At 49.5% G+C, this 121896-nt stretch overlaps 4 protein-coding genes across 12 annotated transcripts; 3 read left to right on the top strand and 1 right to left on the bottom strand.

Moving 5' to 3' along the window:
• Window positions 1-268: 268 nt before the first annotated feature.
• Window positions 269-46440, top strand: Mknk1 (MAPK interacting serine/threonine kinase 1). 6 transcript variants are annotated; one of them, XM_052715713.1, is made up of 13 exons: window positions 269-374; window positions 8920-9077; window positions 18680-18781; window positions 20968-21065; window positions 24615-24694; window positions 26173-26246; window positions 28021-28125; window positions 31753-31808; window positions 34925-35020; window positions 36471-36665; window positions 37275-37439; window positions 38484-38527; window positions 46214-46440. In XM_052715713.1, the coding sequence occupies exons 3-13, from the start codon at window positions 18682-18684 to the stop codon at window positions 46317-46319; spliced, it is 1119 nt and encodes a 372-aa protein (XP_052571673.1). In that variant the 5' UTR covers window positions 269-374; window positions 8920-9077; window positions 18680-18681; the 3' UTR covers window positions 46320-46440. The 6 variants fall into 6 exon arrangements, with proteins under 6 accessions (XP_052571673.1, XP_052571669.1, XP_052571672.1 ...); XM_052715709.1 differs by lacking the exon at window positions 46214-46440 and adding an exon at window positions 39995-41331; XM_052715712.1 differs by lacking the exon at window positions 46214-46440 and adding an exon at window positions 39833-39988.
• Window positions 46441-46947: 507 nt separating this feature from the next.
• On the top strand, window positions 46948-50614 carry Kncn (kinocilin). Its single transcript, XM_052715718.1, has 4 exons — window positions 46948-47098; window positions 48086-48154; window positions 49007-49081; window positions 49882-50614. Exons 1-4 carry the CDS (start codon window positions 46948-46950, stop codon window positions 49959-49961), a joined length of 375 nt encoding a protein of 124 aa, XP_052571678.1. The 3' UTR covers window positions 49962-50614.
• Window positions 50615-53214: 2600 nt separating this feature from the next.
• Tmem275 (transmembrane protein 275) lies at window positions 53215-63539 on the top strand. 3 transcript variants are annotated; one of them, XM_052715717.1, is made up of 3 exons: window positions 53215-53327; window positions 62053-62701; window positions 63044-63539. In XM_052715717.1, the coding sequence occupies exon 2, from the start codon at window positions 62139-62141 to the stop codon at window positions 62676-62678; it is 540 nt and encodes a 179-aa protein (XP_052571677.1). In that variant the 5' UTR covers window positions 53215-53327; window positions 62053-62138; the 3' UTR covers window positions 62679-62701; window positions 63044-63539. The 3 variants fall into 3 exon arrangements, with proteins under 3 accessions (XP_052571677.1, XP_052571675.1, XP_052571676.1); XM_052715715.1 differs by having other exon boundaries at window positions 62053-63531; XM_052715716.1 differs by lacking the exon at window positions 53215-53327 and adding an exon at window positions 53858-56014 and having other exon boundaries at window positions 62053-63531.
• Window positions 63540-80459: 16920 nt separating this feature from the next.
• On the bottom strand, window positions 80460-86825 carry Dmbx1 (diencephalon/mesencephalon homeobox 1). 2 transcript variants are annotated; one of them, XM_052718499.1, is made up of 4 exons: window positions 86663-86825; window positions 83117-83295; window positions 82529-82877; window positions 80460-81187 (listed from the first exon to the last, which is right to left on the bottom strand). In XM_052718499.1, exons 1-4 carry the CDS (start codon window positions 86814-86816, stop codon window positions 80733-80735), a joined length of 1137 nt encoding a protein of 378 aa, XP_052574459.1. In that variant the 5' UTR covers window positions 86817-86825; the 3' UTR covers window positions 80460-80732. The 2 variants fall into 2 exon arrangements, with proteins under 2 accessions (XP_052574459.1, XP_052574458.1); XM_052718498.1 differs by having other exon boundaries at window positions 83117-83312; window positions 86665-86816.
• Between the last annotated feature and the right edge of the window lie 35071 nt (window positions 86826-121896).

Raw genomic sequence — 121896 nt, 5'->3', positions numbered from 1 at the left:
TATAGAGCAAGGCCTTGTCTCAAAATTACACTTTAAAAGGAAGAAATTTTAACAGAGCCGCCCTCAGTTTAGAAAAGCCTCCGTCCTGGCTCGCAGAAGTAACTATTTGCACCTGCGAATCTTCCTCTCTCAGCTTTGAAAACAGTAACACACGCTGGCGACCTACCACGGCTCCGACACGCCGCGCCTGCGCAGTGTATTCGGCTCGCGACTCTAGCCACGTGTGGCCCCCAGGGCGCAGGCGTGACTCCGCCCCCTCCCTCCCCTTTCTGCCCAGACCCGCCCCCCTCGAGTCTAGCTCCGCCTCTTCCGCGTTCTCGGCAGAGACCTGCAGGTGGGGGTGCGCGCGGCCGCTCCCGCGGTGGTCAGCTAAGGTAAAAGTGAGACAGCGAGGAGTCCCTCCGGGCGGAACGGAACCGGGGTCTGGAGTGCGGCGGTGCACCCGGGAGGGGCAGTCAGGGCCTTCTGAGCAGTTCGAGGTCACGACCCGATTCCTCTGCGGAGGGACAGCCGAAGGGGACATCCTTTTAGGACTGTCCTCTGAGCTGCTTCCCTGCCGAGACTGCAGCGTGTAAAACCCCATTCGAGGCTCTCAGCCTGTGTCTGGGGATGGGCTTGGACTGTGACAGGTCGGGACCCGGTGGGTACCGGCCGTCGGAGCTCAGCCTGTATGGGATTTGAGCCTCAGACCAAACAAGGATCTTGCTCAAGGCTGTAGGAGGGCTCAAGGCTCATACAGTCCGCTGGCATGAGTACGTTATCAAATGTGTGTACTTAGTTGTGGTAAATTAACGATCTCCAGTTATTTGGCAATTCAATATTTAAAAGCTCCTGCCACATTTGTCCAGCAGAGAGATGTAGAACTGTGGGTAGGATGCAGGCTCTCTTCTATAGCTGTAGGACTGTGGACGATCAGAAGCGAGGAATGAGCGTGGGAGTGCTTGACTTTTGGGTCAGCCATGCTTTCCCATCTCCTATCTGTATGTCCTAGGACAACTCGTTTTCTCCCTCAGAGCCTCTTCTCTATTAAAATGGATATAATAATGTCATTTTGAGGGTTAAGTATGATTACTTGCAAATCGCCTACAATGCAATGGGTACTGATACGTAACTGTTGTGATTTCTAGGAAAGAGAGTATTTTGGTCTGGCACATTTCAGGGAGGCCCTGGGGAAAAAGCTGATGTAACCGGAGCCTTGGAGCCTCTGTGGGATTTACACGCTGGAATTGACCTTGCAGTATGAGGAGGGAGCTAAAACTTGTTGACTGCAGGCCATGTGCCAAGCACCAGCTGAGTAGTTGACATACAGTGTCTCCCTGGGCCAGCTAAGCCAAAGAGCTTCAACCCACTGTCCTTAGCTTGAGGCCCTCTAAAGGGCCTGGGCTTGGAGTGATATGAAGAATAGACACAGGGTCAGGATTTTGAGCTAGTTGGGAACCTTGGAGCCCCTTCCCCAAACCTGCTCACACCTCAAAGTTTCTCTTTTTATAATCGAGGGTTAGTAGCTGGGCTTTGGCTTGTGTAGGAGTTGTCATTGCTATAGTGCTTTAGCAGATTTGGCTCAGAGGGCCTGGCAACAGGCAGCCAAACCGTGGGGAGAGAAGGTCTGAGAACAAGCTGGCAAACTGCAGCACATGCCTCGCTAGGAAGAGCATGGTCTCCTATTTTGTGGTCTATGGTAATTCAGAAATATGGCACCTGTTGTAGCTTCGTGGGTGCTCTTATGACCTCCTTTTTTGTAGCTTCGTGGGTGATCACACCACATCTTATGACCTCCTGGGTGAAGCTTCTCATCCTCTGCTGGATTAGACACTCCCATTCCAGTCTCCTGTAGCAGAGACCGAACTTCCAGTAGAGTTCTTAGCAAAGAACTCTTGGGGTACATTACTCATATGTACCCTGACTACAGTTGGTAGCAAGGAGCCATGGAGCCAAGTCTGTGTCATACCTCCTCTTCATGGCACAGGACTGGCACATAGTAGGTCTCTGTAATGCTTGTGGTTAAATGAGTCAGTCACTTGTTTTATTTACTCGCTTCGGTCCTTGTTTTACAAGCTGTCAGGTTTAGAAGGAGACTTTGCATTTTCCTTCATGACTAAGGAGGGCCCTGGTTTAGATGGATGATGCCCTACTTACAGGCATCAGAGGCACAAAGGTGCAGGAACTATTTATGAATCAAGATTCTTCATTGCTATTATTGATTTCAGGCCCTGGTCTTACTATTGTTGAGTTTAGTTACGAAAGAAGTTGTGCCGTGTCCAGGGACCTGTATAGTCTGTGATATAGCTCATGTAGGGAAAGCTCACAGGTGGCTGACTAATCAATTGTTCTGCCCTTGGCCTTGGTAAACAGTAGTCCCTTCCATGTGGGACCAGCAGCTACAAATTCACATTTTTCCTTACCAACAGCCCCAGCATATGGAACAAAAAGTCCTTTATATGTGTGTGTGTGTGTGTGTGTGTGTGTGTGTGTGTGTGTGTGTGTGCACGCACACACATTTTTGAAGGCTGAAGGAACAAAGGAACCATCTGGTTCCACTACCTTCATCTTATAGATAGGGAAAAACTGGACCAAGATTACACAAGGACTCAGTCAAGGATAAAGAGTTCTTAAAGTGAAATGTCCAAACAATTGTTTTTTCCAATTCTACTCTAGTGAACTAATTAATTAATTTGAGACACTATGTCAGTATGTATCTCTGACTGGCCTGGAACTCAGTATGTACACAAGCCAGCATTACACTCAGAGAGATCCATGCACCTCTGCTTCCCACATGCTGAGATTAAAATTACCATCACCACCTCTGACCTTATTTGTATTATGTACATGTGCACATAAGTGCAGGTGCCCAGAGAGACCGGAAGAGGGTGTTAGATTCTCTGGAGCTGGTGTTACAGGTTATTTTGAGCAACTTGTTGCGGACTGAACTCAGGTCCTTTGCAAGAGCAGCACTTGCCCTTAACTACTGAGCCATCTTTCTGGCTCTCTACTAAATAAGAGAAAAAAAAACCTTTAGTTAATTAATTTTAATTCTTTGAGATTGGAATCTCTCTGTGATGCCCAGACTGGCCTCTGATTATTAAGCTCAAGTGATTACCCTGCCTATAAGGCCTCCCAAGTAGCTCTACATGATTGATAAAGCTAACACTTACCAAGTACTTACTATAGACTGAACTATAGTTTTTAAGTATATTAAACTATTTTATAGACTCAGAAACCAGATAGGAATCATTCCCATTGTTTTCTAATCCTATAGTTCTGGATTTTAGTATGGTTGTGGTGGCAGTCACCTACCCAATGGAGTAAGCAGTTCTTCCTCTGGGAGTGAAAGCCATTCTCCCAGTAGTGTCTCCCTGAACACTGAAGAGATGTCCCAAAAGGAGTCCATAATGTGCCAGAAGGCTGGACAAAGGAATGAAGCAAGTCCACATGAGCACTAGTGGATCTTAGTTTGAGACTATGAATATACTTACAAAATTGCCTGTTGGGCTGGTACTGTAGCTCAATGGTATATCCATGGCCTAGCGTTCACCAGGCTCCAACTTTGATCCCCAGGGGCACAAAAATTGTCTGTTTATTGTCAGGCAGTAAAATGCATAGTTTTAGGGAAAACTCAATCCTGGATCTTTCAATAAAGATTCCCATTGTGACATAGAAGGATTCAATTCAGCAACACATACGAGACTTATGCTGTGAAGAGCCTCTAGTATTGAGAAATACACACACCAAGGGTAGCAACATTTTTTTTTCTCTCCTGTAAGTAATTGTCTCTTCAAAGCCTTCTCCCTCATGTGTAGTTAAGAAGATGGATCAGTGCATAAATAACTGAAATCAGACTGACTTGGGCAAATGAAATAAGGGATGTAAGCCAAGTGGGAGTTTGGGAGGAGGAAAAATCAATCCCTACATGACCAGATTCCTGAAGGGAGAGAAGTTAAGCTGGAACATGGAGGAAGTTCATTCCTGGGAGAAAGGGCAGCTGGAGCCCTGTCAGGAGGCAGAAATGCCTGGAAGGGGGCACACACACACGAGGGCACAGGCACACTGAGGAGGAGAAGGGGGTTTGCTGATGTGGGGAGGAAAGAAAGCTAACATTCATCAAGTGTCTGCTTTGTGGCCTGCAAGGAGCCACATAGTTTACACACTATAATTTACTTAATCCTCACAACCTCTGTAAGAGAGGGACATTTATCCCCAATTTAAAGACTAGGAAACCAGACCTCAGAAAGATTAAAGTCGCTTCACCAAGGTCGGGTAAAGCTAGTAATCGGACAGCATGGTTCAGACCGACCTAGGAGGGTTCAGACCGACCTAGGAGGGTTGAGTTCAAAGGCTCCTCTTCTTTCCCTTATGCTGTAGGGCTCTAGATGCCATGATGAGGCCTCTGTTGGTTGTGGCTGTGGGACAGAGGCTAACCGGAACAAAGAAGCTTCCAGGATAGGGACACAAGTGAGGAGGGTTCGGCTGTAAAGTACCTGAGATGCCTGGTCTGAGTCTGCTTGGGCAGGCTATGTGAGCCTATGGCTTCTGTCACAGTGCTGTCAATCAACGCATCTCTATCCTTAGCTCCTATGATCTTAGAATGAGTTTACAGAGGCTGTGGCACCCTTGGATTTCAGGTACAGATCCTGAGGTAAAATGGACAGTCTCATAATGCTTCATTTTTTTCACCATCAAATTCAACAAGAATCTGTAATGGAAAGAGCTGGAGCCAGGAGTCTGGCCTTCGGTCCAGGTATTACCCCCCTCCCCCCCCCCCCCCCCCCCCCCCCCCCCCCCCGCTCCTGCCCCACATTGTGTTTCTCAGCCTTCTTCCCCCAGGATAAAGGGTCCAGGCTCACTTGGCAGGTTTTCTCTCTTGCTAATGCCATGTGTTGCTTTTCTCTCCCTGCCTGAGACTGTCTAAATATAAAGCAGAGAGGATGAACCTGAACTCAGAAAGAAGGGTTTAAACTCCAGCCTCTCATCCCTGTGGGGAAGCAGTAAGTCAGGTACGAACTTTAAATCAGACTGTCTGGGTTTGAGTCCTGCCTTCTGTCACTGGCTAGCTGTGTGACTTGGACAAGTTATTTAACTCTGCCTAGTTTCAGATTTCTTCTTCTGGAAAATGAGGTACAGATATTCCCTACCTCGTGGGGCTGCTGTAAGAACTAAAATGACATTAAGCAGCTCAGTGACTAGCAGGTAATAGATACTTAGTGAATAATAGTAGTATCAGTAACAATATTAGTAATTGCATTAGTACCCAGTCTGGTACTAATTTCACAGGAAGTGTATTTATTAGGGCCATTCTCCCTGCTCTCTTACTCTGACATTGCTGTTTTCTCTTTTCATTGCCCCATCAGGAAACTTAGAAATGCTAGGTGATTCTGTCACAGGGTTCCAAAGCATGATACCACTTAAAGGACCTGGTGGGAAACAGTCAACAGAAAAGCCAGTGGCTTGATAGGAAATCTCACCTGACTCATGTTTTCCACACTTCTCTCCACAGTAAACAGGACCAGAGCAGGTGTTCACTTCCTTTTGCACAGCCTTCAGCAAAAGCGCCGAGCAAGGCCCCTTCAGTTCACTTGCCAAAAAGAACAACAGTGTGGTGTCTCCAGAAAGTAGTGTCTAATTTAGCTCCTCCCAGCTTAAACCCCTCCTTAGCTGAAGCCAGTTCTTATTGTTCTGTTTTCCATGAATATGGAAAAGTTCTTTCTGATTATAAAGGGTGGATGAGATCAAGATTTTCTCATGAGAACCTTTTCTGTACTTAAAGCCAGAATCCAGTTAGGCCTCATCTTCGCTTCGCCGGGCTACACCGCCTGGCTGCTTTCACCTCATCCGCAAAACCTATTTTCCATCGCTTGGATCACATTGGTTATGCTTCTTTTCTTTCTCGGAGTTTTTCCCTCTTCCTAGCAGTGACCCAGACTGTGCTCAGTCTGCTAATAAGAGTCCAGTTAGAACAGTTTAAGGGGAGAATGCTCCGAACTCTCATTGAGTCATTAAGCAACAGCCCTATGCTAGGTAGAGGGACCCAGAGCTGACTCAGGTTAGTCCCCTCTATCTCTGGCTCAGGCTAAGGGAAGACTGTGATAAAACATCACAGATATCCTGGTGAGTTGTACACAGTCGTGGGAAATTGGAAATGATTTAGGACGATCAGGTAGAAGCAACCCTTTGATGTGCAGTTGTGGGAAACTGGAAATGATTTAGGGCAATCAGGTAGACGCAGCCCTTTGGCCAGACTGCAGGCACAGTCTTCTGGAAAAGAATGGAAGTGTAGGAAAGCTGATCTGGGCAGTGCAAGGGAGGCCCAAGGCACCCCAGCAGAGGCAGCGGCACCTATTAGACATCCAGCAAAGACATGGCAAGCTCAGGTCTGGCTTTTGGGGTTAGGAGTAGAAATGCCATAAGCCTTAACCTTTTCTGTGTCCTCCATATACTCTGTCTTGGAAGTCAAGTGTTGGATCCTTTGCATTCTTTGAGTCTCAAGTCCTTGGTGAAAAGGGAAAGTGGCCCAAAATGGTGGCAGAACAGTCGGGCTAACTGGGCCCTTAGATTCCCGTGTGTATGTATCTAAAACTCCTCTCTGCTTTTGGCCTTTGCTGACACATTTTCTCTCTTGCTGTCCAGATGTAGTATCCAGTGTCTAGGTTGTTTTCCAGAGCTATGGTTGACATGGGGAGGCTGTCTCACAAGGTGTAATAATGGGAGTTATGGAGTGCCTCTTAAATACCAGGCATTTAAGTTTGATATGCACACTCTACTTTAATTCTCACACATATGTTATTGCCCCTGTTTTGTAGGTGATGATGGTGAAAAAGAGTTAAGGAGTATGTCCAGTTCTGCCTTGCTAGTAGAAGTCAGGGCCAGAAGCTGAATCTAGACTCTAATGTTTGAAAGCCCATACGCTTTCTACTTCCTCAGCCCTAGAGTGACTCCAGATGGCTGGGTAATACAAAGTCTGTAATGGAATTCTGAATATTGCTTTTTTTTTTTTAACAGTAGACTAGCTGTTGGCAAACTAGGGTTTGCCACCCGTTATTGTAGAGACTGTAAGCTGAGAGTGCTTTCTTGCAGTTTTAAGTGTTGGGAGATGGAGAATCAAGAGGGGATGAACATTTTGTGAGACATGAAACGTATTTGAAATTCTAACTGTGGTTTCCATAATTAAAGTTTGGTTGGCATATATCATAATCATTCATTTACATACAATCTGTGGCTGCACTCTCCTTAACAAAGGCTAAACTGAGAAGATGAAGCAACAAAGTGTAAAATATTTACTATCCGGCCCTTTACAGAAAAATAATTGCAGGCTGGAGAGATGGCTCAGCAGTTAAGAGCACTGGCTGCTCTTCCAGAGGACCTGAGTTCAATTCCCAGCAACCACATGGTGGCTCACAATGAGATCTGGTGACATCTGGTTCTCTCTTCTGGCCTGCAGGCATGCAGGCAGAACACTGTATACATAATAAATAAATCTTTAAAAAAGAAAAGAAAAAGAATTGCTAGCCTCTAATAACACTAAAGGCAGCAAGCTAAAGTTCATAGATGTTCAAGGTTGACCCTGGAGGGCAGTGGTGGGAACAGGAAGGCATGTCAGCCAAACTCGGTTGGGCTCTAGAAATAGTTTCATTGAGCCTGGAAGATTCCCTGGGGAACAAAAGCACAATAGATAGGGCTGTCCAATGTGCTGAAGTTTCTAATAAGCAATGAACAGGATACTTTGTGGATGAAGTCATTCATTCAGATTCACTAGAGCCCTTTTGTGCCAGATGCTGTATTAAATGCTAGGAATAGCTAACTGGAAATATCTACATCTTGCCTTTGAGGAGCCTGTAGCCTGGTGGGAGAATCACGGTGTATATTTTGTGTTGTAATGGAATGCTGTGAGCTAGATGAGATGCTGGAGAGAATAGAAAAGAAAGTCCAGACTGCTTCTAAAGTTGATAGGATCCTCTCTGTAATTTGCTATGGGCCTTGAAAGATAAATAGAAATTCCTTTGTAAGGAGCTATAGGCAAGCTGAGGGAAAACCTGGAATGTGAGCATTTGGAACTTACGTAGATGGGAGAGAAATGATTTAATGACTTTATGGCTAGCTGACTGGCAGGATGATGTAATCTGATAGGGAAGAAGAGAAATCAGGAGGAAGGAAGCCATGGTAGGGGCTGGGGACAAGTCCAACTTGGGAAATGTGATTTGAGGTAACTTTGAAATGCATCCAGTTTCCAGTTAGAAACCTTTGAAATTTTGGCACAGAAGCCCAGGATTCAGACTTAAGCACATTTTCAGTGCTTTTCCCCCAGAGAAAAAAGGGGAAGTGCGAGTGTGTTTCACTGAGAAGAGGTTGAGCAACTTTGGCACATGATAAGTAAAGCCAAGGGGTTAAATATAGCACTGGTCTACAGAAAATGAAGTCATCACATTGGGAATCAGCGATGATTGTTTTGGGCACAAAACTGTCTCCATTCTCACTCTGCTGCTCTCAGGGTCTGCTTTATCTTGTTGGCACTCTTACCTCTTGCCTGAGACTTGGGCCTGGCTACTAGGAGCCAGAGCCAGCGCTTAAGCATCTCTCACAAGCAAGCAGCTGAAAGTATCAGCTTGAACCCTCTATGTAAGACTCTAGGAGCCAAGAGAAGGGTCCAACCCTGTCACCCTGGCAAGTTACAGCTTTTCGTGTCTGGAATCCACAATGGGAGTAAGTCTGAAATTTCTTTATTCAGACCCTTGATAAGTTTTCTAGTGTTTGGCATAAGTATTTTCAGTCACCCATCGGTTTTAAAGCCCGGGGACATCTGTGACTCCTGTGTACACATTGCTTCCTAGTGTAACTCACAGAGTGGGGGGCTCTTGGGTTGATCAGTGTCTCCCCTGGTCCCCTTGAAGCCATCAAGTCTCACACCCTCTCTCCTTCTGCTTTTTGAAGATTTCCATGCTGGATGGGATGAAGCAGAGACGGGTGGCAAACTGAAGGACATTGGCCAGGCAGAGGCCAGTGGATAGCTCCCTGTGTCTGGAAGACGCCATCCTTGGGGTTCCTCTGGGATTTCACGAGCCTCACTGCTGAGTCGAAGAATTTTGTGGGTAAGATGGGATGAACTGTTCACCTCCTCCCCTTTTTTTTTTTTTTTTTTTTTTACAGCCACAGCTTTAATTACTTTGTGTTCATTGGAGATGGGCTGTGGCTGTCATGTTGTATGTGTAGGTCACGGGACAACTTTCAGATGTCAGTTCTCTTCTTCTGCCAAGTGGGTCCCAGGGGTCAGACTCAAGTCATCAGACTTGGAGACAGGTCCCTCTATCCACTGATCCATCATGCCAGTCCCCATTTGCCTTTCTCACGTTACTTTGAATTGAGCTTCCCTCCTATTTCCAGAGAAAAGGATGAGTTCAGGGTCATCTGAGCAGTTGATGGTTTTCAGTATTTGCTTGGGTGGCTTGGCTTATCCACCCAAGTAAATGGGTGGCTTTAGCCACCTCAGGTCCCATAGTCAACAGGATCACATTTCTTCTGGAACAAAACGGCAGAGGGACCGAAGGAAAATGGAACAGTAAGTAAAACATGTTTATTTCCTTTTGACTATAAAAGTAAAGCTACCACGTCATAGCACATTGAACCAAGCACAGCAGAAGGGTAAAAAGTGAAATGTGTGTGCCCATGGAGTCTTGTTCTCCCCAAGGAAATGTGGAAATTCTGTTGGTTTGTTTTTTATATCTCACATATGGCACAGATACTGAGGCTGTGGTGTGTTCTGTGTTTTGCTCTAGCTGGAGGCCTCGTCATGGCATCAGTCAAGCCTCGGTGACTGATTTGGGACACGTGAGGGTTGAGTAAGGTTGTTTTAGCCTGTCCTGTGCTTTTTCGTAATACTCAACAGCTGTGTGTCACCTGTCTTCACCTGAAGCTTCCTGGTGACACTGCCATCTTACCCTGCTCCCCACTCCCAGAGATGCCCCTCCCCCCATCACGTTCTCCCCTTCTTGATGACACTGCTGGTTGAGAAGCACGTATTAATACACCTACAGTGAGGCCCTACTCTGTGGCTGATCCCATGCTAAGCCATGAGATTAGAGAAGAATCAACCATTGGCCTCTCTTTTAAGGATGGTCATAACTGTCAAGGACAGTGACTCCTCCACTGTCTCCCGTCGTTTGACGGGGCCATTTCTGCCTCTGCGGCTTCCTCCCTGGCTCCAAAACGTGCCTTTCCCTCTGATCCCTTCACAGGATCATTTCTGCCTCTGCGGCTTCCTCTCTGGCTCCATAACATGCCCTTCCCTCTGATCCCTTGAGGGGATCATTTCTGCCTCTGCGGTTTCCTCCCTGGCTCTATAACATGCCCTTCCCTCTGATCCCTTGACGGGACCATTTCTGCCTCTGTGGCTTCCTCCCTGGCTCCAAAACGTGCCCTTCCCTCCGATCCCTGCTGCCCCTGCCTCTGGTGCAGGCCTTCCTCACCTCTCCCGCCTGCTGCTGCAGCCTCAGTCCACCTTGTCTCTCAGCATCTGCTGTTTGCGCTGTATGTCACAGCCAGCTTGAAGGCCATAGTACCACCCCCCCTCCTCATTGCCTAGAACAGAGGTTCACAAGTGTGCCACACAGAAACCCTTCCAGGGGATCTGCAAGACCAAAACTCTTCAAAGTAAGCCGGGCAGTGGTGGCGCATGTCTTTAATCCCAGCACTCGGGAGGCAGAGGCAGGCGGATCTCTGTGAGTTCGAGGCCAGCCTGGTCTACAAAGTGAGTTCCAGGAAAGGCACAAAACTACACAGAGAAACCCTGTCTCACAAAACAAACAAACAAAAAAGCCTTTAAAGTAGTAGCCAGGTATTATTTGTTGTTGCCCAGTGACAGTGAGGAAGCTGCTGATGCCTTAGTCAGGGCAGTGGCATGGAGCCGTGCTCACAGCCATGTTCCTCCATGCCAGCTACTTAGCCATTTTAGCTTAAGAATGTCCTTGATGAAGCAGCAGAAGATGTTAATTTTTCTGAGTCTCACCTGAGGACGGTCTTCTAGTGTTCTGTATGATGTATAGAAGATGCGCTTACAGGGCCCTTCTTTTGCGTAGCAAAGCACAACAATGATATACCAAGGCATGGCACTTGTAAGCACTGTTTGAATTGTAAGCCGGGCAAGAAGCAGCTGTTGTCGTTTTCTGTGGAAGAATGATGGATGGTTATTAAGGGTGGGAAGAACACAGGGACCAGTGCTGGAGGGCCTTGTGGACTGTGTTATATGAGCTTAGATGGCTAGCTTAGCTTGCTTTTCTCCGCCTTTATAGTATGCTTCCTACCCAAGCCCTGCCCTTTGCTACCACTTTGTTTCACGTTCTGTAAACACACACTTCCTGTTTCTGCTTCCATATCCTTCTGATGTCGTTCCTTCCACCAGGAATTGCAATGTGGCTATGAGAGCTCCTTGTGACCCCAGGATCAGAGCAGAGGGAGAAGAGGAGTCTGAGTGTTTGCCCCTTAGCATCTGAGTATCAGAGCCTACGAAGCATCTCCCTGATGCCGTTTTCTCTGCAGCTGTGTTGAACCACATGGCCCAGCCTTTCTACACATGGAAGTTGTCTTAGTTAGAGTTTCTATTGCTGTGAAGAGACACCGTGACCATGGCAACTCTTATAGAGAAAAGCATCTAATTGGGGTGGCTTACAGTTTCAGAGGTTCAGTCCATTATCATCATGGCAGGACATAGTGGCATGCAGGCAGACATGGTGCTGGAGAAGGAGCTGAGAGTTCTACATCTTGATCTGCAGGCAACGGGAAGTGAACTGTGACTCTGGATGTAGCTTGAGCATAGGAGACCTCAAAGCCCACTCCCACAGTGACACACTTCCTTCAACAAGGCCATACCTACTCCAGCAAGGCCACACCTCCTAATAGTGCCACTTCCTTTGGAGGCCATTTTCTTTCAAACCAACACAGAGGTTCTGAAATTAAAAAAACCTCCAGCTCTGTGGAATCTCACAGATGGAGCTAATTTCATACATGGCTCCTGACATTTACTGTCTTGTTACATTTGACCAGCTTCTGCTCAAATATGCCTTTTCCTTTTCCCTTTCTACCTAGTGATGTCATCAGAAACCACATCTACAAACTCCCAGGTCAGACAGGAGAAGATTGTCACCTTATACTTCATTCTGGACTGCCATAAATAATGTGCTTAGACATTGGTTTGTAGTTTGTTTCCTATAAGATGACAAAACACAGAATACTATGGCATCTCAGGGCAAGAAGAGACTTCTGGAAGGTTAAAGTTAATATAGTAGTGAGGATGTGACTATTAGGCCTTTGTGTTTAGGTAAACTAGAAGAGAGCTTCCCAACCTTTTTGACATCGGAGCACATGCAAGAAACACGTGTGTAAACAGTGAGCTGAGGGACTGGAGGCCTGCTGAGAGATCAGAATTTCATAGCACTTGTCTTAGTTAGAGTTTCTGTTGCTGTGATGAAACACCATGAGCAAAAGCAAGTTGTGGAGGAAAGGGTTTATTTCAGCTTACACTTCCAGGTAACAGTCCATCACTGAAGGAAGTCAGGGCAGGAACTCAAACAGGGCAGGAATCTGGAGACAGGATCTGATGCAGAGGCCATGGACAGGTGCTGCTTACTGGCTGGCTCCCCATGGCTTGCTCAGCCTACTTTTTTTTTAGAACTCAGGACCACCAGCCCAGGGATAGCCCCACCTACAATGGCCTGGGCTCTCCCCTCATTAAATACTAATTAAGAAAATGCCTTACAGCCAGATCTTATGGAGGCATTTTCTCAATTGAGGGTGCCTCCTTTCAGATGACTCTAAGTTGTGTCAAGTTGACGTAAAATTATCCAGCACAGTACAGTACATCAGTAAAGAAGCACTGTACTAAGATTTATAAACAATAGCCCTGGTGCCTGGTGCCTGGTGCCAGCTCCCACCTCTGCCTTCCAGCATTAGTGTTTGAGAACAGCGTCATCATAGGTTAGAAGCTTACTTACGTTCTTGAGCCAGAGTCTAGGCTTACATTCTAGCACTGTGGCTTGCTTACTCAATAGATGAGCATGACATAGCACGTTTACCAATTTGTATCAGTTTCTTCATTTGTAAAATATAGGCAATAATTATGCTTTCCTCGTAGTTGTGATGATTACATCAGTGAGTCTGTAGAGTATAGTAACTGTAAAGGACTTCAGACATTGCCTGGCACGTGCAGACCACATGAGAGTGTGCACTGTAAATACTATGGTAGTGTGCACCATAACTTCTGTTGCTACAGAGGCACAGATGACCCCAGTCTCCTGGGTTCCCTCTTCTCTTATCTCACATGGCTTACTCAACCCCTCCCTTCAGTGTGTGCCAAACTTCCTTCAGGTCCTCCATTTCTGTTTTTGTCTGTGGTTTTGTTATGATTGCTGATGAGGATGGGACCTAGGGTCCTGTGCGTGGTAGACAAGCACTCTTACTAAGCTACTCCCAGACCCTCAGTTTCCTCCCATTGTCCATTCTCCTCAGCTGACCCTGAGGAAGCAGCTGACTTTGTCTCTGATTATGCCCTTCAACCTGCTCTCCACCATTCTTTTCTAGAAAGCCCTTCAGAGTGAAGGAAGTACTCAGGCAGATTGGGATCCTCAAAGAGCTCCAGAGTTGGAGCAGAGAGTGAGTAAGAGTTATTTGCAGAGCTGAGTGAACCATATGACCCTCTGGCGTCATACATGAGACATGAAAGCTGGCAATCTGTGTGTAGACTCTATCAAAGAGTGCGTGTCTGGTGACCTGAGGGACAGGGGGCTGACTCATCAGGCTCTATCAAGAAATGGCAGTTACTTTGGAAAGTAGACCTTGAGGTTATCTAGGGAGGGCAGTGGCTAGTACCTGTTATTGCTATGGGTTGTGCCCCCACCCCCAGGACTCCTTGGCCTCTCCCAGTTGTTCCATGAGTGAAGGTGCCAGGCTGAGTCTTAGATCTGTATCCTTAAAACCTATACAGCTATACTTCTAATGTAATCTGTTCCTATGGATATATACGTGTGTATGTATGTAAGTGCAGATATACATTTGTGCCCAGAGGTGTGGAGGCAGGAGGTTAACACCGAACATCTTCAATTGCTCTCCACCATTATTTAAACAAGGACTCACTGTGTGGCCCTGCCTTGACTCTTGATTTGTAGACCAGACTGACATTGAACTCACAGAGATCTGCCTGCCTCTGCCTCCTGAGTGCTGGGATTAAAGGCTTTTGCTTCCACACCCAGCTAAACACTGGATTTTAATACGGAGAAATCTAAACACAATTTGAAAAACTGTAATTAGCCTCTAAATTACAAAGTGTTTTCAATAAAAGTTTCCCAGTGTTGAAGAGCAAAACTAAGCCTTGAAGATGCTAAAAGCTCTGCCACTGAGCTCCTTGCAGCCCCCAACTCTGAGCTCCATGCACCACCCCAGCCCATTTATTTTGTTTAAAGTACAATTTGATTCAGACAAAATGGGATAAAATGATAAATTTCAGTCACATATAACTTGGAAAATCCTGAAAAGAATGAAGAAGAAAATAAAAACCACCCCATCACATAAAGCATGTCTATAAATTAAAAATGGTACAGACTTTTTTTAAAAAAAAAAAAAAGCATATAATGTACGCAGCACGGCTCTGGACAGTTTGTTGGCACACTTTAAATTGTAGCAGTAACAGGTTCTTGCATTTCTGCCTAGACTTCCCATTCTGTGTGTGTTCATATGTGTGCATACATAACTATGCACATTTAATACATTTTTGAAGCACATTTGTTTTGTTTTGTTTTTGACTATTAAAGTCTGTGTTCTCTTTTTATTTTCCCCCTTCTTTTTATTAAGAAAATTTTTTCATTCGTTTTACACACCAATCAAAGATCCCCCTCTTCCCTCCCCCCACCTCCCCAGCCTCCCCCTCCCAACCCACCCACAAGAAGGGAAGGCCTCCCATGGGGAGGCACATCCAGTAGAGGCAAGTCCAAACCCTTCCCCCTGCCTCAAGGCTGCACGAGGTGTCCCATCATAGGTAGTGGGCTCCAAAAAGCCCCCTCTACCAGGGATGGATTCTGATCCTACCGCCAGGGCGACCCCCAAGCAGAGCAAGCTACACAACTCTGTCACCATGCAGAGGGCCTAGTGCAGTCCCACATAGGCCCCACAGCCTTTGATCCAACTTTCATGAGTTCCCTCTAGTTAGGTTTGGTCGTCCCTGCAGGTTTCCCCATCATGATCCTGATGCACTTGCTCATAGAATCCCTCCTCTCTCTCTTTGACTGGACTCCTGGAGCTCTGTCTGGTGATTGGCTGTGGATCTCTGCATCTGCTTCCATCAGTTATTGGAGAAAAGCTCTGTGACGACAGTTAGGGTATTTACCAATCTGATCACTGGGGCAAGCCAGTTGAAGCACATTTGTATTGACTGTGTCGTTGGGATCTTAGAACAACCTAGCAGGCAGACAGGGAGGTGTGTTTTTAAGCCAATTCTCAGGATGAAGGAACTAGGCTCTTAAGAGGCAGAATTGCTTGACCTTGAGGTTGTCTGGTAATGCCAGCACCAGAATGTCTCCTATGTTCTCCTGACCCGGGCCCATGTGCCTTCCCTGGCTACAGTGTGCCTCCCCTCATTCCATGTGTGCCTCTACCAGAATACACAGATGGGGTCCCCAAGCACTGCTGATGTGAGAGTGAGGGCTGGAGGCGGTAGAAGTGTTGGGAGCCCCCAGACCACTGCTTGTTGGAACCTGAAAAGAACTGCTTGCTCACTTTCTCCTCACATTACCTAGTCTAAAAGAGGACCAGGCTTCTAGAAAATAAGTTAAGGACCTTTTGTATCTGAGACCTTTTAGGAGAGGGAATGTGATAGAGTTGATGGGATTCATAGCTTAGACTACCCTTTCCCTGCATCATCTGCAAGGCACATGCGTGCCCACATTTCTTTCAGAGTATACACTGGGCACCTAAGGTGTCTGTGTGCCGTGCACCATATGTGCCATATACGATTTCCATTTCAGTGCAATTTGTGATGGATGATATTCACCTGATGCTGTACTATGACTTATAGAAGAGACAGAGGTGCATAGGGGACAGTAGAAACACAGGGAATGATCAAAGCCAAAGAAGATCAGTGTCCTAGTGGAGCTTCTCTTGGAGACTTGGGGACAGAGGCTGGAATACCAGCCACTAGTTCTACACAGTACTACCCCATTTGCCTCATGCCTGACTTCCAGAGTGATTGATTGCACACACTGTAACTCATCTGGAGTTATTGCAGAGCTGCATGGGGTTAGGACTTTTGAGCTGGCTTTCATGGTCAGGAAGAGTTCCTACACCGGGGAATCAGGGAGGTCAAGGTGCAGTGTGATTGTGGGGCTTCCCTGAGGATGCATTTGTCCAGTGGCTGAGACATACTCTGCGATAAAACTAGAGTGTGGCCCACCTCATTCCCAGCAACCTCTCCCACCCATTACCTCTTGCTGTGAAAACAGGGTAAGTTATGCATGCTTCTTTCATTTCACTGTTTTCATACATGTTTCCTTCCTAGTTTCAAAAACAACTCTCCCTCAACAAGTTCTGTTTGCAAGAAAAACCTTAACCATTTGTCCCCTCTGGCGTACCTTCTTCCATTGAGATCCATGCAGAATAGACCAGGTATTCTGTCTTTGTGTGTGAAGCCATAAAATCTAAAATTGAATGTGTGGCTCTGCCCAGGGGTATGCTGCTTCCACCAGAGGCTCCACGGTCCTGCTGTGGTAAAGAGCACGTATAAATTGCCGCTAACAGGGTTTTCTATCTAGAGCTGTAAGTATGTCTGAGAGTCCCCTGTGAGTTACAATGCCGCCAGCACTCCTGCTGTTCTCCACACTGCCTGCCTGTTGGCTGTTTGGTTTGTCCACAGGCCACTAATCGGAGTGTGGCCAGGGGAGGGTGAAGGAGCTGGAACCACGGTCTGTTCACTCCATTCTGGGTTTGCAGCACTGGTTAGAAAATAGTTGGGACGAGCATTGACACTAGATTGCACACCAGAGGGACAGTAGTCCAGTCGTGTCCAATCCCACCCTGTCCTGTCCCCCTCCTCTAAACCCTCAAAGATGAATGGCCTTGTGCTTTATTTCTGAAGGATTTCTCACCACGTCCTGTAAATGCATCTGGATAGCATTTTTCCTTGTAATTTACCTTATGAGTGTGGCTACTTCAGTGACAGTATTTAATCCTTTGAGAGTCATATGGCATTGTCCCCAGGTAGAACTTGTGCTTGAAGCTGTTGGCAGGAGTAGTATTTTTAGATACTGTGTGGATTCTTTTTATCTGTGTGTTTTTTCTTCTCTATACTGGAGTATAATTGAAAACCTGCTGCTATCAGTTCCCTAAAATGGAAGGATGGATGCATCTAAGTAGAGCCGTCAGACGCTGGACTGCTTAGCTGTACTTTCTGGATTGTGGTGTTGAAAGTGCCCTTCTGCATGCTTCCTGCTAACAGCCGCCAAGTGCCTGCCTCTATGCACAGCATGTATTTGGGCAGTGGCACTAAGCAATCTTCCATCAGATCCTTGGAGGAGGGAGTGAGCCTTCCCCTCAGTGAGCAAAGAGCCAGATTCCATTTTAAATTTCTCAGGAAAAACCAACCCTCAGAGCCTATGTTTATTGAAGTTTGGTGTAAAAGTCCCTCACATCCTCTGCCCATCAGCTCTCGGGTGCCTCTATTTTAGAAGGATGTAGAGGTTTAATCACCCTGGTGGGGATTTAGACCCGGAGACTTCAGAGAAATCTTATTATTTCTAACTGCAGGCAAAGAGTATTAAGGCTCCACTCTGGATCAGGGGCATGACATGTTCTATAAGTAATTTATCTTTAACAGGGGAAGGCCCCTACTAGAGTGGCCTAGAAACAAAACTGCAGTTGGCTCTCATTGTTCCTCCTTTTCTCCTTCCCATCCCAGTCTCCTGCTGCCTCATTCTGTCCTGACCCTTCCTGCCCAATATGTCCCGTGTCTGTGTCTGCCAGCATGGGAGCCAGGTGCCTGCCAGGGAGAGATAATGATGTTTTTACAATAAGTGACCTCATCCAGCAGCCTGTCTTAGACTTGTCAGCTGCAGGCCTCCCTGCATTCTTTCAAGGAAGAACCAGGGAAGGAGAGGGTGATGTGGCACTCATCTGTGCTCCTGGGAGTGAAGAAATTGGGGGCTATTCTCAACCCAGCCCCCCTACCCATCTTGTTAGCTTTGGGGATAAGGCAGACTCTATAGCAGGCCTTTCACAGCCCCAGTGCATATCCATGGAAATATTGCTCAGCTTCTGGTTTTACCATCAGGTTCTATTCCTACCTAGCTCCTAGCCCCAGGGACCCTCCCTTTCTGATGATCACAGGTGGGCCCAGCTTGTAGATTGCTTGTTCTGTTTGGGAACTCTGGTTTAGCTGGTGGCAGATCTAAATCCATGTGCTAATGAGCTTGGCAAATGCAGACTTCTGGTCCCCTCTCCTAATCTAGCTGCCTGTCTGAGTCCCTTCCCACAGTTAATGATCTCCTATAATGGTTTTGCCTTTAGTTTTGCCTCCTGGGTCAAAACAAATCAATATCCCTCACAGATATTTAAAACCATCAGTATAAAACTCCTGGGTCTCACTCTTTTCTCCTTCTGAGTGAACTCACTGCTTGATCGGTACAGTGCCATTTCCCTCCCGTTCCCTCTTGTCTCCCAGAGATGGGCAGCAGTGAGCCCCTTCCCATCGTGGATAGTGACAGGAGGAAGAAGAAGAAGCGCAAGACCCGGGCCGCTGGCTCTCTGCCAGGAAAGTTTGAAGGTTGGTCTAGGCCTGAGTGCTGCAGGGGTGGGGAGGCATCTCCGATGTCCACGGGACCAGACCCCAGGCCACCTCGCCTTAGAGCCAGCTTGTCCTTGTGATTAATAAGACAGGGGTGAGTGAGAAGCAGTCAGGAGGGAGAAAGGATGGGCAAATCTCTCAGGCGAGGCACTGGCCTCCTCTGAGTGGTGTGAGCATCATCTCAGTGGCAGAACAACCAATCTTCAAGAGCTGAGAGCCTCCCATGTGTCAGCCCCTCTTCCATACGAGCCGCCGCCTTGTGGTTCCTGGAAGGCTGGGAGGCAGAAGAACCAGGAAAGAGGAAGCGAAAACACCCAGGCCACAGCTGCAGTGACACCGCAGTCTTCTCCCAGTGGGAAACTGGCCTCCCAGAGGCTGCAGCGACTTGTGTTGCGTGTGCTTGGCTCCTTTGAGAATTCATTGCATCCAAGGGACAGGATGTTGTATCATCAGACGTTTTGGTTGACCAAGCTCAAGTCACTAGGCTGGGGGCTGCCAGGGTTATCTCTGGGCATTCGATGAGAAAATGTGAATCACTGGGTGTTTCTACAAAGTGGTCAAAGGATGAGTAGCCACCTTTAGGAATAGCATATCCCCTTTATATGGTTTTTAACTGTAAGCCTTGAAGTAGCTTCCCCTCATGGGCCCTCTTCCTAGCCTCACACACATACCAGCAAACTGATAGTTTTATAGAATGTTCTGATAACAAACACTGTATGAATCAGGAATACTTTACTCCAATCAGCTAACATCGTGGTATGTGTAAAGGGCCAGTACTGAAGGATGTTCTGGGGAAAAAAGCATGCCATTTAAATCACCTACAAATAATAGTGAACAGTGTAGCATCCATTCATATAGACAGCTGCAAGACCAGACTGTAATGGAACCAAGAAAGTACTTAGTATAGAGGTTTATGGTTTGTTCTTTTTTTTTTTTTTTCTGAGATAGGGTCTCCCTATATAGCCCTGACTGTCCTAGAACTCACTATGTAGACTAGGCTAGCCTTGAACTCATAGAGATCTATCTGCTTTGCCTCCTAGATGCTGGGATTAAAGGCATGCACCACCATACCTGGTGTGTGTGTGTGTGTTGGGCAGTGGGGGAGAGTAAAGTACCTGGGACTTTAGAAGAATTCACAGATCAGCAGGTCTTTTGTTTGTTTATTAAACACAGAAGGGTTTCCTGTCACTCAGGGTTAGTTGATGCAAGCACAGACATCTCATGACTGAGAGTGATAAAACCTCTTGACGTTGATTAAGTCTTCTGCCCGGGTCCTGGGTTTAAAGTCTAGGTTGCCTCCAAGAGCACCCGGGGAAGGAGCAAGGGAGGATGAGGTTGGCTCAGCAAGGGTTGTGGTAGAGCCACAGCTTCCTTTGGAAGGGGCTCAGAGAACTTCAGTGTTCTGAACACTCGCCCAGCCTGGGTCTGTCACTGCTCTGTATGACCATTCTGACCTGGAACCTCAAGGCATTGTTTGCATCCTGCTCTGTGTCTTGGTTTCCTGTGGGTGACTTTCAGAAACCTCTGAGGCTCCTCCGGTGACCTCCACTTTTGTATGTATAAAATAATTGTTATTATTCCATTCACATCCTCCATTCCTGGCACAGAGCTTGGCACATAGTAGGTGTTCAGCAAATGAGTAAATGAATGAATGCTGTTCATTCAAATAATACCCTTCTTCGAGGATCCCCGGATGGCCCAGTGGGTTTCCCCATTCACTTCCCCTGCTTGCTCCTCCCCCACTCCTCCCTCTTGCCGTGCTGTCCCTGGGGTACTCACCAGGGCCTAGGTTACTCTGGGCTGCTGGGTAGGTTTGCCTTCCATAATGGACTCAACCCTTGGAGGGGAGGGGCTGGATTCTGTTCCTCACTCTGTCCCTATCATACATATTACCCGACACAGTAGATGCCCAGAAAGTGGGTTCTGAACTGAAACCCCTCCTCTGACCTCTTTTCTAAAATGAGGAACAGGGATCTGCTGAGTCTGGTTGAGAGTCGGGAGCTGTCTGGGAAAGTTGGGAGGTCCTTGTCACTGAGGCTGCAGAGGTACCATGGCCCCTTCTGCCTGGGTAAGCAGACCAAAGCAGTCAAGTGACAGTAGCTTTTCCCATCATGGCTTGCAGGGGGTGACTCACCTGGTGTTCTCCTCACCTGTTTCACCTCTAGATATGTACAAGCTGACCTCTGAGTTGCTGGGAGAGGGAGCCTATGCCAAAGTCCAGGGTGCTGTGAGCCTGCAGACTGGCAAAGAGTATGCTGTCAAAGTGAGTGTCGCACTGGGTCTCCACCTCTACTTTGCAAAATTGTCATTCCTAGCTTGTCCCAAACCAAATAAATTGTGTATTATGCAACATGGTAGCTCAGAAAGAAGAGGATGGAGGGGAGTGCATACCTGTATTCACTGGACTCAAATCTGGGCTTTTCTACTTAATTGCTTTGTAACCTTGAACAGGTTATTCGGCCTTCTGTCCTCCAGTTTCCTCTTCTGTAAAATGGGTGTGAATAATAGAACTTACATAGGATTATGGGGATTAAATAAATTAATATGTGTAATGTGCTTGCATCCATGTCTGGCACATAGTAGGCTGTTTCTGATTTCTGTAATAAACAGTATCAGCTTTGGAAGTAGAAGCTCTGTCTGAATCATTTTTTTTTTTTTTTTTTTTTGGTTTTTTTCGAGACAGGGTTTCTCTGTGTAGCTTTGCGCCTTTCCTGGGACTCACTTGGTAGTCCAGGCTGGCCTCGAACTCACAGAGATCCGCCTGCCTCTGCCTCCCGAGTGCTGGGATTAAAGGCGTGCGCCACCACCGCCCGGCTCTGTCTGAATCATTTTTAACAAACTTACTTGACTTCAGTAAGTCAAGTAAGGTTCACTGAACCTCCTTAAGCTCTGGTTTCTATATCTAAATGAAAGTTAGATAGTTAGTTCCTGCCCTCAAAATCTGGTGAAATGATTATGAAGGTATGAGTAAAAATTAACTGGTGAACACACTTGATAAACCACAAAGTACAAGCGATGACCAATATCAGGACGGTGAGGCCTAAGATCTGAAGTGACTGAGCACTCAGCTTTGGGGCAGGAGATGTGGACTTAGCCTCAGTGCTACCTTTAAGTAGCTGCATGACTCTGGCATATCTCACTTTCAAACCCTTTGGCTACTGAAGGAATAGAGGCAGAGCTGTGATTCTCAAAGTTGGGTCCCTGGGCCAACAGCACCAGTGTCCCCTGGAGAGAGTGAGAAATGCACATGATCTGGCCCTAATACATTAGAAATTGGGCCTGGCCCAGCACTGTACATGTCCCCATCCTGGTGAGTGTGATCCTCAGGACAGTTTGAAAACCCTGATGGAGGTTGGATTTAAACTGCAGTGGGCAGGCATCAGCCAGTGAGCTAAGAGCACAAAGAGCCAGGCTTCTCAGTGTAGGAGAGAACCTGGAGCTGCATCTTTGCAAATGTGCCCCAGTGATTCTGAGACCCTCTGTTTGAGGACCACTGAGCTGTATGGAAAGGCTTACTGAAGCTGGAGGCATGTTAGTTAAGCTTATTCAAATTAGCCGACTGAGCCATGAAGTCTAAAAGCACTGACTCCTTAGGGCAACCCTGCTGAACTGGATCCATAAAAACATCTCTTCCAACCAACTCTCCTCAGTCCCAACTGTGGATCATCTCTGCTAAACCTTGGCTGGGGTATTGTTCTACATATAACAAAAGAGCTACTTCCATTCCTCTTTGTAAACAAATTACTATAAGTTAAAAAGAATTTGTAATATGCCTAAAAGTGATTAAAGCATACACACATACAAAAATGTTAAATTGAATGGAGCCCAGTGTGGTAGCATACAACCTTTAGTCTCAGCACTTGGGAGGCCAAGACAGGCAAGTCTCTATGAGTTCCAGACCATCCTGATCTACATAGTAAACTTCAGGCCAGCCAGCACTATATAGAGAGACTCTGTCTCAAAAAGCAGATGGATGAATTAGTAGGTAGGTGGACAAATGGATGAGTGGGTGGATGGGTGGACAGATGGGTGGGTGGGTGGATGGATGGATGGATGGACAAGCAACAGGTCTGCTTCTTCCAGGATGAGTCACAGGAAGAAAACATGTCCCTCTGATCCGTGTCCCTCTGGAAGCTTTAGGCAACCTAAGACAAGCTAGATCTCCTAGCATGACTCCCCAAGACATGGCTTACTACTGCTTTTCCTCTAAGCATCCACCCAGTGACCATAGAGCTGGGATGGAATGTCCCAACAATCTGATCCACACTGCCTCCAACTCAAAGTAATTATCCATGTTCTGCTCCCTGGCTAGTGGTCAGAACCCGTTGGTTATCTCCTCAGAGAGAAGTCAGCTGTTGCTGGAAAGCCTGCCTGCTGGAGAGTGTCTCTGACTCTGACCATTCCTGCTTGATGAATGCAGCTAAATAACTCAGAGTAACATGGTTTCTGTTCCCCAGCGCTGCACCTTGTTGATAGGTCCAGAGTAATTTCCTAACAGGTGTGACTAACTTCCAAGTTACAGTTGGATACACATGTTTGTGCTACATCATAGTAGAATCTTTTGAAGTGTTATGCCAAGCAGCTAGAAGGAAGGGGCAGGATGTTCCCTTCTGAGCTGTGAAGCAGAACTAGCTCTGCCTGCAGGCTCTGTTAACAATGCTCCAGGGCTCTGGATGGCTCCAGAGGGCTTCTCAGAGTCAGCTAGACCCCCACACAAACCACTGCTGAGTAGGCTCATGTCTTCCTGCAGTCAACACTTGCCAAGCAGCTCCAAGTGGAGGTGTAGCCATATAGCGGGAGCTGCCCACACTATGGGAGGAGAAGTGAGGCCTCTTGGTGCTGAAGGATGCTGTCTAGGCTGGGTGCAAGTGTGGTCTAGAGAGAAGACTGGGAGTCGACAGAAGACATACACTTTCCTTACCTTTTTTACATGGTTGTCAGGGTTGACCAACACGGAATGTCTGAATTACTTAACACAGAGTAAGATTAGCAGAAGAGGAAGTATTTTTCTTCTATCTGTAGGAGTTGCAGAGTGGCATCTGGGTAGAGAGGCTTTGCTTCCTCTCCACCCTTCCTGCCTCATCCTTGCCTTCCTCCATCTCAACACAGTCATACCTGCTCTTTGGGATTAAGAGCCAGTAGAAATCACTGTCTCGTGCTAGAGACATGGCTCAGAGGTTAAGAGCACTGGCTGCTCTTCCAGAGGTCCTGAGTTCAATTCCCAGCAACCACATGGTGGCTCACAACCATCTATAATGAGATCTGGTGACCCCCTCTTCTGTCATGCAGGCATACATGCAGGCAGAACACTGTATACATAAATAAATAAATCTTTTAAAAAAAAAAAGAAAGAAAGAAATCACTGTCTCACTGGTTGCTCCAGTCCTCCATGGATAGCCAAGAGCCAACAGCTTCATATTTTATTTATTTTTATTTTATGTGCACATTTGTCTGTGTAAGGGTGTCAGATGCCCTGGAACTGGAGTTACAGACAGTTGTGAGCTGTCATGTGGGTGCTGGGTATTGAACCTGGGTCCTCTGGAAGAGCAGCCAATGTTCTTAACCACTGAGCCATCTCTCCAGCCCCAGAGCAGCAGCTTTGTAAGCTGCCGTGATAGTGTACATGGCCAGAGACAACAACATGGAAGCCCTAGGGCTTGTGTCCTGCTTCCCCATGTCACTAAAGCCCACTCCGGACTCTGCTGGAGAGTAGATTTGGATTGTGTCTAACCTCGCCTCCTCCCAGGGGCTCTGGCTGGGGATCTGTCTTGAGGTCAGGTAGTGTACATGACAGGTTCCATTCTTCCCACAGATCATTGAAAAGCAAGCAGGGCACAGTCGGAGTCGAGTATTCCGTGAAGTGGAGACGCTATATCAGTGTCAAGGAAACAGGTAAGTTATGTAGGTGACTGATCCTCTGGGGAACGCTTGGCTGCAGGAGGGATTACTTCTTACCATCCCGACTACAGCATGTCATTGGAACTGCTTCTCCACAATTGCATGTAACTCCTTCCATCTTTCAAGGGGGGAGAAGGGATAGTGGCAACTCCCATAAATTATCTTTTCTTGGCTGAAAATACTGTAAATGACAGTAGTCCATAGGTAGGAAAATGAGCACCCCCAATCAGTGTCTATTTGAGGAAGAAATGGGGTTTCATTTTCTTCCAGTGCCTATGGAAGATGGGCCAGCAGCGTAGTGCCTGGTAGCAGTCTTTAGGGCTGCTTTAATACAGACACCATGTTGAAGACTGTTCACTGCTGTTTCCTGTTCCCAATGTAAGATGCCATTACCTTGCTGAAGCTGGACCGGCACTCTTTGCTTGATGATAACTGGGCCACAGTAACCTTTAGCCCTGTGTTACACAGCTCCAAATGAGTGGCCCTCCCACTGTGGCTTTAAATCAGGGTCACCTCCAAGATTTGTCCTCCCCCCCCCCCTTCCTTGGCAGGGTCAGCAGGGAGCCAGTGGCCTGGTATTGATGGCTTTGTCATTAAGCTTGGACGATGGGGGCCGCTGTTGATTTAACTCCAGGCACTGCCTCTACAATCTTCTTTCAAATTAGGCCATTTTGGCCATCTTATTTGGACGCCTTCACACTAGTAAAAGCCTGGTATCTCCCCAAGTGGTCAGCATTTTTTTACGAGGGACAGATTTTTATTTCCAGCCCTGCAGCTTCTTAGTTCAGCATTAGAGACTCGACTGGGTTTATTTCGTTCTTCCAAAGAAAAAAGCCCCCAACACCTCCAATATCCAGGCTGGTGGCTTCCCCACTGAGCTACAAGACGACCTTGTTGGCAGAGCACTGCAATCCTCGGGTAGACAGAGAGTGCTCACCGGGGAAGGCCACAAGTGCTACGGTGGCCAGGAACGCGGCGGTTTCATTAAGCAGCGCTTAGCAGTTAGGGTCTAGCGGTGCCCACGTTAGGCCCCAAGTCTATTTGACAGATGTTTCCATCTTCTCCAGGCAATGTAAATACTGCCCCATGATTTATGGGCAAGAGGGAGGGCAAGTAATTATTTGCTGCTTGCCTCCAGGACACACACCTACTATTCAGTGTTATTAGCCGCAATTGCTTCCAGTCGGCTGCAGATTTTATTCAGTTTAATGTGACCAGGACTTTTTATAACTCTACCTAGTGGGTTTTAGGGTTGGGGTTTGACAGCACAGACCTAGTGAAAGCACCAGAGACTAAACATTATGGAAAGATAAGGTGACCTGAATCTTGCTAACACTGTTGGCTGCTTCTCAAACATGAGTCTTTAATAAGCATTCTGACTTCAAGTTGATTTTTGCCCACTACAGCCACTGTATTGGATATTTATTAGTGGACTTTAGCATATAATGCTCCCCCCCTTTTCTCTATTTAAGGAACATTTTGGAGCTGATTGAATTCTTTGAAGATGACACACGGTTTTACTTGGTCTTTGAGAAATTGCAAGGAGGTATATCTCATTGAGTATGTGTTTGGACTTTGGATTAAGACCCAGGGTGGTGATCATCCATCATGAATCCCAGAGACTTCTAAAATGAGTCAAGCTAATAAAAAGGATGAAGGACTTAAAAACTGCCCTTGGTTTGGGAGAAGGGAGGCCGGAGGGAAGGAGGATAATTAGCATTTTGCAGAGCTTAGAATGTCACCTGTGTGGGCAGTCTATAAATGCCTTTTCATTATAATAGGAGTCATATATAGATACTGTTAGTGATCAATTTATCAATCCCCTGTTTTGACACATTTACTATTTAACTAAATTAATTATGAAGTGGAAGCTTTGGCTTACACTGTGAAGTCCAGAAAGGCTAAACAGAGGAGAAGAGGGCCCCATTGTTTGGAACACAGACTCAGGATACAGAGGAGGACAAGAACATGCCACCCTTCAGGTAGAAGGAAGATACCCGTCTGCCACCACACTGCTGTCACTGGAATGTACATTTAAGTTGCTCTTCTGACCTCGTGAAAGCAAAAAAACGGCACATTCCCTCCCCTTTGCTCACCCAGCCCTAGGACACATTCGCAAGGTGAAGTTACAGAAACTAACAAGCTAAACTTAAGTCACACTCGTCAGCCACCGTGACCTTGGAAACATCAGTTAGCCTTTTCCAAATGGTAGTCTCATCTGTCCAGTAGAGCTATTGGTAGCGCCTACCTCGTAGGGCCGCTGTGAAGACTGAATGAGATAGTAATTGTGAAATTCTTAAGCACCGTGCTGATAGGCACAAAGAGTCAGTAAGGGCTGGCTGGCTGTTAGTAAAACAACTGACTGCTTGGGGACACCTGACAAGTATGTAGAATAGTATCCTCTGCCTAAAGAATACTGGGCGCAACTGGGGTCCTCTCCAGCCATATTGCTTAAGGTGTAGCTCTAGTGGTGAAGCCAGACTATGGGGTTAAAAGGGTTGTGGGTGTGCTCAAGACTACCTATGCCCCAACAGTTGGACCACAGTCTTACTGAAAGGAAGTATGCACATGCTGGATTTACTAGGCTAAAGTCATAGCTCCACAACTTGCTAGTGTATGAGCTTAGGCAAATTGCTTGACCATTTTTGACATGAAGTTGCCCATTCATAAAATGGCAAGAGGTTCTATCTATTTTGTGCATTTGTGTTGAGATAATGTATTTAAAGAAGATGGAACAGTTCTTGGCACATAGTGAATACTCAATAAATGTTAATCATTGCCAACAAAATTAATAATGACATGTAAAGGAGAATTTTAGGAGGAAGAGCAATCCTGTCTTCTCATATCCCTACCCCCAGGGTTTTACTTATACAATGAGGGTGGGAATTTCCACTGGAAGGTCTGTGTTCTCATCTGGATCTGAGTTCCGATGAAGAAGAGGAAATGTCTCTAAGCCCCCATAGCCCCGTGTGTGTTCACTTTTAATTCCTTTTGGTTTCAGAAGCCAGATCAGCCCCAGTAGCATTAGCATCTTTTTACCTTGTATATAATTCGTTTTCTGCCTCTGAACTCCTCATAAACAGGCATAGAAGGTAGCGATCTGATTCAGCAGACTTATGTTGGTCCTGCTGAGTCAAGCACCACAGTTGGTGCTGGACATTAAGCAGTGAGTGACCTTCCAGTGGAAATTCCCACCCTCATTGTATAAGTAAAACCCTGGGGGTAGGGATATGAGAAGACCCCAGACTCATGCTGTAAGAAGTTATGCTTACCGGAGCCTCCACCTCCAAAGCCTTCTTTCTCGTCCCTCTGCTCCCCAGGCTCCATCCTCGCACACATCCAGAAGCGGAAGCACTTCAACGAGCTAGAAGCCAGCAGAGTGGTGCGGGACGTTGCCACTGCCCTTGACTTCCTGCACACTAAAGGTGATCCAAGCCTTGGCCTTGGGTGGGCAGGTTGGGCTGGCCAGCCTCCAGGTACCAAGGTAGAGGTCACAGTTCCGACAGGGAACCTGTCTGAGAGGTAGCAGAGCTGGCACCTCAAGATTCTAACTTGTTCACTTGGAAAGGAAGGTGACATGACTCCTAGGCTTCACTGTGGAAGGTGGAGGATGGTAGTAGAGTGGTAGGACAGAGGTACAGGAAAAAGAAGGGAGAAGACTGGAGTTCACACTGCCCAAAGCATGTGTGGGTTTATGCGCTGTTGCTCTATATGGGTGATGTTTCTTTTCTTTTTTTTTTTCTTTAAATTCATTTGATTTTTTTTTAACTATGCATATGTGTGTCTGTGTGGTAGTACATGCAAGTAATCACTGGTGCCCAAGGAGGCCAAAGCCATCAGATCCCCCTGGAGCTAGACTTACAGGTGGTTATGAACTGCCTGCTTTGGGTGCTGGGATCCACACTTTAGAAAGAATGATTAATACTCTTAACCATGGAGCCATCTCTCCAGCCGCCCACCCCCCTTTTTCTTTACAAATAATGTAAAACTCATAAATGAATGGCCTGTTCCCATGTGAGCATTTTAGTGTCATTCCTTTTCATCTTTTAAAGCATATCACCTGGATTTCCCTTCACATTGGCCTGATAGGGTATAGTTAGTCTTGTGTATCTGATAGTTTAAAAACTTGTGCAGTGAATTAAATCTTTTCACATGTCTGTAAGTCTGTTAGACTACTACATACATTTTTTTAATGCTATAGAAAACTGAGTTACCCTCTAACCCTCTTGTGTTCCTTCAGTGGTAGCACTCACCCTGTGGTGTTATGGTAAGGATTAGGAGAGATGACTGTGTCCTCCATGGTACTTAACACATTATACTTGTTATGTGTTAGATGAATTCACTTATGTAATTGTGTATATCTTCTGTGCATATGTGTGCACACATGTCATGAACTATACCAATGTATAGTGATGGGGTCACTATGCACAGTTCTTGTCATGTATATGCATATATACACAGTACATACAGAAGATGCACACAGCTACGTACATAAATTCATACATAATAAAGGCTTATAGCAGTGCTGTGTATGTGTGTATGTATATGTATGTGTATGTGTGTATGTATATGTGTGTATGTGTGTATGTGTATGTGTGTGTATGTATATGTGTGTGTATGTGTGTATGTATATGTGTGTGTATGTGTGTATGTGTATGTGTGTGTATGTATATGTGTGTGTATGTGTGTATGTGTGTGTGTGTGTGTGTGTGTGTGTGTGTGTGTGTGTGTATGGTCCCTGGCACAGAGTAGTCCTTTGTTAAATGTTACTTCCTCTACCTTCTCTCACTAGACATAAAGAGTTTTTATTTCTAAAATTACTTTCCTTGAAGTAAAGCGTTCTGCCTGGTTTGGGCAGGGAATGGAGGTGGCACAAATAGTTTGAGTTAGCTCTACTCCCTGCACAGCTGTGGCGGTGAGCGCTCAGACCCAGCTGTGGGCGTGCTGTAGATGCCTTCCACTCTGTGTCAGACCTATATCATATCCAGGTGTGGCAGGTGAGCAGAGGTTCAGGCTCATTGACTCGTCCTGGTCCCTCAGTGGCTGCAAGTGATCTGCAAACTGCTAGTGTCCATGCTGGAGCCCTGACTTTGCACCTGGGCTGAAAATTCCTAGAAGGGGGTGTCTGTACTTTGTGCAGCGTGATGAATGGAGGGGGTTCTGTTTCTGAAAGCTGGGATGCATGCAGGTAACACCTGCCTGACAAAGATTTACAACCGCTCCCCAAGCTGCCTCTGTAGATTGCAAAACTGGGTCACGCTTTTCACGGGAGCATACCTTGGAGGAGGGGTACAGGCAGTTTTATTTTTTATTTATTTATTTATTTACAAGAATGCTCTAAAGGGAACAGAGGCCAGTGGTGTCTTAGGAGTTCTGAAGTGCTTGTTACCATCTAGCTGGCCCGCTGCCCGTGTGACTAGAAGTTGGAGGGGATGAAAAACGATTTCCAGCTGAACTTGGCTGTTTTCTAAATAACTTCATGCCGGAAAGATGAATTGGGCAAGAATGGGTCAGCCCCGAAACAAGTTCCCTACTTTTAAATACTGGACCTACTGCAGCTTAACCTCTGGGAAATGAACCAGAGCAGCTGGATGGCTGGTGCGTTCACTCAGGCAGACCCATTATTACAGCCCGGCTCCCTGAGTTCTCAGGCTGAGGCACAGATGGGCCATGGACACCTATTTGGAGAGTAAGGCTCCATGTGCAGCTTGTGATCTTCTGTGGGAGCACTTGCCATAATGGAAAATATCCTTCACTTTTAGTATGGTGAGCGGTAGCCTGACTCAATTTGTGCAGGCCGGGCTGAGTTGCTCTGGGTTCTCATTCAATTAGGTGACTGATGAAGTTACTTAGCTTGCTGGAGCTCAGCTGTTTCTTCTCTAGTGAAGTGACTTCAGAAGCCTGGGCCTGGCCTGTTATAGGGAATTGGAAGGCTGCCTGAGAAGATGATCATCCAGGGAGTCTGAGTGTGGCAGGTTCGCTTTCTCCTCGCTCTGTAGAAGCAGCAGCTGTCTGACTCTTGTTCGGTCTTCCAGGCCTGTGTCTCAGTGCTGTGTGTGCTGCGTGTGCTGTGAGTGCTGTGTGTGCTGTGAGTGCTGCGTGTGCTGCGTGTACTGCGTGTGCTGCGTGTGCTGCGTGTGCTGTGAGTGCTGTGTGTGCTGTGAGTGCTGTGTGTGCTGTGTGTGCTGCGTGTGCTGCGTGTGCTGCGTGTGCTGCGTGTGCTGTGTGTGCTGTGTGTGCTGTGGCAGGTAGGAGGGAAGAATTCTGTGTTCTCTGCCAGAAACACCATGGCCTCATTTGTTGACTCTGTCCCTTTCTATGGTTAGAAGATATTTTCCCCCCAGGTGCCTTCTTGGCCATTTCAGCAAAATTTAACCCCATCATGGGTCAGCCACTATTTGCCAGGCCTCTGCAGGAGGTCTGGCCCAAACACTGGGGTGTCTATCTCTAAAGAGCAGCATGCTCTGTCAAAGCTTTGCTGCAGACAGGGCAGCCACAACAGACATGCCATGCCGAGCAGGTGAGAAGGAACTTCAAGAAGCCTTGGGAGAATTGCAGGCTAACACTTGGTCCTCTGAGCATTCTAGGAGTCACACTGGAGGAATCTTTTTCTAAAATCAGTTGCACAAGAAGAAATGAGGTAGAGCCATCCAGACCCCCAAGATACTCTCAAACAAGGCACTAATTATTTCTGCATCGCTGTCCCAAGCCTTGCCATCTGCAGGGCTGTCTGCTCTGCTTCGTGTCAGGTGGCACAGTAGGAACTCGCTGATGTCTCCGCAGTGCTGAAAGTAGGCTGCCTGGGATTCATGTAGCGCTTCTGATCCCTGCCAGACTTCTAAAGCCTCCACTTCAAAAGAACTTGCAGAATCAACTGTGCTTTCTGTTTGTGTCTCTGGTTACTGCTGCCTCCTGCAGCTCGTTGATTTTTTAATGTACCATAATTGGGAATTAATCTGCGAACAACAGCATTTGGGAAAAACTAATTGTGTGTAGAATGTTTGATAATTATGTGCATATGTTAACCCCTTCTTTGCTGTTTGTCACTCTAGGCATTGCTCACCGTGATCTGAAGCCAGAAAATATACTGTGTGAATCTCCAGAAAAGGTACTTAGGGCCTGGCTTGGAGTATTACAGTTCATGCTGATCAGGAGTGCCTCCCTGACTCAATTCAGGGAGTTAGAAGTTCCCCTGACCAAGAACCAGGTTCAGCGTATTATTATGAACACATGAGAATGTTGGACCTAACATGGAATGTTCCCACATTCCTGCTAGATGTGGCAGCTCACACCTGTAATCCCCACACTCAGGAGGCTGAAACAGGAGGGTCACCACGAGTTCAAAGCCAGCCTTAACTACAGAATGAGAGCCTGTCTGAAATGACCTCCACACACACCAAAAAAAAATTCCAGGTAGTTAGTCTTTGTGCCTTTTTGATCTTATCATCTGTAGAAATGGCTTCAGCCTGAGAGCTCGTAAAACATGTGAGCCTTGCACAGCATTAATATTTCCTATCCCAGTTCTTCAGAGTAGTTGTATGAGTCAGAGACAACTAAAAAAATGTTCTTTTATGTGCCTATGTCTCTGCCTATAAATGCTAATTATGGTGTGGTATTATGTGTCCACTATTAGAGTTAATAGTTAGGAACTCCTCTTGATAAGAGTTTGTTTCTATTTCTATCTCCAAAGGTGCTCATTAATAGTAAAACATCAATGCTTATGTTGAACAGTGCAACCTATGTAAACATTACCTTAGCCCATCTATTAGTAGATGGAAATGTTTGCTTTTCCTTAAGAGTCTATGGATTTAACAAATTCTGTGTTAGAAGAGGTTGATAGTACCAGTAGTCCACATCCACAGCTTCATGTGTGTGCATGCATGTACTTATGCAAGAACAGTTTGTCTGGGTGCAGAAGCTTTAGCTCATGGCTAAGGGATAGCTGGAAGTGAATGTGTGAGTCAGTCCACTACACACAGTCCTTTGTGGGGATGCTAATGTATTAGCTCAAGTAAAATTTTGTGACTTCTGCTGGTTTTGGAAATGCACACCTTTAATCACAGCACTGAAGGGGTAGAGGCAGGTGGATCTCCATGAGTTCCAGGCCAACCTGATCTACATAGTGAGTTCCAGGACAGCCAGGCCTACATAGAATCTGTCTCAGGAAAGAAAAAGATTTTGTGGTGACTGTGACTTCCTTTCAGTGGTTCTGGCACACACCTTCATAATGCATCATTATTATGATCATTAATAAAAATTACAGTTAACATTTCAAATATTCACATTGTACCAGGCATCTATGCTTATTTAGTATTTATAAAACATCTTAAGACAGATATCACTAGTATCTTCATTTCATGGATGAGGAAACTGACTCTCAGAGAGGTTTTTTAAAAAACTTACACAAAATCATTCCATGGCAAATGAAAAAGCCTGGACAAACACTAAGGTAACCTGGCCCTAGAGCCCATGGGTGCTCAGAACTTCCCGTTACTGCCTCTGACTTACAAGGTGTTTTCAGCTTCTCTGTTTCATGTGTTCCCCATAGTACATGTTTATTGCCCCTTTTTATGGTTTAAAAAAAAAACCTAAATTTTAAGAGAGGCTAAATGTCAAAAGGCATTATCTTATCAAGAAACAGAAAAGATAACTTGAATAATGGGAGAAAATATTTGAAAGTCATTTATCTGATAAAGGTTCAACGTCCAAAATACATAAAGGCCTCCTAAAACTCTACAACAGAGTGGCAGCTCAATTCTGAAATGGTCAGAGGACTTGAGGAAGTAGACTTTACCCCAAGAACATTTGCAGATGGCTCGCAAGCACATGAAAAGATGCTCTGCATCCTTAGTTGTTAGTGAACTGCAGACGAAAGTGACGGACACTACTATACACCTACTAGACTGGCTATGTTTTTTAATAGAAAATGATTAGTGATGGTGAGGATGTGGTTAAGTTGGAGTCTTCAGACATTGCTGGTACTGTGAAATGTGGGAAACGGTTTGGCAGATCCTCCAAAGGCTAGGCGTAGAAACAGGGTATGACTCAGCGATTCTCCTAGGTATGTGCTCAAAATTGAAAAGAGAAACTGGAACAGGTATTCATGTGCTAACCTATATAACAATATGATTCATAGTGGCCACTGTGGAAACAACCCTGTGTCCATCAATAGAAAGATAAACAAAATTGATCTCTACATACAAAGGGTTATTACTTAGCCTTAAAACAGAATGAAGTTCTGACACCTGCTTTAACATACATCAATCTTGAAAACATTTATGCCAGGACTGGAGATACGGCAGTGGGGGGTGGGGGGCAGGGTACTAACCTAGCATGCACAAGGCCTAGGGTCCCATTCCCAGCACTGCCCAAAACAACAGTGAAAACATTTACACTAAGTGAAAGGAGTACATATACAAATACGTATGTCCCAGTTAAGTGAAATATCTAAAACAGGGCAATTAATCAAGACAGAAGTAGGCTGGAGGGGTCAAAAACGGGCAGTAATTGCTAGAGTTTAGTTCCCACTTAGAAGGATGGAAGAATTTTGGAAACTGATGGTGGTAATGGTGTATATAATTGATGCCACTAGGTTGTAATTTAAGAATTGCTAAAACAGCCGGGCGGTGGTGGCGCATGCCTTTAATCCCAGCACTCGGGAGGCAGAGCCAGGCGGATCTCTGTGAGTTCAAGCTCTACAGAGTGAGATCCAGAACAGGCACCAAAACTATACCAAGAAACCCTGTCTCGAAAAACCAAAAAAAAAAAAAAAAAAAAAAAAGAATTGCTAAAACAGGGAGGTGTGATACACGCCTTTAATCCCAGCACTCAGGAAACAGACGCAGATGCAGGCAGTCTCTGTGAGTTTGAGATCAGCCTGGTCTACAGAGTGAGTTCAGGACAGCCAGACTACGTAGAGACACCCTGTTGCGGGGGGTGGGGGGAGGAGGAAGGGAAGGAAGCTATGATGAAAAAAGAGGGGGGATCATAATAAGGTCACAGCAATCTTAATACCATCTAGTTCAGCTCCTTCTCCCTTGGGAAATAAGATTGTATAGGGAAGAAGAGAGTCCATCCTCAGGTGCCTAGCTAACCCCAGGACAGCAAATATGGCCTGGCGGATAGAGCAGCTGCTGTTGACAGCCAAACCCCTGTTAGTCATGCTGTTGTCCCCACGACCTCCGGCTTCTTAGAACAACTCCTGGATTCTGTCTTCCTTTGCAGGTGTCTCCAGTGAAAATTTGTGACTTTGACTTGGGCAGTGGGGTGAAACTGAACAACTCCTGCACACCCATAACCACACCAGAGCTGACAACTCCAGTACGTATACCTAGTATGTGCCCCTGCTACTGTATGGTGGAGCATCTGAATCTGTGACACCCTGAACAGAGGGATAGGAAAGGAAATCCTAGGTAGCACTTAAATGGTCCTTTGGCTCTCAAACCAATCCCCACCCAGTTGCTAATGAAACTGCCATTGGAGCTTTCATTTGGGGTGCGTCCCCTCTGCCAAAAAAGAGTCCATTGTCTCCACAAATACAGACTGCATCCTATCTCTTGTCCCAAATAAAAACAGACACTGCACAGCCCGCCCTAGTGCGTGGAAACTGTGGAGAGCCTGTGAACCCCTTATCCCTGCTTATCCCCTTGTGGTAGAGGATAGGAACAATCATCCCACCCGGGAGAGTACATAATTCTCTCTGTGGGAAAACTGTGAGGTCCCAGGCCACATGCCCAGAGGATCACTTGTCCTATTGCCTCTCCCCCTTCACATTTCCTATTTCAAATGGTAGCACCAGGAGCTGCTTCTCCGGAAGACATCTCCCCCACATCCTTAATATGCTGTAATTAGGATGAGTCTTTGGAGATTTGCATGCTTCATCAGTGAATGTTCCTAATAGCCTTTTTTTTTAAAAAAAAAAAAAAAAAAAAAAAAGACCTGCCTTTAAATATGCTTATATTGTGTCTTAGTCTAAGCAACATTATTAGCAATGTTTCTATGTTGGCATCCAATATGTAGCACTCGCTTGTTCTGGAATTCATTAACTCTAATTGCCAGTAACAGAAAAGATTATCTGTTCTGGAGAGCACTCACCATCTTCTAACCAAATCAGTAGTAGGGTAGAGGGGTGGGTAGGAGCAGGTGAGCCTGAAATGGTGAGGGGGAGCAAGAGGCATATGTCTCGTCCGTCTCGCCAGTCTTCTGTGCAAGGCCTGGGAGGACCCTGGCCCGAGGCTGCCGTGGCCATGCCGCTGTCCATCCTGAGCCTCATCTTCCTAAAGGGCAGGGAGACTGGACATTTCATCAGAGCTCTTCAAGATTCGATGGCCTCTGAATTTTAAACCCTGAGATTTCCTTCCTGTAAGCTAGTGAAGAGCTGGGCAAGAGTCACTTTAAAAAAACTCTCTGCAGGATAGAAGCAAATCTCCCCAGATTACCCCCCCTGTGCCATTCTTGGCATTTAAGTGTATACATACAGGGTCTGCTTTATAGAGAGATGAGGTAGGGAGGCCCTCCTGGGACTCCAAGACCCAAGAACACAAGACAGTAGTAACTTAGAGTTGGCCATGTGAGCTACAGGGGATGACACCTCAGCTGGTTTCGCTTGTGTCTTTGGGGTACTAATGAGTCCTGCAGCTTTCGCAAGGACTTCTGTGACTCCATCTCTTCATCCTCTTGCTTGAATTACGTTTTACACTTTGCCTTCTGCTCACCCGTGAACTCACCCTCTCTCTTTGCCATCTCCCCTTCCCATGCCCTTACCCTACAGTGCGGCTCTGCAGAGTATATGGCACCTGAGGTGGTGGAGGTCTTTAGGGACGAGGCCACTTTCTATGACAAGCGCTGTGACCTATGGAGCCTGGGTGTGGTCCTCTACATCATGCTGAGTGGCTACCCCCCCTTTGTAGGTCACTGTGGGGCTGACTGTGGCTGGGACCGGGGAGAGGTTTGCAGGGTGTGCCAGGTAAGTGCTGCCAGGGCCTCACTGGGCATAGGTGGAGGTCAGTGTGATGGTGGGGTGGGTACCAAACGGATTTAGGATAGGAGACTGTCCCATCTGGGAGAGGTTTTGGTGCCCTCTTCTGGTAGGAAAGCCAAAGGTAAAATAGAGATAGACGTTCAGTCAGCTGACATTCTGGGGAGGGTTGTTGAGAACAGCAAACCTGAACAGATTCTAGTATGTCTGGTCCAGGGAAGAGACAAGAACTGTAGGTAGGACAAGCACAGATCAAGACATGGAGGCATGAAACTACTGCATGTATACAGCGGGAAGGAGAGGGGTAGCATGCTGGCGGTGGCGGGAGGTTGCCGGGAGCCAGGAATGAGAGTCTATGGATGATATTTACACATCACTTCTCCTGTCCTACAAGTAGCATAGCCATTTTGGCCTTCTGAGGTCATTGCGTATGACTGTGGGACCTGGGAGAGATTTAGGAAGGAGGCTCTGTCTGTGTCGTTCTCAAACCATGAGTGTCACTTGTAGTAGAGTTGGAGCCAGGGTGACCAGATCAGCAGCAGCATATCCTGCCTATCCCTGGCCAATGTGATCTCAGAAGGAACTCTTTATGCCTAGAACAAGCTATTTGAGAGCATCCAGGAAGGCAAATACGAGTTTCCCGACAAGGACTGGGCTCATATCTCCAATGAGGCCAAAGATCTCATCTCTAAGCTCCTGGTTCGAGATGCGAAGCAAAGACTCAGCGCTGCCCAAGTTCTTCAGCACCCGTGGGTACAAGGGGTGAGTGACCACAGGATAGGTGGCATGAGATCTCACTGGCCTATTGGAGGTATCACAAGGAAGCTCTCGCCCCAGACAGTGTGACTGCCCTAGGCTGGGGATAGGGGAGACAGCAGCTTCTGCCATTATATGGTAGAAGGAGCTGACTCCTGGCTCAGACCCGTGGTGTGCCAAAGATTTGCCTCTAACCTTGGCCACAGACCAAACCCCTAAAGCCCTCGGGGGGATCTGACACACGGGTCCCTCTGTTAGCAGAGGAACCCATCCCAGGAAGCAGTCTGGAGTTGCCATTCCGGGTCTATGGTATAAAATTTTGTTAGCTAAGAGCACTCAGAGGCAAGCAAGGTCCTGCAGCTTATGTGGTTGCACTAGGGTCATGTGATACTCCTTGCAGCTGGGTGTCAGGGTGCAGGGGTCTAAAAGGCAAATGGTAGTGTTTTCCATGAGTTCAGGAGCCAAGTCCTCGCTGTACAACTTTAAATCCTTCACGGGCAGCCACAGTAAGAAGTCTCTGTGTCCTCGGTCTGCCAGACCCTAACCAGCCTCTGTCACCCCGCCACTGGAAGGAGGCAAGCATTGCCAGCCCAGAGTGATGTCAGGGTGGCTCAGTAGCTAATTCTTAGGCACTGCATGTCAGAGCCAAGCAGTACAGAGATGGGTAAAGCCCAGGCCTGTCTCACCCTCCAGTACAGAGAGGTAGACCTTGTGTAACAGATGCTGTAGAGAGTGCTAAGGGCAAAAAGCAGCAAGGCCTCTGCTGAAATAGGGTGGGAGAGTGGCAGGGAAAGTGACCTTTGAACTGGGTGTCAGAGGACCATTGAGACTTTACCAGGAAAGGGGGACTGTCTGCAGAGGCAGCTGTGACTTCTGAGTGTGCCTTTCTTGCTCACTCTCTCCTCGGAGGGCCTAGACCTGCAGCCAGCATAGCCAAGTCCCTGTGCTGGGCCAAGCACCTGTAGTAACCTGCCCCTCTGCTGGCCTGGGTGGGGGCAGCTCTTGAAAGATGAGAGCAGCATTACCCACAATCTGTCCTTCCCATTCTAGCAAGCTCCAGAAAGGGGACTCCCCACGCCGCAAGTCCTCCAGAGGTAAATGCTTCCATCTTACCCGCTGCCCTCTTACCTTGGCCTTGACTTTCCCTCAAGTCCTCAGCCATGTATGGGACATGGGCCCATCTTCAGGCTCTGATGCCCTCTCCAGAGAGTTCTCTGCCCACTTCTCAGTTCTCACCAATCTCCACATAGATCTCTCTCTCTCTCTCTCTCTCTCTCTCTCTCTCTCTCTCTCTCTCTCTCTCAGCTTCATCTCAGTCTCTCTTTGCAGAAAAACCCCTGTTTTCTACCCAGTTGAATGTGACTATTAATCACCATTTCCACCCCAAAGATGGTCCTTATCTGTGCATCATTCTCTCAGGAGGGTCTTGTTCCTAGCATTGGTAAAAGGAAAAGGAATCGGGGTCACTGTAAGACAGAGGGACAAGTTGTCACATATACTGTTAGGCACACAGGAATGATTATGGCTTCTATGTCTTAAATGCTTACCACATGTTCAGTGTGGTACTAATGGTATTCCATATACAATCGTTTGTAGCTCAAAGACCAGGGTCCATCCTGAGAAATGTAGTGAGAGACATGCAGTTCTAGCTGAGGGTGTAGTCCAGGGGTAGCACATGAGCTTAGCATCAACAAGGCCCTGACTTCAGTCCCCAGCACTAAAAACAGGAAAAAGAAGAGAAATACAATTTCATCACATACAAACATCAGAGGTGACCCTGGGTGGTACAATCATGTGCACACGTCAGCAACTGAAATGCCACACAGTGGTGATGGTGCTGTATCCATAGTCTTTACAACAAATTTAAGTTTTTCAGTCCCCGTTTTAGAGGTGGAAAGGTAAGAATCAGCTGGCTCAAGTTAACTTGTGCTGGGACCCATTGCAGCTGTAGATAAATTCCTACCAAGTTCTACCCACAGAGCCGAAGCTAAGCTGGACAGAAACCCCCCTAGGGACTCAGCCTCATGCAAACCCATGTTCAGCATCCACGAAGCTCTGGACCACTGCAGCTCTTAGGAGGAACTATCCACAATAGTCTCCCTTTGTGCACCCCAGGCTGCTTCCAAGTGCCAAACCCTGGGTCCCTCTTAGATGATTATTCAACAGACCCAAAGCGTCTGGCCGATTCTGGCTCTGGGCTGGGTTCTAGGAGCACAGAGATAAATAGCACAGGCCCTGTACAGAGCCCCTGCCTGCGTGGGGGGGAAAAGGAGACAAGTGCAGCATCTTGGCTTGGGAAGAGCTGGGACAATGGTAGAGCCTGGAGGTGGGTTCTCTGAGAAGAGACCATTTGCCCTGACTGTCCAGCCTATGAGACTCAATGGCCGTTCTCATCTTAGTCGAGCAAAGTTCCAAACCCAGGCAAAGCTGCTTTGGAGAGAGCAGCTGACCCAGGAAAATCTGCTGGATTTTGTGAGTGGGTGCATCTGCGAGCCTGCCTGCCTGCCTGCCTGATCTCAATCCTGCTGCCCTCTTCTCCATGCCTTTCCCGGCCCCTACAGAAACAGCAGCACCATGGACCTGACACTCTTTGCAGCTGAGGCCATTGCCCTTAACCGCCAGCTGTCTCAGCATGAGGAGAATGAACTGGCTGAGGAACCTGAGGCCCTTGCTGAGGGCCTCTGCTCCATGAAGCTGTCCCCTCCTTCCAAATCTCGCCTGGCACGAAGGCGAGCCCTGGCCCAGGCCGGACGAGGCAGCCATGCAAACCCATGTTCAACACCTATGGGGCTCTGAACGACTGCAGGCACATCTTGTGGGCCTGTCCAGGCAATGCCCCCTGGAAACCTGTGAGGTCAAAGTACGAAGCAAGCAGAGGGACCTGCCCCGCAGCTCCAAGCAGGCCTTTTCCATCCACAAAGGCTCTGTGGGTTCCCACCCATCCCCCATTTCCCTTGGGTCCTCAGAGGAAAAAGCTTTTTCCAAAGGGGTTGTCTTTGAAAAGGAAAGCAATCACTTGTCATTTTGCATAATCGCCTGCAGCAGGAACATCTCTTCGCTGGGCCCCAAGTGCTCCCTGTGTGCAGATCCCGGATCCAGCTTGCGGTGGGGGCTGCTGGGGCTGCAGCCTTCAGGGAGCCAGCGTCTGGGAGCTGACAGAGGCTGCCACACACATGCCTCTTTCCCCCCTGCACTGTCACCTTCTGGCAATCCTCCCACCTTCCTCTGTCCTACAGACGTCCTCGCTGCCTGTCCTCTCCCTGGCTGAGCAAAGCCATCCCCTCAATTCAGGAAGGGCAGGGAGCCAGATCAGTCTTCCAGTCTGTAGCACAGAGAAGCACATAATCTTTCTTTGCCGTGACCGAAATGTATTCCTCATTTATCATCCTCTTCCATGTTTGGGATTGCTGCTAGAGTCAGTATTATTTCTCTTTTTAAAAATGTTTGCTTTTTTAACCATGTTCTTCCAGCAATCATAGAACTTCAAACTCCCACTGCAAGCCCATGGACTTCCCCAAGCAGGATATCCATGTGCTTAGGTTTTAATCCCCTTTTCCCCACAGTCCCAACTGATTTTAAGCTGTTACTGTGACGAACACTTTAGAGATGGTGTCTTCGTCTGCTGCTGCCTTCTCCCAGGTCTTTTGTGGAGGCGGCACAAACCCAAGGCACTTAGGCTGCTATGTCCGAGATGAAGCTAGGTCACAGGCAGCCCAGCTGCCCTGCTCTAAGAATGCTGTGCCCACTGCCCCAGACATGGAGGGGCAGCCATTGTCAGATACACTGTGGAGTCACATAAAGAAAACAGATTTGCATATGCGACACACACATTAGTCAGCCACAACCACCAAATTCTCTCATAACTTGTGCTTGTTTTAATAAATAATTTTAAACTCCAGCTGTGGCAGCCTTGGTGATCCTTCTTCAACTGGAGGCAGGCCTCCAGGATGGGGCCAAGCTTAGTGAGGTTATGGGAAGGATTCCCAAATATAATAGCACATTTGATCCACGAGGTGAGATGGAGACCTTTGTTTTTCTGTTGGTAGATGAGGAAATGAAATCCATCAAACACCACTTCTCCAATAAACGACTGCTTTTTAAGGGCTATGTGTCAAGAAGAGGTTGTGGTTGGGTCAGTAGCCATCACACAAGCAGGCTTCAAAAGGATGTAACAGATGGCCCTACCCACCCACGAAAGACAGTATTTCTCCTGTCTAAAACATTACAATGCCTTTATTGAGGACCTGCTGTATGCCCAGGACTGCACTTGTCCTACCAGAGTTGATAAGAAAGAAAAATAGTGACTCCCACCCACAGCCAGACTAGAGAGGTAGGTGGGATGGGCCTTTGTAACTTCCCAAGGTGTCAAGAAGGAATCTGGATGAGATCAGGGCTCAGGTCACGGGCTACCAGCTATCCCATAGTATGAATGCCTGCACACTGTGGTGGCATGGTTGATGGTCTTCCCTTTGTATCCCTTCATCCACCTAAAGTGAGGCCAACTGGAAAAGCAGAATGGCCCAAAGGCTCCCAGTCCCTGGACATTCAGAACTCAGAAATGAATTCTGTCTATGGACTTAAGCACTGGCCTGGTCAGCCCTCCAGACTGGCCCCAATAGGAAGGTGTCTTTGGGCACTTCCCAGATCAAACACATTCTATCAACATCTCCAGTCTTCCTGCAGCCCAAGACCCCAGGCTCTCATCCCTCTGGCCTTTGCTCAGGCTGTGCCTTCCCACCAACCTCCTCACACTGGCCCAGATAGTGAGGTCCTCTCCCTTGGACAGCCATTTAAATGATACTATGCCAGCTTCGGTTTTGCTAGCAATTGTACACTGATTAAGTAGTAGGTCCATTCCAAGGAGTTTACAGGCATTCCATTTGCACAACTCTCCTATGAATACGTACTATTATGTTATCCCACTGGACATGAAAAACAGGCAAAGTAAAAGTAGATGGCCCAGAGCTGTAGAGCTAGGAATGAATGGTGGGATTTGAATCCTTCCAGAGAGGCTTAGGACCCAGAGCCTTGCTTCTTTGGTCCAAGTCCCAGCTCAGTCACTCATGACTTTGTTTTCTGCACAAATTACTTGTAAGTCTGTTTCTCAGCTCTGCATGGGGACAGTGGTGTTTAGCTCACCAAGCTGTAAAAGTTACGAAGTAATGAAGGTGAAGGGTCATGCATTCCAGATGCATCCAGTAGGTAGTCCACCCTCTTTGGTTATCTTGGTTCACATACCCTATCTCCTGGGTGGAATGAATAAAGCTACAACACCAAGGTTGGAAAGAAGCCCTCCTCCTTGCCCAGGGAGCCCTCTGAGAGCCCCCTGTGTGGTATGCAGATTGAGATGAGTCAGGTCTCTGGCCACTGAGATCCTTATTTTGAGAGGCTGCTCTGCCCACCACACTGTGCTGGGGTCCCTCTCCGGAGGTGGGGCCACAGCCATGGTGCCAGGGAAGAGTCTACTATTGGAAGCTGGAGGTCCTGGGTTCTAGTTCTGTCTGTACCACCATTCACTGGGGTACCTTGGATGTTCTGGCTCTGCTGGACAGAGACAGGTATGGTGGATGCTCTGAGGGAGCTCTGAATGGTGGAGCCTTGTCCAGGTATTGAAGCTTGGGATGGTAAAAGCCAGCTTTCCAGCTCTAGGAATCACACTGGGCTGTAATCTTCAGGGAGCCAACTTCAAGGAGCTGACAGAGAGTGTCGACATCGTGTCTCTGGCAGACCTTCCATCTTGGGAGGAGAGAGCTGGTCCCATCCACCTAGAATGTCTCAGACATCAGGACTCATTTCTCAAATCCAGCAAGAGGACATTGGTCTAGCCCCAGTACTAGTTCAGTTGTACCCTGGGAGCTCTGGCCATGGGATAATCAAGTCTTTGGGCTTCTACATGTCTATCTGCTTGAACTCTGGGGCCTCTTCTCCCTCTTAGTCCACTGCCCCTTACCAGACCCAGCTCCACAGACAGTTTACATTGGTCTCATGCCAACTACTGCAGCGGCTTCAGGTCTGAAGGGACTCTAGGAGCAAGGTCCCCACAAAGCTGATGTTTTTGTTTCCATGGTAGCAGTTGCCTTGGAAGCTGCTTCCCTGACTTCAGCTTCTGAACCATCCAAGAAAGCTGCCCGTCCCTCGGGGGACCAGTAAATTAATCACACTCTGTTCCAGGGTTCTCACCCTTCATGGAAAATAAATAGAATCAAACCAAGCTGGGGCTTGTTCAACCACTCTCCCTCTACACACTCAACCCACACTTGGACGTGGCACTTCTGAGAAAGAAAGGGCGTAGACAGACACCTCCGCAGCAGACACCCACCGTAGGCTGGCACCTCTGTAGGCATACACCCTCTCAGCCATTGCCTTGCTGGGAGACTAGAGAGATGCTATGGTGGGACCTCGTATGTGCCATGGCTTAGTTGTGCTCTGAGTCCTGTGGCTCCAGGATAACCCATGCTCCCATGCAAAGGACTCTGGTACTAGGAAAGGCTAGGAACTCATGGAGCTTGGGCTGTTGCAACTCACTGTCTCCCACAGACCGCTCCCTTGAACTCATCTATAACTCCAAGCAGATCACTCAGGGACCAGCATGTATTTTCCTCAGGGACTGTCTAGCACACACTGAAGAAAGAATAGGAGAGCCTCCCTCTCCATATGTGTGTGTGTGTGTGTGTGTGTGTGTGTGTGTGTGTGTGTGTGTGTGTGCGCGCGCGCGTGCAGCTGAATGTGTGGATATGTGGATATGCATGCACATATGCATGCACGTGCACATGTGTTTGCATGCATGGAGAGGCCAGAGATTGACCTCAGGTGTTACTACTCAGGGACCATCCATCCTGGGGTTTTGTTTTGTGTTTTATTTTTGTTTTTGAAGCAAAGGTTCTCCTGGGGACCTGAGACTGACTCAGCTAGATTGGCTGGCCAGGGAACTTCAGGGATCTAACTCTCTGTACCCTTCACAGCAATAGAACGATAAGTGATGTCACCAGCCCGGCTTTTAATGCTTGTCCTGGAAATCGAACTCAGGTCCTCATGCTTGCACAGCAAGCCCTTTACTGATGGACAGCTCCCCAGTGCAGCTACATTGCCAAACAAAACGTCTCAATTTGAATTTGGTTTTAAAGATCAGGGTGTTCTCAAGTCTGGAATTCACCGATGCCTGCTGCAAGACAGAGCAAGTGGTGAAGCCCAGCCCATCCCCAGGAGCTTTGTGTTGCTGACAGTGTGGGAGAGCCACCCTCAGCCTTGGACTTTGAGAGGAGCCAGTACTGGCCCTACTGACCCCCTAGTGCAGCCAACACTTATGGGTGAGTGGGAGGCAAGGCATTGTGAATGCTGTTGAGACTCCTGAGGGAACATGTATTCATGGCCATTTATTTTGACAACTCCTTCTAAAGCCAGCCGTCAGAGATGCTTTACAAGTGACAAGGACATGGGATATAAATTGATGCCAAATTAGAGGAAAAATCAGGCCTTATCCTGGGAACATGGAGCTAGTAGTGGGAAGGCTTGACTTCAGGCAGGGGCACCATCTTTATGGGGCCTCAGGGCCCATCTATGCTTGTGGTGCTACAGCGGAGGCTCCCCGCAGATGACCCTGGAACCTTAGCCCCTCTTCCCCACACTGTACAGCAGGAGAAGGCTGTCAGGGGCTGGAGAGATGGCTCAGAGGTTAAGAGCACCGACTGCTATTCCAGAGAACCCGGGTTCAATTCCCAGCACCCACATGGCAGCTCACAACTGTCTGTAACGCCAGTTTCAGGGGACCCTGACACCCATGGCAAAAACACCAATGCACATTAAATAAATTTTTTAAAAACAGAGAAGACTGTTGGAAGAAATGGAGCTTACTTGGTGCCCTCCCCCTTATGACTCAAGATAGTGGTGCAGGGCCAAGCCCAGAGCTCTATCCTATAGCCAAGGTCTCTGTGACCATGGCATTCTGCAAAGTTCACAGCTTCCCGAAGAGGCAGAACAGAGAAGAGGAGGGAGCCAGCCCTTCAGGTGGGGTGGCAGGGCAGCCCAGGCATGCTCAGGAAGGACTGTCCATGTAGGTCTTGAGGAACAAGGAGAGGTTGGTTTACTAGACAGAGGCAGGCATATGCTCAGCAGGGCGACAAAAGAGGGGGGGGGGGGCTTGAGGAGGGAGAAGCAGTGGAGGCAGGGGATTTTGAGGCTGGTGGAGACCACAGGCATGGTGCTAAGAGACGGAGAATGAGAAGGAGGCCTGGAGATTCTGTGCAGGGTAATGTAGCCTTGGGAAGGGTCCCCAGGTCAGAGTAGGGAACAGGCCCATGCTGTAAGACTGGGAAGGCCCTGATCCACATAGGTCCAGAAATGCAGTTAATGATGAGAATTAGAGCTAGGAAAGGGACAGGAATCAGGATGAGGCTTGACTGGGTTACCACTGGCTCTTTGGTAGATTCCCCAAACAGATTGACCAGGTCAGCCAGGCTGGGTAGAGGACTCGCACTAAAAGGTCCTCACCATGTCTCAGCTTCATGACGCTTCTCGCCCAGTTCCTCCATCCAACCTACCCTAACTCACTACTTAGTACCTCTGCTTTCCCAGCCAGGAATCCCCAGGGCTTCGCCTTTCATCCTACGGGCAGCTAAAATGGGGTGGTACCAATACCTACCTAAGAGAAATGCCTACCTAAGAGAAGTCTTGGACGAAGACTTCTCTAGGTCCAGCGGCTGACAAGGTGGTAAAAGAAGTATGGGAGGGACAGGGAAGAGAGTAAACTTAGAGGACTACCCTCCTTCCGTGTCTCCAAACAGGGCTCCAGGTGCACCGCTAGGCCAAGGGGCAGAGGCCAGCAGAGTCAGCCTGGAGCGTTCGAATGTGGAGTCTCCCCACATCCCTACCCCCTCGAGCACCACATGAAGCCACAAGCCCAATCTTCCTGCTCAGGAACCAACAGTGGAACCTGGGCTGCCTGCCCATTGGGCCTTGGGGACCCAAACGGAAGCTCACATTACAAGCTCATGAATAACTCATCACCTCGCTGCCTGCACCTCTGAGAAGCCTATGTTCCCTAGGCCTGCCCCCCACAACCCCGCCTTGCATTTCTTTAAACTTTAATAGGCCCAGGCTCCAAGGCAACTAACTGAGCAGGGTCCACAGAGCTGGGACGAAAGTCTTGAGTGAGAGAACTTAGGCCCAGCTCCCTCAGGTCCCGGGTGGTAGCTGATAGAGGTGGACCCCATGGAACAGACCCACTTCCCTAGAACCCTGACCAAAGTAGAAATGTGGCCAGGCAGGAACCCCAAGAATGACCTCCAGCATCAGAGCCCTTCGCAGGAGGTGGAGTAAGCTGGGGTGCTGAGGTCAAGGGCTGGAGGCCCCTAGGAGAGTTGTGGGATAAGGTTGCAGATAAGTCCCAGAGTCAGCAGCCCAGAGACTTACAGTCCAGAAGTTTCCACCCTGGATGTGGCACTCCAGCAAGGAGGCATTCATCCAAGAAGACCAAGACTCCCAGGAGGCCTGGAAGCAGAGCCCTGGGTAGACCTGCATGGACATCCCCATCAGCACCAGAGATTTCCACTGCCTGCAGCTGGCCTGTGTGGCCCTCGGCCTGGTGGCCGGTAGCATCATCATCGGTGTCTCCGTGTCCAAGGCTGCTGCTGCTGTGGGTGGTATCTTTCTTGGTGCCGCTGGGCTTGGTGAGCTGGCACTGGGCTGAGGTGGGGGGAGATTTCACTGGAAAGCAGGGGTCTGATGAGGTAAATGAGAGACAGGGGAGGAGGGAGCAAGGGTTGTCGGTGGGAGTTGATTGGGGGAAGAGAGTTCTAAGTACTGCAGCCTCAGCGTGCAGGAAGGAGAGCCTGCCTGGAGCTCCTTTGGGTGTGATTAGGGAGGACAGACTGGTGTTCCACACCTTCCTGGCTGCCTGGTGGGATCTTGTGTTTGTGGCAGGATTCATCAGCCTGGTTGGAGTGGGGTGATAAGGCCTACAAAACAGGACAGCTCAGACAAAAGACCCTCCTCTCCTCCATTGTGTCAGCAGCAGTTCTGTCTGTCTGTCCTGACCAGGCCCATTGATGTAGAATGCCAACTCTCACCCCACCCCACTGTCCCAGGAGAACCTGGAGCTCTAGGCTGAGCACTCTAGGCATAGCTTCAAACACAGGGTGCCAGAAACACTTGGTCTGGGAGGACAGCGGAAACACTTGGTCTGGGAGGACAGCAGGGCAGGCCCCCAGCCTGTGGCTTCCTAAACATCAGGTCTGAGTGGGAAAGAGCAGCAATGGAGCCTAGAAGGTCACGCTAGAGGTCTTGGGAGAGGAGAGAGCTGGAGAGGCAGGAGGTGGGGGCAGTGATGTTGGTGTCAGCTGGCCCAGAAGAAAAGTAACCAACCTGCTCTTCACCTAAGTAGAGTGGAGCCAAGAGCCTGCAAACCTGTGGCCCACATAATCTGCAGACCCTTCCCAGGATAGGTGCTGAATCCCCAGTCAGAGCTGAGTCTGAGTTCTGGGGAGCTACACACACACACACACACACACACACACACACACACACACACACACACACTCCCATGTATATACCCACAGTCTTGATCCTTTGTACCTCCGCCCTCCTACACCATAAACCACTCACCCCTAGCCTCCTGCACCTCACACTAACCACAGCATCTCTGTGTCCCTCCTCAGGGCTCCTCATGTTCGCCTACCCATTTCTGAAGGCTCGGTTCAACCTGGACCACATCCTACCTGCACTAGGTGAGTGTTGTCCTCCCCAACAGACCTTCTGTGTGCAAACCTGTGAGTGTCACTGAACATGCCCACGTGTGAGACTGCTCCTGGCTGCACCTCTCTCTCCCTCTCTCTCTCTCTCTCTCTCTCTCTCTCTCTCTCTCTCTCTCTCTCTCTCTCTGTGTGTGTGTGTGTGTGTGTGTGTGTGTGTGTGTGTGTGTGTGTGTATGTCACCATGGTTACAGAGTAACAGAATCCAGCTCAGCTGCCTAAGCAGACATAGCTAAACCTCAGGAATATGTCTCCCTTAAGAGTCTTTTTACTCCCCAAAGTCTCCAAGATCTCCAGATGATATTCTCATCTCCAAGCCCCATAAAGACCCTCTACCTCCCCTTGGGTCCCATGACCTCTTAATAGCTCCCATTTACTTCCACAACCTACATCCAGACTCCCAACACTCTCGGTCCTGTGTAGCTTCACATATCCCCAGTTCCCTCCTTAAAAACCTATCACCCCTGGCTGGGCCGTGGTGGTACACGCCTTTAATCCCAGCTCTCGGGAGGCAGAGGTAGGCAGGTCCATGAGTTCAAGGCCAGCCTGGTCTTCATTAAATTCCAGAACAGCCAGGGCTACACAGAGAAACTCTGTCTCAATCAATCAATCAATCAATCAATGAAAACCACTACCACCTCCTTCAAGGACTCGTTTCTTCTGCCCCTCCCCAAGTTAGCCGGAATATATGGAAGACCTCGAGGAATGCAGTAGAGCAGAGACAGGCACTGTTGGAGATTAGACAGCAGGAAGAACTCCCTTTCTCAAACTGGGATTGATTTGGGAATGACCCAGCAAATGAGAATTGGGGCTACTCTCATCCTGCAGGAAACCTGCGAATCCATCCTAACTCGGGACCAGACCATGGGGAGGGAAGGTCTAGCAACAGCAGCAATAAGGAAGGTAAGCACCTGAAGTTCTGGAGTCCATCTTTATCTCTGCTCTCCGACTGGGCAGCCCTGTGGGTCCCAGGAGGAGCCTTGCGGATCACAGGCAGGGAAGGGTCTCCAGCCCAGGGAAGCAGTGATGTTGGGTCACGTGTGCAAGCCCTCCTCATTTTTCTTCAGGGTTTCCCTGTCCTGCCCTGCATGGACACTGAGACACAGGGCCCCCTACTTTCCCTTCCCCTACCCCTTGGGCCTCATGCCCTCATTCCTGTCCACTCTGCTCCCGGTGCTGGAGTCTGGCTCTTGGCAATGATACCAGAAACTGGGCATCTTCTCCCTTCCTGACCCCGTTCTCCACACTGGGAAACCCCAGGGAGGAATGTCCTGAAGGCAGCCCAGCCCCATGTTGATGTGTCCTGCCCCAGTGCTTACTCAGCAGAAGCATCCATTCCAGATGCCGCCCCAACCACTTTACATATATTAACAGGTTGATCCTCACAACCACGTGCAGGGAGGTGCGACAATAAACTTCGTTATTTGTTTGTTTTTTTATGGGGCAACTGAGGCACAGAGGTTATATGACACACCCAAGATCACAGCTAGGAAGCAGTGGGACCAGCACTGAAGCCATGCGTCAGCTCCTGAGTCCCGCTGCTCTTCCACTGCACTTGGTCCCTAGGACTCCCCACCTCCCCATCGTCCCGGCTCTGCCCTGGGTCCTGGAGCATTCTGACCCCTCCCTCTCTTTGGGCTCCCTGACCTGACAACTCAGTGGGGGGTCTTACTCAGCCATCTCCATCCTGCTGTCTCCTCCAGGAGCCCGGAGCAGCCTGTCCACTGTGACCAGAACCCTGGAGAAGCTGAAGCCTGGAGGCCGGGGAACGGAGGAGAGCTAAGGCGCTGCCTCCTGTCCCACCCTCCCCTCTCCCGGTACTCACTCCTATCTCAGGGCCCTCCTTCAAGCTAGAAGATCCAGAATTGATCCATGGGGATACTAGATGTACCTTCTCTTCCAGTGAGGCTCCTCATAGCAGATCCCCTCACTCCTGGCATCGTTGCAAGACCCACAGGACCCCACTGGCTTCAGTCCCTCCCCAGGGCTCATCGCTCTGGACAACAGCTCAACTTTGTTCCTTTGTTGATCTCTTGGTGGAATTTGGTCCAGGGTCCTGACTACAGCCAGAGATGGTTGTTTTATCCTGGCCATAGACGCTGACCACAGGAACCACAGACAGGGCTCCTAGCTGAGACTGTCATGTCTATGTCAGGAGCACAGGTGACCACGGACGAGGTGGCTTTCCAGCTAAGCCCAATGCCGACACCGATGCTATTGTACTTCTCTCGGGGCTTTGAAGCACCTGGCTCCAGACAGGCCCCCAGCATCCTCTATTCTCCCCACTTCTCTTTGCAAGGAGAGGACTCCTTGCTGCCTCTAAAAGGCCAGCTCATGACCCCATAGTCACATGTCCCCTTGTCCTAATCTAGAGGACTATGTCTCCTTCTCTCGTGGAACCTCCAGGAAGGCCTGAATTCTTTTTCACAAAAACGATTGTGTTTGTTTGTTTGTTTGTTTGTTTGTTTGAAGACAGGCTCTCATAGTGTAGGCTCAGCCATGCCTAGCTAAAGTTAGCAATTCTAGTTTTCTATTCTGAGTCCTGAACCCAGGGTCTTGTACATGCTAGGCAAACACTCTACCACTCAGTTATATCCCTAGACTTCACAAAAACCATTTTCAAGCCTACCTTGATGAATATGATGAATGATGCTTTTTTTTTTTCCCTAGTCCCTAGCACCAGGCAGTAGAACCTCAGCAAATGCTAATGGCTTAAAGTGAAGGGGGGGAAAAAAAAACCCTACCCACTAGGCTTTCCTGGAGAGCTACATTATGGCATATCTACAGTAAGGTGTGAGACAGGGAGGGCCAGGTGTGTATGCACAGGCAGAAGACTACTCCACCCTCCACATCTGCACCTCCAGGGACAGCCATATCGTTTGATCTCCACGGACACCTGCTCCTTGTCCTGCTTGAGGAGCAGACACCTGCTGTGTTGAAGAGAAGACAAGCTAGGAAGAGTCATATTCTTGCAGGGCCCATGCGAATGACTCCTCTCAGAAGCCTTTGCTGACGTTGCCCAATAGTTCCGAGGACAGCTGATCACTTGAATGGCATTCATTGGTCTGTGTCTCCATGGTGAGCATGAGAGCAAGGGGTCAGCCACACAGAAGACTCACAGTGAATGCTGGAAAACAGGCAACCTGGGATAGCCCATCTCGAGCAGGTGAGAAACATCTCAGGATAAAGGACTCACTGGCTGCCCCAGAAAAAGTCAGGGAGCCAAGCTCTGCAACCAGGTCTCCCCTCCTTTGCATAGCCATAGAGCTCAGCTCCCTGCCGGCAGTGGACTAACATCCACAAGGGGTGAATTTCACAAATGCTGGTCAGCTGTAGAGACTGGTTCCTCCAGCCAAAGGGAGGTGGGCTCTCTCTCCACAACCCTTTTGCCTGCTCCTTGCCGTTTCTCGCCTCCTCCTTTTCCTCAGCATCATCACCACTCAAGCTTCCTTGATGGGTGAGAAACCCCTTCCTCCCATCCACCCTCATGAAGTCTTACCTCTGTGCTCCAAAGAGAAGCCCAAAGGTGGAGAATGGGAATGAGAGATGTAAATCCTAAGCTGGGGAGAAGGTGGCTCCTCCCAGGCAGGATCTCCCTAAAACAGGATATAGTAAGCCTGGTGCCTGAGGGGCCAGGCACAGAGAAGTACCTGTGACCACCGTGGAATCAATTCAAAAAAAAAATAATCACATGAAAAAGCAAGATCTACATCCGTTAGGGAAGCTGGCAGAGCCTTGAGGTGAGTGGGAGCTCTGGGGACCTGGCCCTTCCATTCACCTCTTTTCCCTGCTGTGGGCTTTCTGAAATCGCCATTGTCCAGCGCGGGTGAACGCAACCGCTCCAACAGTACCCACTCTCCCCAGTGGCCCCGTGAGACACGCCTTCTCTCCTGGCCCTGCTTGGAGAAGAGAAGGGGTGGGGCCAAGCAGTAGCAGTAGTGTGGTAGGTAGTTCTTGGGCAGGACTGGGTTAGCGTGCGTTTGGGAGTGGACAGAGACCCAGCTCTTCCAGGAGTCTACTCCCAAAGGAAACTGGTTCTTTCCAGAAGCCCCAACACCTGGGCCCTGGGCCATGGCTGAGGCAGTTCAGTGTTGGGCCAGACGCTGAGAACATAGCAGTGAAGCAAAGCTGGGTGATGCTTGATCTAGGCAATCCCTTGAAGTTGCAGCCTTACTGGGCCTTATCTGGAGGGAAACTGCTCCAGGTAAGGGAGCGGAAATGAGACTCCCCATCTTGGCTCAGGCCTCCAGGGGCCAGAGCAAGAAGCTGGGAACCTTGGGCCTGACTCATCTGCAAATGGAGGTTGGCTCTGACAGGTCCTCCTGGGTCCAGGCTCAGAAGGAAGGATGCCTGCATGTGGACAGATTGGGTGGATTTGTGAATGAATTCATCGATAAATGAAGCGGCAGTGGGCAGAGCTGTCCTCGAGCCACACTTCCATGTCTATCCAGGCCTCTCTGCAGCAAAGTCCACCCTCAAGGTGCCTCTGCCCAGTGCATCCTCCCGGACCTTCATCTCGAGCCTATAGGGGCATGCAGCCACACCCCTTTCTAGTGTGCAGGACTCTGAAAAGAAACCCCACCCCTGGGAAAACTCTCCCTGCCCCCCTCCCCAGCACCAAGCCCTCCAGGGCTGCACAAATGTTAAAGACTGCAGGCAGGGGCTTCCTGAAAGGAGCTGCACTGTTTCCACGCAGGGTGAGAAAAACTGCAACCTAGACAGTGTGGGCGGCGGGGAATTAGTTGCTGGGGTGCTCGCAAACCACGAACCCAAAGGAGCGAAGGCGAGAAGGACGTGCTAGGCTTGTAGGCTGGAGGCAGCCGGGGGGAGCCCGGCAAGGCTGGCCGCCCACGCTGGGAAGGGGCTCCGGCTGCTGTGAGCCACACCAGGGCTCTGCTGTCCGAGCCTGCGTCGCTGCCTCCAGCCACAGCCCGGTGCTGCTGCGACCCAGCAGAGAGGAACTGACAGCCGATCTCGGCCTGGCGTGCCCACCCTCCCGGACCCCCTGCCTGCGTCGTTGGCTGATCCAGCTCTGCAAGGCGGGGCACCAATCCGCGCCCTGAGCCTGACCAACCCTGCGAACACCGGAACTCCCTTCGTTGGGGGGTCAGCCTGGTCACAGGAGGGGAGTGTCCACGCACCCTCTCAGGCAAGTGCAGCTGCAGAAATTTGGGGGTTACTGGTGAGTGGGCGAGGACTCTGGAGGGACTGCTGAAGGAAAGGGGAAGATGCTTATCCTGTGAGGGTACCAGACAGCGGACTGGGGATCTCTGGTCTTGAGAAAACAAAAATGAAAAAGAGAAAGGGGTTAGAGACCAGGAGAGACACACCACAGACTGGCTGCCTTGGCTCCCCCGCCCTAGCCTGGTCCCCGCTGCTCTTAGCGGATGAATCTGCTCTAGAACCTCCCTCGGCCCCCTACACTTTCTCCAATGCCCAAAGTGAGGAGAAAGCTGAGAGAAACTGGCAGATAGCAACTCCAAATCTGAGAGACAAGTGAAGCCCAGAAGACAGAGTTCCGTGGCTTCTGCGACCAGTGCTCCCTTCCCATTTGTTTCACTTAAATTCACTGAGCACTGAGGGGAGGCAAGTACTCCAGTCACGGACACAGGAGGCCCCAGGACTAGGGGAGCCTGAACTGAGGGGCACACCGTCTGCACAGGAAAGTAGAGCTGGGGAAGCTAACTGAGGACTAAGCTGACTTGGAGACCAGTTCTCTAAACCTGGTGAGCTCAGCCCCCACCAAAGTAGAATCCAGAGGGCGGGCTGCCTGGAGGAATCTGGGCTGATAGAGCATCGGTTGGAGGTCTAGGAGGGTTTTGGCAGTGAGGAGGAATGGGGAATGAGCAAGATCAAGTAGTGGAACAAGAGAAGGAAGGATGGACTGGAAAGATTCTTGGCAGGAGGCACTAACGGCCCCAAGATGAGTTGCAAGTGTGTGCAGGGGAGCCTGAGGGTGAGGGGGAGCCCAGGGCCAAGCCTGGGTGTTCCTCCTGAGGCTGTGGCCTTTGTGGGAAAAGGCAACATTGGAGAAACCTACACACAGAGGCAGTATTCCCAGGAAGTAGGGTTCAGAAGGCTTCAAAAGCAGAAACCAAGAGCTGAACAATGTCCATTAAGCTCAGTGACAAGGGGTCACTGATGACGTTGTGAATAGAGAGGCAGGAACATGGTGGGACAGAAATCAGACGGGAGTGGATGACTTGGGAAGGAAGTGAATTGTGGAGTATAGACCATGCATTCAAAAAGGGGAGAGACTGCTACCTCAAGACCATGATTGGGTTGGATGAAGATGGGACAGGCGACAGTTCCAGGAGGAGGTTGGTGAACTCAGGCCAGAGAGGAGAGTTGTGAAGATGCAGTCACGGGTATACAGCAGGCTGGTGTGGCCCAGTGGGGTTTCCTCTCATCTCCCAGGCTTCAGACTTGGGGGAAGACTTGAGAAGGCAGGAAGCTGGACTGAGACAGGGTTGAGCCTTGCTGGTCAGTACTGGCGGGACAAAGAGATGAGACAAAATCACAAAAGTGACTGAAGTAAAGTGTGGGTCACAGATGGACACAAAGAAGCAGAGACTTAGGGACCATGACAAAGAGGTAGGGCTCTGGGGGTTGCATGCCATCAAAGAACAGTTACAGCAAGGGCAGTGTGCAGTCCCGGAACTGCACTGGTTTAGGTACAGACTCACAGTTACAGCAGGGCAGTGTGCAGTCCCGGAACTGCACTGGCTTAGGTACAGACCGTTATAGTTACAGCAGGGCAGTGTGCAGTCCCGGAACTGCACTGGCTTAGGTACAGACTCACAGTTAGTTACAGCAGGGCAGTGTGCAGTCCCGGAACTGCACTGTACAGACTCACAGTTACAGCAGGGCAGTGTGCAGTCCCAGAACTGCACTGGCTTAGGTACAGACTCACAGTTACAGTGAGGGCAGTGTGCAGTCCCAGAACTGCACTGGCTTAGGTTCAGACAGTTACAGTTACAGCAGGGCAGTGTGCAGTCCCAGAACTGCACTGGCTTAGGTACAGACTCACAGTTACAGTGAGGGCAGTGTGCAGTCCCGGAACTGCACTGGCTTAGGTACAGACAGTTACAGTTACAGCAGGGAGTGTACAGTCCCGGATCAGCACTGCTTAGGTACAGACTCACAGTTACAGCAGGGCAGTGTGCAGTCCTGGAACTGCACTGGCTTAGGTACAGACAGTTACAGTTACAGTGAGGGCAGTGTGCAGTCCCGGAACTGCACTGGCTTAGGTACAGACAGTTACAGTTACAGCAGGTCAGTGTGCAGTCCCGGAACTGCGTTGGTTTAGGTACAGACTGAGGAGACAGAACCTAGACTTTAGACCTGGCTCTACCATGTGTTACCACCAGGTTTATGTCCTTAAATAATTAATTTAACCTGAATCTGTATTTCCTTATTTGTCAAAAAGGGATGATAATATGTTTACTTCTTAGGATTGTCATGGAATTAAATGAATTAATATATATTAAGGGCTTATATCACTGTCCATTTTCCATTGCTATACAGAATACCTAAGACTGTATCTTACAGTAACTTATGCTGTTCTGGAAACTGGGAAGTTCAAGAGAAGGGTGATGGCCTACAGTCCCTAATCACTTTTTTTTCTTATTGAGATGGAGTCTCACTGTGTATACCAAGCTGGCCCCTGCCTCCTGAGTACTGGGATTAAAGGCAACTTGCCCAACTCCTAATCACTTTTTAAAGCGATGGGCCTTACATCCCAGCCCCACCACTAAGAAATCTGATTTCTTCATGAGTTTGGGAGGGACAAGCCATACCGGAACCATAACAGCTTGGAACATTGTTGAGCACACAGTAAGTGCTATCAAAGAGTTTGTACAGCGATGGAAGTGGGGGTATAGTGGAGAGCCGGATGTCAGGCTCCTCCAAGGTGGGCTGATTCAGGGTGATGCCGAGGATGATAAAGTCCTGGAGGGCACCATGGGGGTGCAGAGTAGCTGAAATGGGGTGAAACAACTGGGCAATGGGGATAAGAAGTCAAGGAACTAATGGAGCAAGGGCCAGGAGGGCTGCAGGCCCTCAGCAAGATAGTAGAGAGGAGTGGGGAGTGGAGCTAGTCACAGGGCCTTAGGACGTGAAGGAAGGGCAGCTCCACTCCAGCAGTGGAAAGTCCCCACCGACCATCCCCCTGCTGCTCCAGGTAGCTCAATTACTGTTGTGGAGGCAGAACCTGACTGTCTGCCCACATGTCCCCTGACTCGGGACTAGGAATGCATCCGAGAGCATCAGGAAGAACTGAGAACAAACAAGAGACCCGGGCAGCAGCGCCACTGTTGTCTGGATGGGGACAAAGGTTGGTCCAATGGACACAGGGCTGTGACTGATGCAGAATCCTGTGTCCCCTGGGCCATCCACTGTTAGAATGAGAGCCTGCGAAGCCTGTGGAGACCTTCCAAATGGGACTCCTGCCTCATAGGTAGGGGGAGTGTGGCAGTGGAATAGCCCACGAGGAGCTCTGGGACTGCTTGCTGGCTAGAGGCACGAAGACCCACTGTAAACAGGAAGGCATCGCAGGAACACATGACGCAGAGCTTCCTCCCCCATCACCTCTCCTGAGACCACTGCTCTCAGGCACCTCACTCACCCTCCACCACCACGATGACACAGGACGTATCTAGAGATACAACTGCTAAGCAGAAGCTCGCCTCCACCAGATAGGAACGTGTCAGCCTATGTCTGCAGTTCTGGGTATGCGGCAGCATTGTGGGTATGTTTGGCTCCTGAGTGTGCATGTAGTGAGTTAGGGGGTGGTGGGTGTCACACCCTGGGAGACCAGATCAGAAAGTAGAGAAGTCCCGCACAGACTAGGAAGCCAGGCTTTCCAAAATTCCTCCTCAAACACTTCTAGGTGTGTGTGTGTGTGTGTGTGTGTGTGTGTGTGTGTGTGTGTGTGTGTGAAGGTGTGTGTGTGTGTGTGTGTGTGTGTGTGTGAAGGTGTGTGTGTGTGTGTGTGTGTGTGTGTGTGAAGGTGTGTGTGTGTGTGTGTGTGTGTGTGAAGGTGTGTGTGTGTGTGTGTGTGTGTGAGTGTGTGTGTGTGTGTGTGTGAAGGTGTGTGTGTGTGTGTGTGTGTGTGTGTGTGTGAAGGTGTGTGTGTGTGTGTGTGTGTGTGAAGGTGTGTGTGTGTGTGTGTGTGTGTGAAGGTGTGTGTGTGTGTGTGTGAAGGTGTGTGTGAAGGTGTGTGTGTGTGTGTGTGTGTGTGTGTGTGTGTGTGTGTGAAGGTGTGTGTGAAGGTGTGTGTGTGTGTGTGTGTGTGTGTGTGTGTGAAGGTGTGTGTGTGTGTGTGATTGCATATGTCAGAGGGTGGGAAAGGTTCTGGCCATTAACTGGAGAGGGATGATGGTTCTCTCTGGGCCCGGGGGAGGCAGAATCCATTTGGCAAGAGCAGAGAACTTGCCGTGTAATGAATAAGCCCCAGCAGGCAATGAGTAACAGTGATGTAGGAGGCTCTCTGAGGATGGGGTAGAGTTGAGGATAGAGTGACCATTAATCTGGGGTCCCAGAGGAGAGGCCTTGCCCAAACTTTAGGGACTAAGAAGAAAAGGAGCAGTTCCTAGTTAAGGAACAACAAAAGGCTTTGACTGAGCAAAAAGTCTGTAATACACATGGAGGACGAGGCTAGGGGCAGTGGCTAATATCTTTACCAAAGTCCCTGGGCTCTTACCCATAGGCTCTTGGAGCAGGAGCCAGGGCTGGGAGGCCTAGCAGCTGCTGTTGGCCAGGCAATTGCTTTTATTCAACACAGAAGTCTTAGAATCATGGTCTGGGACAGGCTGATACAGAGGCTTCAGGCAGAAACATCCACCCCCACAAGGAGCTCTTAGTTCTACCTACTGATGACCTCCCCAAGCTTGTTGATGGTTACCTAGGTAATTATAATCAACAGCTACAGTCTTTAAGAAAAAAAGTGTGTGTGTGTGTGTGTGTGTGTGTGTGTGTGTGTGTATGTGTATCTGTTTGTCTGTCTGTGTAGCTTCTGAAGAATTTGAGGTTTCCTCTTACCTAAACACACATACACACGTGCACAAGTACACACACACACACACACACACACACACACACACACACACACGGTGGGGGGAAGGGAGGGGGAGAGAGAGTGTGTGTGTCAGAACCTGGGTGCAGCAATGACTTATTTGGGAAACAGCTTAACTCAACCCAAAACAAAGAATTTCGAGAAATGTACAAGTACAGTCATATTACTGATCAGTGTGATCCTTTTATGATACCTTGCGGTATTTTGATAGAGACTTCTAAATAGGCCCCTATTTCTACCTTCACAAACCTCAGGTAGTTAAGCAAGCGGCATCAGGTTGACAAAAGACCTCAGTTCAGAGAAAACCATCCCCATTATATCCCTCCCTTTATGTTCAGACAGCTAAGGTACTGGGGAGAGGCCCCAGTTAGTTCAAGTTGCCTATCAGCTAAAATCCAAACTTATGGTCACCTCTGAGGCCCACTCCCAAGTTCCTGCCCCTGCCTCTGTACCAAACTGCTTCTATACTAGACTCCCAAACAGAGGTCACAAGGCCTTCCTGGCCAGAGGCGGGACAGCAGGGAGGGGGAACAGCTTAGCCAGGATCATGGGCAGCAGACATCAGTGGTCAGAGCCCTATCTGAAAATAAAAATAAAAGCTGTGTTCTGGCTTGGCACAGCTCCATGACCTCTCTCATTCCAAGTCTCAGTTTCTCCCATCTACAGAGGACTTGGTTATGGAGTATGGTAGTACATGCCTGTAATTTCACCTCCTCAGGGCAGAAGGATCACAAGTTCAAGGCCATCCTGGGCAGCTTGGCGATTTAGCAAGACCCAGTTTCCAAAAAACATCTAAGGATGTGGCTCAGTGGTAGAGAGCTTGACTTCCATGCATGAAGCCCTGGGTATACTCCCCAGCCCAGGGCTCGGTCTCCAAGGTGGTCTCCAAGGACTCACTAAAGCAAGCTTCTTTTAGTCCTCACAACTCAACATTCAGAGCAATGGTCTTTCCTGTGCTCAAGTGCTGGGCTTGAGGGCTTTCAGGGTTTACAGCAACAGAATAAAGTCGAGAGGGTCTAGCTTCCGAATTCAGTAGTTTGGCTTAATAATAACTCATCACAGTTCTTTGCCCATGTGGGACAGGCTATTTTAATGGGTGCTCAGAAGAGGAGCAGTTCAGCTGGACCTGGTAGGACAGGTCTGTGATCCAAGCTACTAAGGAGGATTGAAAGTTCAAGGCCAGCCTGGGTAACTCAGTGAGCCTGGGTCTCAAAGAGTGAAGGGGTAGGGGGATAAATGGCTCAGTCGTAGGGCTCACCTAAGCCTAAATTCGATCTCCACCACTACCAAAAGAAAAACAAAATGAAGCAAATCAGTAAGATCTGAAATACCTAGTGAACAGCTTGAACACCCCCATGGCATTGCTAACCAGAGTCCTCACAACAAAATAGAACCAGGGGCATCTGGGGTCCTCAGATCCTATATAGGCAAAGAAATGAGATCCTCAGGCCTTTCGGCCATCCAAGGCTCCCTTGTCCAATGTCAGCTTTCAAAGCTGGGGTGAGTGAGGGACCAAAATCCATCAGTTCTGCCTGAGGCACCATCACTCAGCCTCCAACTGAACCTTCACTGCAAGAAAAAAGACCTTGCCTTTGCCAGAGAATGTCAGATACTGATAATTGTGGGGAGGGGAACAGGCACGGATAGGAAAGAGGAAGAAAAATTGGACCTCCTGAGGCTAAAACTCTGAAATGTAACAAAGGCTGTGCACAGTGGGCACCTCGTTGTCTGTTCTCGACCTCTGCTATCAGGTGTTTTTTCCTTTTAGTCCCCAAAGCTCCCATCCACTCCCCTGTGTGGGCCTCCGTTTCCCCGGCTGTAAAATGTGGGTGTTAAGTGTCAAGTGGCTGTAGGAGTTCAGTGATGATGTGGGTGTGAATGCCCTTACAAATTCAACAGCTGCACACTTTTAGTGACAGTCTGGAAGCTGATTGGGCCACAGGGTTGGAAGCTTCCTTGAAACAGCTTAGATGCCATCAACAATCTTTGTCAGGAGTTTGGGCAAGGAAACTGCTCTGTTTCCAAACTTGACATGATCCACCTCTCAGAGCTGAGAGTTCATATCTACCTTCTTCATCGTGCTTCATGTCCATTGCTTATCTTTTAGGCATTTTACTTAGCTCAAAGCATTCAACTATCATTACATCTTACGAGGTATCTATTAGCCCTGACAGAACCTCATGGTACCCTGTGAGGTTGGTTCTATTAGCCCCACACAGGTGAGCACAGTGTTAGGCTACCTTTTCCAGCCGCCCCCCCCCCCCCAATTCCTCACCCTGCATTCCCATCTATCTGATTACTCCTTTCACTGCCGAGGACCCTTTTCTGACATTGCTCCACAATTTCAACACAGTTCACAAACTATGCTTTCCCGGGCCTTGGTGCCTGTGACCTCATATTATAAGTCAGAATTTCCAGATAGAAGTCATAAATGCTGGAGTTTGGTTTGCGGTTTTTGGTTTTGGTTTTGTTGATTTGAGACAGTCTCACTATGTAGGCTGGGCTGGCCTGGAACTCACAAAGATACACCTGTCTCTGCCTCTCAAGTGCTGGGATTAATGGCATGTCCCACTCTTGTATTGTTTCGAGAAGTCACACGTTCTGAGACAGTGAATATGTTGCTCTTGCTTCTGCATAGATTTCCAGAATTTTACCAATCCAGTTCCCAGAACCAGACATATCTAGAAATCCCAAGAAAGGGATTATAACATCCATAGATTGGATTTTTATTCTTAATTTATTTTGTGTGGACTGTGTAATTGTGGGTGCATGCATGCATGCATGCGTGTGTATGGAAGTCAGAGGACAACTTTTCAGTTGGTTCTTTTCCCCCTTGCTTTAAGATTAGACTCTCCTATTTCTGCCACTGTGCTGTGTACTCCAGGTTAGCTGGGCAGTGAGCTTCCAGTCGATTCTCCTGCTCCACCTCCCATCTTGTAATCAGGGTGTGGGATTACAGAGGCTGGCCCACCACATCTGGCGTTTTGCCTGTTTCAGGGCTGTTTTGCTTATGTTCCAGAGATCAGGTTCAGGTTGCCAGGCTTGATGAGCAAGCACGTTTACCTTCTGAGCCATTGGCCCATAGATGAGGCTTTTGAAGCTAAATCCAGCTGCAAAATCCTGGGTGGTGGAATGGAGGTAGACCTGGAACTTACTAGAGTGCACTGTCGAGAAAGGGCTCAGGAGGTGGGTCATGGGAAAACCGCCCCTTCAGTGGACAGCTGAACATCAAAAGCTTCATCACTCTCACCGAGCCTCATCTAATATTTAAGAAAGTTAATATTATCGTTATGCCAACCAGAGGATAATGTGAAGCAGCAGCCAGTCTCATAGGTCCTGGGTCTGCGTCTGGGTAAACTGCTAGACATCTCCATACTTCATTTTCTTCACCCAAGCAAGAAGAAACTAGACCAGATTATCCCCAGGTCTCCACCACTTGGAGGTCAGGGGGTGGGGGTGGAGGACCGTGTAAAACCCCAAAGCTGCCCTCTGATTAGGACTATGGAATAGGGGGAGGAAAGAAGGATCGTTTGACCAGCAAAACCTGCCAAGCACTTTACAGTAGCCTGAAGGCTTCCTGGAGGAGAGGTGAGGGTAAGATTAGCAGTAGCGGACCCCAGGGAATGACTGGGTGTGAAAACAATCTGCAGATTCTTCACATTGGATGAGTTGTTTCCCAGGGCTGTTCAAGATGACCTGGGCGACTTGCAGACAGTGCAGACAGCCACAGACCTGAGCCCAGGTTGGAAATTGATAACCCGTCTCCCCTCTGACTCGCCCTCTTGCTGTGTGCCCGCAGGACCACCACGAGCTTGCCCTGACATGTGTGCTATTCTGGGCGGGCAGCCAGACAGAGCTTGAGGCGTGCAGGGCGTGAGCGTGCAGATGCCGCAAGCAAAGAAGAAAAGCACAGCGCCCCTGACCCCAGCGCCCCCGGGCCGTGTCCAAGGCCGACTGCGGAGCCTGCTGTCTCCCGCGCTGTGCTGTGCCTGTGGCTTGTGCGTGCTGCTGGCCGGCCTGAACGTGACCCTGGTGGGAGCTTTCGCAGCCTCCCTGCCTGGGCACAATGCGCCACTGGTGGTGGGGCCGGCGCTGCTTGTGCTGGCGCTTGGATTCTTCGCTGCCTGCTGCGTCTGCAGCCGCCGGAGGCCAGTGTCCCGCACGCGTTCCTCAGCCACCGCGGGCCAGGGTGGCAGGCACGCAGGGACCGTGGCACTGGAAATGGAGAGCAGCGAGCGCACAGCGCAAGACACGACCGCAGTGCAGCTCAGTCCTGCCGCCTCGGCCGCATCCTCTGGCCACTCCAGCCCAGGGCCCGGTGGTCTCTTCGCCCTGGATCCTCCCGTGCCAGCAACCTCGGCCGGCTACTTGCCGCACACCGAAGGGACCCAGCTCAACTTCCCTAGGGACCTGGTTGCCTCGTAGTGGGCCAAGAGAAGTGGGGAGAGGTAATGCCAAGGACTGAGCATAAGTGGCCTCATCTGTCCCATCTCTAGAACTTCCAAAAGGGAAAGTGTAGTGATGGCATTGGCTCTCAAACCCCTAAGAAGGCAGCAGACTTTGACCTTTTAGTTGGGGGTCTCTAAGCTCTACTTCATCCTCCCTTCTCCTCTCCACATTGATCTGGTACCCTGTCCCTCCCCATGGTGTTTGAGCACTGTGGAGGAAGCCTCCTCCAACTGAGAGGATCTAGTCAGGACCTCGGGGTGGAAAGAGGGGTGAAGGATGAACTAGCTATACCAGACCCTGTGCACTCTGACCGGCATCTAGCCCTTCTTTCTGCCCTTTAGGTTTGATTGGGGAACAAAGGCTCTGACTCCAGGATGGTCCCTGGGAAAATCTGGATGGCACATACCTACCCAAAGGTCAGGAGACAAAGGGACAAAGGTCAGGAGAGCTGAGGCTGGGGTCCTCAGTGGTGGGGAGGCTTTCCAATCCTGAAGGGCCCAATGTGATTTTCACTGCCAGCAACACCCGTCACCAAGGCTGTGCCACACTGTGCGTTCTAGCTGTGCCTCGCTCCTCAATAAAGCACCTTCTGAGTCAGTACTCTGTGGTGCGCAGGTGGAGGGAGGTGTTGACTGGGGCCCTCTGAGTGCCTGGGAAGATTCTGTGACTCTGAGCCAGCCTCTCCTCTCATTTAAGGGATCCAGTGCTGGCCCACCATCTCTTGACAGTGGTAACTCCTTGCCCGTCCACTCTGGGCTTCATAAGCCTTCTTTCTCTTTCCATGGTGGGCTCTGATGCTCTTCTGCCATGGACCAGGTACTTCCCAACAGCTCTGAGGCCCTTTCTTCCTCCATCTACTGCCTTGCCCTACACTCCTCTTCTCCTGTCTCCCCATTCCAGGGACATAAAGGAAAGCAAATTTACCAGCAAGTATTGAGTAAGTCATCCTCATTAGTTCACATGGGTCAGTAGCCCCTAATCTTTGAAGCACTCAGCACTGGGAAACACATGGCCTCTTCTTACAGCATCTTGTCACCTCTATTGAGTATCTGTCGGTATGCATGTGTGTATGTACATGTGGGGGTGTAAGTCTGGTCATTCCCAGGCTCATACTCTTGTGGATCAGTGCTCTGCAGTCCCAAACACCATCTGCTTCCACTTCCTTGAAAGTAGCCAAAGAGAGAGGCCCCCAGTGATGCTGCCTTCGGTGTCATCTGGACCCCCTTTCTCCCAGCACCTTATAAGGAGACACCCCATACACTCTACAATGCTAGGCCCAGTCCAAAACCCTCCCAGTTGACAGATGCCCCAAATTACACCCTCAGGACTCTTTCCTCCCCCACCACCCCGCCCCCTCCCACACACACGAGAAGACTTTCTGATCTTGTTGTGTAGCTGGCTACTGGAGAGGAGAAATGGACTTCAAATAAGGATTCTGATCAGTGGATCAATAGCTCAAAAAATCAGTGCTGTGCCAGGTGGTGGTGGCCCACACCTTTAATCCCAGCACTTAGGAGGCAGAGGCAGGTGAATCTCTATGAGTTCAAAGACAGCCTGGTCTACAGAGTGAGTTCTAAGACAGCCAGGGCCACACAGAGAAACCCTGTTTAAAAAAAAAAAAAAACAGTCGTGTGAGGAGACTGAGGTGGACATATGGACTCCCTGGAGTCCCTTCCTGCCACCCCCCCACCCCCACTGAAGATGAACTCAGCTCCATCTCCTCCCTCCATCTCCTCAGTCACACAAGTGCCCTGGGGCCCACTTCCCAATCAGTGCCAGCGAAGAACCCTCAGGTCTCCAGACCTGTCATGCCAGATTCTCCTCCCTTCATATGATTTCTCCAGCGACAGCTAAGGGGACAGACCCTTTCAGGGCAGTAGGGCCAGTGAGAACTTGGAGCAGCCCCACTCCATAGACACAGTAGAGCCAAAGGTGAGCTCTGCCCTCACATCTCTGCAGGCCTCTCCCAGGCAGGGCACTGGGAGACTGTTTCTGTCAAGGTGAGGATGGGATTCTAAAAGCAAGTTCCCTGACTGTGAGGAGTCCTTGAGGGCTATGTAACACCTGCAAGGGGCACTGTAGAGGACCAAACCCTCTAACCTGACCCTCTTGGTTCCCCCAGAGGTCCAGGGCTGCAGTGAGGACACAGAGCTGATCCTTCTGAATGCATAGTGCTACCCAGGACTTGCCATGGGGGAACTTTGGGGTGGTCCAGGGAATCCTGCCTCTCAGAGGAAGCTGCTGCTGGCCCAGACTAGGGAACCCATAAGGGGTCAGAAACTGGGGTTTCTTCCTGCCAGTCCCTTGGGAAGAAATGAGGGTGGCCACTGGGAGCTACTTTATACCAACGAATCCAACCATTAATTTCTGAACCTTGCCGTGTGCCCAGTGCTAGGAGTATACATTCTCCTTGGGGAAGCAGACAGTAAACAGGACCGGAGCTCTGGCTCCATAGGTAACAGTACTTGCTACAGCAGCATGAGGACCTAAGACCAGGTTTCTGCACCCACGGAGAAAGCTGGGTCTGGCCACGCTTATGAACCTGTAACACAGGGCACTGCTAGGGGGCCTGGAGTGTTACTGAGGCTGGCTGGCCACCAACCAAGCTTCAGACTCAGCTTGAAATGTCCTGTCTCGAGAGAATAGGCAGAGGGTGACAGCGCAGGACATCTGATATTCTCTTCTGGCCACTGCACCTGTGCACACATGCATGGGCGCCCATGTCCACACATGCACATGTGTCACATTGACACATGCACACACAAGACCGAGAGACACCCGTAAACAGTCCTCTGCTGGAAATCACAATAGGAAGGTGTGTGTCTTAGGGACCTGGGTAGTTTGGGAGGTCTTCTCTGAGAGAAGCTAAGTTCTGAATGGAATGGCAAGAGTCAGCCATGCTAATGTCTAGAGAAAGAACATTTCAAGTTCAGGAATATGGCCATTGAGAAAGCCCTGAAATAAGTATGAACTTGTGTGTCAAAACAGAGAGAAGGGTTAAAGAGGTTGGAGGGAGTGAAATTAGAGCAGTGTGGAGGGGTTATTGCTCAGCCCGTGGCAAGCTTCGTAAGGCTGGGGTGAGAAGTCAGGATTGTATTCTCGGTGAGGTGGGAGTCACTGGAGGGCTTTAAGCAGGGAAGTGGCATGGGCTGATTTATGATTGTAACGACTGCCCTGACTGCTGTGTGGGAGACAGTGTTGAGGGGAGAGCCGTGGTAAAGACGTAAAGACAGGGCAGGTTAGGAGGTGGCTGCAAAGTTGAGTGGGGGCGGGGGCTGAGCAGTCACTGTGAGCAGTCACTGCACCTGTCTCTGAGGTAAATGGGACAGTCACCTGCTGGATTTCCTGGGGAAGGGGAAGAAAGGGCTCTGGGAGGAAGTACTAATATTTGGCACAATCCCTGGGGTATAGGTTGGGGGGGCATATTCTGGGAGAAACTTAGGAGCTGTCAGCCCAGAAGAGCAGTCCTGAAGGAGCAGGTCTACAGGCCTGGATTCTGGAGAAAAGGGCCCTGGTATGTAGACCTAGGAGCCTCTGGCCTATGAGTTGTAGTGTGTGAGGAGAGGTAGAGACAGAGACCTCCAACCTAGTTTAGTCTAACCTGTAAACCTGGTGGAGAAGGACCCTAGGATGTTCTGAACCTCTGTCAACCTTCAGCCGATGCCAGTGAGTTTCTGTGAGGATGATGGCCAGGAGTTAGGGATTAAGAAGACGAATGAGCCGGGTGGTGGTGGCGCACGCCTTTAATCCCAGCACTCGGGAGGCAGAGCCAGGCGGATCTCTGTGAGTTCGAGGCCAGCCTGGTCTCCAAAGCGAGTACCAGGAAAGGCGCAAAGCTACACAGAGAAACCCTGTCTCGAAAAACCAAAAAAAAAAAAAAAAAAAAAAAAAAAAAAAAAAAAAAAAAAAAGAAGACGAATGAGAACCAGGAAGTGGAGATCTTCATCATGTTCACTGCTACACGTGACATAGGTAGGTGAACGATAGGACCTGTCAAGCCAGTGAATAAAAGATGCGACTCTCATCACACAGCTGAGACATAGGTCCCTGACAACAGAGATTATAGATGCCAACTGGCCAGGAAGGTAGAAAAGCTGTGGGGTGTCCACTGCCCACTTGCAGATTCCTGTGTGTCTACTCCTCTGTTGGTGTGGTGTGCCGGGATGCAAGAGCATATAGATGGCCAGATGGGCTTCCATGGCTATTCCAGAGGAGCAGGCTTCCCAAAGCAAAAGAAGGCTAGACCTGAGAAAATCAATACTATTAGAGACAGCCACCAGAGGGCACCCTGAGTACATGACAGGGAATTCCAGCCTCCGGAACAATTTCGACTTTTTCTCTTCTGAAGGCCAAAGACCCAGAGGAACTGGGAAATCGAGGGAACAGGGGGTGGGGGTTAGTCACCTAACTGTATTAAGTAAATCATCCATTTCTACGACTAGATGATACTGAGGAAGCCTTGACCTGGAAATAGAATTCATCAAGGTCACAAATAAGTCCTCAGTCTATCATAGACTGAATCCTAACGTTGATCTTGAACACTAACCCTGGTCCATACTGAGCCCTGGTCCTTGATTATAAAATGAACTTGAGTCTGGTCACACTCTGAGCCCTGATCCTGCTTTGTTCTGAACCTGGTCTTTATTACCAAGTTCTCTGATCCTGTTCCATAGGCCTTTATTATATACCCTGGTCCCCCTGACCTTCATTATATATTGAACTGAGACCTAGATACAAACTGAGTTTTGCTCATGAACACACATTAGCTTTTGTTTTGGCTATAGACTGAGCTTTGGCCCTGGTAAAAAAAAAAAAAAAAAAAAAAAAAAAAAAAAAAAAAAACCCTGACCCTGGTCCATATACTGAGAGCCCTGACTGACAAAACCCCAATCCTGACTCTGGTCATGGACCTCCGACACTTGACAAAGATGGGACTTTTATCATGCTCACACTCAGTCTTGATCACAATGCCTTGCTCTCCTGACACTCCACTGACATGAAGATACGGGGAGACTCCTATCAGGTCAAGCTTCCTCCCCCAAAGTAAGTACCGCCTAAAGCACTTCTGTGGGGACAAAAAAGAAGTCTAGGTCTCTGGTTTGCCCAGAAACTTCAGGTCCTGGCAAGGTTTCTGGCAGGGTAATCAGAGAAAGACTGGTTCTAGAACATCTGGGGTACAAAGGAAGAGGGAGAGGCAGCTAGGATTCTCAAGGTATCCCAAGTGCAAGTGCTGATGGGAAGCCGCATAGGAGCCTCTTCTCTCTGTACCTGTGGCTGCCTTGGAACCTCAGACAAGTCCTGCTGCTTCCTGGGCTCCACTCTCTGCTACCTGTCATAGAAAATGTGAGGTGACATTCCATGTAAAGAAGAAATCCAGGCCATAATGAAGACCCCAGATCCCCACCACGTGCCCTTGCAGAAAGAGAAATCTCCTCATTCTGGAAGCTCCCTTTGGCTGGTCACTCCAAGCAGGCAAGAAAGAAGTAAGGCATGAGCAAGGTCTCCCAAGGTCTCTGTTTCTGGGGTCTGATGTGTGTTAGGGATGGGAGGCCCACGAAGGGACACTGACAGATTTCATTTCTACCCTTCCCAGGGACTGGTATGGGTGCTCTGCCCCTGCAGGGCCACACCAGGCTCTGCCAGGCACACAGGACTTTGGATTCACCTAGGGAGGTACTAAGGGTGAGGGTGGGGGCTGAGCCAGGCAAGAGCTGGGGCTGAGAAGGGGGGCAGCTTGAGTCAAAAAACGCTGACGCTGAAGACAATGAGCTCTCCAAGGCTGAGGCAACTCATTTGGTCCCGGCCACGCTTTATTAAATTCTCATAAACCTGTCAGGGGGGACAGGGCTCGCTTCAGTTTACCTCATTAGCCCGACACAATGACAGTGGGGGGGGGGGTGGGGAGGGGTGGTAAGGGGAGGCCAGTGCTCAGTGCTGAGAACCGAGCCAGCCGGGAAGATAATTGAATTAAGTGGCTTTTGTTAATGGTTTTTAAGACTCCGAAGTGTAAATAACATTTAGGGGCTTTCTTTTAATGGGGCTGGGGTTTTAGAGACCCAGGGAGCTTAAAAAACACCAAGTCTGGCCCCTGCCCTTCTCCCCGAGCTAAGGGAGCGGCCCTGGCTATGTTGAAGTTAGCCTGGGAAGGGTGCAAGGACAGACACACAGAGGCAAAGGTGAGACCACTTCCTGGTGCGTCTTTGAACAGAGACACAAAGAGATCATCAGTAAAAGGGGACATAAATGCAGGAGGCTGACTGTGATGGTCTACTTAGTCCTGGAATGTCACTGTTGGAAAAAGTGGCCAGGGGTGCCTCCGGGATGTTACTGACACATGGCCTGTGAGTGTTCAGAGGGCTTGACCTGAAGGGTCAATGGAACTCATTGGGAATAGAAGATTCTGGCTTTATTGCCTGGGAGATAGTGAGCTGCCCAGTGCAAGGTGTGTGGGAAGGCTGTGGACTTGGGTTTCCAGTCTTTGAGTAAGGCAGAGAAGGAAATTGGACTCCCGACTTCCTGAAGGCGTGTGGACTGGACTGAGCCACTAGAGGCACCTAGGAGGCCAATGAGATGGCTTTAGTGGGTACAAGCGTTGGCCATGAAGCCTGATAACCTGAGTTTGAGCCCCAAAGTCCACATGGTGGGAAGACAAACGGTCCTTTGGCCTCCACATGTGCACTGTGGCATGCGTGTACACCCACACACATGCACACTAAATAAATTGAAATGTAATAAATGGAGGGCCCTGCAGATGGGGTGGCCAGCTTGCTGGTCTAAGGTAACGGCAGGCAGAGGAAGCTGGGTGCCGGAGAACAGGCACATGGACAGAAACTGTTTAGAATCCACCCCCTGGACTTACTCAGTCCTTGCTTACTCAAGGAGCTTCATCCTTCCTACACACACATACAAGACCAAAGCCAGGAGCTGGCTAGGCTGGAAGCAAAGAAGGGCTCTGGGCTAGGTCCTGGGGAGGCAACATGGGGCAGAACTGGCCGTGAGCCAGCCTACAAAGGGTTAAGGCACTAATCGCCCTGCATGCGACAAAGGGAAGTAGGTTTTCTGATCCAGAAAGGATCAGTCCATGGGATGCCCCATCAGGCCCTTCAGCGTGAAATTACACCCCAGCAGGGGTTTCTCCCCTCCCTCTACACACACTGCCCTCGTGGGCCTGGCACAGGATTAGGGCCTGGAGTCATCAGCTTAATAGACCCTGCCTCCCTTCTCCATTCTTTCTGCCCCTGAAGCCTCCATCCTGCCGCAGGCCTGGACCAGCCTCTTTCTCCACTGTCTGTTTACCTGGCTGTTGATCTGTCTATTCATCTCTAATTATTGGTCTAATCATTCTGCCTGTCTCTTGGGCTAAGGCCTGACCTCACGTTCTGTTTTAATATATTAATATATATATATATATATATATATATATATATATATAAATATATTTATACTCTTGTGTTTTCACGTTGAGACAAGGTCTCACTGTGTAGCCCGGGCTGATTTCAAACTCAATCCTCATGCCTCCATCTCCCAAGTCCTTATAGCCTTCAATCAGCACCCCAAATGTATATATTTCATTGCTCATCTATTTGCTGTCTGGATCCTCTTTAATACAAAAGCATATTAGTATCAGGGACTCCATCCCGTTCATTGCTGACTCATCAGTGCATGGAATGCATCTGGCCAGTGAATGAATGATGCTCCATAAGTCTTAGTTCACTGAGCCCACTCCCATTTACCTTGCAGGCTGACATGTGGTCTCTAAACACCAGACATTGATGTTTAGGACTGAAAGGAGAAAGCTGAAGCCTATGCTCGGATAAGGCCATGTCCTGAAGGAGATGGGGACTGTGATATGACCTCTGCCTTAGGCCCAGCCTCAATACTTAAGAATGCCATTACTGAGGCAGGCCAGAAAAAGGACAGACAGACTCGCTTGTCCTCCAGTGCCATCCCTTGCGACTCCTTTGACCTGCTTTATCAAGCCACTACTGGGCCTTTGGCATGTATGTACCTCTAAGCCCCATTTATATACACACCTATATACATATATACATATACATATACATACAGCACAGGCCGAGATCCTCGCTAGAACAATGAAGGAGATTGGAGGTGATTATCATACAGAAGGAAAAAAGATCCAGCAAGATGCTTGGACACTAAGTCTGTCTGAGGCAGGTGGAGAGCACTCTGTCCAACTTCTACCCAAAAGCCAGAGGCCCAGTAAAAGTCAGGACTTGCCCAAGGCCGTATTGCAGAGCCAGGACAGGAACCAGGTTCACCAGGGGACTGGCAAGATTATCTGTCCCATGATTGTTCCAATTTAGTTCAACAAGTTTGGTACTGGCTGGACACCAGCTCTGAGTCAGGACCTGTGCCAGGCCAAGTGCTGCTCATGGAGTTTCACCTGGGTAATGGGCAAGAACTGCACACAAGTAGCCATGAAGGGCAGGAGAAGGAGGGGACACCATCTCTCACCATGGGCAGTATTTCCTGGAGTGGGGGATCTGAAGAGTGAATATGTTTTCCCCAGGAGGAGAAATCAGCAGAATCAAAGACACATGGGGAAGGACACAGTAAGTATGAAGACACCGCCTGGTACAGTCCAGTGGCAAATCCCAAACAGTTTACATAGGCACGTTGGTCCTACATGGTCCTTGGACTGGACCAGGCCAAGCCCAGTAAGGAGACTGCTAGGTGGGTAGACTTCAGCTCAGTGTAAAGAAATTTCCTGAAGCAGGCTGTCCAGGAAGGGGAGGGTGGAAGATGATCCCCACTCCTCTAGGTCTGTGGTTAGGGTATTGGTGACTCTTGCCCTGGATTAGGGCTGAAGAGAGCCCTGAAGATGTCTGTTCTGAAGATCTAACTTAGCATTCCCCAGACTACCAACAGACCTAACCCTCTAGCAGGCAACCTCAGCCCCACCTGTTCGTCTTCAGGTGGCTGATGGGAGGGAAAAGAATAAAAGAGGCAAGCTAAGCCACTGTATGGACAGTTCTAGCCACTCCCTGAGTCCAGGGAACTTAAGCAAGGGTCACAAAGCTGTTCAAGTCCACGTCAGACTTAAAATAGACATAAGCCCATAGAAGGCTTTCCCTGGCAGCCCTCAGTCCTGGAGCCAGGCTAGACTCTCAGCTGCATAGTCTTTCTCTACATAGCTCATCAAGGACAGGCTGAAGGTAAAACTAAATGAAGGGAGCCATCCAGTCCTGGTGGGCCCTGCCGCCAGAGGTCGGTGTGTGCTGGGAAGAGGCCCAGGACTGAGGCGTGCCCTGCCCCTTCTGAAAGAATGAAATCACTCTTTCATCTCTCCCTGTAGTCAGTCATTCATCCACCTCGGCTAACCTGGCTCCTTTCTGAAGCACTGTGGCTCCAGTTTCCAGCTGTCCTCTTCTGGAGACTCTTAGGTGAGAAAGAACGCTTCCTCTCCCTCCTGGCTGCCCAGCCCATGCTGAGAGGAATCCCTGAGATGATCGGGATGACCTGCGAAGGACCCAAACTTGCAGATCTATCCGCCCATTCAGGTAGGAACGGCAACAATGAGCAGCTTTGTGCACACACGCTCAGGCTCACACGCACCCACACACACGCCCCACACGGGCTCTTTCCATGAACAGCTCTTCAGCTTTCTTGCCAAGATAAAGGAGCCACCGGGCGGTCAGCCCTCAGGAGGAAATACGGCTCCTGTGGCCTTTGTTGTTCCAGACTTGTCTTGGAAAGGATCCCAGGCTGAGGTGGCAGTTTCCCCGCAGCTGGAGGCAGGGTAGAGGGCTGCACAACTTCCCTGGAAGGGGGAGGAAACCCAAAGTGAGGCTTAGAATCATTAGTGACAGCAGGCAGCTTAATCCTTCATTTCCATGCTCAGCTCTCTGGGTTCTCACAAGCCAGGGAGGGCAGTAGAGAACTCCCCATTTTATAGGCCATGAAACAAATTCCCAGAAACCTGGCAGCTTCTTTTTAATTAGTCTTTATTTTATTTTGTGGGTAATTGTTTTACCTGCATGCATGTTTGTGCACCACACGCATTTCTGGTGCCTGCAGAAGCCGAAAAGGGCTCGAATCTCCTAGAGATGAGACAGAGTTAGAGACAGTTGTGAATCATCATGCTAGTGCCGGAATCAAACCCCGGGCCTCTGAACTGCTGAGCCATCTCTCCCCGTGAAGCGTCTTAAACGGTCCACAGACAGTCTACTAGAAATGAAATAACCTTGGCAAAAACCCTAGTGTTTGGCATTATTATTAGCCCCATTTTACAGATGAGGACCCTGAGCCCCAAGTGACTCTTTGTATAGTAGGCCCTTAGTGGTTCCCATCTCATTAGACTCCGTTGTATGGTAAGGTGTGGGAGTAGAGAGGGAAGCCCCAGCTAGAAGGGGGAATGGAGGAATTTGGGTAACAGAGAGAAGCCAAGGGTTCCTAAAAGTCTAATGAGTCAGCTGAGGGAGACAGCGAGGAGGAAGCTGTGGGGAAACTACATGATCTGTGGCGCCATTATAAAATGAAGATGCAGGGTGCTGTCACAGGCTTTAGTCCTAGCACTTGGGAGGCAGAGGCAGGAGGGGCTCCATAAGTTCAAGGCTAGATGGTCTACATGGTGATTTCCAGCCAAGGCTGCATAGTAAGATCTTGTCTGTAACAAGGGGAGGGGGGCAGGAGATGCTTCAGGGGGCAAATCACGCAAGCTTCATGGCCTGCGTCCTGAGTTCAATCCCTGGATATGGTGGCTCTTGTCTGTAATCCCAGCACTCCTTGACAAGAAGGAAGACAGAGACAAGGGGATCACATATGTTTCCGCTCACAGTAGCAGAAACAAGAGACCCTGCTTCAGAAAAAGAAAAAACAGGTGGGAGAAGACAAGCAACTCCTGAAAGCTCGTCACCGGACTTCCACATGTACACCGGGGCATGTGTGCATTCTCTTTCACACACAAACAATAAGCAAGAGAAATCTCTAAAAGCAAATTAATAAATAAGGAATTCAAAGACAGCCACATCTGAATGTCATGAGGCCTCTGAGCCCAGGGTCCTTTGTGACCCCTCACTGGGGCCGTGAAAACAGCCCCAAGAGGGGAGGCTGCTGTGTGTGAAGGGGTGGGTTCTGGGAAGCCCCTTGGATGGGTGTGTGGGAGTGGCTGTGGGTGTACAAATGGCAACAGACCCTCACATGGGCTCCAGGACACCATCTTCACAAGCACAGGGCAACAATCACCAAGGAACTGTTGGGCCCAAGCAGGCCTCTCGCGCAAGAGGCCTGTCTAGAGAGGGGGCCTTACAACTACCTCTGAGCATTCAGTGGGCTGTCTGGATGTCAGTAAACCAGGAAGAATGCATTTCTAGGGGTGGAGCAGGTGTGGGGACGGGAGTGTCTAGATGGCAGACAGCAGGCTGTGTCTGATATTTGTAGAGAGTATGCATACGTGAGCGTGGGACACAGAGAGTTACCCAGAAAGTTGTGGCTCAATTTGGAAGTCAGCATATGGGTGCACGGGGGGCGGGGGGGGGGCTGCGGGGGGCTAGTATGTGTGTAATTGGAAGTGTGTATGAGAATGCATGCCTTCCCTGACTGCTTGCCTAGGTACTGGCTGCGCCCTGCTGTCTCCCTACTTATGAGGGGTTCTCAGGTGAAGAGCCCCACCCCCACCGCAGCCCCCAGGCCTTTGTGGGGCCACGGCCCCTTGGAGGCACATTCTTGCACACCACAGGGTGAGCAGAGTCACAGTGCAACCTGCTAGGCCGCAGGGGTGATCCCAGGCCAGTGGTGTCAGGTTCCCTGTGCCCCAGCCCTCCCTCTTCAGCCCTCTAAGAGCCTTTGTTGGAAGTTCAGACAAACTTGTCAGGGGGGCGGGCAGGAGGCCGCCTCCTAATCGGCTTTCCCAGAAGCGAAAGGAGAATGAAAGATTAGGGGTGGGGGCTCCAGCCCAGGGCAGCTCTGTGGGAAAGAGATGGGGAAGGGTTCCCCAGCCCTAAAGGGATCCATCCCAGGCCCTGTCAGAAGGTGTTCCTTCCACCTGGGCTAAGGAACCAGACTCCTACTCTGAAGGAACATGGGCCAAGCCTTAAGAAAAAGGGAGACTGCGAGTTCCACTTCGAGGAAAACTCTTGCCCCCTCCCTCCCTATTAACACTATGGTGGGGCACACACGGTTGCTCAGCTTCTGTCTCCTCAAATGCCTTCTTACTCTTCACCTCATCTGAGTCTCCTATGAAGCAGGCTAGACACAGTCAATGGTTCCCATTCAACAGACGAAGGAGGCTGGGGGCTGGAGAAGGGCCCACAGTAAACAGCAAGTTGTAATGAGCTTGGCCTGACTCTGTCCTGGAGGACCTGACCTCAAACTTCTCTGTGTCATTTCATTTGATCACATGGCTCCCATGGCCATCTCTGTGTTGACAACCACCAAGGTTAAGAGTATGGATGTCAACTGGGTCCTGACCTCAGGTGGGCATTGCTGCCTGGTGGGCTTGGATAAGCTATGGAATCACATTGTACCTCGGTTTCTCCATATGTCAAATTGCCATGATAATAAACGCTACCTCACAGTTATGCCAGGAGTAAGTGGCCACATGAAGAACATGTCGAATCAAGTTCGGTCCAACAGCAGAGCCCACACTACCATCTTCCCTTAAGCATGTGGAAAGCCCCTCCTTCATGCCAACAAGAGCCAACAGTCATCCATCTCCAGTACAGTAGGGCACTCATCTACCCTGTAGCTGAGCCAAAGGCCTAGGAGCACCCTTGGGCCTTCCCAACCTGCTGTCACCATGGTGATTTTACCTCCCACATCTCTCACTAATCAGCCCTTCTCCTCCCAGCTCTTGTAGACCAGACTGATGCTACTGTCCCTCATCAGGACATAGCAGTGGCCTCCTCTCTGGTCTCGCTCCATCTAGCTCCTTGTTATGACTCATCATGCAAACGATGAGGAACATGTAATTGCTAAAATATAAGTCTGATCACTCCACTTATGCAGTTTCTGAAGTCCCAGGCTCTAGCCTGGGCTAGACTCTAAATTCAATTTCCTTTTGTTGTTTGTCTTCTAGATTTTTTTTTTTTTTTGAGACAGGGTCTCACTGTAGCCCAGGCTGGCCTGGAACCTACTATGTATCGTAGGCTGGTCTCCAACTTAGGATGCTCTTTGACCTCATCCTCCCATGTGCTGAGATTACAGGTGTGCATCATACCACACATATTTCCAGTTTCCCTTTCCAGCTTCATCTAGTGGCACAGCCCCACTGTCCTCCAGTCCCACCCTGGCTTCTTCTGAACTCAGGACCTAGTCCTGAATCTTGGATGGACTGTGCCTCTCCCAGGACCCTTCCTTCTTGAACTCCCAAGAAACACATGACATATGGTGCTCAGGTTATGTCTCTCTCCTAAAGCACCTTTCTGACCTCCTCCATGCTAAGACAAGGGCTCTCTTTGCTGTGTCCACAGTTCCTTGTTTTTTGAACTCTCAGTCACCCCATGCTGTGATTGTCAGGGCACAGTTTCTTTCATACTTGTTTCTCTGTACCCAGCACCCAGTATGGGACTAGGCACAGAGCAGGCGCTCAGTCAATGCTGAGAGAGTGAACGAGGGATTTGAACTGCAGTGTTACCAGACAGCCTCTGTGCCAGGGAAGGTGTGTCTCTCAATGCTGAGGTATGTAAGAAGCACTGGGTGGCTCAAGGCCTTGGTGGGAGCTGTGGGAGATTTGGGGCGACATTTGATCTGTCGAGGCAGTGGAGTGGGATGCTTCCCGTCCTAATCCTCAGCCCCACTTGGGAGAGGAATGCAACTCCTGGGGTCACAGTGACCTGGGAAGTAGGGAGGTCAGGACCCACCCTGGAAAATCCAGTAGATAGCCTGCCTGCATACTCTTCAGGCCTGCTGGGGTTCTACCAAGAAGGCCTGATAGAGGCTCCAGGTAGCACAACTCCTCCTGGTCAAGGGTCCTGCACAGACACTCTGGAGCCCAAAGAAGGAAGGGAGGGCCAGTATGATGAAGGCCCAAGGGCAGATATCTCTCATTCTCTTTTGTTGTTTTTGAGATAGGATCTCTGTGGTCCTGGACGTCCTGGAGATCACTCTGTAGACCAGGCTGGCCTCAAACTCATAGAGATCCTCCTGCCTCTGCCTCCAGAGTGCTGGAATTAAAGGCATGTACCACCATAACCTGGATTTTTTTTTCTTGAAGTGAAGTAGGAGAAACCAAGATTTCCCAACACAAACTTCTGAATTGTGTGTTTTTTCTGCAATTATTGCCTGTATATCCTGTCCCCTGGATATATCACTATTTCCTTCTCAATCCAAAGTACATGAATGCCAGCAGGCCCTTGAGCTCATGGTACACAGGTTCTCATTCCTATACATGGACTTCCAACAATATATATACACACAACCTTACCACTGCAGCAACACCCTCTCCATCTCTTGCATGCCTTGCATGCTTCTTGCTTGCCTCTGATGACAAAGAACTCACTCCACTCAAAGGCCCCTGTTCCACTGGAGAGCAGCTCTGGCTTTTTTTTTAATTTTATTAACTTTATTATTTAAAAAAATCAAAAACAAAAACTCTTGCAAATAAATAAAAACATCACACACCAATATTAACCAGACCCAAAGTCATTTTTTTTTTTTAGACCAGGTCTCAAGTAGCCTGTATAGCTGGCCTTGAACTCAGAATCCTCCTGCCTCCATACATCAAGTGCTGGGATGACACATGTGTGATACCGTGCCTAGAAATTCAAATGTGCATTCCTAGTATTCAGCTTTGGCTCTGGCTTGCTGGAGGCTTCACATATTATTCTGGTCTCTCCACCCTGCAGAACCATCCCCCAGGCTACTCCAAACAGCAGTAAGTGTGCCCTACCCCAGACTGCCCTGCCACCTGTCCTTGGGTGAGACCCCCAAAAAGGCCAGAGAAAATAGAACTGTACCATACTCCCTGCTCCCGGTGACTTCTCCAAAGTGACGCACGAGTTATGGGCAAGTAAGAGTCATGGAGATTGTTGCAAGAGCAGCAGAGAAGCCGCCTGTCACAAGGCAAACCTGCATCGTGTCCCTCCAGTCACTGTGAGACTCTGAAACGCCACCTACTGAGCCCACTGTAGGCATCTCTGGGAATGAATATGGGTCAAGGGCTGTGCTGCCAGGTTCTCTTTTATTAGCCAATTAGGACAAAGAACAGGTCACAAAGTCACAGGAAGTAAGACCAAAAGACTGACAGACAGATACACAGGACAGAGCATCATGCTGTGCTACGCAGGGGGCAGGATAAGGGAGAGAGAGTGGTTTGCGTTTTGTGTCTTCAACTAACAGAATAAATAAATACAATACACGGTGTTTTTGCCACGGGCTGGTACAACCTCTAAGCACAAATGGTCACAAAATAGCTGGTTTGGAAAGCAGTCTATATTGCCCATCAGCCTCTGCTTAGAGGTGGGGACCCAGGCCCCTGGACCATACTCAGGGAAGTGAGGAAGCAGGGCAAAGGAGACCTCAAACAGGAAGGAGGAGAAAGGTACAAGACTCTTTTGTAGAGGGGCTTGGAAGGGTTCGATCCTCAGGCTCTCTGCCCTGAGTGACCAGAAGGCCTGGGAGAGAGTCCACCAATAGTGTCAGGTGGGCCCAACCCAAGCTTGTACCCTCTAACCTTCCCAAGGAGGTATAGTTAGCTCTCTCTACCAACCCCTTCTCTTTCAGCTGCTTTAAGTACCTGGCTCTGGTACCTTAAACTACCTTGAGATCCTCAAGGATCAACTCTGCGTGTGTCTTCCCTTTCTTCTCTGGCCTGTGGGCTCGTGTCAGCACAGTGGGAGAACTACCAGCAAAATCTGAGAGAGCTCTGAAAAGCCTAGGAAGCCCTGGCTTCTGCCATGACAGACTACAACTCCTGATGGCCTTGCTCCTTCTGGGTATGAATGCCTAGAAATGTTGCGTACCAAGTCCCAGCGACAGTCCTTTGCACCCAGGAATAGACAAACTGTTTCAGCCTTGTGCCTTTAGAAACACAACTTCCTGAAGCTCACCACAATCCGTTAGTCATGGCCCACGGAACCCTCCTCAGCCCAGAACCCCTTCTCTCTCCCTGGCCAAGTCTCTCCTTCTCTGATGTTCCCATGGCTTTGGACTCACCTTCAAGATTCCAGATCCCAGGGAGACACCCCTTGTTCAGAAACCCTCAACTGCCTGCCTTTGGTGCTTGCTGCCAGGAAGTGGGGTATTAGGCTAGATTCTAGGCCTTTCTGCCCCACCCCTCACGAGGCCAGCCCCCTCCTGTTCAACGGTCCGCTCATGCTCACCTCTCCTATTCGCTATTGCGCTTTTCCCAGCTCAGGCTACTGACCTCCCTGCTTTTTACTGGCCGAAGCCTTTTCCTCCTACCCAAGTCCAGACGGACCTTACTAAGGTGGGCACTGTTGGCTCTGTAGGCCAGTCATGCCAGGCCACCCTCTAAGCCTGGGATTCGGGGTTCAGTGTCGAGGCAAAGGACTGGGGAATCATAACCGGGGATCTAACCCATCTTGCCCACCCCCACCATGGGCATGAAAATGGAGTAGCCCCCAAGGCTAGCACTGGGATCCAAGAAAAATAGGCTCAAATCCAGATTATCTAACCTAGAAAGGATCCATTACACTTACAGAGAAACTGAGGCAGTATCCACAGAGAGCTTCATGTATGCAGGTTGCATTGTTCCTCAGTAAACAGCAGTAATGTTCTAACTTACACATCAGGCTTTTCTAAGTGTCTGTGCTGAGTCGTCATTGTTAAATTAAATAAAAAGCCCCTGCCCTCCAAACCTGTGGGCACAGAATCTTCTAAGTCATCTTATCCAAGACCATCCCAGGAAGCACTGTGCTTGCCCAAGGTCACACCACCCTGAAAGGGAGTCTGCAGAGCAGGATTGCCTAGACATGTAAGAACACCCCTTACCAGGCCCGTGATAACTAGACAGAACTCCTTCTCCCACAACTGCCGCTGAGACAGAAGGGCAACAAATCCTGAGACCACGTGTTTCACTCACCGACAAGGACCCCTAGGGCCCTGCAGTGATGTCAACTGTTCTACTACCAGCCTGGCCAATGCCGTCACACGCCCCTCTACAGTGTGGGGAGCTGGTACTTCCAAGACAAGAAGTGAGAGAAGAAAAGGTGGCTTGAGCCCTTCCTAACATCTGGGAGACGCTGTGGGGCTGGGGTTACCTCCTGCCTGTTGCTCCAGAGCCTCCAAGTAGGACTTGGTTGAGTCTTGGGGCAGAGAGTGGAAGAGCCGCCTAGAGAGCATTCAGTTAAGCGGGGAGGTAGGCAGGCAGGGCAGAAGAGAAACAGGAAGGAACGAAATTACTAAAACCAAAAGCCACACCCCCCAAACAGTTTGAGAGTACAGGACACTAACACAGCCAGCACCAACAGAAGAAACCAGAGGCGGAGGGATGGCATAGCGGTTAGATCCAGGTAGGCAGGGAGACAGGATCGAGACAGAGGCAGTGGGACGGGGGGGGGGGGGGGGGGGGGGGGGGAATCAAGGGGGGGAAAGAGAGAGGGAAAGATGGAGGGAGGGAAGGAGAGAGAGAGAGAGAGAGAGAGAGAGAGAGAGAGAGAGAGAGAGAGACAGAGAGACAGAGAGAGAGAGAGAGCGCTGGAGTGAATTTCAGAGGCAAGGGTAGCAATGGCAATGTGTTGGGAGCAGGGAAAGGGGCCCGGGGCAGGCAATGCCTGAAAATATAGTTTTATATATTTATATTTATATCTCACATTCCACACATCAACTTACTAGTGGGGAGGGCCAGGAGGGAGGAGGCAATACTGAGGAGGGGATCTAGCCAGTTGCTCACCTCCTCCCCGTTTGACCTCCACGGGGTCCAAGCAGGGTCATGCAGAGGGTGTGTGGGTTTCACCTGGGGCTGGGACTCTGAAGAAGGGGCACGGGGTGAGAGGACTCCAGGCCCCGACATCCCTGAGCTCTCAAGATTAGTTCTTGGAGAGCCTTCTGGGAATAACCATGGGTCTGAGACGGGGGAACACACAAGACCATGGCTGGGTTGGAAGCCAGTCAGTTGGGAAGTGTGTCGAGTCCCAGGGAGGCTGCGTGCTGCTTGGCCCGGAGGCGAAGGTTTTCAATGCTCGTGGTTTTACTGTTCAGGGCAGCTGAGGCAGGTGCCAGGCCTGTAGGGGGCGCCGGCAGCAATGGGGACCCCCACACACCCTGGTGGGCAGCCGCAGCGGCTGACAGGGACTGGTAGTAGGACTGGCAGTGCAGTGAGCTCAGTGGGGCCATGTTGACACCTAGGTAGGGTACCGCCGCAGCCGCAGCTGCAGCCGCAGCAGGCGCCGGACCTCCCACTTCAAAGGACGAGTAGTGCACCAAGTTGTTGGTGGCTGCCATGTGCTGGCGAAACTGCTCCTGCAGCCGGAAGAGGCTGAGCGGGGACGACGAGTAGGAATGGGAAGGGCCCAGGAGGCCTCCCCCTGCCGCTGCGGGAGTCATGGGCAGGCTGCCTGGGGAATCTGCAAGGACAGAACAAGAACCAAGGACTCAGAACCAGGGGATTGGCCTTGACGGAGAGGGTCCCTTGGCTTCCTATTCCCTTGGTCCTGCAGTGAAGATATCTTTGGCTGACACCATCATCACCGCATATCAGCCAGGGCATCCTCTGAAGTGACCCTCAGAATTTGGTTGGGAGGGAGTTAATGAAGCTCCAGGATTCCTGCCTGGGCACCCACGCCTGAGTTCCCGGGGAGCCCCTTAATCTTTTCAAGGAATATCCAGGACTCTCATCTCCTCCCTCCATCCCTCAGCTTACAGTCCCTATACCCTCCTCGCCTAGCTTAGGGTTTGTGTCTGAATATACAGTGTTCGTGCCAGAGCTCTGGTCCTTCTTAACCATGGCTATGGATGGGGTCTCCAACCCAGAGCAGCTTTGTGGATGGATATGCCCAGCCCTAAAAAGAACTATCCCCAGCCTAGAGTGATCGTGTACACCTTTAATCCCAGTGCTCAGGAGGTAGAGGCAGGTGGACCTCTGTGAGTTCAAGGCTAGCCTGGTCTACACAGGAAGTTCCAGGTCAGCTGGAGCTACATAGTGAGACCCTAGCTTTTAAAAAGGGTGGGGGGGAGCATCTAGACCAGAGGTTCTCAAGCTTCCTAACACTGTGACCCTTTAATCCAGTTCCTCATGTTGTGGTGACCCCCCAACCATAAAATTACTTTTGTTGCTACTTCATAACTGTAATTTTGCTACTGTTATGAATCATAATGTAAATATCTGTACTTTCAGATGATCTTAGGCGACCCCTGGGAAAGGGTCTTCCGACCACCTGCCAGTGGGTTGTGACCCACAGGTTGAGAACCACTGCTTTAGACCTCTCAGCAGATGCCTCTTCTACAAGAGCTCCTAGTGAACTAGCCCCTTGAGATGAAAAAGCGTGAGCCAAGTCCTAAGGGAAGTCTGAATCAGGGTGAAATCTGCTGTACATGGGAATCCCAAGTACCAGTATGGTATTACCCAGCACACACCGGTACATCTGTACCGGCTGTTAAAATATTGGAATAGCTGAAATAATTGCTAAATGGCTAAGTGGATCTAGTCAGTCCCTCACCTGCTCCCTCCTGAGCCTCCCTGCCGCCCAGGCCTTCTGCTGGAACCATCTATCTAGACCTTTCAATGACTCAGCAACTAAAGGGTGGACAAGGGTCACAGGTCTGCTATAGCCCGTCATGCCTAACTGGTCATGCTCCCGAATGCCAGTGGTTGGCTATCCTGCTCTGACCACATCACATACTCAGGCCCATCAGCTGGACTTGGCTGCTTTCCCTGACCTGTGGGTGACCTCCCACCCAAGCCTCACCTGCCTTGGGGCTGCCCCTCTTGCAGCCCAGCACCTTGCTCTCAGATCCAGGGCTCTTTTCAGCTTTGGGCTCCTCGGCCCCAGCCCGGGAGTCCTCCTCACGGTCCAGCTGATCTTCAGGGGCAGACTCACTGGCTGATTGCTCCGACAGGCTCAATTGAAGCTCAGCAGGGGGGTCACCACTGGGCAGACTGGGAGGCTGTTCTGCCTCCAGCTGGGCGTCTGAGGCTGGGGCCTCCAGCTTGCCTTCTCCGTGGGACCCCTCGGTCTCCTTCTGCTTCTGCAGCTGTTCCTTCTGCAGGCTGCGCTGCTTCTTTCGAAACTTGGCCCTGCGGTTCTTGAACCAGACCTGGTGGGCCACAGAGAGGCACAGTCAGGGGAGGACAGACTGTACTCTGGATACTCCAGGAGAAGGTGTCGACGACAGTCCTCCACTCAACCCCATCTCTCCCCCATTCCAAATAGGCATGAGGGAAGCAGGTGTGGAGCTCTGCACCACCCAAGCAAATGCTAGCTCCTGGACAACTGGACACCAGACAGATGGCTAGCACTCATCCACAAGGTACAGTTGGGAGAGCCGGACCCTACCTGCACACGGGCCTCAGGCAGATTGGTACACATGGCCAGCCTCTCGCGCATCACCACATCTGGGTAATGAGTCTTCTGGAAGGTCTTCTCCAGGGCCTCAAGCTGCTGGGCTGTGAATGCCGTGCGACTACGACGCTGTTTGCGGTGCTGGGAGCCATAGCGGGCCTCCAAGATGATGTCTTGAAATGTACAGCCGTTGGAGGGCAAACAGAGGGGGCCCATTTAATTATGGGAAATAAGTTTTGAGTCTGATCCTGCTCTGACCCACTTTGGACACCCAAACAACCGTCAGAGCTGACCCCTGGCCCTTGGAAATCACCTAGCCTCTTTCTACTGGTTGGTATTGAAAATCTTTCCCTCCTATCAACCTCCACTCTCAGAATTACAGAGGACTAATTCAACCCCAAGCATGGCTGTCAGGCACGTGAGTGTTGGGGCGGGGGCGTGTCCTCTTGACCTAAATGGCAGATCAGGTGTGTAGATAGGTTAATACTCCAAGATCCTTAGAGTCTCAACATAGTAGGCCAAGAATGAAAACTTGCAATCCTAGCACTCAGGAGGCTGAGGTAAGAAGGCTTGCAAGTTCAAGACTAGCCTGAACTATACAGTAGAACCATATCTCAAAAAGAAAAGAAAAGCCCCAAGATGCTATAATATTCTAAAATGACATGATGCAAATGATCTATGAAAAACATGTCTCAATGATTCTGATACCCTGTGGACCTTAGGTTCTGGCTATTAAGATTTCCTAGCACCAGAATACTGACCCTTAGCCATGAGAAGCCAGCTTGTCAACTGGTACTGATCCCAAGGATTGTTTAGGGGAAGTCTCACTGGGCATACTGGTTCTGTCTTTTACACTAACTCTCATTCTCTTCCTTGGTCTACATGTCTCTGATGGAAAAACATGAGATTCCTGGTCTCATTTCCTAAGCAGAAAGCTTAGCTCTGGCAGGGCCCTCAGCACATGGGAAAGGCTTCTTACACCCAGTCGTGACCCTCTCTGGCTGCTTCTTCAAGGAAGAGAACAAACCCCCACACCACAAGCTTGGAGGGGAGTGGCAGACGGTGAACCACTGATTCCCAGGCTTGTCTTTGTGTTTGGTAACATGAAGCCCAGCCAGGATGGTATCTCTCTGGGGCTAGGGTCTGGTCTTTTTCCCTTCTGCCTAACTTTTGGCACCTGGGCTGTAAGTTCCAATCACACAAAAATGGACCCTGTCGATGCTGGAGGGAACTCAAGTCAGTTTTGCCTCTGAACAGTACCACAGACTCATCCTCTTGTATCCCAGGGCTTGGGAAGCTTTCTACAAAACCCTAAATGGGACATGTACAGCAAACCCTAGACTTTGGATACTTCTTCTATTAAAGGGGGGAACCTTTATAACTTGTCCCAATCCTAGCCCAGGCAGACCTGAGGTCATATGTGTTACTCTCGGGCAGAAGAGGCAATGGGGACCACTTAGTCACATCCATTCTGGTGGAGAGACAGCAGCTCAGCATCCTACTGCTAGCTCCAGGGACTTCAAAACCTGGGGTAGTTTAGGGGAGACCAGCTCCCTAGCACAGCACCTGCCATGGAAGGTAAGATTTCCATAAGAATGTCCTAGTAGGGCTCATTGCCTCCTTAATTTCGACAATTTGAAAGTGGGCTAAATACCCCAGTTCCTCTGTTCCTATCCATGGGCATGAGCCTCTGTCCTGAATCCTCTCTGTGCTATAGTCCTTGAGGTAGATGTCACATTGGGCAAAGAGAATTCACTCCAAACTAGGGAAGCAACCATAGCTGGAGCAGGTCTGCACTGACCACTACCACACTGGACACTCGTGTCTACACTGATCTAAGAAAGATGACTAGGGACTCAGTTGCTCAGGGGCCTGCCAGGTCTAAAGGAGCAGGACTGGCTGCCATATCCTCCCTGCCAGTCTGGTACCCAGGGCAGGCATGGTCCTCAGACCCTCTCCCATTCCTGGGCCCTGTCTCATGCCAGCCCTCCCCTTTGCAGTGCCTTTAGAACGTGTCTGCCTGCTGGCCAGCTAACAGTTTTCCTTTCTTCACTAGCCCATCATGTTTCCCTGAGCTGTCCGCCAGTGGCTCTGGTCACCATGCTCTCTCATGATCTGTGGGCTCTTGGTCTTCCAAGGAGTTCTATGAAGTCCGTTACCACTGCCTGGCATGGACATCGGCCCACCTGCACCAGGATGGGCTTGGACTGGGACATCATGAACTAGGTGGCATCATTTCCCAGGAAATCTGGCCTGCCATGATGTCGTTAACTCCTTCTCATACCCATTGATATTATTTGGATATAAAATAGCCTGAAGGCTCGTGTGTTAAAGACTTTGTCCCTGGCTGTGACACCAGTAAAAGGTGATTTGATCATGAAATTGCTGACCTTATCAATGGATTAGTCCATTGTCGAATTCATGGATGAATGGACTGCTAAGAGACAAGGCTAACGTGGAGGAAGTGGGCCTCTGAGGGCATGTCTTTGAAGGGTTTATCTTATCCTTGACCCATCTTCTGCTCTCTGCTTTCTGCCTTCCATGAGGTAAACAGCTTTACTATGCCATGCACTCTCTGACAGGATACCTTGATACAATCTCACAGCCAATGGAGCCAGTCAACCATGGCCAAGAGACTTGTAAGACTGACCCAAAATAAGTCTTTCCTCCTTTAAATTGTTTATCTCCGATATTTCATCACAGCCACAGAAGCGCTGGCACTGAAACCAGCGGAGAGGCAATCAGGACCGGGCTACAGCTAGCTCTCTCTCTCTTGGATGCTTGGGACTTGCTTTGGCCATTGAGTACTAGTGACTGTAAGCACAGCCAGGCTTTGCTGACCAATTCACACCGCCTGCCAGCTGTCCTAGCCCTACCGCTGTCTGAAATGAAACCTGGGTTCAGAGAAGAGAGGTGAATGGGCAGACAACTAACTACAAGTCTGACTCCAGAGTTTCATCCATACTGCCATGTTCCGACCCCCAACCTCTCCAGCCCTTAGTCTCTCTGAGCTTCAGTTTCTTTGTCTATGAAGTGAAGTAGTAACCTTCTCATGGGGCTTGAAGACAGGGAGGGAGAAAAAGAGAAAGGCGGGGGTGGGGGGAGATCCACACAGCGGCCATTATTTGTATCTCCCCATGTCCAGTCTCCTCCTGAGGCACTCCAGCTGTCTTCCAGCTACTGCCCAGGGAGAGTTCCCTGGGCTAGTCCTGTACCTGCTGCTCCAGTCTCTGCATCTATGGGACAGGGCTAATGAACACCTTCTCTGCAGGTCTGTTATAGGAAACTGAAGGCTGAGGCAGCTCCAGGCCCCAGCACTGTGCTAGCAAGCAAACAGTATTCGGCAGGTACTTGCACAGATGTTGTATAAATGTGCTGCCCAAGCCAGCACAGCACAGATTTTGACTTGTCATCTATGTTACTAAGTGACCTAAGGCTTTCTAAGATACCTAGAATAAGCTGCTCCTCTTTGTGCCTTCTATAGCCTCCTTTTTCATTCCCCAACGTCTTGTCCTATGGCTAAGTCCCCAGGGCTCTTACCAGCTAGGCGCTCAGCCAGTGTAAGCGCGTGCACTGATGGCCGGTAGTCGGGGGCATGCTGGGCCTGCTGGGCTGCCTGCTGGTGCAGGTTGTACATGGCGCTGAGTGAATTCATAGCATGTAGGGAATAGCCATTCACCCCGTAGTGCTGCATGGCGGCATCCGCCTGCAGATGGAAAGAGAGAGAAGAATCATGAGGTGTGGCTGTTGAATTCCATCTTGGGAGAGACATCAACCCCAGCCCAGAGCCTCAATGCCCACTTTATCCTGAGGACTTCTACACCAGATGAGAAGGTGGCCTTGCCTTGCCCACAGAATGCCCCTGGGACTCCTCTTTCATTTACTCACTCATCTCCAGGACTCTGCAGGACCTGGGACGCACAGTTAGATGGCTTGGGCTGGAATCACAGCTTTGACCCTTTGGAGCTTTGTGACTTTGGACAATTCGCCTAACTTCTCTGATCCTCAGTTTCTGTATCCAGAAAAGGGCACTGACAGTAGGACTAACCTCCTGGGGTTACTGAGGACTAAGAAACACTTACGATATGGCCTGGAGTACTATATGCTCAAAAGTGTTCGTATTAGCTAAGCATGGGGCCCATTTTTTAAATCACACCACTTGGGCATGAAGACAGGGAGATCAAAGTTCAAGATTATCATCAGCTACAGAGCTAGTTCAAGGCCAGCCCGGACTACATGAGATCCTGTCTCAAAATAAAACAAACAAGTTAGTCTTTGTGACTGCCCAATCCATTTGCTGCATTATATAGCCCTCTCTTCACTGAATTCCCCAGCACTTCCTCATGTGTACATGCATTGATTTACTCGCACATGTATCTATTCAACCAACACCACTGCATTTCCCTGGAGCAAAGTCCAGAGCTGGACTCCCCACTGAGGCATTTTCTCTGATGAGAGAGTAATTTAAAACCCTAATATGCTTCACAGACATAAAACTATTGCTCTTACTGTTACACATTCACCGCCATTACCACCTTTATTCTCACAAATCTCCAAAAAGCAAGCAAACCAAGAACCACAAACCCCATTTGCAGCCTTTGGAAAAGAAGAGAGCCGTATTAAGGCATACAGCCAATCCAAGGCCTGCCCTGCTACAAGTCACTGAGGTTGTGTTCTTTTACAGTCAATTGCTTCAAGAAGGGTGTATCAAAGAACATATCTCTCCTAGTGAGATGTCTTGTATGAGAAAGAGGCTGTCCAGGCCCTATCAGCCCTAGTTCACCTGAACCTTGCAATCTTTATCTGCAAACACCCACCCTGCATCAACTTGAAATGTCCGTTTTGGAAAGTGACTCCATGTTTTCAGCCACTCGAAAGACACAAAGGTGTTTTTATTGCCTGGATACAAGAGGTAGAAAGGGAAGGCTGAGGTAATGCAGGTTCTTTTCCTAGGGGAACACATCCAGCCATCTCAGCTCCCCATTCTTATTGAAATAGACATATGTACATACAACCAAACATCCACAACATGCATACAAACACATACAATCACAGACAGCCCGCACAGACATATATACAAAGGCATTGTTGGCAAAGCATTCACAGAAGCCATCTTACCTACACAGAATTCAATGTCATCTTTCCAAGTTCCACATACATTTTCATAGGTGTCTATTCATGCAGCAGATTCATCTATACACAGACATTATACCACACACATTGTACATTTATTTAAAAACTACTTATTAAATACCCACCTACCAAGTAAAAAAGCCCCTAGCTCCACAGAATTTACATTTCAAGGAAGTAAGGATAAAATAAAAAATATATAAATGTACTAGATCTGATGTCACAGGCCTGTTATCTCAGCTATCTAGACACTCAGGCCTGAGATCATGAGGTCAAGGTCAGCCTTGGCAACTTAGTGAAACCTTGTCTGAAATAAAAAAAATAAAAAGCTGGGCATATAGTTTATTGGTAGGACACTTGCTCAAGATGAGTACCCATAATGCCTTCAATTCAATCCCCAGTGTGGAGATCTCTCTCTCTCTCTCTCTCTCTCTCTGTCTCTCTCTCTCTCTCTGTCTCTCTCTCTCTCTCTCTCTCTCTCTCTCTCTCTCTCTCTCTCTCTCTCTCTCTCTCTGTGTGTGTGTGTGTGTGTGTGTGTGTGTGTGTGTGTGTGTGTGTGTGTAGGTCACAATTCTGTGGGTCATTCTCTCGTTCCACCATCTGGGATCTGAGATCAAACTCAGACTGCCAGGCTTAGTGGCAATCACCTTTGCCCACTGAGCCATCTCACCAGCCCTGGGAGGTTGCTTTTTGTTTTTTGTTTGTTTGTTTGTTTGCTTGTTTGTTTGTTTGTTTGTTTAAAGCTCATTGTAAGCCAAGGCATAGTAGCACATGCCTTTAATACCAACACTCAGGAAGCAGAGCCAGGCAGATCTCTGTGAGTTCCAGGCCAGCCAGGACTAAATAGTGAGACCCTGTCTCAAAAACAAGCAAACAAGCCCCTCCACCTCACTGTGTTACTGTGTGCAGAACAGACTGAAGGGACAAGAAGGAAAGCCAGACTATCGCTGCAGAGTCCCAGGTGTTACCCACGCTGTGTTCACCGGTGGGAGGGAGGTGTCAGGAGGTGAGCTTCTAGAAACAGTTTGAAAGTAGCGTGACATGATTGCTGATAGGTTAGTTACAAGAGAGGAGGAAAGGAGAGCACGGGGCGGGGGGCGGGGAGTAGATTTAACTGTAGTTTGGGCCCTAGCATCTGAGTGAAGCTGTCTTGGCAGAATCAGAAGCACTGAGGAAGGAACTAAGATCGGGAGAAGTCACGGCAAATGTGAAATGTGAATCTAACTTCCAAGTAAGAACGGACTGGCAGCTGGGTGTAGTAGTCTGGGGCTGGTGGCTGACATCATCCAATAGTTACAGAGGCCCACTGAGCCATCAACGTGGCTATGTGCCACAAACGTGAGCAGAAATCTAAGAGAAGAGAAGGGAAGACGTGGTGATAGAATGTGTTTAAACATTAGTATTGCCGGGCAGTAGTGGTACACGCCTTTAATCCTAGCACTGAGGAGGCAGTGGCAGGCGGATCTCTGGGTTTGAGGCCAGCCTGGTCTACAGAGAGAGTTCCAGGACAGCCAGGGCAACACATAGAGACCCTGTCTTGAAAAGAAAAAAAGTAAATCTGATAGGCTAAGCCACAAAGCTCAACAAACTTAGAAAATTGCTAAACATATCAATGACAGAGCAAATAGAAAATTAAAAAGAATATTCCAGCTGGACAGTGGTGGTACACGCCTTTAATCCCAGCACTCAGGAGGCAGAGCCAGGCGGATCTCTGTGAGTTCGAGGACAGCCTGGCCTACAGAGCGAGATCTAGAACAGGCACCAAAACAACACAGAGAAACCCTGTCTGGAAAAAAAAACAAACAAACAAACAAAAAAGAATATTCCAAAACTATTGTTTTGTTTTGTTTGAGACAAGCTAGCCTCAAACTCACTCTATAACCCTTAACTGCTGGTCCTCTTGCCTCTACCTGCTCAGTGCAGTTGAACTTGAACCTAGAGCCTTGGGCATGCTAGGCAAGCACTCTACCAACTGAGTTGTCTCCAGCCCTAATGTATTAGTATTAGTAATTGAAGTAAGATACCTAAGAAAAGTCAAGTTAAGGAAATGAAGAAATAATTCCTTAAGGAAACAATGGGAGGAGCCACAACTGACATAGACAAAACCCTTAGCGACAACCACAGAAAGAAAAGGAGAACAGTAATTTATTTTTCACCAGTTAGATTATCAAACACAGAGAACAATTATTATCTAGGGCTACTCCACAGGGAAGTGGTAAATGGTCCTTCTACCTCAGTGATGGAAAAACTCTTTATTCTCTGCATCCAAAGCCTTCAGAGAGTATATCATCTTTCATTTAACGATCCCATTTCTAGAAATTTATCCCTCAAGTATACAGAGATATGTGTACAGGAATATTTATCACATCACTGCTTATGATGGCAAACAATTGGAAAACTAACTGTCCATCGAGAAAGGATTAGTTCAGCAAATGAGGGTATGGTCACGGCCCACAATGAAATACAGCGCACAGCTTAAAACAACGATATGTATCTATATGTGCTGATGTTCGCAATATATGGCTGGGTGGAAGAAATAGGTAACAAACTGGATGCCTGATGCAATCTCATTTTTTGTAATGTATGAATACATATGCATAGGAAAAAGTCTAGAAGGTTATGCCCTGAAATGTTGACAGAGGTTATCTCTAAGAGATAGTAAATGGGATTACAGGAAATTTCCACATTTATATATTTATTATATTTATAATCTTTTTCTTGTTGGGGAGGGGTGTGAGTGAGTGGAGGGTTATTATATGTTCCCATGGATGTAGAGATGGAACTAGGCTTCAAAGGGTGTCACAAGCTCCAGATGAGGCAAGGGAACAAAATTTGAAGGAAAAAAAAAAGATTTTATCCATCCCCTTCCTCAGCCTGTGACTGCAATGTCACTCCCCCACAAAACTCAGGGCTTTACTGCCTAAAAGCATACTATTGTAAGCAGCATTTTAATTCACTTAATGATTTCTGGTCTCGCGGTTTTTGACGCACAAAGAGTCAGGGTTTTTGTTGTCGTTTTGTTTTTTGAGCTGGGGTCTTTCTGTATAGTCCTGGCTGGTCTGGAACTACCCATGTAGTCCAAACTGCCCTCAAACTCAGAAATGCATCTGCCTCTGCTTCCCAAGTGCTGAGATTAAAGGCGTGCGCTCTCATCCCAGCACAAAGCATCTTCAGGAAGTAAGTCAAGAGAGACATGACTCAGCCCCATAAATGCCTCAACACAGCAGCCTTTGGTCCCCAAGACTTTCCCGGTCTGTCTTCCCATCCACCTCTCTGTCCAGATTGATGCTCGACCTCTTCCTCAGCACCCAGGAATGCCTCACTACCTGCCACTTATCAATTTCCTATAGGCCTCTACCGGAAACGCAGACTTTTCCTCCCATTCGACTGACAAACTCCCACTTCTTCAGGAATCCTAGCTCAAGGACTCCTCCCTGGAAAAGGCTGTCCCTGCAGCCTATGAGGAGGCATCTCTTCCTTCTCCAGGCTCCAGACAAGAACACCTGAGGCACAAAACTTGTGACAAGGACAGCAGCAGCTCCCATTTACATAACACACTTTCTATACCAAGTACAATACTATGCACCTCACGTGGATTTTTTTTTTTTCTCTGCTGGGGATGTAACCATAGACCTTGTTCATGCTAGTGTGGCTCTACCACTAAGCCACACTCCCAGCCTTACACAGCTTTTCTGAATTCTGTCTCCCACATCAGAATATGATAAGGATACTTCTAGCTCCCCCACTAGACAGAGCCTTTGTAGCAGAGACTATACCTCATGCATTTCAGGACACCCCAACTCTAGCCCAGATTACCAGGTCTCACACAATACCAGGACTCAGGAGATTAAGATTTGATGAATGAATTAATGACAACTATTTATTAAGTAGCTCTGAAACACAGACATCACCATCAATCCTTCCAACGCCACATGAAGTAGAAACTGCTATTATCCCTATCTTATATATATGGAAATGGGAGATAAGAATGATCAGATAATTTGCTGAAGTCCAAGCACCCAGAAAGCAATGGCATGTTCCCACAGGTGAAGTCTCTCTCACCATTCAGGCTCTCCCATCCCCGGAGTGCAGGATTTCACCTCCTCAGCATATGCCACTCTTCAACTTCTATCGTCTCTGATTGGATCCAAGGAAGACAGTCATAAAATGCTCACTCCCCACCATCACATATGCTCGTGTGTGTATGTATGTGTGTGTGTGTGTGTGTGTGTGTGTGTGTGTATGTGTACACATAAGTATGTACATGTGCACTTTGAGATGAGGCTATGTGTAAGCCAGGTCTTCCAGATGAGCTCCTGTCTCTCCAGTCTCATAATTTTTAGATTTATCTTATGTATATATTTGTACCTGCATGTATGTATGTGTGCCATGTCCATGCAATGCCTGTGGAGGTGAGAAGAGGGTGTTGGATCCCCTGGAACTGGAATTATGGATGGTTGTGAACCACTATGTAAGGTGCTGAGAACTAAGTCTGGGTCCTCTGCAGGAGCAGAAAATGCTCTTAACCACTTCACCACCTCTCCAGCCCCTAATCTCATATTCTTTTCCTCACTCGAACTGGACATCAGGGATTCAGCTTCCTCTCAGGCCCCAGAGGAATCCTTTTCTAGGAATGCTAATTCCCATCCAAGCTGCATACATACTCACAGATTATGTCAGTATCTACGTGTGTCCACACATAGGAATCTACCACAGGACTGTATGTGCATCTGTCTGTGTTTATGTATCTGTTGTTCTTTTACATGCCTCTGAAGCTAAGTATGTCTGTGAGCTTCTATACACAAATGTGTGTGTGTGTGTGTGTGTGTGTGTGTATGTGTGTGTGTGTGTGTGTGTAAAACTAGAGGAATGTACTCTAAATGTCACTCTAAGAAATCATGTGGGCCGCATCTCCTGCTTCTGAGCCAATGTATCACAGTTCTTCCTATTTTGAACAGGGTATGAGAGAGATCAGGAGAGAAAGAAAAGAAAAGAAAAAGAAATCTAGGAGGTAGAAGGTTCAATGTAGAGAAAACACACAGGTTTATTTTTTTTTCTTTTCTGCACTAATACAGAGCCTGGTAGGTATCTTGTACTCTGTAAATAATAAGTATTAAATAGGTGAGGGTTTTAGATAAGATATGATGGGGGAAGCAAAATCACCATGGCACACTATGGGTCACAGGAAGGGAGTGATGATTCAGAATTCCAGCCCTACTGCCTTCCCTGTCTCCCTGAACGTGGTTGATGGATAAAGGTTCATGCTATGTGGGCCCTTCCCGGCAACACTGACAGCCTGAACCTACTTGGACTCTTCAGCCATGCCCAGCAGCTAGAATCCCTTCCACATCCAGTGCTGAGAGCCACCTAAGTGGAAGCTCTGCAGGGCCTGGCAGGGCCTGGTGGAGTCTCTAAACCGGGGCCTGCACTCTCAGCCCCAGGCTGGGCCTTGCATGGGCTCAGCCCACTGCACACTCCAAACAGAATCAATTATATATTTAAAAGGTGCCGCCCTGCAATTCCTGGCGAGCCAGGAGAGCCATCCATCATGGTGCGGCCGCGTTTCACAAGCTGTCGAATTGTGCTTACATTGGTTAAAAGAATCTTTATATTTCATTAAGCAAGCAGATCGGCGGATCTCCCGCCACAGGCGCCATATAGATGGCTTTAATTTTCCAAATCTGCAAATGCATCCGTTATGTCCCCGCGTCGCTGCTGGCTGCGGCCTAATGCCCAGCCAATCGAAGAATCAAGCAGAATTTTATTAGGGGGCATTTTTTATAAATTAACAGCAGCACTCCCAGGAAACCACATGTGAAGCGTCTTTGATTAAAAGGAAAGTGGCCCCTTCCTTTGGTCACACCCTGCTCAGCCACCCCAAAGGCCGGCTCCATCACTCTCTACGTCTCTTTCTCAGCATGTTTAATTCTCCCTCAGTTTCTTCTTCTTCCCACACATGGTGGAGAACAGAGCAGAAAAACTTTGTTTCAAGGAAAGAAAGCAAAACATGTGGAAATCAACACTTTAAGCATCCCTTCTCCTCCACTGTTCCAGGCATCCTGAGGCATGCCACCTCAATAACAATGATAATTATCTTTCACTGGGCTTCACTCTGAGCCAAGTTCTGTTCTAGCACTATGGATCTCTCACTGAAGAAACTTCAAAACAAGCCTTGTTCAGTAGGTACTACCATCCCCATTACATTGGTGAGAAATTTACTGTCCCCATTACATCAGTGAGAAAATGAGACTCGGGGAGATAAATGTCCACTGCTCAGGATCTCACAGCTAGCAAGTGGCAGTGGCAGGACAGGAGCCTGAGTCTCTGAGGAGCTATCTAGCATTAATTTCTAGTATGGGACCAAGAGTCAGGTAGGCCCCGGTGAGAACCAGGCCTGGGTATCAATGATGGAGGAACTCAGTGGAGCCTACTGCCAGGGAATTCTTTCTCTGAGAAATGCTGCTGTCCTGTTAGCCCTGGAGGTTCTAGGAGAACCCCTCTGCAGCTACCTTTCCTACCTAGCAGTTTGAATTCCCAAAGGACTTTTGCACCAGGGAGTAGAAAAATATAAATACATGAATATAGAACATGCGGCCAGAGCTCCACATACACACCCACTATGACCTGCTTTGTGACCTTGGCTCCTGTTACTTGTTCTGATATGACATTAACTCATTGGGCTACCCCAGCAAAGAGAGATCTTTATCATGAAAAGTGATCAAGCCAGGCATGGCAGCCCATGCCTGTAACGCCATCACTTGAGAGACTGCGAAAGGAAGACTGAGACGAAAGTATTTTAACTCAGTCTGGTCAGAGGTCTATAAGGGAAGCCAAAGAAGAGAGATTCTTTCCTGGGCGCGTGCCTAAGTGCATTTTCACTGTGGAGTAACTGCACAAGGTAAGCTCTACATCTTCCATTTGGGAGTCACTTGGCCCACGATTTTTAGAGTTTTGTGCCTGACAGACACTTGGCTTCAGGAACCTCATTAATTTCTTTCCCTGTTCAACTAGGTGGGTACTTTTATTACTCCCACGCTGCAGATGAAGAACTATGGCTAAGAAAGAATTCACAGCTTAGAAGCTGGAAAAGCTGAGTCTGACCCCAGTAAGTGCCCCGATTCCCACATCTGTCCTTAGTTCTCAGTTGTGAGGAAGCAGCAGTGAGCAGATGATATGTGGGATGTGGAGCCCCCTGCCTACCCAAGCCAAAACCCCTCAGGCACAACATCTGGGGATAGGCTTGGCATAGAGACATCCCACTTACTCCTTCTTAGATATTGTTTGCTTTGTAGGAGTTCAGTGATTCCCCGGGGTCTGTCATTGCAAACCTTCCCCGCTCCCCAAATTTTTAATCTAAATCAGGTACTCAAAGGTGGTGAAAGCCCCGAGGCCAGCCTCATCCTCTCCTCGCCAGGCACCTGATCTCCCCCGCCATGTTCCCCACTGGGACACGGGATAAATGTGTGCTCCAACGTGGCTACGATCACAGGAAGTGGACAAGGAGACATTCTAAAGACAGAAGTAAGAGCTAATGGCTAGAAACATGGCATCATTTGTTTCTGTTGTCTAAGAACTGAGAAGTCTGGGGCATCGTCACTTCCCTCAGACCCTCACTCCCTGTGTCACCAGCCTTTGAGCCACTAAATCTTTAGTGTACATTTAATGCTATTCTATCGTTCACCTCTCAGTCATCTCTGGTACCCGTCAAAGCCAAGTTTTCTTGAATGGCATAATCAAACTCATCTCCTTTGCTCCTCTGCTGCTCCTTGCTAACGCACTGAACCTTCACCCTACCACCAGCCAGGAAGGCATTGTTCCCCAAAGCCACTCTGCCACTGCCTCCTCCTCTGGGGATATTGTCCCCAGACTGTCCGCATTACTTGGAGAACTCATGATTCTTCATACTAGGCTTAGCCACCCGCCTCCTCCAAGAAGCCTCCCCCAATCCCCTTGGTAGAGTCAGATGCCTTCTTTAAATTTCGGTCACAACTTTACTTCACCAAATTGTATAGTGACCCATTTGCCTGTCCTCTACCAAAGATGCGACAACAATTTTTACCAACCATGCTTGTAGATACCTGACAAGTAGGGAGAGTTGTGGGTTGGGGAGTGGTTAGGTCTTAGAACAACCTGACCTGCCACCCCCTGGAGGAGCTCAGAAGCTCAAAGTTCACATAAACCCACTTGGAATCCTCACCACAACATTGTAATTCCCACTTAACTGATAAAGATGCCAAGATACGGGGAGGTAAAAATCACCTGCCCAAAGCCACATAACTAAGCAGCTTAAGCAGTGTGGAATCCAGGAAATTTGACTCCAAAGTATGAACTAAATATCTACCAGAATTCTAAGTCCTGGCCAGTCTGAGGTTCCCTCTCCAGCAAGGTCTGAATTCCCAGCTGGCACTCGGCACCCAGAATGCAACACATGGAGTATCTGGCATTGATTCCACAAATAAACATGGAGCCACTGTTTGGCCTACAGTGCACTTCGGTGTAATGAGTTCCAGTGAGAGGGTTCAGAGTACACAGGAATTATAGACGGACAGATGCTCTGGGTGAAAGAAAAACCAGCTGAGATGTGAGAAGAGCCTGAAACCCAGAACAGTGAGCTGGTGGCCCGACTCTTCTCCACTCTACTTTCTCTGTCTCTGCCCAGCAGGGAAAATCCACTGTCCCCACCAGATAGGCATCAAGCCGCCTTCTGGCCATTGCTGTTGAGGTAGCGGCATCCCAGTTACCCTCACTGCAGGCCAGCCTCCGGAGTGGTCCTGGAGTTGAAGCCAAAAAAAAAAAAAAAAAGCATACAGGTGGGCATGAGGTGTGGCTTTACCAGGGCAGGGCAGGAGAGTTGCAGGACTCCACAGGCACCCAGCACGGGCACACTGCTCACACAAGACTCTATCTCTCTTTGCTCAGGGGTGGAAGCAGGAGAGGTCTGGGAGTTGGGGGGGGGGGGGGGGGAGAGGTGTCTCAGGATGACCTAGCCTGCTGTCCCCATGAGAAGCTCAGACTCTTAAAGTTCCCTACACACACTGTTATCCATTAACATCCAATTACTCCTCGGTCCGAGCCATTAATTATAAATCAGCCGCTAATTGGGGTAATTAGCCCCCCACAGGCTAATGGGCCAAGACTGAGGGAGGCCCTTTTGCCTACAGTCCTCGATTTTCCGAGGTCCTTAATGTTGGGGGGGGGGGGGTGCTAAGAATGCAGGCGGCTGAAATAAAAATAAAAAAAAACAGCGAAATGCGACCGCGACAGGAAAAGGTGTCGGAGAGACTGTTGTTTCGTTTATTTCTCAAGTCTGGTCAAGTGTCCGCTCTTGAGGGCTGTGGGACGAACTTGACCGCAGCCTCTGCGTAACTGCTTGATTCTCCGCTTCCTATGTCCTCTCCCAAAGAGGCAGCGAGCGCTGGAGATCAAGAGCGATGAGACTTGGGTGCAGCTGTGACGGAGGAGGAAACCGGGTCAGACATCCCCGTGTTCCGGGAAGGCGGCTGGGTTCGGCGGGTTTGCCCTGACCCGGAGTCCCGCAGGCATGAGCCGGGCGGCTCTGCAGTTGGGCAGACTCCAGCTGCAGACCCGGAGCAGTCATTGTAGAGTTCCCCTGTGGAGAAGGTTGTCCTGACTGTAGAGTGCCCCGTGGAGAAGGTTTCTCCAGAAAGCTAGTGGGGGTCCGCGGCAAGGGCCTGCGGTCCTGGCGCCCAGCGCGCAATTCGCGCACTGCACGCAGATCGTTGTTCCGATGGAGTGGTGGGTCGCCAACACCCTGATAGCCGGAGCGGTGACGCTTAGATGGGGCTAGGAGACAGAGTGGGCTCCCAGGACCTAGGGGCACGCGGTTGTCGCGCGTATGGAGGTGTTAAGCGGAGACGGGAGGACTGCGACTGGCAAAGGCCAAGTGTGCGTGTCGGGGATCCAGAGGCTCTTCATTTGCTTACAGAAACAGACTAAAGCTGGGATCAGGGTTCTGCGAGCTGGGATAGTGACCACCAGGCAGGACCCCGGCCTAACCAAATGAGGTGTCGGGGAGGGGGTGGGAGACGGGTAAAACCGAAAGAAAACCAGTAGGACTACGGGAGGAGTAGACCGGCTTTAGGGGAGCCCAGCACGGTGCCCTTTCACAGAAGGGGAAACTGAGACTCGCTCAAGGTCAGAGATGAGGGGTACTCAAGGCAGGATGAATGTGTAGGCCAGAACTCAGCCCCGCCCAAGGCTCACCATCACCCCAGTACCCCTCCCGCTTCGCCAGCCTGCCCGCTCGTAATGGGCTTTGGCGGGCCGCGGCGTCGCCCGCGGCCTTGATTAGATATTTATTGCTGTCATTTACATGGGCACCGCGGGGCGGCCGAGCGGGACGTGGGGAAGGGGCTGAACCAGGGAGGAGGGGTGTGGAATGGGAACGCGGGGGAGGTGGAGAACGCCTCCTCCTCCAGGACTCTCGCTGGGTAGAGAGGGGTAGAAGGGTAGAGAGTGCTTCAGCTAGGCTCCAGAGAGAGAAAGAAATAGGGGAGTGGAGGTTGGGCAAAGGGTAGGCGCGTTGTCCTTGGGCTGTCAGGGCGAGGTCACTAGTCCAGGCTGTCTTGCTGTGCCCGGTTGCCCTAAGGGTTACCTGCCAGTGAGTGTCTGTGAGAGTTTAACCTGGGGGCCTGTAATGGTGTCTCTCAGGGGACTCTGAGAATTTGTGTCCAAAAGATCTTTCTTCTTGTGTGACCTGAGTGTGTCAGTGTGTTATCCATAGCCCAGATGACGATAAGCCAGAAATCCCACTCGGTGCGGCAGTCAACGTGGACCACCACCTTTCAAAGGCGGGGAAGCGGAGGCAAGCTCTATGTTATTTTCGTGGGAGGAGCGTGCTGCAGTAACTGTAGTGCTCTTGCTCTCAAGGCCCACAGGCTGCTCTAGGAGGGAGCTCCATTGATCCTACCATCTCCGTGGCTCCCCAGCAACCCAGCCACCAGAACATCCCCCAGCAAAAGCCAGGGTCCATTCCCCTTTTCAGACCTAGCGATCATCCTAGCCAGCGGTTCGGTGGAAACCTCCTCCCAGCTCAGTCTCTGTGTGTTCAGACCACATGCCTAACTCATGTTGTTTATTTTAACCAGAAAAACGCCTCCGAATTTCGCCATCACGCGGAATCATCGTAATTTGAAATGTCAGAGAGGATGGTGGAGGGGGTCCCACAAGCACTCACCCGCAGCCCCAGGAAACTGACCCTGGAACCAACAGAGTCCACCCTAAAACCCAGACCAGCGAGCTCACTTTCCTGTGCCCTTCGCCTGGGGCGGGTTTCCAATCTTCGCACCTTTGCCCTTCAGTTCCACTTTCAGACTGCGCAACCAAGTCCCTGCGTCCTTGCAGGAGTCGGTGCCCCTGGGGTCTGAAGGGATGAGGTAAGGTGATCATCCCCGTCCTGAGTTGCGATGCTTTTGCTTCTTATCCAAAGACCCGGACACAGAGGAGAGAAATTGGAGCCAATTATCTGGATAATTTGCTCTCACTAGGCAGCAAATTCCAGCTTTTTTCCCCCCTGACCGCGTACACACATACATGAGCACAGCTGGTTAGCAGAGAAGGGGTAATAGAAACTTATGTTTAGGCGAGAGTGCCTTTCTCCTTCTAAGACCTGAAGCTGCAGGTAAGTGAAGCGGAGATCCACCGCAAAACTGAAAACAACGTTCACTGCCACCCACCTAAAACTGATAGGCCACAGAATTTCCTTAGACGACGCTCGGTAGAGCCAACCCGCCTGCGACGCACGGGATCCCTGGCGCAAGAGAAGGGAAAAAACATTTCTCTAACTCCCACTTTCGCGGCCCCGGACCAGGAGCTAATACAATTTCCTCAGCTAGGCCTGCAACCTCAGTGGTACGAACAGACTGTTTGCCCCAAGGCCTATCCAAAAAGTAAAGCCCTCCGCAGTCCGTCCGCAACGTCCCTAAACCGGAGTTGCTATCAGAAACCCAATACTAGCCCAGCGGACCCCTGGCCTCCGCTCGCTTTTTTAAAACGAAAAAGTCCTTCTACTGCCCCAGGCAGAACCCGCGCTGAGGCTACGCTGGAGGCCCCGCTGGTTCCCAGCTTTGGAATGCTTCCAACTCGGAAAGGGCGAAAGGCTCGGCTTCAGGATACAATCCTTCCCGAGTCCAGCATTCCTTTCTACGACAAGTCGCCGAGAGCCCTCAGTCCCTACCTGGATTTGGGTCTCCAGATAGGAATTTGAGAGCGAAGATGCTCGTTTTTTCAAGTGCTGTAAATGCACCATCCAGGCCTTAGCGGCCCCCCGAGCAACGTCTGAGAACTTCTGAAAGTTCAGCCAAGATCCAGTACGGTCCATTAGAGCCCCTAGCTTGTTGCCGTCCAAGATTGGGTTATGGCCACCGGAATGAGAGGCCCAGAGAGGAGACACCCTGGCAGAGCCCCTCATTTTTCTGATCCCCGCCCCCCCAAGCGCCGCCCTAGCCCGCATTCCCTACTGGAGTTCGCCCGACTCACGCCAGAATAGGCCGTGGGAGGCCAAACGAATTCCAGAAAACTAAGGCCATTGCGGACCAAAAACCCACCTGAACGATCCTAACCTGAGGTCGCGTCTAGAAGGACAGAGGTTAGCTGAGCGCCGAACCGCCCTCAGCTGAAGAATTCGTATAAAGTCGCAATCCCAGGAGAAAAGGAGCCCTCGACAGGCACGGAGGATGAGATATGAGCTAGATCCCAGCACTGCAGGGTATGCGGGAACAGGGAAACTGGGAGCTGTAGGTGGCCCGGGCGACCGGGGGAGATCTAGGCGGATGACTGCGCCCCCTCCCCAGCCGGGCCGCGGGCTGCGCGACGCCTCGGGGCGCATCTGCTCTGCATTACCCCGGCCATCCCCTCCCCCCCCGCCGCCGCCGCCCCCTTCCAAACTGAAAAGGATTTGTCTCCGCTTAATATCCAAACCTTTTTTGTATTTATTTTTTTTCAGGGGCGAAGTAATATCTTCCAAATGAGGCAAAACCGTGACGGATCCGAAGCGTTCTCTGCGGGTGCCTGAGTCTCCACCGCCGAGGCTTCCGTCTCCGCCTCAGCGCTTTTACCCACGACTAGCCCTTCCCTCAGCCTCGGAATTTCTAGTTCTTTCCTTCTGTCTCCCTGGGTTGCTAGCTCTAGCTTCATGTTAAGCCTTGGGGGTCCACCCCCTTTTTCTCCCCCTGCGGCTCCCTCCGCCTCCCTCGGATCTCGTCTCCCCTTCCGCTGGAGAGTCTGTAGCCTTGCAAGTCTCTCGCCCTCTGCAAACTTTCCGATCCTCCCACCCGGTCCCAAACTGAAGGACCGCAAAAGGGGAGGAGGTCCCCGGAGCTGACCGTCCGCGCCCTCCCCGCCCCGCCAGGCCCCGGGCCCCTCCCGGCTGCATCCCGCCAGCCCCGCCCGCTCGCACCTGGTCTCCCCGGCCCGCGCCGCCGCCGCCGCTGCCATCTACGCGCGTCGCGGCAGGAGCTGGAGTTTTAAACAGCGTTTCCCGGGCGCAAGGCGCGGGCCGCGCGCTCCCTACTGGCCCCCGTGGCTGCCAATCACACGCCACTTTCGCCCCGGCCCCGCCCAGCCCCTCTGGAGCTGCTGCGCAGCTTTGGGCCTAGGCAGCCAGGGTCAAACATTTAGAGGGTCTGGGGACCCCCGCCCGCGTTCACCATTTCCCCAGAACACCGGTCGGTCATTGCTAGCTCCCAGTCTCGGGATCTTGGGCGGGCGAAGCCGCGAGTCAATTCCTGTGGATTTGAGGGACCCTGAGAATCCTTCACCTAGGTCTTCTTGGTTTCCTTGGAGATTGACCCCTGGGGTGCGCTGCAATGGGTTAAGGGTCGCTCTGACTGTCTCCCACCCTCGCTGCCACATCGAGGTTGAGCTGGGCAAGCACGCGTGTGCGCTCACACGAATACACACACACACACACACACACACACACACACACACACACACACACACACACACCTCTGGCACCACCACACCTGCACACAACCCGCACTCAGTACTCACCACGCAAGCTCAACCCAAATAGGGTGGAGCTTCCGACAGCAAGATGCACCTTGAGAGAGAGGCTGGGAGGCCTAGTACGTGGGCCTCACTTCTTCATGCACATAGCTGCATCTGTCTCCGGTAGGAGGAGGACACACACACACACACACACACACACACACACACACACACACACACCCCAATGATTCACAGGGGGGAAATGCCTGGATAGGGTCTGAGGTTCTTGTCAGCATCCTTCTTCCAGGTGCAACTGATTCATAGGAAGAGGACGTTCTGGAGCAGGCTATGGAACCAGGCAAGGCCTTGTGTGTCTGAAGTGTGTGCCAAGGGATCAGGTTAGTGTTCACACTAGTAGTGGGCACCTCGAATGTGAGGTTGGCTGTTGTGGCTGTGGACTCTATGGGAGCTCTGGGAGGCTGTGTCTATGTGGTTGTTTGGTGGTGGTAGCTGGAGAGATGGTAGCAAGTCAGTGGAAGGATGTATGTTATATCCTTGCGTGGCTAGTACTCTGTGCAACATAACTTTGGCCTCAGTGGCTGTGACTAGAGTGTGTCTGGTGCTCATGCAACCCAGTCCATGTGTAACTATGGGGTTTCTTGTGTGTTGGTAAAGAAGCCTTGTGTAATTTTCAGATCAAGTGCACTGTCATCCAGGTGGCTGGACAGAATAGGCACTTCCCTTGGAAGTAGGCAGCTGGATCCGAGACCTGGCATTGCTCCAGTCTACCAGCAAAGCTCTCTGTTCTAGCCCGGAGGAACTGGGCTGTTTTCTCAGGGGCTAAGGCATGGGGATGCGAATTTCGGTCATACTAACAGTAGATTTTAGAATCCTAGGTTGAGTGGAGAGGGTCAGAAATTTTGGCCTTGGTGGAACAGAAGGAGTGGCAGATTTAAGAGTTGGATCGATCTTCAGCCCAGAGTTAGAGGCAGGGTGCCTGAGGGGAGAAAGTGGGGGGGAGGCTCCAAAGAAAGGGAAGGGGAGGGATAAGAGGATTAGGCTGCTTAGGCCCTTCTCTCCCACCAGGACCCACCACCCCCACCCCAATGCTCCAGAAAAGGTTTCTTCTGCCAAAGCAAAACCGTTTAGGCTCGATTTAAAAGGACAAAAACAGCAGAGGCGGGACTTTAAATAACCTTTTAATTTCTCTTCAGGGATCTCGGTCCAGTGCAGAAAGGGGGGTTGTGGGGAGTGAAGGCTGCCTCTTTGGCTTAGATAATCAAGACTGCCACTGGAGCTCCACATTGTACCTCCACCCAACTGCCCTTCACACACAGCATGCACACAGATCATCCCGGAGAAAATCGTAGACCTTTGCACACACACACACACACACACACACACACACACACACACACACACAGTTATCCTGCCATACAACTCTGAGCACCACTGCATATGCAGAGAGACGTGCAAGCTCTTTCCAAGGTAATACAGATGTGGAGTCCTCCCGTCTAGCAAGCCTTACTTGATAATGCCAGGAATGGAGCTTTCCCTCCCCCATCCAATGTGAAATCCTGTTCCAGTGAAGCAAGTATCTACTTGCTTTACTCAGTGACCCAACTGTACCCTAGTTCCCCACCTTGGACAGGACCAGGGACCACTGGGCAAGCTGGGGGCAATGACTTCTGGGCTGAAGAGGCCAGAGTGGTTAAGGCTAGGACAGAGTCTATGCTGGGGGCTGCAGGTGATAAGCACCGGGCACAACCGAGCACCTACTTTTGGTGCTATCTGTCTGCCACATACTCTGAGTTCCTCTTCTATTCCTCTTATCCCAGGCTGCCAAGACCCCCATGCCTTCAGCTGTCCCAGGTCCGGAGATGGTGGCTGAGTGGCCAGTATGCTTCATTCTCATTAAACAAGGCAAGCCTCAGACAACTCAAAATTCCAGCTGCCTGGAGAAGCCACACTGCCAGGCTAGACTTACTTCCAAAGGGCTTTCGTATAAGGAGATAGCGGGGACAGAAGGAGCTGCTGTCACTCCATCACATCCCTACCCTTCACCCTGGTTTCCATAGACGATGCAGTCTGGATACTGGCTCCTAAGTTTACCATGGATCAGAGAGGGGAGGCACAAAATTCCTGACGAGCTCAGTTGCTTGGATAGGGCAAGGAAAGGGGACTGTGCCTTTTGGGGAGACCTGCAGTGGCAGGAAACTTGGCATGTCACAATGTGGGGGGTCCTACTGCTTAACAAAACCACTTTGAAAATGCCACTGTCTAGACAGAAGCTAAGAAATAAAAAATGGTTCGGCACCTTCCTCCCAAGACTGTTCCTACAGCATCCTCACCCACCTGCCCCAGGCTGTGGCTGATACCTTCAAAGAGCTTAAGAGAAAGGCATCCCCAGAAGAACTAAGACCCACCCCCAATAAACTGCCCTGCCTTCAGGGGTGGGGGTGGGGTGGAGACAGAGACAGGTGAGTGTTGCATTTCTGGATGTGCCTGTAGGTTTGCTCAATTCATGAACCTGTTATGTGTTATGAATATATACACATTTATATGTGATGTGTGTTTAAATATGTACATATGCAAACTTGTAGACTCTGCTCAGGTATGCATGTATGTAATGTTTCTAAATTGAACCAAGAAGGAGTGGTCAAGGATGAGCCCCGTTTAGGAACGTGGGAGAAGTGAGTACCCACAGGTTCCTATGGACTCTAGGGGTCCCAGGAATCTTTACTGACATATCTGGAAAGTGAGGGGCTTAAGTGCCCCTAAACTCTGCCATCTATGGTCTCTGGGCTGCTGGATGTAAAGTAGCAACACCAAACCCCAAACCTGCTGCCCCCCAAGGCCATCCCAATACAACAACAACAACAACAAAACACACACACACACACACACACACACACACACACACACACACACACACACACACTGAAAGAGAACACCAACTCACACCTTCCCCCATTCCTCATCTGCTCCACTATGTTGGGGTTTGGGACATACAAAATGCTACATGGGAGTGGGACCGAGCTGGTTAGCAAAGGATATCCTAAGAAAGCCAAGCACGGGGCTGCAATGGAGGCAGACTTGCCGACAGGAGGTCCTGTCCCTTTCAGGGCGCTCAGGGGAATCCCCAGGCATCCAGAGGAGCCGGAATTCTGTAGGCCAGGGTCCAGGTTCAGGGTGTGCGAGCAAGCCGCCTCTGCATCCGGGGCTCGCTCCCGCCCCTGCGGCCGGCCGGCGCTCCCCAAGGCAGTGGCTGGGTGGTGGGCGGCTTAGAGCTAATTCGGGAGTTAATGGCGGTGGCCCGGCCCCCTGCGGCCCCCTCCACAGCCCACCCCTACCCCGGGGCCCAGCCGCCGGCCGCCCGCATCTGCGCCATCCACGGCGATTCATCATCTTGATCCATGGCGCGCGCTGACGGCGGCCCTGGCCGCGCTGACAAGACTAACAAAGCAATTTGCCACGAGCCATCTCCTGGACAGGTTATTAGCGCGGCCGCCGCTTAAACAGCCCTCCCCACCCCTTTAAACCACACACACACACACACACACACACACACACACACACACACACACACACACACACACACACCTACCAATCCCAGCACGGGGCAGCTACCTGCTCTGTCCCCTCCTTTTGACCGGCTACTGCCCCTGGTGCTAAAGATTCTCCTATGTTTTCCACCCAATAACACACCCTCAAAATACCCAGTTAGAGTTGCCGGTGCCTTCCTCCCTAGTTCAAACTGCTGCCTGCTCCACCACTCCCACTCCCAGAGCGCTGCAAACCCCCAGGAACTCCTGTCCACTCCTGACCTCCAATACTACCTAACATCTCCTCCCCTCCTCTGGAACTCCTTAAACCTAGCAGTCTCCCTAATTCTGTCTTTATTCCTCCAGCCTCCATCGGCAAGGTTTAGGAACTTCTATATATTCCCATGTTGGGGTACCCTGTAGTGCTTCTGAGTACCAAGTTTCTTCTGCCTACTTTGCCCCACATAACCTTACTGTGGGGATGGTGGGGTGACCACTAACCTCTCCATCTATGGAGCAGACACTTCTGAGTGTTCCAGGCAGAAGACATGTAAGAACTCACAGGGGCGGGAAGGTGGGGAGATTCCTGGCTTCTCTAAGGCTGCCGTCATCCAGAAGATGGCAAAAATGGATGAGCCTTCTCTGAGGGGAGACTACTCTGCCAGGAGAAGATGGTGGACTTAATGAAAACTGAGGCTTGCAGAAATGCTGAGACCTGCTCTAATATACCCATCAGGCTGGGGCAAAAGAAGGAGTCATGCCAAGTGTGTGGCCTCCCAGTTTAGGCTGCAACTCTCGCTGCATCTCCTCTGGGAAGCAAAGAGGACAAAGGGGCCAGATTGCCTCACTGAGCAATTTCCTTTCACTGGTAAGGAAGGCTGGGAGAGATGGGCGTGTGACAGGTGTATGTGTGGCTGCTCTTCCCGTCTACTTAGAGGCAGAAGAGTGTGGACACATTCCAGACCCCAAACTAAAGTAACTATTTGACCTTTGATCATTTCAGACAGAAGTCTAATTCACCGAGGAATCCCAGGTGAGTGTGGAAGTAGCCTGGTTCCTTAGATGAGTGTCAGATCTATATGAAGGGACTGGATGAGTCCAATGTGTCTGAATGAATGCATAAAGCCAAGTGCGATACATGTGCCATGTACATGTCCAAAGTGTCAAGTGTGTCCCTCTGAATGTATGCAGGGGTTATTCTGTACAAGTGTGTATTGGGAGCCAAGTATATCCCTTTATGCAAACACAGAGGCCTGGAAAAGATCGAACCATGACACATGTATGAACAACGTGACTGAGCAAACCTAGGACAATATTCTTTAACACACACACACACACAAAATTTATTCTCATAAATCCAGCCTCCACATCCCCAAACTATCAGCTTCCACAGCTGAGTGGTGCGGAGAAACATCTACTTGTTTGGAGAAAATGGGGGAGCTCTTTTGGTGACACCGAGATGTAAGAGAAGTGACCTGTCTGCTACAAGCCTCCATCATGGCCCATGGTACTGAGGGCCCAGGGCAGAGGCGGGGAAAGGGGGAGACTGTGTGTGCGCTTTTTTTCTTTTCTTCCAGCCAACCAGGCCATGTCTTCACCCGAGGGGAGGCCCAGCTCTGTTGCTGCCTGCGCCACCACTGTGTCCCTGACGTGAAATATGGGGGGCGCAGGCCGCACTGGGGAGATTTGTCATCTGTGCTCAGCGGGTGACTCTATCTGCAGACTATTAGAGTATAAAATATATTTTACAAGAGTTTTAGCTACAGGTGACTTGCTCTTTATTACTAGATGTGGGCAAAATCAATACTTCTGTAACTAAAAGATCATTTATTTTGCTTTTTGAAACATTTTTCAACAGGGGCACTGGCTAAGCTTGCAAAGCTATGATTAAGAGTTATGGTGGCCCTGTTTCCTTTAACCCTTTGAGGACCACAGCTCAGGGTCCTCAAATGCTTGCCTGTGAAAATCCAGACATACATCCCAGAATTAACAAACACAGACACATAGATAAAGTACACAGGTTCCCACCCTGGGCCCTCTGATACAGCTATCCTGCCGACAGCCATGTTCTCTCCCAAATAATACAGAAATACAGCTGAACACATTTAAAACTCACAGATCAAACCCATGCTACATGAAGGCCACTAACACACACTGCATACATCTCTCCTGCTACACACACACACACACACCATAACATGAGACACAGTCATGTGTAAACTTTTGGGTGGGGACTCTAAAGGGAGGCTGAAAATTGCTGAGGGATCCCACAAATGCAGCTGTGGTCATTACAGAGCAGGAAAAGGAGGCGTCCCAGGAACAGAAGGGGCTCATAATAGGATCCATGGCCTGGACCCTGTTCAAACCTCTCAAAGAACTCAACTCTCCTCCAGGACAGTTATGACTAAACATGGTGATACAAGCTTATAATTCAGCAGTTAGGGGGTGCTGAGGCAGGAGGTTCTCCTCGAGCTCCAGGTCAGTCTAAGCTATATTACATTTAACCTCAAGAAAGCAAGAACAAGATTGCATAGAAATCTACAACAAACATTTATTAAATCAGTTTCTGAGAGTCAAGAATCCAAGAGAAGCTTAGCTAGGTGGTTCTGGCTCAGGAGCTTGTGAGGCTGTAGTCAGGCTGTTAGCCTGGGCTATTTTGCCCCAAGCCCTCCATTGGGGCAGGACTGTCCTCTTCCAGGAAGGCTCATCCATGTGGCTGTGGCTAGTGGCTGGTGCTGGCTATCAGCTCATGCTGTCATGCTGTCAGCTGTGATGCTCAGTCTGTCTTCCAAGGAGTCTGTGTGTATATATATAGATAGATAGATAGATAGAGAGAGAGAGAGAGAGAGAGAGAGAGAGAGAGAGAGAGAGAATGTGAAGTTAACAAACTGTTCTCAAATGTGATCTGTTGGGTCAGTGGGATAGCTCAGTGGTAAGAGCACTCGCTAACCCTGACCACCTGAGTTTGACCCCTGGGACCCACATGGTTTCATTTTAATGTCTTCGGCCCAATTATGTTCATTATAAGCAAGTAAGTCTAGTCTACACATGGAGGAAATAAAATTAAGCTCCACCTCTCAAAAGAAGTTGCATTACAGATTTATGGACATGAGACATGCCTCCAGGGCTGGGGGAAAGTGTCCGAACCCCCATCTGCAGGTGAAGAACTGGAGGTATGGTCAATGGCTGCTAAGGGAAGGAGAATCAGTTTTCTCCAGGCACAAATCCCCTGATAAAGTTATCCAGTCCCAAGTGGTCTGCCCTAAACATGTGTACACATGGCAACACAGAATGGACTCAGTTCACGCATGTGCACAAGTTTGTGTTTGTGGCCGGGGGCGGGGGGGGCGTGTTAAGAACAGAAAGGAAGGGTTGGAGGTGGGAGAGAGAGAGATGGGTGGGAATTATGCGAATACAGTGTGCTCATATATGAAATTCTCAAAAGAAAATTTCAATTAGCAGGTTTTTAAAAAGGGTGTATAGACATGATTCTTGTTTCGTTTTTGTTTTCTTGAGATGGGGTTTCTCTGTGTAGCCCTGGCTGTCCTGGAATTTGCTCTGTAGACCAGGCTGGCCTTGAACTTACAGAGATCTACCTGCCTCTGCCTCCCTAGTGCTGGGATTAGTGTGCATCGCCACAGCCCGGGGACATGATTTTTTTTTTTTAAGTTCCACTTTGAGGCAAGTGTACATCCCATTCCGCCCAGTGCCTACAAGATGATAGCTCTTGATGGTTCTAAACCCCAGGAAAAGAGTGAAGCTGTCCTCCATGGAAGGACATGGCCAGGGAACGGTGGCAACGCTAAAGGAACCTTTGCTTAGGCTCCTGGTAAGGCATGTTTGGTTAATAGTATGTGGGCACCAGAGCCAGCCCAGCTGGGTGCAAATCTAGGGTCTGCTACTTAATAGCCATATGACCTTGAACAAGTCACTTAATCTCTGTGTTTATCTTTTCTTACTTATAAAATGGAAGAAATAATCAAATAACCATGCTTACTCCTCAGGATTGTCATAAGGATTTCAACCAGGTTGAAATTCAGCACAATGCCTGGTATTTGATAAATGCTACATAATGGTGAATTCCACCAGCTTTTATCTCTCACTGGCAGCCCCTTATAGGGTCACCTTCTCACGAGGGACTTATTGGGCACCTTTGATGTTCCTCCTGCTGATCTCATATATCCACCACCACCTCAACTACCCTGAGCCCCGCATCACTAGCCCCACAGGTGACCCAGCTGTGGAGTGATTACACAGACCAGACTCCACGTGCTCCATTTGACCCTGCCAGCCCGGCACTGCCTTTTGTGGCCTCTCTGGGAATGCTGTGCAATATGTTGACCACAAACATTTTATGAGCAAGAAGACAGGAAGAAATTTCCCTCTATCGACCGCAGTCAGACCTGCTCCCTCCCCCTCCTCTTAAGTCTGTTTGGCAATGAGAAAGCCAAAGCTGAGAGCCATCTGAGAAGGGCCTCAAGGAGCAGCAGCTCTCCCTGGGTCCCCAGTGCTAGGCCTCAAGCAACTGCCCCTACCCACTTCCTGCTGCGGAGAGGGGTGGACAGTTTCTGTCTAGGAGACATGGGTGCACAAACCTAGGAGCCTCAACCCCTTGAAGTAGGTACCTTCTTCCGAGTCATCACCAAGGACACTTCCCCCAAATAACAATAAACTATAAGAAAGGTCTTGGTAGGAAATTTTTCATAAAGGTACATTAATTGAAACATCTCTATTCTGGGATTCTATCTTTAGTATTTTTTTATGCCCAAATATCCTTTCCTTTATGAAATGATACCTATAGCAGTTGGGAGTTTTCCCTTTGTGCCTTTATATGGCAAGAATAATAACTGGTAACTTTACACCGGAACCCACATTTAAAACACTTTCTGATTGGCCTATGAAATGCAGAAGCTACTCTTCTGCAAGTCCATCTTTTTTGTCCAGGGTTCTTGTTGTCCTTGGGCTCAGACACCTGGTGAATAGTGAGACCCTCCATATTCTTGTCTCAGCTCTGTCACACGTGGGACAAGCCCCTCTTTCCAGGCTGGTCTTCTTGACTGCTCATGGAACAGGTCAAACCAATGTCCCTTCTCCATCCATGATCTGGCTCTGCTCCAGCCTCTTCGCTCCCCTGGCGCTCTCTGCCTAACTCCACCTCCCATTTGCGCCTGGAGATGGCAACCCGTCGATGCTGAATGTCATGGGAGGCAGGCTGCCCTTGGGATGCTCCTTCAAAAGGCTCTGTTGGAGGCAGTCTTGGTATAGGGAGACAGGAGGTCTTCTTCCTTTGGCTTGAGGACCACTCAGGATGTTCCGGGAAGGGAGAGGATTTGTCTCCAGGGCTTGGCCTGCACTGAGTTCTTGGGACCCCCTCCTCTTCCTGCCCCCAAGGCTTGGCTGGAGCACAAGGGGCCCCTTTGTGGGGGCCTAATCTCAAAGCACTTCGGCTTTAGAGACTTTCGGGGATGAAAGCACCAGGAGTTGGCGGGGCTGGGAGGTGGTGTGGGGGCAGCCCTGCTAATCCCTGAGCTTTTGCCAAACAAAGCTGCCAGGAGGGGCTGGCCCCCAGGAGATGATCCAGAGAACCAATTCCCCCAAGCCTAACCCGCTCTGACAGCCCAACAAGGAGAGACCACAGCCTGCCCCCAGTGGCCCCAGCACAGACACAAGGGCTGAGGGAGGCCTGGCCTGGGACTGCCCTGAACTCTCATGCTCTCTGGACAGTCCTCGACCAGAAGAATCTGTGTCGTTGCTGCTTTTCTTCAGGTTCAGTTCCTCTACACACCCCTAGTCCCTCAAACACCTCAACCTTTTCCTGTTAAGACTTGATATCCCACCCCCTAACACCCCAGTTCTTACATCCAGCTCTTAAGTTTCCTGATACCCTAAATCCTACACCTCCCAATATTATCCCATTCCTCACTACTCTAGACCCAAGCCCTTTGGCCTCCAGTTCTTCAGTTCTTCAGCCTCTCAGCCCATTCCCATATTCCTAAGCCCTCAGGTATCCCATCTCTACCTCTCCTAATGCTCAGCCCCAATTCTACCCCAATGCTTCCAGTTTTCATCACCCAGTCCCTCAAATTCAGCTTCATAGAACACCAACACCTATTCTCCTGGCCCTCCCCATCCTGGGATGACAGCCTGATGGCCCAGTCTCTCCACTGGATATGTCTGGTTCACCCCATTCCATCAGCTCAGGCTTCCCTGTGCCTCTGCCCTGAACTCAGCTTAGCCATGGAGAAGGCCAAAGAGAGGAGCAGCAGAGCAGCCCGAGGAGGGGGAGGGGCTCCCAGAAGTCTAGCATTCTGAGGAACAAGTGTCACCAGAGCTGGACTTTCGGACTCCCATCTTCCCTAGGTTGGGACACCTAGGATATAGAAATCTCCACCAGGCCCAGAGAAGGTCAGGTGCCAGGGAGTTACCCAGGCCCAGAGAGGGTGCTATAAGGAGCCAGTGTGGCTTTGGAGGCACATGGGAAGGGTTAGGCAAGTCAAAAGCATTGGATTCCCAGGAGAGAACTGGGGGCTAGCCCAGTGAGAGTATTTTCCCACCATCGCCTCTGCCTTCTCTACTCACTAATCTGATTACAATATTTACCAACCTCTCATGGCCCGCTTAGGGTGAAGGGTGGGGGCCTCAATTCCAGTTCCCAGCATCCTGGGAGGCCTAGAAAGGTGTTGCCATGCACTGAAATGACTGTTGCAGGCCGTCTTTCTTGACTGTCCCAGGTCAGAAGCTATCTGAAGCCCCCTCCCAATAAATCTAGCTTCTTCAGGAAGTCTCCCCTGCCACTCTGTCTCCAGACGCCTGGGTCCTCCCCAGGTCCTCGCTGGGCCTGCCTGCTGGTCCATCACAGAGCAGTGCTAATAATGCCGTACTTCAAAACTTAGGAGGTGATTTCTTGAGGACTGTGATGGTAGCCCTTCAGGCCCTGAGGACCAAGACAGTGGCAATACAGTCCTGGGGGCTGCTTCCTCTTCTTGGAATCCACATCACACAGTTGCTTTGACCTCACCCCAAGTTCAGGTGCTTTCTCTCTCTCTCTCTCTCTCTCTCTCTCTCTCTCTCTCTCTCTCTCTCTCTCCCCCTCCCCCACGGGCACATAATGCACATACAGTTTATGAGTGCACACTGTCAAGAAGTCCCTCCCCTCCCAGGCTTGTCCTTCTCCTCTGTGCACCTGACAAGAAGTCTGCAGAGACATTTTGGACATGGTTTGCCTTAGACTTACTTCCTTCTTAAGCTGATGTGGGTGTGCGAGGTCTGTGGGTCCAGGACACTGCCTGGACATAACAGGAAGGATTCTTAGGGGTTTGTGGTGGAAATCTTTACTACCTATCTCTCCCCCCAAATGGATAGCCTCCCTTAGGGCTGAGGAGAGTGACAATAACACTTTGGTCTCCCCTGGGGGAGTCCAAAGCCCCCAGCTTATTTACGTTTTGCAAGAACCCAAATAAATAAGTTTTATGAGCTGGCATAGTATAACATCTCTGTAATTCAGCACTCAGGAAACGGAGACAGGAGGGTCAAGAGTTCAAGACCAGCCTGGGCTATATGAACTTATCTGGGGGTGGGGGGAATCTTAGGGAGCGTGTAAAAGTTTTTTTTTTTAAATACTAACAACCTGAGGCCAGCATCAGAGCAGGACAAACTCACCCCTGCTGAGGACCTTCTAGGTTTCCACCTACAGCATACTCAACACTTGTTCCTTTGGGTAAATTCTGCCTATAGTTTGTGAGACTAGAGACAAACAGAAGTACCAAGGATTCAGCGCCCCCTGCTGTCAGACTTTGAGAAATGCATTCTCCCCAAAGTGCCCAGTGAGGCTTTTTCTGTATCCTCCATGGTACAAGGCCTCTTGTACCATGGCCTCTGGAAGTCCTAGGTTGAGTCAACAAAAAAACCTATCATATCTTGAGGTCATAATCTTCTACAGTTAACTGGAAGAGGAGATGGTCAGGCTGAATAGAGACCTCATTATAAACTAAGTAAGCCTGGAGGGCAAGGCATGGTGATGCATGACTTTAATCCCAGCACTTGGAAGGCAGAGGCAGGGGAGTCTCTGTGAGTTCAAGGGAAGTCTGGTCTACATATCAAGCTACAGTACAGTCAAGACTACAAAGAGATACCATGTCTCAAAAAAAAATAAAAAGAAGGAAGGAAGGAAAGAGGGAGGGAGGGAGGGAGAGAGAGAGAGAGAGAGAGAGAGAGAGAGAGAGAGAGAGAGAGAGAGAGAGGAAAATAAAAGAAAACCTAATCCTGGGTGAATGTGACCCACAGACTGTGGAAGAGGGAGCACAGAGGAGGGGGTCTAACGAAAGAAGAAGAACAGGCCAGAGGGTCACAGAGAAGAGCACACTGCACAAGACAGGTGAGGCTGACAGGTGCCAGGAGGTAGGGGAGAGGAGAGACGGGCACAAGTGAGGGAGAACGAAGCGGTCAGGAGAGCTGCAAAGGGCACAGAGGCCACCAAGGGGGCCCATGAGCAGAAGCCAGTGCCCCCTGCGGCCTGCAGTCCACAGTCGATATCTATCCCTGCCCATAAGGCTCTCTGTCCAGCCCTGAGGACTGCCAGTCCTGTGACTAATGGCCAGGCCCCTGCTGGGGGCACCGGGGGCAGCCACTCAGCAGAGGCAGACAGCTTGAACGTCTGCAGCCTCTGGACTATGGGGCATGGTGGAGGCAGTGGGCAGAACAGATTGAGTTCAGTGTGATGGTCAGAAGCCCAGACTTGGGGGAAGGGGAGCTGCTGTGGCTCCTTCCTCCCCTTCCTGGATCAGCTCGTCCTTGATGGCCCAAGTGCTCTGGCTTCCAGCTGGTCAGACACCCTTCAGGATAGGACAGAACCCTGACTGCTAACCTCACACCCATTTGCCTGTCACACACAGTCAGGCCCAACATCACATTCTACATTTTGCCTCATTTTCTTCCATCCCCTTGGTTCTATGTTTTCACGGGGAGGGTGTTAACTAGACTGTATCATAGGCTATTGAACCCCAAATGCATGGCTTCCTAGAGCACCGAACTATTGAACTACTCAGTCTCCTGAGGGGCTTCATCATCTCTTCAAATTTTGGGTCTAGTTGTTTGTTTGTTTGTTTGTTTGTTTGTTTGACGAGGTCTCATGTAGCCCAGGCTGGCCTTGAACTGCCAGTGTAGCTGGTAATGATCTTCACCTCCTGGTGGTCCTGCCTCTACAACACTGGGGTCATTCTAAAGAGGACACTTGGGGAGAGGGCAGTTAGGGTGGCAATGTGTACCTCTCCTAGGGTCACAAAACAATTGGACTCGGTTAGAATCCCAGTATTCTGCATCCGTTCATCCAGGACTCTGTCCACTATCTCCCTTGCCTCTTTTGTACCTTGTGGTTGGGTCCATCCTTTTACTACCCTTCCGTACACACATTACACGCGGGCTAAAATATCTGTGGTCATGAGGAGCCATGACAGTCCAGCAGAGCAGGCTTGAGACCTAAACTTCCTCTCCGAACCCAGGGAAGCTGTCTTGTGGGTAAGTGACCGCTAGGGGTCTCAGGAGTCTGATACTAAGAAAAGCCAATCAGAACTTCAGAAGAGGAAGCACTTAGCTATGAAGAAAGTGTCCCAGGGTGGAACTGAGCTGATTATGTTGAAGAGGCAGGAAAGGGGAGAGTGGGTGGGAGTACTGCTCCTTGAGGCTCCTTACAGACCCGGAGCCCAAGTGGGAAAATCCGCACACCGTCTCCCAGAAAGGACCTTGCTCTCTCTTCCTCCCAGACTAGTGGTCAGAAGACTGGAAGGCTGAATAGCCTCCTTTCTTGACCTTCCTCTCAGGTCCGTGACTCCCAAGGGAGCCTGGTATCTGGACTTAAAGATAGCCTACCCTAGCCCCAGCCCCATAAGCTAGTCCCCTACCCCCACCAAGGCCTCCTCGGTGTCTGGCTGAGTGAGGATGGGGACGACAAGGGGCCAGGAAGGGGGCTCATCAGCGTTTCCAGCGATGCTAATAGACTATCCTCGGCCACATCCTATTACTGCACATCCCCCCCCCCCGCCAGCCCCCCAGCCTGGCTGGCCTGCGCCTTTCCGCGGCCCCGGGGACCAGGCATCAGATTGGAGTCAAGATTCCGAGAGTGTCATTTGCCGCCGTTGATGGTGCTGATAATAGGGATGGGCTGGCGGGTAGGGAGCTGCAGCACGGAGGCGGATTCTCTATTAAGACTTCTGCTCAGTGCAGCAGCCAGCAAGAGGCAGGCAGGCCTGCACGGGGCAGGCAAGGCCAGCAGAGTTCCATAATGGGATGAGTGGCTTACCTATGGCATTGTCTGCACTGTTAGTGGGGACCACTGATAGGAGCAGACCGACTGGGAAGTCAGTGGGGTCAGAGTGTCAAATGCCAGGAGAAGCAGGAAGAAAAGTGGCAAGCCCCAGCCTATGCCCTGCAACACTCTCTGTCTTCCTCCTTTTCACTGCCTGGGATCCCAACTTCTTAGTTGATGAACAGAATGTGATATTTTACTCACGTCTTGATTTCAGAATCTTACTAAAGGCCAGGAGTCCTTCCTGATGCCCTAAAAAAAAAAAGAAAAAAGAAAAGAAAAAAAATACTGGAAGCCTTATCCCTTCAGCCATTAAGCTGAGCTCAACCACTGACTGCTTTTCCTGTTTTTTATTTTTTATTTTATTTTTTCCAGAGTCTCATTAGGTAACCCAATCTGTCCTCCAACTCAAAATACTCCTGGCTCAGGCTCCCAGGTGTTGGGATTATAGATGACAATGAATGTTATTCCTATGCCCCTGCACATCAGTACCCTTACTTCCACCACCTCCTTAACTGCCACCAACCACCACCCACGCCATCCTCATGGGCATTCCTGCCACCTGCAACTCAACCCTGTCTTCACTTACACACAGTGCTTACCATGGCTGTACCCAGTTCCATCACCATCACTGAACGGACATGTGATAAAGAAGACAGTCCCAGAGCTCCTCCAGTTCCTAACTGTGCTGCCTTCTGAGACTGTATTGTCATCCCTGTTAACATGGAGGTGGGATTAGCTACTATAAGGGGCTTAGTAATTAAACAAGTCACCACCTGTGAAATGCTTAGAGCAGCTCAAGGCACATGATACTCAAGCTTTCTTTTCTGTTCTGCACCACCACCACCCCCTTTTGTAGTGATTTGGATTGACCTCAGATCCTGCAACATACCTATCCTGCCAACCCCTTAGAAAAGATTTTTAAGAATTAAAAACTACATAAGTGTGTGTGCATGTGTGTATGTGTGTGTGCATATGTGTATGTGTGTGTGTTGTATGCTTCTATGCACATCTATAGGAATATGCTCATATGGAGGGCAGAGGTAGAAAGACATCTACTGTCTTCTTTGATCACTCTCCCCTTCTGCATTGAGTGTCTCTCACTGAACTTGGAGCTAGCCAATTGCCTAGATCAGCTAACCAGCCAAAGCCCCAGAAGACTCTGTGTCTGCCTCTAGCACTGGGATTATGAACCCAGCTACCAGGACTGACCTTTTCACTTAACATGAATGCTGGGGATCTGAACTCAAGTCCTCCAGCTTATGCTGCAAGCAATTTGTCTACCGGGCCATTGGACTCAGCTTCTCATCCCATTTTATTTTGAAACAGTGTCTCACTAAGTTACCCATGCCATGCTGGGTTTTAATTTACTATGTATCCAGGCCCCAGGCAGGTTTCGAACTTGGTAACCTCCTTCCTCAGCCTCCTAAATAGCTTGAATTATTCCAATGTGAACCAGGTGCAGCCATTAAACCTTTTTTTGCGGGGGGGGGGGGGGGGAGCCTGAGACAGGGTCTCACTACATAGTCCTGAGTGTCTTGGAACTCACTCTGTAGACCAGACTGGCCTTGAACTCAGAGGTCTGCCTGCCTCTTCCTCCCAGGGCTGCGATTAAAGGCGTGTGCCACCACACCTGGCATTATCATCATCATCATCATCATCATCCTCCTCCTCCTCCTCATCTCTACGCCCACCAACACTGTCTTCCCTACCACACACTCCTCTCATCAGCTCCTCCACCTTTCTTCATAATAACAGCAGCTGTCACCCAGCATTTTTATTTTAAGGATTTACAGAGAGAGGTTAACTGACTTAATCTCATGGTAGTTCTGTGTAAGAGGCATTCGTTTTACCCCTATATTATGGATGAGGAAACTAAGACACAGAAAACTGAAATAAGCCACCTAGTGTCACGACAGCTTGCAAGTGTCATACCCAGAACTTGAGCCCAGGCTGTGCTCTTGACTACTACACCAAGCTAGAGATGGCAAGCATTGTCACCTTTTGACTGTTACCATCACTTCCCTAATACCTCTGCAATCACACCAGGATCACCTCCTCCTCCTTGGCTATCTCCACCTCCACGACTGATCATCATCATCACCTTCCTCCCAGCTTCCAGTAACATCAGCTTCTCAGCACTGTTACTCACAGCCCACCAAGAACAGAGTCTTGCTTCTAACCCCTCTCCTCCGATCCTGTGTCCTGAGAGGTATATGTGCTCCCTGTTCAAGTTGGCCAGACCTAGGAAGAACAAACAGGAGTTTAAATTGCTGCCAAGGTATTTAGGTGCCAGGTAGAATTTAAGGTTGGCTGGAGCCTGCAAGATGTGCTTCGTAAAGCTGACTTTGCAGTTCGCCTAGGAGGCCTGGAATGGTTTAAACACCCTTTTAGCATTCTGAGAGCTTCTGGTGAAGAAAGACACTTTCCACCTTGAGACAAGCTAGGCTGAGAACAAATTTGTCACCAGTGACACAAGCCCCTCCCTGCTTGATGGTTCATCCTCTCAAAGCCCTGAGATTGGTAACAGCCTCATACGTCTTCTTGGCCCACTCCTCTGTTGCATACTCCACCCACCCAGCCCCCCAGCACCAATAGGTAAATGGACAAAGGGCCTCTCGTTGGACCTAGAAAGGAAGGAAAAGGGATCTTACTGGCCAACACACTAATACAGCTTATCTCTAGGGACCCCCAGGTTCTTCTTGTCCTCAACAGGTAAGGCCCGTTTGTTTGTTTTGTTTTTCCACAGCCCATCACAACTTAGCATCGCAGTTTGCAAAGCCCATTATCATTCACAGCCTGTTCTTATTTCGAAGGCCCATCATTGCTTACAGAGCCTGTCATTGTTTGCAAGGCCTGAAATCATATGCAAAGCTCATAAGTGTTTGCAGAGCCAATTGCCAGCCACAGAGCACAGCTCATCACTGATTCCTGAGTCTGTTGCAGACTGTGATAATTTGCAGAGTCTGTTACCATTTTCAGAGACCAAGATGTTGCTAAGGCTGTTCTTATTTTCAGAGCCAAGCCCCACATTTAGGTCTCATTAGTATCTGTAGAGCCTGTCACCATATGGAGCGCTCAAGAGCTGAATGGAGAGGGGAAGCTGGCCTTTTCTGAGTCCTGGATATTTAAAGGCCCTCTTTTGGCTTTTATACTTCATTTACCTCACATTGTTGTTGTTGTTGTTATTATTATTATTATTATTATTATTATTATTATTATTATTATTTTAATTTCTGAGGCAGGGTCTCCCTATGTAACCCTGGCTGGCCTGGAATTCACTCTGTAGATCAGGATGGCATCAGACTCACTGCCTGCCTCTGCTTCCCAGTGCTGGGATTAAAGGCATACAGCATCACATCTGACTTGGGAGCTTCTCACCTGGCTTGGGAGCTTCTCCCAGTGGTCCACCTCTATGGGGCTGGAAAGATGTCTCAGTGGTTAAGAGCACTGACTGCTCTTCCAGAGGACCTGGGTTCAATTCCCAGCACCCAACATGGTTCACAACTATCTGTAATCCAGTTCCAGGGGATTTGACACCCAAACACAGACATATATACCAAACATGCCGACAGAACACCAATACATGTAAAATAAAATAAATCAATCATTAAAAAGTTTCCAAAAAAAGAAAGAAAAAGAAAAATGCCAATGGTCCACGTCTAACACTCAGGAACAGAGAAAGATGAAAGGAAATGAAGTCAGACAGGAAAAAGGAAGTGGGCAAGAGAAATGTGCACGAATTCAGTAAGACTCCTGTGGGGCTATGCTTGTGTTGAGCTGCATAAATGGAGAAATGTAATAAACATGGCTTCTAGTTCTTGAGTTAAGCTCTGGGCAATGTGCTTTACAGTTGTTATCTTATTTTCTCTTCATTTCAATCTGGAGAGACAAGGACTGTTCTTATGCCCATTTTAAAGATGAAAAGGCTGTCCATGGCTAGGAGAGATCAAATAATTTGGCCTTGTAGAGCCTCTGAACAGCAAAACCAGAACTTGGGTCTGACTTTTTTTTCCCCTTCAAACACCATCTCTGCTGCTTCTTGATGGATAAAAATGGGAGGAAGAGAGGGATAGAAAAATGGACTACCTGTCTAGGAAATGTGGACCTTGAAACCCAATCTAAAGAGGGGACCTAAAGCTTTGAAGGCTTCAGAGAGGCTTTCATGTTCCCCATTAGTGTTGGCCAGACCTGGGTCCAAATGAAGACTCTGGAATGTGAAGCCCCACAGGGATTCTGTAAAGGTGCAAGGTTCAGGAAGGCCAACTTCCTTCTCTGTCCACTCTTAGCTACAGCCACCTTAGAACCTGAGCATAAAGATGAGCCACACAGAGGCGTGTCAACAGTAACAAGCCTCAAGATAGCCAGAGAGATAAAGCCTGCCAGACACCAAGGCTCAGAGGCCAAAGGAGATGACAAAGAGCCAGGGATGGAGTCATAGAGACCGAGAAAGATGGACAGGAATTCAGTAAGAGACAGACTCACACAGGCCCGTTAGCAGGAGAAGCAGGCATGACGAGAGCAGCAAAGGTCAAGGGGACAGGGGACAGGAAGGGGACAGGGGACGGGAGGGCTTGAGACAGACCCAGTGGCACACATTGGGAAGAGGCCCCAGTCAGTCTACCTTTGGAGCAGCCACAGCCTTGACAAAGGCCGATGAAGCTCTTATTAAAGAGGCAAAGAAGCCCTTCTCAGAATGTTCTGGATGCAGGCTGTGAAATAATCTTCTAGACACCATCTTAATCCTGGCAAGACTTGGATGGTGGTGAATACCTGTAATCCCAGCACTCAGAAGGCTAAGGCAGAAAAATTAAGAGGTCTAGGCTACTTGGATTGCATAACAAGGCAGAGAGAGAGAGAGAGAGAGAGAGAGAGAGAGAGTACTGACTGCATGTGGTGGCTCATGTCTGTAATCCTAGCACTCAGAAAACTATGCAGGAGGATTGCCATGAGTTAGAGGCTAGCCTGAGCTGCATAGTGATTTCCAGGTCATCTTGGGCTACAGAGTAAGACCCTGTTTTAAAAAGTTAAAGGAAAAAAGAAAAAGAAAAAAAGAAAGGAGGTGCATGTAAACACATACACACATACACACACACACATACACACACACACACACACACACACACACACACACACACACACACACACACCAGCAGCAGCAGCAGCATGGGATGGGCAGGTATGGTAGCCCACATCTTTAATCCCAGCACTAGGAAGGCAAAGGCAGGCTGATCTCTGTGAGTTCAATGCCAGCTTGCTCTACACAATGAGTTCCAGGCCAACCAGAGCTGCTTAGTGAGACCCTGCCTTAAAGAAAAGAAAGAAAGAAAGGAAGGAAGGAAGGAAGGAAGGAAGGAAGGAAGGAAGGAAGAAAGAAAGAAAGAAAGAAAGAAAGAAAGAAAGAAAGAAAGAAAGAAAGAAAGAAAGAAAGAAAGAAAGAATGAATCTGTAATTCAAGTAGGTTCTAGGCCTGAGATCTAGTAGTCAAATGCTTTGCCTGGATTTAAATCCAGAGGTAGTATCAAAGAATTCTTGGGGGTGAGGAGGCCTGTCGCCTTCCTTTCAATCACCAGCAATCCTCTTGCCCCAAATAGGCAGGCAATCTTCATAAAATACCAAGCTTGCTCTACAAAGCCATGATGCAGGGTCTTGAGCCCTCCCCTCCAACCTGCCTTCCTTCCCCCTTCTCATGTGGAATTCCTCCCATTTCCATCGCCAAGTTAAGCCCCCAGGCTAGATAAGTGGATGGCTTTTTTGAAAAGGCCCCTGCTGGCTTCCAGCTGTGTCTAGGGTACAGAGTAAACAGAGGAATCTTGGGGCCCAGCACACAGTAGGCACAATTAGTTGGT

Source organism: Peromyscus californicus, unplaced genomic scaffold (assembly GCF_007827085.1).
Source record: "Peromyscus californicus insignis strain IS unplaced genomic scaffold, ASM782708v3 Scaffold_5__1_contigs__length_169319896, whole genome shotgun sequence".
Lineage (NCBI taxonomy): Eukaryota > Metazoa > Chordata > Mammalia > Rodentia > Cricetidae > Peromyscus > Peromyscus californicus.
This window is presented reverse-complemented; position numbering and strand designations above follow the sequence as displayed.

Coding starts and splice junctions, on each gene's coding strand:
- Mknk1 (XM_052715709.1), top strand. CDS start 18,682: ATGGGCAGCAGTGAGCCCCTTCCCATCGTGGATAGTGACAGGAGGAAG. Junction 31,809..34,924: donor TGTGTGAATCTCCAGAAAAG/GTACTTAGGGCC, acceptor CTTCCTTTGCAG/GTGTCTCCAGTGAAAATTTG. Junction 36,666..37,274: donor AGGTTTGCAGGGTGTGCCAG/GTAAGTGCTGCC, acceptor CTTTATGCCTAG/AACAAGCTATTTGAGAGCAT.
- Dmbx1 (XM_052718498.1), bottom strand. CDS start 86,816: ATGCAGCACTACGGGGTGAATGGCTATTCCCTACATGCTATGAATTCA. Junction 83,313..86,664: donor ACACTGGCTGAGCGCCTAGC/TGGTAAGAGCCC, acceptor TTTGCCCTCCAA/CGGCTGTACATTTCAAGACA. Junction 82,878..83,116: donor TGCCTGAGGCCCGTGTGCAG/GTAGGGTCCGGC, acceptor GTGGCCCACCAG/GTCTGGTTCAAGAACCGCAG.
- Tmem275 (XM_052715717.1), top strand. CDS start 62,139: ATGCCGCAAGCAAAGAAGAAAAGCACAGCGCCCCTGACCCCAGCGCCC.
- Kncn (XM_052715718.1), top strand. CDS start 46,948: ATGGACATCCCCATCAGCACCAGAGATTTCCACTGCCTGCAGCTGGCC. Junction 47,099..48,085: donor TCTTGGTGCCGCTGGGCTTG/GTGAGCTGGCAC, acceptor GTCCCTCCTCAG/GGCTCCTCATGTTCGCCTAC. Junction 48,155..49,006: donor CCACATCCTACCTGCACTAG/GTGAGTGTTGTC, acceptor CTCATCCTGCAG/GAAACCTGCGAATCCATCCT.